The 144,179-nt window shown below is 35.7% G+C and overlaps 1 protein-coding gene across 6 annotated transcripts; it reads right to left on the minus strand.

Moving 5' to 3' along the window:
• Positions 1-18,084: 18,084 nt before the first annotated feature.
• On the minus strand, positions 18,085-119,093 carry LOC148947745 (uncharacterized). Of its 6 annotated transcripts, XM_089095411.1 has the most exons (6): positions 118,971-119,093; positions 65,038-65,199; positions 59,775-59,939; positions 57,781-59,069; positions 57,147-57,311; positions 53,128-56,059 (listed from the first exon to the last, which is right to left on the minus strand). In XM_089095411.1, exons 2-4 carry the CDS (start codon positions 65,105-65,107, stop codon positions 58,426-58,428), a joined length of 879 nt encoding a protein of 292 aa, XP_088951537.1. In that variant the 5' UTR covers positions 65,108-65,199; positions 118,971-119,093; the 3' UTR covers positions 53,128-56,059; positions 57,147-57,311; positions 57,781-58,425. The 6 variants fall into 6 exon arrangements, with proteins under 6 accessions (XP_088951535.1, XP_088951538.1, XP_088951537.1 ...); XM_089095409.1 differs by lacking the exon at positions 53,128-56,059 and adding an exon at positions 18,085-18,168 and having other exon boundaries at positions 57,147-59,069; XM_089095412.1 differs by lacking the exons at positions 53,128-56,059; positions 57,147-57,311 and adding an exon at positions 18,090-18,168.
• Between the last annotated feature and the right edge of the window lie 25,086 nt (positions 119,094-144,179).

Here is a 144,179-nt window from a genome sequence, read left to right on the forward strand (position 1 = left end):
TATTACCTCAAAGCACAGAAGTTTACCACAGTCTGATTCAACTGGCTGACTGATATTGCGTTTACCGGTTATTGAGTTTGAAAGAAAGTCTATGAAACGAATAGAAATGGCTTGACTTTTCTTGCTTTGAGCACTGGTTTTAGATTGTGGCGATTTCGGTTCCTGGATATCGTTTAACGCCAAGAATTCAGATAGGTTTTTGCTTAAGTTGTTCCATTTGTTATCATTTCTCAGCTTTTTGAGTGTCTCATATGTCCCAGAAATCAGTGCAAGTACCTTATAAATCAAGAAACTTCCGGATTGAAGCTGTTTTGATAAACAATTTACAATGACTAATACTTTTTCCATTATGTGTAAAGTTGAAGCAAAAGAGGCAGGGTTGATTTTGTCCAGTAGTCCTTTTGCTTCACACGCTGCCTCGCCGTTGGAACTATCAGAGACTGCGGTAAGCACAGCAACAATACAATCAAATCTAGCCTTCACCTTCGAAATAGAGCGGACTGCGTAAAACCAGCGAGTCTGGACAGTCCTCTCTAGCTCCAAGACTTTTTACCCGCCAATACGCTGGGATTTCACAAATAGCTCGTGTCGAGTATTGCTGCATCATACAAATGTGTAATGTTTTTGCACCACAGAGAAAATTCAGGAAGTTCGCTGATATTTTTTAGGCAGTCAGTCAAAACCAAGTTTAATCTGTGGACGCGACAGTTTACATAAACTGCATGAGGCACCTTCTCCCTAAACTTTGCTTGAACTCCGTTAAATTCCCCACTCATAACGGATGTGCCATCATAACATTGGGCAACACACAGCATCGAATCTACACCAAGCTTTTCTATAGTTTCACAAGTCAAGGTGGATAAGCTCTCGGCGTATAATTTGTGCATGTGATAGCAGCCAATTGGTCGCTCCACTACTTTTCAATTTGATATGTACCTGAGTAGGATCGCTAATTGTTCTTTTCTAGAAATGTCTTTTGTCTCGTTGACAAGAATGGCAAAGTAATTAGCTGATTTTAATTCTGAAATAATATCTTGGCGCAAGGCATTTCCTATCAGTGTAACTGCGTCATTTTTGTACTGATGACTGCAACAGTGACCATATCGGCGCTGTAACTTGGCCTTGAGCTTTTCGTCGCCTCTAGACATTTCCTCCATCAACTCAACCAAATTACCCCGGTTTGCAGATGTTTCTTATTCGTCATGACTCATAAAAGGATGATTCTGGCGGCCAAGAAAGCCAATACTGCGAAAAATGTATTTCCATATAATCTCTATTTTCTTGAACTTCTTGAGATCTGGATTGAATTAAGGCATTTGCTAAAGATTTCGAAGTATCAGTACTCATTATCTTAAATTCCGTCCAGGCTGACATACAATACCTGTGTCTTTCAGAACCATCATGTTGCTTTAATAAACAGAACTGTCTTTCCACTTGTAAAATCTTGAGTCAGTGAAAGCCCATTTTCGTGCAATTTTTCCAGCCCTTTGGGTCCCCATACAAAAATGGTGGGAATCAAAACAAAACATGGAATTCAGATTTTTTGAGCATTTAATCCATTCTTAATTCTTATAGTAATATGCACTGAATTTCTTACCATTAGAATTGGTAACTGGATATCTCTCAAGAATAGGTCGAGCTGGCTTATTGTGATGCGTCCTAGAGATATCTGAGAGAGTTAGTTGACTACTATTAGAACCCGCAAGGGGTTCAGCAATGCAGACTAAACTTTCATGTTGATCTGAGCCATTTATTGTTCCGCTTGTTTCCGAAACTCTTTCACAGGTGGGGGAATTTATCTCAACTAACTCGAGACTTTGGGCGCTGACACTATTGCCAGTTTCTTGCACTAAAGTTTCTTCATTTTTCTTCCGCATTTTCACCGAAAAAAATCCAAAGTTTGTTGTCGATATTTACTCACAGTTTGATTGCGATGTAAACCTTGCTTTCTGCTGATAAAGTGTTTACTTTGATAAGCGTAGCCGAATCATTCAGAGCTATGGGTTCTCGTGGAGGAGGTAGAAGAGTCTCTTTCACTATAAACTATGTGTTTTATTGTACTAAGTTTATGTACAGTAGTTTAAGATAGATGCAGTTAAACGAGTAGTAGACAAGGACTTCACTCAGACATGGCAAGAGAAGAACTGAAGAAACACGTAGAAACTCACTTAGAAAATCACTCCCATACTCCACGGTGAAACTACCCCGCTTAGAAACCCCAAAAACCAATCACTTACATTTCCTGTTCACGACAGTCCCATACACTCCACTGGGACTAGTCATCCCATAAACTATTCAACAACGTCAAGAATCTGCAGACCAAAACCCCCTTTAAACCCTAGAACACATTTCCTTTCCCAGCTACTAAAAAAGGCAATATACAAAACTCATAGTTTACAACGAATTCTTCACAAGAACAATAACGAAACGGGTACTGACCACATGAAGCTTAGTTTTGAATGAACCCTACTCAGAAATAGAATAGTGTGGACACGCTCACTCTTAGACATTTCAAAACAAGATTCTATAATTAGGGCACCAGTTTGTTGGTCGTATTTATTGGACCAGTTGCTGGTTTAATATAGCAAATAGCTAAAATAGAAAATAGCTGTGAAATATAAATAAGAAGGTAATTTTCAAAGTCTAGGGGGGGCCAGGGCCCCCCCCCCTGTCCCCCCTAATTGGCACCCCTGATTGGTATAAGATCAAATGCTTTCTCTTGGTTTGAATCATATCTTTCTGGTAGGCTTATTTCAATTGATCCGATTTTCAATAGCCCTTCTGAAGTATATAATGGCGTCCCTCAGGGATCTGATCTTGGCAGAATTTTATTTCTGATTTATGTTAATGATCTAACTTCGGCAGTTACAAATACTAGGCCCCTGGCATGCTGCAAGCTTTGTCATCCTAATGTTCGTTCGTGTTCCAATATTACTTCTAATGAATATTTTCTCGTTGCTTTTGCAGATGACACCACTCTTGAGACCCTTGGGAGGACAGAATGTAAAATCAAGTTTAACCTTGTGGCAATATTTGAGAAAGTTATTTCATGATTTGATGGAAATTACTTGGCCTTGAATGTTGGTAAGTCACATTTTCCAATTTTTTCTCGAATTGTTATAGGTTTTCCTCATCTTACACAACTTCAGGTGTCACAAGGCTCCTTTTGTAGACCAGAGAATAGGGTAGTCCGGTTTCTTGGTATCCTGCTTGGTAAGAGCCTTTCATTTAGAAACCATATAGCCCTGATTAGGGTTAAAGTCTCACGGAGTTTGGGTTCGATTTGAAAACCTGGACACACATTTCCTGGATCTATTCTGAAGCTTTCTTTCTTTCTGCCATGTCCAGTCACATGTTTCCTATTGCCCCATTATACTGATGTCTACTTTTCCTTCTAAACTGTGGTCACTTTCTGTCATACATAATAAAGCACGGCGTCTGGTCATGGACACCAACACCGCTCTTAAATCTACAGTGTTTACATTCTTTCTTGTGCTTCTTTTGTCTTTCATCAGCTTCATGGCAATCTTCCTAAATCTCTTCAAAATCTCCTAAGTTTATTTCTGATTCAGCTCTATATAGCCTTCGTTCTTCATTTAATATCTGTATTCCTCCTACCCCTACTCTGCGATCCGATTTCTATCCTTTCATTGCTTGTCAACAGGTCTGGAGTTCACTATTTTCTTCAGCACAGAGATGCCTGTACTGAATTTTCTGGTTGTTGTGTATATTGTGTTTTTTTGCAACCCCCTTGAATCCCTGGCCATGGAGCCTTTCAAGGGGAATAAGAGAAATGTATTTCCATTTTGTATTTATTGGTAAATAAAACTCTGAACTCTGAAAAAAGTGCTGATTTAATACGAAACCAGCTGCTAACCTCATTTCCTACCTTAACCGCAGCAGTGTTATTCTTGTACATAGCACTAATCACTTTAATGTATTTGTGTGGTATACCACACAAGGATAAGACCTTTGCTAAATTTCTTCTATCAACAGAATCGAATGCTTGCTCATAATCTATAAGACTGAGGACCAAAGGTGTCTGATAACTCAGGAACTTCTTAAATTTAACGTAAGAGTAAAAAATTTGGTCGATACTATACCCATATCTCTTTAAGTCTTTCCTTATCACTAATTGTGGCCCCATTCCTATCATTAACTTGAACAAGTCCAGATGGACTACTACCTCTAAATCTATAAACATCCAAGTATAATATTTTACTATTATGTACTCTAGCTGGATCTTCCAAATCCTCGGCAATTTTATCCATGGCCTCAGCTTCACACCTCCTTAGTTCATATTTTAAGCTTTCTCCGCTTTCTTTACATTCCTTTTGTTTTCATATGATCTATCACTCAGACAATTCTTGTAGAGATAATTCCCCTTCTCCTCTCTATTAAACATAAAGTTTTTTCATTAATATTCCAAGTCCTAATTTTCTTCCCAAAGATACCATCAGCCACTTCACAAATTTTTTTCCTAAAATCATTCCATCCATATTCCACGTTGTCAAAATTTAAACTCTCCAGATTACCACTCAACGGCTCCTGGAAATTTTCTCTCAAATTCTCATCCTGGAGTCTACCAACATCATATCTTCCCGGGAGGTAGTTACCCTTCCGAAATATTAGCTTCAAATTAGTCCTAAACATTACGAGATTATGATCTTTACTTTTAGCATCAATGGCAGCACTTCTATACACCCTAGAATCTTGTATTGATCCTTCAAGTCTTTGGTTTCCAATAACATAATCAATAAGGTTTGCTGTCTTACCGACACGTGAGTACCATGCTAGCTTGTGGGCCATTTTTTGACCAAACACCATATTGGTTAGAACTAAATTGTTACGCCTACAAAATTGCAACAGTCTGTAACCATTACTGTTTTGTTTTCCTACACCAAATTTACCTAGGCTAGGATACCATCTATCCCTATTTCTACCGACCTGGGTGTTAAAATGTCCTAATGAAAACAACATTGTTCTACCTGGAACCCTTTCTATTTGCTCCTGTAACTGTAAGTAAATTTCATCTGAGACACTAGTATCTCTGTTAGTCAGTTCTATAGGAGTATATACTATTATAACTGATACCCTAAGCTTTTTAGTACTAAAATGACCAATTAGTATTCTATTATTTAATACATTCCCAGCCTAAACAAGACTTAGCAACTTCCTTACTGATCATGAGCCCTACTCCCAATGTAAGTACCACATCCTCCCTGCCTGAGTAAACAAATTCTATATCCCCAAATTTCATGTTTCCTACCCGTGGGATATGAGTTTCTGAAAATCCCAATAAGTTTGGTTTGATTCTTCTGTATTCGTCAGTCGAAATGTCAATATGATAGTTATTTTGTAGCGTCATAAAATTCCAAGTTTCAATTCTCATGTCCTTTAAATCATTGAAATTATTTTGGCCTCAAGAAAACTAATTGTCCTGGATACCTGTACAGGACAGGGCCCAATACATCTTCTCAAGTCTACACTAAAGCACTTAGGCCGGCTTAGAACCGGACAGCAAGAAGTCCCTGGGACTACCAGAATGAATGGAGGCTTTTTGCAATCCTGGGCCCATCTTGGTCTTAGCATGGTATTCAGCAATTGACGATGCTCCTCTATCAACAACAGTCAAAATCCTGCGCTTGTGTGTATGCGTGTATTTATAGTACTGGAAAACCAACAGCTAATGTGACAGACTCTTATAGATAGATTTCATTGTCACTTTTCTTTTATCCCAGCCTGTTGCCACAGTGAAGAAACAGATTGCTTTATATCATCCTCCACTTCACGCATTTTCATTTAACCTTTAGCATAGTTGTTTGTGTCGCAGTATTTCTTCGAAGAGATCCATTGGATTAAAATAGATCCCATAATTTAAAGGATGTGCAAGGTGTCCTATAACAGCTTCCTTGGAATCTAAAAATTACATTTGGCTATATGAATGTGATTCAAAATCACTTTCAGTGGTCTGTGATGGATGTGCTGCTAAACTGATTTTGTGATAAACTTGTCCGGATACTTTGAAGCTGAGAACATTACAATTATTTATGGTTTGATCATCATTAACAATTAATGAAGTTAATGCAAAAAATGAGTTCAAGTTTTGTATTTATCTGTAGAGTTCTATAGAAAGCAAGTTATATCCTACAACAAGCCAAGCCAATTTTTTGGGAAATTGTGGAGGTGGTAATCCCATTCGACCAAGCAGGCAGCAACCTCTAAATAAATTATTTTTGTTGCCTACTTTTCAAGCTAGAAAATGGAGGATTCCACATTGAATACATACTACGTTGGATGGTCCAATGACTTGTAATTATACTTACGTAGTTGATGGCACTTTCGTAGGTTTTCCAGGGTTTTGCACCACAGTTTGTTGGCGTAGAAGATTGAGATTGTGTCGCTCTCCTAACGTCACATGTCTTTCTTCTTAACTTATATTTTTGACTTGTTCCGATTCTCGCTGTCGATTGTCTTCTAACAGCACAATTCTTTGTTCTTCATTGCCATTTTGACTCCCACTATTGCTTGTAATTTACACTGTCGCTTATTTTCTAACTGCATATTTCTTCTTCTCGCTATCGTACAAATTCTAAGCACATATTTTTTTTATCTTCATTTTCATTTTTATTCGTTCTGATCTTCATTATCATATCAGCCACAAATTTTTTTGTTCTTCAATTTCGTTTTGAGTCGTTGTGATTCTCGCTGCCACTTATCTTGTAACGTCATATTTTTTTGTTCTTGAATTTTATTTTGACTCGTTGCAACTGTTGTTTTTGCAAGAATTCTAATCATATATTCTTTGTTCTTTATTTTCGTTTATAATTGCTTCAGACGTTTTTCAATGTCTTTTGCCTTAGCTGCTTGGTTTGGTCTAGTGACTTTTGATGTTCTATGTTGTTCACTTTCACCCTTACATTTACGTTTCTTAGGTCCTACTCCTAGTTTTGTTTCATTTGATGGTCCAGTTTGCTCATTTTGAGCTCACGTTTTTATCCTCTTTTGTCCTTTTTTGTTCTCATTTTGTGGTTAATTTAATAATTTTTTTGTCCTCTAGATATTATGAAGCTTCCAAAAATGCCTACTGAAATTTACATCAACCATTATGAATCCATGAATTAATATATCTCTAAGCGTTTGTTCTATAAATTCTTCTAAAACTGATTGAAAATCTGATTTCCTTGAGTCATCACTTTCAAACGATATAATTACCCTTCGAATTGCCCTTTATCCGGCGCTGACGCTGAGGGTATTGTGGAGGGGGGGGAGCTGTCATCCTCAAAGACATAGTTTCCAGACTATTCAACTACCTTGAACAAAATGGATCTCAAAATTTAGATGTTTCGGGAATTGATAGATGTGGGGTGGGGGGCTTGTTGTCCTCTAAACACATTTGAATAATAAAAAGGGCCCCATCCCTTTCAATTTTAAATTGAATGAGCATTTTTCAAAGTTTCTACGACAACAAAGGGCCAGATAAAAATTTCCATCAGAAGCATTATCTGAAAATACAAGGTGTGTGGGGGATATCCATCCTCTAATAACCCTGAATCTTAAATAGGGCACTAAGACTTCTGATTACCAATCCAGAGAGCCGTCTCCGAAGTTTATACGATTTCCCTTTTTATATTAACCCAATATATCCCCAGGGTATAACTTATAACCCTGGCGTTGAGGGCTAGGTGGGGGAGTTGTCATCATCAAAGACATAATTTTCGGACCTTCCAACTACTTTGAACAAAATGGCTATATCAAAATTTAGATTGGATGGGTTTGGGGAAAAGGTGGGCCTGGGAGGGGGGTTAGGTGCCCTCTGATCACTTTTACGATCAGATCACCTTTATACGATCACCCTTTCTATATATACCTTATATACCTCAGGGCATAACTTACAAGCCTTGCCCTGGAGGCTCTAGGGGTTTTGTTATCCTCAAAGACATAATTTCCATACTTTTCAACTATGTTGAACGAAATTACCGTCTCAAAATTTTGATTTGATTGGATGTGTTTAAGGAAATGGTGGGCGTGAGAGGGGGTTAGTTGCCCTCCAATCACTTTTGACTATTGAAAAGAGCACTAGCCCTTTGAATTTCCAATTGAATGAGCCCTTTTTGAAGTTTTTACGACAACAAATTGCCATCTCAACATTTCCATTAGATACATTTCTGGAAAATACGAGGTGTTGTTTTTTTTTGGGGGGGGGGGGGGATACCCACCATCTGATTACTCTGAATCTGAAAAAGGGTACTAGAACATTTGATTTCAGAACATCTGATCTGAGTCCATTCTGGAGTTTTTGCGATAACCTTTTCTATATATATACCTTATATACCCCCAGGGCAAAACTTATTACCCTTGCCCTGAGGGCTATGGGGGTTAGTCATCCTCAAAGACATAATTTTTCGGACATTTCAATTACTTTGAACAAAATGGCTATCTCAAAATTTTGATTGACTGTGTTTGGGGAAATGGTGGTCATGGGAAGGTCTTTATTTGCCCTCCAATCACTTTTGACTATTAAAAAGGGCACGAGCCCTTTCAATTTTCAATTGAATGAGCTCTTTTCAAAGTTTCGACGACAAAAAAGGGCCATCTTAAAATTTCTATCACGTGCATATCGAAAAAAAAGAGGTTTGTGGGCGAAGTGGGTTATCCACCCTCCGATCACTCTGAATCTCAAAAAGGGCACTATAACTTCTAATTAGCAATCTATTGAGCACCCTCTGAAGTTTATACGATCACCTTTTCTATTATAAACCTTAAATGACCCCAGGGCATAACTTAAAACCCTTGCCCTGAGGGCTGTGGATGGCTGTCATCCTCAAAGACATAATTTCTGGATCTTTAAACTGTGTTGAAGGAAATGGCTATCTCAAAATTTGGATTGGACACGTTATGGAACATGGTGGGCGTGGGAGGGGGGTTAGTTGCCCTTCAATCACTTTCGACTATTAAAAAGGGCAATAGTCATTTCAATTTCCAATCGAATGATACAACTCCTAATTGACAAAAAATAACTTCATAATATTTTCTTTCATGTTACGATGCTTCAAAGGTAAATACTTTTAAACTTTAACACGTGGGTTTTAAAGAATAATAGAGAAAAAATAAAGTTCTATTAACTCTTAGAAACAATCTTTCAATGTGATTTTACTATAGAAATTAGTAATTAGTAGGTAATAACAGATATTTAACCATAACTTAGAGATGACAAATAAAATCAAGTTAGATGGTCCCGAGTGTATCTCTGTAAGCAAAATATGATATTCTGGAAAAACTCTTTAAAAATAACAGGCCTATGGTGAGTAGGAAGAAAAAGAACGAGAATCAAACGGATAAGCCTATATCTCCCTTGTGCAATAAGGCGACCTCAGTGTTAAGAAAGAAAGAAGTTGTATTAATACAATTTTGAAAATAAAGAAACTTATAATACAAAATGAAAAAACAACAACATGTAAATACAATGTATTATTTTACAAGTTCAGTTCAGTTCATTTTATTTAACATCAAAAATACATTTAACTAATTTTCCAATACCCGCCCAAAGATACAAAAAGGCACTTGCGACTGGGTGGGTACATACAACTCATCTACTAACTAATAATTAGCTATAAACAAAGAAACAACAAATAATAGGAAAAAAAGCACTTGCAACTGAGCGGGTATATACAACTCATCTACTTACTAATAATTAACTATAAACAAAGAAACAATAAATAATAATAATAATAAAATAACTATGAACCTTGAGCTAAAAATATTCTATTAATTTATTTTTAAATAAACCCAGGTGCTCAGCCACCAGAATGCTCTCAGGAACAGAGTTCCACACATTAGGTCCTGAAAATCTAGTATGGAAGCTATTTCTATTCGGAACTGGTGCCAATTCTATTTGAACAATGAAGTCACTAGCATGACGAGTTTCATAATAGTGCAAAGACCTATTGTCACTAAAATAATCCCACTAAACCTCTGGACTAACATTATGACACCATTAATAGGCAAAAATTTATATTTTGTAGTCCCGTAGCTGTCCTACATTCAACAATTACAACTTATTGAAGCAAGCTGAAGTATTATGTATACCTTCAACATACTCACTAATAAGACGCATCGCTTTATTTTGAAGAGTCTGAACACGTTTAAAATTCACATAAAAATTGCTTGCCCATAACATACAGGCATACGAAGCATATGCATGAATAAAAGCATGGTATAAAAGCAATAAAACTCTTGGGGGTAAAAATTTTTTAGACGACGAATCACTCCAAGGCCACGTGCAACCTCTGTTGCGACAAAATTACTATGGCGTTTCCACGAAAAGTTAAAATCAATATAAAAACCTTAGTACTGGATTTCCTGAAATTGAACTACAGGCTTATTATTACACAGAGTTCTACCATCAATATAACTGGGCTTGCCTACTCTTGAATATACAATAAAATTAGTCTTTGTAACATTTACTGATAACAAACTCAAACTAGTAAAAACATAAAAATTTCTCAGAAAACAATTCACTTTTGACACAAGACCTTCCGAACAACGACTAGAAAAAGTAACAAATGACGTTAAGCAACAATCTGGAAGATAAAACCTCACATTATCCAAATAAATCAAATACATAAGTGAAAAGGACCGATTCCTGTGGCACACCACACAACACATGATAAAGGGAAGAAAAAACATCATCAATCATCAGTTTAATAGACCTCCCACACAGATAACTTTCATACCACTTCAAATTCACTCCTTTAATACCCAAGCATTCTAGTCTTTGCAATAAAGTTTTACAATCTTCCGTGTCAAATGCTTTCTTAAAATCAAAAAATACTGTTAGGGGGTATTGTATCACAAAATTGTAACAACAAATACAATACAAAAATATTCTTCTATATTAGCACAGAAGTAAATTTCTTTTTTTTAAAGTTAGACCTAAAACCTTTTTTTATGACTTCCTACTTTGATGATGTAGCTGCATGGCATTTCCATTCATCCAAGCACTTCCTCCCTCTTTGTCACTCTATCTACTTCAGTTGTGTTTTAAAGGTAGAAATCCTGCACTTTATTTGGAACAGAATAATCCGAAGTCTTGTCAAATCTATCACCTGGCGCTGCAAAATCGGCTTTTGGCCCCACGTGCTAGACCCCAAATTATGCAAGAATCTTAGCCATTATGATTGCATGACCAAAGTGGTCCTGCAATTCTTTCAAAATCCCATTTCCATCTTCAACTTTTTCTTTTTACGAAAAGTGTCCTATTCTATCCTATCAAAAACAGAAACTTATAATACCTTTCAGTAGTGAGACACAAAACAAGTCCCTCATTCTTCCAATACCCCTGGTCCTCTCTTCAGTGACATTTTAGTTGAAACATGGAAATATTGCACCTATATTAAAGCGGAAATAAACAATAAAATTGGTTTTTTAAGCCTTTTGACATTAAAGTACTGTATTAAGACATTTTTTCACTAAAGTAGCTGGCTTTATTTTGTTACTTTAATTATCCTTATGATTTCTCCAGAAGCTGAAGGTACATATTCAACTGACAATGAAGAGTTTTTTAGAAGTATAAAATTTTTTTATCACCTAAACATGATGATGATCTTCTGGAGGTTTCACTTAGCATACCTGAACAGCTAGAAGCTGATTCTGACCCTTTTAAACTGGATTTTCATATTAGCCGGAATGAAGGTATGTTTTTAACCAGCTGGGGATTTTTTTAATCTGCTCAAAGGATAGGTAAGGTATCACACAATTCCTAAATCATAGGTAGCACAAACTAAGTAAAGGACGATGTCGGCGCAATGTATTTTTTTTTTGGTTTCTTTTAGAAAAGGGCATTTTGTATCGAAGAAGTTGTATCGAAGTCATAGAAACTTCGAAAAGGGCTCATTCGATTGGAAATTGGAAGGGCTTTGCACTTTTCAATAGCCAAAAATGATTGGAAGGCAACTAGCAACCTCTCCACACCCACCCTTACCCCAAACACATCCAATCAAAATTTTGAGATATCTATTTCGTTCAACATAGTTAAAAGATCTGGAAATTATATCTTTCAGGAGTACAATCCCCCCAGAGCTCTCATGGCAAGGGTTGTAAATTATGCTCTGGAGGCATATAAGGTTTTTATAGGAAGCGTTGTCGCAGAAATTTCAAAAAGGACTTATTCGATTGGAAATTGAGAAGACTAGTGCCTTTCTTATTAGTTGAAAGTGGTCAGAGGGCAAATGCCCCTCCTCACACCCATAATTTCCCCAAACACTTCTGATCGAAATTTTGATATAGTCATTTTGTTCAACGTATTTGAGAGGTCAGGAAATTATGTTTTGAGGATAACAAATCCCCCTAGCCCTCAGGACATGGGTTGTAAACTATGCCTTGGGGGCATATAAGGTTTTTTAGAGAAAGCATGGTCATATAAACTTTGCAAGGGGCTCAGTGGATTGGTAATCAGAGGTTCTAGTGCTCTTTTTAAAAATCAAAGTGATATAAGGGCAACTAGCCCCCACCCCTTCCCCTACACCCACACATACATGTCGTATTGTCCCGAAATACATCTAATAGATATTCTGAGATAGCCATTATATTAAAAATAGTCTAAACATCATTTAACAAGGCTTTTGGGGTTTAAACAAACCCCAGAGATTAGGGGCAAGGGTTGTAAGTTATGCCCATGGGTTTTTTTAATGTTTTTATGGAAGGAATGACTGTTTAACTTTAGAAGAGGCTCAGTCTTTTTCCCTGAGAAAGACTATCATACGCAGCGCAATAGTGCTACCTAAGTAAAGAACGATGTTGGCACTATATAATTTTTTTCTAGACCACGGCACTTCGTATCGAAGGAGTTGTCGTAGAAACTTCGAAAAGGGCTAACACGATTGAAATTTGGAATGGCTGGTGCCCTCTTTTAATAATCGAAAGTGATTGTAAGGCAACTACCACCCTTTCCACGCTCACCATTTCCCCAAACACATCCAATAGAAATTTTGAGATAGCCATTTTGTTCAACGCAGTAGATTTCCAGATAAGAATTTCTTTTTTGAGAGGATACTCCTCACAGCCTTCAGGGAACCCCCCAAAGTCCTCAGGGAAATGGTTGAAAGTTATGCCCTGGGGGCATATAAGGTTTTTATAGAAAGCATTGTCGTTGAAACTTCAAAAAGGGCTCATTCGATTGGAAATTCAAAGGGCTAGTGCCCTTTTTAATAGTCGAAAGAGATTGGAGGGCAACTAACCACCCTCTCACGCCCCTCTTTTTCCCAAACACAACCAATCAAAATTTTGAGATAGCCATTTTTTCAATATAGTTGAAAGATCTGGAACCTAGGTCGTTGAGGATGACAACCCCCCCCCCATAGCCCTCAGGACGAGGATTGTAAGTTATGCCCTGGGGGCATATAGCGTTTTTAGAGAAAACATTGTCGTAGAAACTTCAAAAAAGGCTCATTAGATTGGAAACTGAAATGGCAAGGGCCCTTTTTAATAGTCGAAAGTGATTAGGAGGCAGCTAACACCCCTTCCACGCCCACCATTTCCCCAAACACATTCAATCAAAATTTTGAGATAGCCATTTTGTTCAACGTAGTTGAAAGTTCTTGAAATTATAAATTTGAGCAGAACACTCCCCCCACAGTCTTTAGGGCAAGGGTCAGAAGTCATACCCTGGGGTCATATCAAAGCTTTATTGAAAGCTTTGTCGTAGAAACTTGAAAAAAGACTCATTCGATTGGAAATTCAAATGGCTAGTGCCCTTTTTAATAGTCGAAAGTGATTAGAGGGTAACTAACCCCCCTCTCACATCCATCATTTCCCCAAACACATCAAATCAAAATTTTGAGATAGCCATTTTGTTCAACATAGTTGAAAGTTCTGGTAATTAGGTCTTTGATGATGACTACCACCCCAAATCCCTCAGAGTAAAGGTTGTAAGTTATGCCCTGGAAGCATATAAGGTTCTTATAGAAAGTATTTTCGTAGATAATTTCTGAGACCACACTGGCCAATCATGATAAAACGAAACAATAGTAAAAAAGAGAAAAATGAGTGAGTCCTCGTTTTTCTCTTTTTTTTACTATTGTTTTGTTTTCGCAGAAACTTCAAAAAAGGCTCATTTGATTGAAAATTCCAAGGGCTAGTGGCCTTTTTAATAGTCGAAAGTGATTGGAGGGGAGCTAATCCCCCTCTCATTTTCCAAAATAAATCCAATAGAAAATTTTTTAAATAGGCATTTTGTTCAACGTAGTTCAAAGGTCTGGAAATTGTCTTTGAGGATGAAACTCCCCCTGCAGCCCTCAGGGAAAGGTTTGTAAGTTATGCCCTGGGGGCATATAAGGTTTTTATAGAAAGCGTTGTCGTAAAACTTCAAAAAGGGCTTACTCGATTGGAAATTGAAACGGATAGTGCCCTTTTCAATAGTTGAAAGTATTTGGAGGGCAACTAACCACCCTCTAACGCCCACCATTTGCCCAAACACATGCAATCAAAACTTTGATATATTCATTTTGTTCAGCGTAGTTAAAAGTTCTGGAAATTAGATCTTTTAGGAGGATAACCCCCTTAGAGCCCTCAGGGCAAGGGTTGTAAGCTATACCCTGGGGACATATAAGGTTTTTATAGACAGTGTTGTCGTAGAGACTTCCAAAAAAGCTCATTTGATTGGAAATTGAAAGGGCTAGTGCCATTTTTAATAGTCGAAAGTGATTGGAGAGCAGCAAACCCCCTCTCACGTCCACCATTTCCCAAAACACTTCCAATTAAAATTTTGAGATAGGCATTTTCTTCAACGTAGTTGAAAGTTCTGGAAATTATGGTTTTGAGGATTAAAAACCCCCAAACCCCTCAGGGCAAGGATTGTAGGGTATGCCCTTGGGGCATATAAGGTTTTTTATGGAAAAAGTTGTCGTAGAAAATTCAAAAAAGGCTCATTCATTTAGAAATTGAAAGGGGTAGTGCCCTTTTTAATAGGCTAGTTGAAACTGATTGGAGGGCAACTAACCCCCCTCTCACGCCCACCATTTCGCCAAACACATCAATCAAAATTTTGTGATAGCAATTTTTTTCAACGTAGTTGAAAGTTCTGGATATTAAGTCTTTGAGGATGATAAACCCCCCCCCTCACACCCCTCAGGGCAAGGGTTGTAAGTTATGCCCTGGGGGCATATAAGGTCTTATAGAAAACATTGTCGTAGAAACTTCAAAAATAACCCATTTGATTGGAAATTGAAAGTGCTAATGCCCTATTTAATAGTCGAAGGTGATTGGAGGGCAAATTACGCCCCTCTCCTGCAAACCATTTCCCCAAACATATCCAATCAAAATTTTGAGATAGACATTTTGTTAGTAGTTGAAAGTTCTGGAAATTAGGTCTTGGCCAGCGTTGTCGTAGAAACTTCAAAAAGGACTAATACAATTGGGAATTGAGAGGGCTAGTGCCCTTATTAATAGTAAAAAGCGATAGAAGGGCGAATGCCCCCCCCCATGCCCATCATTTCCCCAAACACTTCTGATAAACATTTTGATATAGTAATTTCGTTGAACGTAGTTGAAGGGTCCGGAAATTATGTTCTTGAGTATGACAACCCCGTCACAGCCCTCAGGGCTAAGGTTGTAAGTTATGTTCTTGGGGCATATCATGTCGTATAGAAAGTGTTGCTGTAAAAACTTCAAAAAGGGCTCTTTCAATTGGAAATTGAGAGGGCTATTGCCCTTTTTAATGGTAGAAAGTAATCAGAGGGAGATTCTCCCCCCCCCTCCCCCCACCCCACGCCATTTCCCCAAACATTTCCGATCAACATTTTGATATGTCCATTTTGTTCAACGTAGTTGAAAGGTATAGAAATTATGTCTTTGAGGATGACAGACCTCCCGCCAAAACCCTCAGGACAAGGGTCGTAAGTTATAACCTTGGGGCATATAACGTTTTTATAGAAAGTTTTGTCCTACAAGCTTCAAAAAGGGTTCATTCGATTGGAAATTGACAGGACTTTCGTGCCTTTTTTATTAGTCGAAAGTGATCAGGGGGCAAATGTCTCCCACCACACCTATCATTCCCCTAAACACTTCCAATCAAAATTTTGATACAACCATTTTGTTAAGCCTATCAGAAAGGTCTGGAAATTAGGTCTTTGAGGATAACAAATCCCCCCCAGCCCTCAGGGCAAGGGTAGTTAGTTATGCCCTTGGGACATATAGGGTTCTTATAGAAAGTGTGGTCATATAGACTTCAAAGGGGGCTCATTGGATTGGTAATCAGACGCTCTAGTTCTCTTTTTAATAGTCGAAGTGATCAGAGGACAGCTACCCTCTCCCCCCTACACACACATGTCATATTGTACCAAAATGCGTCTAATAGAAATTTTGAAGATAGCCATTCTATTCAAAACAGACTAAATATCATATAACAAGGCTTTTGGGGTTGAAACAAACCCCAGAGATTAGGGGCAAGGGTTGTAAGTTATGCTCAGGGTGTATTTAAGGTTTTTATGGAAGAGATGGTTTTTTTAGCTTCAGAAGAGGCTCTGTCTTTCTCCAAGAAAAAGACTATGTCAATATAAAACGAACAGAAATTAATAAAAAAAACTTTTTACACAAAATATGTTTTTCAAAAAGAAGTAAAGAACTTCATTAATCCAAAAAGGAACAAAAATAGAATAAAATAATCTAACAAGCATACAACTACCACAAATCAGTATCAATAAATAAATGAAACCCAAAACAAACAAAAATTAAAATAAGTGAAACTCAAAACGAGCAGAAATTAATCTAAGTAAGGTTCTAAACCCTATGCTTTCTAAAAGCCAGAATATAATTTGTACTTTACTGAAAAAAATTCTTTTAAAGGTTTTCACTTTTATAACTAAGAAATCAAAAATTAATTAAGATTTTAAGGAATAAATATCAGCATAAGCATATTTAACTGACAATGCACATTTTTTCAGTAAATTCATTTGATTTTTTTTTGAAAATTGAAAAATTCATTTAAAAATTGCTAAAATCAGAAAACTTTTTATACACACATCACATATAAAAGGTTATTCACGTGTATGCAGTCTTTGATGTGTATTCTAATTGCAAGCTTGCGAAAAACCCTTCTCACATAAATAAGATTTAATCGGCTACTCATCCATATGCCTTTTTTGGTGCTTGTTCAAATTTCCTGATTGAGAAAAGAATTTGTCACAAACATTACACTTAAACGGTTTCTCAGCCGTATACGTTCTTTGATGAATGCTCAAATGTGCTGCTTGAGAAAAGCTTTGGTCAAATACTTCACACTTAAACTGTTTTTTACCCGAATGCAATCTTCTATGTATGTTCAAATTTTCTGCCAGAGACAAGGTCTTGTCACATTCATCACACTTAAACGGCTTCTCACCTGTATGCACTCTTTGTGCTGGTTTAAATACTGCATTCGAGAAAAGGTTTGATCACAAACATCACACTGAAATGGTTTCCCACCCATATGAATTCTTTGATGATTTTTCAAATTTCCTTCTTGAGAAAAGGTCTGGTCACAAACATCGCATTTAAACGGTTTCTCACCTGTATGCACTCTTTGGTGCTTTTTCAAACAATCTGCCCAAGAAAAGGTCTTGCCACATACATCACATTTAAAGAGTTTCTCACCCGCATGAATTTTTTTATGTGTGTTCAAATTTGTCAACTAAGAAAAGGTCTTGTCACATACATCACACTTAAAATGTTTTTCAACCGTATGAATTTTTTGATGTGCGTTCAAATTTCCTGCTTCAGAAAAGATCTTGCGACATAAATCGCATTTGAACGGCTTCTGTCTTGTATGCACTCTTTGGTGCCTGTTCAAACTACCCAGTTCAGAAAAGCATTTTTTACAAATATCGCATTTAAACGGTTTCTCACCTGTATGCACTATTTGGTGTTGGTTCAAATGCTGCATTCGAGAAAATATCTTGTTACCTCACATTTATATGTTTTTTTTCACTTTATCAGTTCTTCGATATCTTTCCAATTTTCTATACATTTTACTTTGCAAGCAACTTATTAAACCTGTTTTCTGATTTTCTAAGCCTTTTCCTTCTGTTTCAGATACACAACCATTTGAAAAACCGCTCGAAGAGGGATTCTTTGAAACAAGTAGTGACGTATTTCCCTGTAAGTGTAGTCCAGATACGTGTGGTGAAAAGTGACCTAAAATTAAAAGTCTTCAGAATTTCAAAAAAACGAATAAAACAATAAATCTTAACTAAAAAATTGTTTTAAAAGTTTAATATGTTTTAAAAGTTTACAGAGATTAAAAAAAAACAGTATATCTCTCGATATATTTCCCTCGAGGTGATACTATAATTAGCTTTTAAAATTAGTTTTTGTAATGTAACAAAATAAGGAAAATGAAACCTTAAACGATCAAACAGTATGCCGAGGGGTAAACTAAATCATAAGTGAAGGATTGGGAATATTACAACAAATATAGGAATTATTGTAACTAAAAGAGGAAGAGCAAATTGAATACGCATCATTTGTTGAAGGTAATACTTTTTGGAGTAGCCGTAAAGCTTTGGATTATAAAAAAAACGATGAAAGTCACGCTTTACTCAGGTCTTACAAATGCAAGTTCAAATAGGGATAAATGCTTTTAATAAAAAGTGAAAAAAATTAGAAAACATTCCAGATATTTCAGTCACACATTCAGTGACACCGTCGTCAGCAAATATCCAGTATTTTTTTCATTGTTTTTCACTGTCTATTAAAAAAGATTTATCCCTATTTGAACTATTATTTGTCCGAACTGAGGAAAACGTTACTTTCGCCGTTTCATTTTAATCCAATCGGACTTATTATTTTCTTCTAGCTAGATAGGCAGTTCAATCTAGCTTCTAGGCAGTTCAGATCAAAAAATTCAAATTTCTACTTATTTCAAATTCAACTTCAAATAAAAATAATAGACAGATTTATGTCTTAATTTATAAAGAAATATATACACTATAAATATCGATTGTATAATCTATATTGTCATGTGCTTTTAAGGCTTAATATCAAACTTATTGAAAAATAATAAAACCTACCAAACCACTTTCAAGTGAAAATTAAAAAATGTTCTTGAAAAACTACAAAAACGGTTTGGCAAATACCTTCACATTGGAATAAGAAAAAACAAAAGTTCCATCTTAATATTAAGTCCCATTGTCATGTTTTTGTCCAACAAAATATTATCCAATACTAATCAATCAACAAAAACACAATATTTCAGATGTATCTTCATTGTTAGAACATTGGGATTCCTGGGTGTCGCATTCCAATTTACATGGTCCTGAAATACTAGCTAAATTAAGCAAAGGAACATCTTCACGTTTTGGTGACAAATGATGGTTTGGAAAGTGGAAGGGCTTCTCGCTGTCACCTGTTATAGCATCTTCAACTTCTAAAACAAAATTTAATTTAAACAGACATAGAAAATTTTACAGTAATTATTTCTAAACAAACCTGACAGCTTTTTCTTTCTAGTTACGTTTAAAAATGTAATTATTCAGACATTATATGTAAACATTAAATCCGATGTATATAGAAGTTTTTCCACAAATGGTTTTTCAAATCTACTTTTTATATAGCAAACGAAAACCCAAAACATTTGACAAAATTCATTCACTTCGAACAAATAAAAACCTGAAATTTATAACAAAAAATATCATAGCATAGAACAAGTTGCTGGTTAAGTGTAAGTTAAGGATAACGTATTGAATGCCAAAACAAAAAACTTAACATTTTACTGCTTAACAATCACAAAAAAAGACAATTAAAAATAAAAAAATATCAATCAACTGGAGTTTTCTGCATTAGTTCCCAAAACATAAAATACAAAATATAGCCTCCCAAAGCTTAGTAGCTGAACTCAATTAACTCTATTCCTCTCTTACACGTATTATGATTAGATAATCCCATTTGAACCCGCATAACTACCCCTGCTTTGATAGAAATATTCCGTTCATCATATTTGCACCGAAAAAAGATTGATAGAAAATTTTTCTACCGGATGATTATTTGTCCCACCAAACCTAAAAATTAAAGCTGATAAATTTAATTTAAATGTGTTATTCGTCACAAAGAAGCCATTTTTATCACCCCTAATCTCTTGATCATGAGATCCAAGTACATATACTCCTACTACTACTAACAAATCACCGCAGAACCAAGCCACCAGAGGCCAACACAGTTACACATGCCCCTCCTCCATCCCAATCTATTCAATGCTTCCCTCTTTACACCCTTCCAGGAAGTTCCCCTTTCCTTTAAATCTTCATTTATAACATCCTCCCACCCCAACCACGAATGACCTGCTTTCTGTTTAGCCCTAGACGGTTCACCAAAAAGAACAAGCTTCGGCAATATGTCTTCCTTCATCCCCTAATCGTGCTCTAGATATCTCAACCTTTCTCTCATTGAAGCCCTAGAAAGCGGGATTAAAACCACGTTTTTTGGGCAGCCTCGTGTTTGAAATACTGTGAGTAAGCCGGGTACCCAGAACAATCCGCAGACAATTTCTCCGGAATCATCTAGCAAATCTTCATCCGCTTTCCGGAGCGCCGATGCTTCAGAGCCAGATCGATGGGCACCCATAAGCTGATTTCCAGAGGGGGGGGCAAACCTTGTCTAATTGGCACTTTTAATGCTATATAATAGAAATCTCAGAAAAAAATATAAAAATAAGGCAACATCATTCAGCCAGGGGGGGCCTGCCCCCCCCCCATTTATGGGCGTCCATGGGCCATATCTGACCGCAGTCATCACTGTAGCTTTCAAAATTTTAATCTTATTTGCAGATTTTTCTTCCTATTCTTCCAAACATTTTTTCGTCTTTAAAAACAATACTACTAAGGTAAGTGAAGCTGTCTAGCTGATCAATCTTTTCGTTACCTAACGTCAAATTTTCGTCTTTTCTTATTCACTTTTCTGAACATTGATTTTTAAACCTATTCTTGGTCCCTGAACTCCTCCAAGTTCATTCCTTTTGCTCAACCTTTCATCTAGGATGCTTAAATCATCAGCATAATCTAATTCCAGGAGATTTTTTCTCTCCACATTGGATTCTGTGGTCTCCCATTGCCTTTCCTGTACTCCTTAAGACAAAATCCATCAAAATGATCCATATAAAGGGAGATAGAACACAACCCTGCTTAGCTCCTGATTTAATATGAAACCACCTGCTAACCGCATTTCCTATCTTGACCACACCAGTGTTATTCTCCTACATAGCACTAATCACTTTAATGTATTTGTCTGGTATCATAGGCAGCGCAATAGCGCTGCCTAATTACAGAACGATGTTGGCATAATGTATTTTTTTTTTAATTTCAGACCACGGCACTTCGTATCAAAGGAGTTGTCGTAAGAACTTCAAAAAGGACTTATTCAATTGCAAATTGAACGGGCTAGGGCCTATTTTAATTGTCAAAAGTGATTGGAGGGCAAATAAGACCCCTATCAAGCCCATTGTTTCCTCAAACACATCTAATCAAAATTTTGAGATAGCCATTTTGTTCAACGTAGTTGAAAAGTCTGGAAAATAGCAAGGGTTGTAAGTTATGCCTTGGAAAAACATAAGATTTTTATAAAAAGCTTTGTCGTAAAAACTTCAAAAAGGGCTCATTGGAATTTGGAAATTGAAGGAACTAGTGCCCTTTTTAATAGTCGAAAGCTATTGGAGGGCAAGTAACTCCCCTCCCAGGCCCACTATTTCCCAAAACACACCCAATCAACATTTTGAGATAGCCATTTTGTTCAACGTAGTTGGAAGGTCTGGAAATTATGTCTTTGAGGATGAGCCCCCCACAGCCCTCAGGGCAAAGGTTGTAAGTTATGCCTTGGGGGCATTTAAGATTTTTTTTTATAAAAAGCGATGTCCTAGAAACTTCAAAAAGGACTCATTCCATTGAAAATTGAGCGGGCTAGTGCCTTTATTAATAGTCGAAAGTGATCGGAGGGTGCAATGTCCCCCGCCCCCACGCCCTTCATTGTCCCAAAGACTTCCGATCAACATTTTGATATAGCCATTTTGTTCAACGTAGTTGAAAGGTCTGGAAATTATTTCTTTGAGGATGACATACTCCCCACCCCCCCACAAACAGCCCTTAAGACACGGGTTGCAAGTTCCACCCGTGGGGCATACATGGTTTTTGAAGAAAGGACTGTCATGGAGACTTCAAAAAGGGCTCATTCGATTGGAAATTGAGAGGACTGGTGACTTTTTTAATAGTCAAAAGTGATTGGAGGGCAACTAAACCACCTCCCACGCCCATCATTTCCCAAAACTCTTCCAATCCAAATTTGGAGATAGCCATTTTGTTCAACGTATTTGAAAAGTTCAGACATTATGTCTTTGAGGATAACAAATCCCCCCAGCTGTCAGGGCAAGGGTTGTAAGTTATGCCCAGGGGACAAATAAGGTTTTTATAGAAAGCTTGGTCATATAAACCACGGAAGGAGTTCATTGGATTGGTAATCAGAAGCTCTACTGCTGTTTTTAAGAGTCATTTTGATCGGAGGGAAGCTACCCCCTCTCCAAACACACACACGTCGTATTGTCCCGAAAAGCATCTAATAAAAACTTTGAGATAGCCATTTAAAATAGTCTAAATATCATATAACAGGGCTTTTTGGGTTGAAACAAACCGCAAAGCTGAGGGGCAGGGGTTGTAAGTTATGCCTAGGGGGCATTTAAGGTTTTTATGGAAGAGATAATTGTATAAACTTTAGAGGAGACTCATTTTGTTAAAAATTGGAAGTTCTAGTTCCCTTTTAAGAGTCAAAAGTGACGGACGGCAGCTAGACCCCCTTCCCACTAACTCTCTTCACCAAATGAATCTGATTAAAATTTTGGATAGCAATTTGGTTCAAAAGTCCAAAGAACTAAAACAATGAATCTAGGGGTGACACAACCCCCCAGTGCCCTGGGAATACGGTTGTAAATCATGGCCTGGGGTCATATAATATTTTTATGGAATTATTGGTTGCATAAACTTCAGATGGGGCTCATTCCATTCAAAATTGAAAGTTATGAACCTTTTATAAGTGTCAAAAGTGATTTGCGAGCAGCCAGAACCCCCCCCCCACCCAGGCTCATCATTCCCCCAAAGTTATCCAATCAAAATTTGGAGATAGTAATTTTTTATTGTAGTTGAAGAATCTGGAAATTATGTCTTTAAGGAAGACACCACCAAAGCTCTCAGGACAAAGGTTGGAAGTTATCCCCCGGGGGCATATAATGTTTTTATAGAAAGGGTGGCTGTATATACGTCAGAGTGGACTCATTAGATTAGCAAACTGAATTTTTAGTGAACTTTTTAAGAGCCAAAGTGATCAGAATGAATTTACCATCCCCCCTCCTCAACACACCGTCTTTTGTCGAAATAAATCGAATAAAAAATTTTGAGACAGTCATTTTATGCAAAATATTCCGAAAATCGTGTAACAAGACTTTTGGGGCTGAAAAGAATCACCAGAGCCTAGGGACGAGGGTCGTAACTTGTGCCACGGGCATTTAAGGTTTTTATGGAAGGGATGGTTGTTTAACTTTAGAAGAGGCTCATTTGGTTTAAAATTAGAAGTTCTAGTTTCTTTGAAGCGTCAAAAGGGATGGAAGGCATTTAGACCGCCCCTCTCCTCCCAAAAATTCCCTCTTTTCACCAAACGCATCTGATTGAAATTATGAGATAGCGATTTTGTTAAAAATAGTCCAAAAAACAAATAACAATGTCTCTAGAGGTGACATAACCCCTCAGCGCCTGGGGATAAGGTTGTAAATTATACCATGAGGGCATATAAGATTTTTATGGAATGGGCGGTCGTATAAACTTCAGATGGGGTTTATTTGATTTGAAATTTGAAGCCATAATGCTCTTTTTAAGAGTCAAAGTGATTTGAGAGCCACCGACCCCCCCTCCGAGCTCATAATTTCTCTTAACACCTCCAATCAAAATTTGGAGATAACAATTTTATTCATCGTATTTGAAGGTTTCGTTATTTATGTCTGTGAGGAATACACACACTCTAGCTTTATGGTAAAGGGTTGTAGGTTATTCCCAGGGGTCATATAAGTTCCTTAGAGAAAGCATGGTCATATATGTTTTGGTGGGGACTCATTGGATTGGCAATCAGAAGTTCTAGTGTTTTTTTTTTTAAGAGTCAAAGTGGTCAGAGCAAAGCCACCACCCCCCCCCCCCCCAACACACACAAACACGTCGTATTTTCCCGAGATGTATTTATTAAATATTTTGAGACAGTCCTTTTATTCAAAATAGTCCAAATATTATATAAAAAGGCTTTTGAAGTTGATACAAACCACCTGAGCCAGAGGGCGACGGTTATAAGTAATGTCCCTGGGACATTTAAGGCTCTTATGGAAGGGATGGTTATATACACTTAAGAGGTGGCTCATATGGTTTTCATTTGGTGGCCCTTTTAAAGGTCAATAGTGATGGAGATCAAGTAGCTTCCCCCCCCCACCCAACAACCCTTATTTTAACAAACTGTATCTGATTGAAATTGTAAGATGGCAATTTTGTTTAAAATAGACAAAAGAACATATAGAAATAACTCAAGGATTGGCACAACCCCCCAGATCCCTGGAGCAAGGGTTTTAAGTTATGCCCTGGGGGAATATGAGGTGTATTTGGACCGGATGGCCGTGTTAAATTCAGATGCGTCTCATTTGATTTTAAATTGGAAGTTATAATGTCCCTTTTCAGAGTCAAAGTGGGTTGAGAGAACCCCCTCCCCCTCCACGCCCATCATTTCCCATGACAAACATCCAAACAAAGTTTTTAATAATGGTTCTGTAATTATGCATAGCAATATTTGTAGTAGCATTAGTAGCAGTATGAAAATAGCACATTTTTTTAACATCCCCTTCAACACGATGCAATTTTTAACTCAATACAAATTATTAACTTAATCTTGACAACCTGTATGGACATAGTGTGATTCCATTTATTTCAATAAAACTAAAATATTGCCCAGAATTTTCGCATTAATACCCTTAGGTTTATTAGTAGTAGTAGTAGCACCAGAAGTTATAGTAGTAGCAGTAGGAGTACAGTTCATAGTTGTAGTTTTAGCTTTAGTAGAAGCAGTAATATTATAATGCAATTTTTTTCTTTTTAATAGTTCAACACCCTCCACAACAAGCATTGTAAGTTTTAATTTCACACATGTAAGGTTGCCCCTTCTAACAGGGCTAATACTTTTGGTAGCCTGTTACAAACTGAGGCTTGGGTAAGAAATTGGTACTCAGAATTCAGTGACAACTGATTTTTATAACAAAAGAAAATAAAAAGAAAAATATTCTAACTCTGATTATGTTGAATACTTCTAAACCTCTTCTGGGTCTAATGTCTATGGTCTACTTTTTCAATCCACCAATGTTTACCGAAAAGAAAAAGATTAAGGGGCGACCATACCTGAAGCGACCTTCCTATCTCTCCCATAGTAAGCGTTTTGAGTTTGACTGACATTAATAGCTGAGGTAGTTAGGCGGTCTCAGTCTTTTCTAATAGAATAGAATCAGGTGAACATTTTGATTTAGCAAAATGCTAAAGCCGACACCTATTTTTCCTGAAATTCCAAAAAAACTCAAAAACCTATTTTGGGTTCGCCTGCAAGATCGCTGCAGTCAATATTGTCGTAATTGGTACTTAAAAATGCGGCGAAAAATATTCTATTGAAGCAGTTGCAGCATATTTTTATAAACAACACTTGCTGACTGCAGTCCCTTCGAATACTTTACATACCAACGTTTCAAATTGCTTATCACCCGACAAAGAGCCTAAAATACTTGGAATCAAACGGATGTGGGCGCATAAATTATGCTGATGGGGTTAACGCTTCCTTTTGTTCAAAAGCGGTCAGTTGGACTTTGATTTAGTGAAGCTTTAGCTCTTGAAATGATTTATTTGGTGTGTATAATTTGAAAGCGTCGGCTTGAGAGTTGGACATTCGACAAATTGTGCGAATAAGTTGGATGTATGTAGTTAAAATGTAACTAATATTGAAAGCGTAAGGAACCCCTGGAAGTCACCCTCTTCGAGTTTGTTTACTCAAGTCTGTGTGAAATCTGATACCTTTGTGTTTGAGCCTTTTTGCATGACCAGGAAAAGGGCTCGAATCGGTCAAAACGGCTTTGGACTGGTGTCCCCCTTAAGTTAATTCTAGGCTATCGAATGTTTCTAATTTAAAAGGTTACACTTGAATAGCTAGTCAAGGCTTGAGTTCTGGATTATTAAAATCCTTTAGTTCGAACTATTGTTGAGCTAAGCTAAGAATAACCGTACTTGATTTTATTTCAATTTTCATTAACCCAAACCAAGAGATCCTCTTATTATTTCTTGAAAAGGGCTGTGTATTCCTTAGACCTTTAGTAAGCATTAACTTTAGCAGGGAAAACTCTTAATTGAAAATATCTGGACATAAAGGTTTGGAAATTCTTAAGTCGACAATATTGTTCCCTTTTTCCCTAACCTAACTGTATAAACATTAAGGCCACCTTTGTAGAAACATGCAGTTCGGGTTTAACGAAATGAAAGAATGATTTAAAAGGGAACGATGTTCCTCTCCGTATAAGCGTCTGAAGATTGCAAAAGGGGGGGGGGGCAAGTAATGTTGTTGTCCGATAATTCCAATTTTCGGATATAAGGTCTTTATAAAGTCAAGCTAAGTCCCAAGGAACTTTAGGCTGAAAGGGGGAGCACAAAGGGCTCGTCTAACGTTGGCTTCTTGGTTAAGGTTCCTTTCCTCTTTAAACCTTGAGTTATTCGAAACTTAAATTTCTGGGAAGAAATTTAATTTAGCTTATTTTAACCTTAAAATACTATTTTGTCCAAATGGCTCAAGCCTTGTATAAGTGGAAATACTACCGAACTATAAACCCATAATCACAAACTTATAGAAAAATTTAGATTTCAGCACTAGTTGTTATTATTTTCTTCTATATACGTATTAAAGTTATCTCCAAATGACAAAAATCTTTAGAGGTTTTCTTCTTATTTTAATTTTATCTTCAAACTTTTATCTCCAAGGGGAATTCAGACAGACAGTGGTAGTCTACTTTAATTACAAAATAAAAAACACTTACTCCTTGTTTGATCCAAAAAAGACTACCCTGTTTCCGAGGCAAAACTACCCCGATTTGTCTCTCGTCCGTAAGTTATATTCTTTTTGCTACTTGATCCGTTTCGCGACCTTCCCTCTCTCCTAGCCAATCAACCACTTTTTGTTAAAAGTAGTTTCTTTTCCAGTCTTTCAAGGCCTTGCATTCCTTTTTTTTTCATAACCAAACTGGTCTAAATTAGGTCTTAAAATATTTATCACAGGTTCAAAGTTCGTTTGATTCTTGGACAAAGAAGTGTCACTACAAGATTTATGACTAGTTACGCAAAGAGAAGTTATTTTCAAATTCAAGCTAATTTGAAATTGTCGCTATATTTCTGATCTATGAAGCGAAAGAGAATTCCAAGCTTTAATAATATTGAGGTACGAAATTTACACAAAATAAGGCCCCCTTACAATCTCCCCCACTTAAAATCTCAGCATAATTTTTGTTTCAAAAGGAATAAACAAAAGGAAACACAAATTTACTAAGATCTAGTGTAACTCAATTTCTCCTTATACTACTTCTAAATTGAACCCCTGAGGCTTTTGGTCTCTATGACCTGTATATAAATTTCTTAATTTTCTGAATATCAGTCCTACTGAAAGAAATCCTATGATATATAAAGAGTATAAAAATGTTATACGTCGATGTCCAATATGTTGTTACATCTTTCCTTTTCTTCTTGTAAGGAAACTTGCATTTGCCTCACTTCATCCAGGCCTATGGTCGAACTAAATCTATTCTAAAAGTAAATACTACTACTACTACTAACAACTCATCGCAGCACCAAGCCGCCTTAGGCCAACACAGCTACGCACACTCCTCCTCCACCCCAATCTATTCAAAGCCTCCCTTTTTACACCCGCCCACGAAGTTCCCGTTTCCTTTAAATCTTTCTTTATGACGTCCTCCCACCCCGGACGAGGACGACCTGCTTTCCGTTTAGCCCTATATGGTTGGCCGAAAAGAACAATCTTAGGCAATCTGTCATCCTTCATCCGCACAACATGCCCTAACCACCTCAACCTTTCTTTCATTATAGACCTAGAAAGCGGTATTGAACCACATTTTTCGTATAGCCTATTGTTTGAAATTTGGTCAGTCAGCCGGGTACCCAGAACAATCCTTAAGCAATTTCTCTGGAAAACATCTAGCAAATCTTCATCCGCTTTTCGGAGCGTCCATGCTTCAGAGCCATATTTGACCACTGTCATCACTGTAGCTTCTAAGATTCTAATCTTCGTTTGCAGACTTATCTTCCTATTCTTCCAGACTTTTTTTAACTGTGAAAAAACACCCTGAGCCTTGGCTATTCTATTTTTAACATCTTCACTGCTCCCACCATCTTTGCTAATAATACTACCAAGGTAATTAAAGCTGCCCACCAGATCAATCTTTCCATTACCCAACGTCACCTTTTCATCTTCACTTATTCCTAGCCTTAGTGACTTAGTCTTTCTAACATTAATTTTCAAACCAATACTAGCACCCTGAACTCGTAAAACCTCTAAGAGTTCATTCATTTTGCTCACACTTTCATCTAGGATGCTTAAATCATCAGCATAATTTAAGTCAAAGAGACTTTTTCCTCCCCATTTGATTCCGTGGTCTCCCATTAACTTTCCTGTGCTCCTTAAAACAAAGTCCATAAAAATAATCCATATAAAGTGGGATAGAACACAACCCTGCTTAACTCCTGATTTAATACAAAACCAGCTGCTAACCTCATTTCCTACCTTAACCGCAGCAGTGTTATTCTCGAACATAGCACTAGTCACTTTAATGTATTTATCTGGTATACCATACAAGGATAAAACCTTTACTAAAGCTCCTCTATCAACAGAATCGAACGCTTGCTCATAATATATAAAACTGACGACCAAAGGTGTTTGAAAACTTAGGCACTCCTCAATTATTAACCTAAGAGTGAAAATTTGGTCAACACATCCTCTACCTTTTCTAAAACCGCACTGCTCTTCTCTTAAAACTGTGTCTACGGCATCTCTCAGTCTAAAACGTATCATATTACTAAGCAATTTGTTACCTACAGAGACCAGACTAACACCTGGATAATTAACACACTCACTTTTATCACCTTTCTTATAAAGTAGCTTAATTAAGGTTTTCCTTAAATCATTAGGTACTTCCCCTTTTTCAAAGATCATATTCATAATCTTCAATAACTTATTTCTAACCTCAGAGCCACCATATTTAAGAAACTCATTTACTACCCTTTCAGCACCTGGAGCCTTATTATTCTTTAATCCCTTTAGTACTGTTGCTAATTCCTCCTCACAAAACAAATCTTCCTTCACATCCAAGGTATCACAAACTTTTTCATTTTCCTCAATATATTTTCCTGCAACTCTATCTCGGTTAAGCAAATTCTCAAAATGTTCGGCCCATCTCGCTTTAGCTTTTTCCTTATCGCTAATTGCCACCCCATTCCTATCTTTAACTGGGACAAGTCCGGATTGACTACTACCTCTCAATTTGTTAAGGTGCCAGTACAATATTTTACAATTATGCCGTCTAGCTGCATCTTCTAAATCCTAGGCAATTTTATCCATGGCCTCCACTTCACACCTCCTTAGTTCATATTTCAATGCTTTCTCCACTTTCTTTACATTTCTTTATTTGTTTTCATGCGATCTATCACTCAGATAATTCTTGTACAAGTCCTTTCTCCTTTCTATTAAACATAAAGCCTTTTCACTAATATTCTTAGCTGCAGTTCTAGCTTTCTTCCCTATTACACCTTCAGCAACTTCACAAATTATTTTTCTAAAATTATTCCATCCATCCTCCAAATTATCAAATTTTAAACTCTCAAGGTTAGTATTCAACTGTTCCTGGAAAGTTTCTCTCAAATTCTCATCCTGGAGTCTACTAACATCATAACTTCCTGGGAGGTAATTACCCTTCCGATATTTCAGCTTTAAATTAACCCTTGACACTACTAGATGGTGATCTTTACTTTTAACATCAATGACAGCACTCCTATATACCCTAGTATCTTGTATTGATCCTGCCAGTCTTCGGTTTACTATAACATAATCAATAAGGTTTGCTGTCTTTTCATCACGTGAATACCATGTTAGCTTATGAGCCATTTTATGACCAAACACCGTATTGGTTATAACTAGATTGTTATACATACAAAATTGCAAAAGTCTGTGTCCATTACTGTTTTCTTTTCCTACACCAAATTTACCTAAGCTGGGATACCATCTATCCTTATTTCTAACAACCTGGGCGTTAAAATCTCCCAGTAATAACATCATATTTCTACCTGGGACCTTGTCTATTTGCTCCTGTAACTGTAAGTAAAATGCATCTGAGTCACTAGTATCTCCATCAGTCGGTTCTACAGGGGCGTATACTACTATAACTGATACCATGAACTTTTTAGTCATAAAATCAGCAATTAGCATTATTCTATTATTAATACCTTCCCAGCCTAAACAAGACTTAGCAGCTTCCTTATTCATCATGAGCCCTACCCCCTGTCTATGTAACCCATCCTTCCTGCCTGAGTAAACAAATTCAATATCCCCTAATTTCATGCTTCTTACCTCTGGGATATGAGTTTCTGAAATTCCTAATAAGTCCAGTTCGAATCGTCTGAATTCGTCCGTCAAAATTTCGATACGATAGCCATTTTTTAACGTTGTAACACTCCAAGTTGCAATTTTCATGTTCTTTAAATCATTGAAATTGTTTTCGCCTCAGGAAAAGCAATGATCCCGGATACCAGTGCAGGACGGGGATCACATATCTTCTCAAGTCTACACCGAAGTGCTTAAACCGGCTTAGAACCGGACAGACACAGATCTCTGGGACGTCCATTAATGGAGCTTTTATGCAATCCTGGGCCCATCTCGGTCACAGCATGATTTTCAGTTCTTGTCGATGCTTTTCTAGCAATAAGAGTCGAAATCCCGCACAAACACTCTCAAGCCTATTACCTCAGACTAATTATATATTCATGCCTACGAATATTATTAGGTTTTTCAGCCCAAAGACGCCCATCAAAACATACCAATCCCAGAAGAATTGTCCATTAGTCAGAATCCCGTGCGAATGCTGTGTCGTTTACTAGGCTATAATTTCCTTGAGGGGCGCCACTCCTCAAGTGGGAATAGAGTTGACCGCAAGGTCCCCAGTCTTGCAGGTGCCCCGAAAAAGTTGAGTCAGCCCTTTGCAGAGGTCGTTGTCCTTAGATCTGGATCATACGCCCTGCCACATTTATCCTCCTATAGAGGATCCTCCCGCGATGGTGTTCTGCATCACCATGCAATTTAACCCATTACTGGCAGAAGGTTTGCAACTCATGGGACTTGTGGACAAACCAGTGGGCACTTTTGAGTGTAAATTTGAGGGTCCTTCTTCCTCTTCCGCCTGTATTTATGACCCCGGGCGAGGGTGCCCCAGTTTCTATAATGGACCCCAGGGACAAGGTCCCCCCTTGGTCCGTGCCTCCTATGGAGGTACCCTACATATCTGTAGAGAGTTCCCCTATCGCACCCTGGGAACATGCTGAATGGCCTAGGGGAGGCCAGATAAACAGGTCACTATGGTTTTGCAAAGGCAATAACTCAGTGACATATTTAACCTACTACTTATAAATATACATAACTCACTGACTAGGCCTATATAAGTTATATACAGAAATATATAACTCAGTGATATATTTAACCTACTACTTATAAATATGTGTAACTCACTGACTAGACATATAAGTTATATACAGAAATATATAACTCAGTGACATATTTAGCCTATTACTTAAAATAGGTGTAACTCACTGACTAGGCCTATATAAGTTATATACAGAAATATATAACTCAGTGACATATTTAGCCTACTACTTATAAATATGTGTAACTCGCTGACTAGGCCTATCTAAGTTATATACAGAAATATAAAACTGAGTGACATATTTAACCTACTACTTATAAATATGTGTAAGTCACTGACTAGGCCTGTATAAGTTATATACAGCAATATATAACTCAGTGACATATTTAGCCTACTACTTAAAATATGTGTAACAAACTGACTAGGCCTATATAAGTTATATACAGAAATATATAACTTAGTGACATATTTAGCCTACTACTCATAAATATTTGTAACTCACTTTCAGTTGAAAGTGAGCGCCCCCTTCTCAGAAATGTCCCTTTCCCCAAAGAAATATCCTCCATGAAAAGATCCTCCCCCGGAACCCCTAATCTGACCCTTACCCCCCACTAGAAAAAAAATCCTTCTGAAAACGCCTGTATACTTCCCAATAACCAATACTATATGTAAACAATAGGCAAATTTTACAACTTGCAGCCCTTCCCCCAGGAACAGTGGGGGATTCTATCATCCTCAAAGACATGTCAATTAGATTTTCAACTATGCTGAACAAAATTGCTATCTCAAATTTTCATTGGGTGACTTCGGAAAAGAATGAGCGTGGGAGGGGGCCAAGTTGCCCTCCCATTTTTTTGGTCCCTTAAAAAGGGCACTAGAACTTTTAATTTCCGTTCGAATGAGCCCTCTCACCATATTCTTGGACTACTGGATCGATATGATCACCCCTGGGAGAATAAAAAAAAAAATAAAAACGCATCCGTGATCTTTCTTCTGGTAAAAAATACAAAATGCCACGTTTTTGCCGATAAGAGCTTGAAACCTCTATAGAAGGGTTCTCTGATACGCTGAATCTGATGGTATGATTTTCATTAAGCTTCTATGACTTCTAGGGGGTTGTTTCTCCCTTTTTTCAAAAATAAGGCAAATTTCCTCAAAACTAAACTTGACGAAACTTATATATTTGAAATCAGCATAAAAATCTGATTCTTCTGATGTATCTATTGGTATCAAAATTCTGTTTTTTAGAGTTTCGGTTACTATTGAGCCGGGTCGCTCCTTACTTACAGTTCGTTACTACGAACTGTTTGATTAGGATAATTAGAAATAGAATAACGAAAACAAGTTAGATTCATGTTTCTAATCTTTTTTCCACTTCAGGATGGTTCTTTTTTCAAGTACTTTGCTTTTCCTTGTTTAAGTTCTGCTTTCGTCAGCACTATACCTGATATTCTTCGAAGAATGGGCGCGAGTGTGTAAAATTATCTTATCTAGTCAAAATTTCATCCCTAAAAACAGTAGATTTGATGAAATCCTTATCTGTACCTTTGACAAGAACTTACTTTTTGGTTTTCTTACATGAAATAGTTAAGAGAAACCAAGTCGGCTTGATATTGAATTCATCTGCCTCGTGGATATTCGAATAAAACGTAAATATGACAAACAATAACAGACAAAGAAAACGTTATTTATCGAACCTTTATTGAACGTCTCCTGCTACAAAATATAACTTCCGTCCAATACAAGATTGTGCGTGTCCCTTACTCCTGGGGCAGGTTTAAAAAAATCACATCGTGCATCAAAGTTATTCCCAAAGGAACCACGACACTAACTACTACTTTTATTTTTCAACGAAACTCCTATAAAATATATTTTCTTTCTCGCCTTATTCTTGGTATCAGGGATATTAAAGCACCGACAAAGAAGAAAAGCACAATAAAAGACAAGGGAAGTTTTTCCATTACAAAATTGTATCGAATTAATCTAAATTTAAAATTCTAGAAAACTTTTCCTTTGGTCCTTAGGGCCTTGTGAAAGGCCACACCCAGTCTCACTGTCAAACAAACGATCTGACCTCCAAAATTTCAGATTCTGTCAACATTTCCATCTTCAATCGAACCAGCTCCTTCTGAAAATTTCTTAAACCACCTAAAAACCTGGGTCTTGACAAAGCACAATCTCCATAGGCTTGCTGAGGCTTAGCAAGAGTTTCCGTTACACTGTGCAAAAGGTCAAAGCAAAACCTGATAGCACACTGTCGCACAAAATTGATGTCACTCATTTTTAGAACACAAAGGCAAACTATTCCACAAAAAAAGCGACAACAACAGACAACCAAATGACTCGAGCAAGTTCCCGTACATGCGTTGCATCAAAAGTTAAATAAGGAAACTATAAACATCCGAATAATAATACATCCAAATATAAACATCCATAAAAAGTAAATATTCAATTTTGTCTTCCTAATGTAGTAGGACTTATGCAAAGTTCTCAGCCAAAATCCATATGAGCTCATGCAGATATTTTTAATCTACTGGTTAATTTTGGTTGTTGTTTCGCTGCATCCGAAATCAAACCTCTGCTCTTGTTTTGCCAAGCACAGATAAATCGACTCTTTGATTACTTTGAGTTTCAAATTGAGCACAGCTTTAATAAAAAGAGGATATTTTAATTGATCTCTACGAACAGCTGAGTGCTATATTCTTATTTGGGCCATTTCAAACTTTATTAACATTTTTTTTCAAATTATAATTGAATACGCGAAAGAGTATTTAAAGGTGCCAAAAGGACTAGTAACAATGAAAAGCTTGAAAAATCAAAGGCAAATACATTCTTTCCTTTCACAATGAAAGGAAAAAAAAATCTGTACCCGTTCTCTATTTATAAAAAAATTGCGAGTTATCAAAATTTCGAACCTTTCGAATTTTTTGAACTCATCTCCTTTGTTGAAGACAGCAAAATCACAGAGTATTACTACTTTAATTTAGTGTGTGGCTGCATTATAAGGAGTCTCTTATATAATTCCTATAATTCTTATCCTTTATTTGACGGATATTTTAAATCCTATCGGCAGTGCCTTTTATATTCAACAATATTCTGAATCCTATGGGCAATACGATTTGGTTTTATCATTGTTCCTTAGATGGTGCTACTACTGTATTTTTACCAATGTGCATTGGTCACCATTCGCACTAAGTTGCAATTTTCCTGTGGTATCACTTGACCGAATGTGAAAGAGGTCATAAGGGAAAATAATATCCTAAGAGTGGGATAACAACGCTAAATTTAACTCTTCTCAAACAGAGTCCATAATTCCTTGCTGCCTCATCAACTTGGCAGTACATATATATAAAGACACCATATTGTCTTCAATTTATTTAAGGTTTTTACAGATTCCCTCTTGGCCCCCCCCCAAAAAAAAGGACTTGAAAACATGGAACGGATGACTCCATTAACTATTTTTTTTTTTATAAAATGATCTTATATTTACGTCTTTTTTTCTTTTCAGAATCATCCAGTGTATACAATAAGCCATTCACGGGAACCAAACAGAGATTTCCCAAACTTTTCCTAAAAATGGGATTTCCTTTCTTTCCTAAATTCGAAGTTTTTGGTTCTGAGCTCTACCCAAACTGTCAGATCTTGGAAATATTTCGGTATCCTGTTTACTTTAGAAGCCATTTCAGTAATGTGCTAGCTTTCTTTGTCTCAATTTTTAGCCTGGGAGACTCCAATCTAGGTTCATGATCATGAATACTCTGTGAGTATATGCATATGCAGCCTTTGTATGTTGGGATACAACCCTTTTTCGTATCCCTGTGGATGCAAACCTTTTTTTTGCTTCCTTAAGAGGTAGACGCAACCCTTTCTTGCATCCTTAAGAGGTGGACATAACCCATTTTTGTATCCCTATGGATGCAAACCTTTTTGCTTCCTTAAGAGTTAGACGCAACCCTTTCTTGCTTCCTTACGAGGTGGACGCAACCAATGTTTGTATCCTTAAGAAGTGTCCTCTCAACCTCCCTCTGAATTACATGACTCCCTGTCATGACATGTCCGTGACTTCTAGTCACACTAGGTCTACTCCTAACGGTTAACCTATATCTACAAAGCTACGGAATCTGGGCCTGTGCCTTTCGGTGGTTCCCCAACCTTTGCTTGGAGGCCGCAGTGTTTTCGGCAAAAATTGCCCTAAAAATCTTCTTGTGGTTGGTTTATAGGTGCTGGGGCTAAACAATATTTTGCTTTGTGTCCTGTTTCACCACAGTGGATACAGGTTTGAGATTATTCACATTCTAATTGTCTATGTGGACCCCCGAAAATTCAGTGTTTTATGCAAGCGATTTTTCTTCCCCTAAAATTAGTCCTGGAATTTTTGTCTCTCATTGACCTTAACATATTTATTCTAAAATAGCTGGACTTTCCAAAGTTTAAACATATCTTTGGGTTGTTTTTATAATTTCCTACTTTTTTAAATTCTACTCTGAAGGTATTTCTTCGTTCTCCAGGTGAGGTCTTGTCTCCTGGATCAACCACTATTGCCCCAAAGACAAGTCTGAAGAGTCCCTATATATTAAGTCAATGGATTAAATCTCTTTGCCAGCGCTAATAATTCATCTTTGTCGTCTGTTGTTTTAGTTTGTTTATGAACTTTCCTTCCAATTAATGGGAGCATACCACTTTTGAAAATACTAATAGTTATGTCATCTGCCCTTATACCAGAAGCAGTTTTTGCATACTTTAGAGCCTTTCTACTAATTCGGTAGTAAAATTGATGTACAAACTCAGATTGTCTTTGTTTCTCGGAAAACAGTTCCTGTAGTTTTTGTGCGGCTGGTTGTTCATGTAAAAAGGCTTCTTTTAAAAGTTTTCTAAATGGTCTAAATCTTTTATTTTAGGAATATCTAAGCTCGTTGCGAATCTTTGTATTACTCCTCGAGCATAACAAAGAGCTTGATTTATCATAGCAATATCATCTTTCCCCAAACTCTTTTGTATTTGTTTAAGGGTGGAAACCAATGAATTGATTTCATTTGGGTATGTCAGTAACGAGATGGGAGGCGCTTGCTTCACAAATAGGTTTTGAAGCCTACTTGTGACTGTGGCATCTCTATATTGCCTTTCTAGAGCGTTTTTTTCTAGACTGTGCTTGTTGTAATGCAATTTCTAACTCTTTGATTTTGTTTTCATTTGAACTCATGATTGTTCTATCCTTATAAACTCTCAATGTAGGAAACGTTTTGAACCTTTAAATTGTTTTAAACTACAAAATGAGTTAGTTTATAAATTGCATAAGAATTAGCTCAATATCTCAATTTAAATTAACCCTCAAGGCTAATATTATAATTACACACACTTGAGGATGATTAACCTATGGCCCTATTTAAGTAAATTAAAGACGATTCAGATACTAGAACTTATAGCAAAGAGAAGAAAAGGAGAAGAAAGAAAGAATCTTATGAAGATAAAAGGCTGTCTGAGCTTCCCTTTGAGGTTAAAAATTTCTTTAATGAACACTTTTTCAAACTTTTCTGTCTCAGATAGGTTTGGAAAACTGAACACACACTTCCTTGTGAGGAACAGGACTAAATTTTACCAAATTTTATAAATTTAATTAATCCTCCCCCACCTAAACGAAAGTTGCACCGAAATTGAGTACCGCTGCGACCAGTTGTACCGAACCTGAGTACCGCTGCGACCAGTTGTACCGAACTTGAGTACCGCTGCAACCAGTTGTACCGAACCTGAGTACTGCTGCGACCAGTTGTAAGGTTGCCCCTTCTAACAGGGCGAATACTTTTGGTAGCGTGTTACAAACTGAGGCTTGGGTAAGAAATTGGTACTCAGAATTCAGTGACAACTGATTTTTAGTACAAAAGAAGATAAAAAGAAAAATATTCTAATTCTGATTATGTTGAATATTTCTAAACCTCTTCTAGTTCTAATGGTCTACTTGTTCAATCCACCAATGTTTACCGAAAACAAAAAGATTAAGTTAATTCTAGGATATCGAAGGTTTCTACTTAAAAAGGTTACACTTGAATAGCTAGTCAAGGCTTGAGTTCTGGGTTATTAAAATCCTTTAGTTCGAACTATTGTTGAGCTAAGCTAAGAATAACTGTACTTGATTTTATTTCAATTTTCATTAACCCAAACCAAGAGATCCTCTCATTATTTCTTGAAAAGGGCTGTGTATTCCTTGGACCTTTAGTAAGCTTTAGCTTTAGCAGGTAAAACTTTTAATTGAAAATATCTGGACATAAGGGTTTGGAAATTCTTAAGTCGATAATATTGTTCCCTTTTTCCCTAACCTACCTGTATAAACATTAAGGCAACCTTTGTATAAACATGCAGTACGGGTTTAACGAAATGAAAGAATGATTTAAAAGGGAACGATGTTCCTCTCCGTATAAACGTCTGAAGATTGCACAAAGGGGGGGGGGCAAGTAATGTTGTTGTCCTATAATTCTATTTTCGGATATAAGGTCTTTATAAAGTCAAGCTAAGTCCCAAGGAACTCTAGGCTGAAAGGGGGATCACAAAGGGCTCGTCTAACGTTGACTTCTTGGTTAAGGTTACTTTCCTCTTTAAACCTTCAGTTATTCGAAGCTTAAATTTTTGGGAAGAAATTTAATTTAGCTTATTCTAACCTTAAAATGCTATTTTGTCCAAATGGCTCAAGCCTTGTCTAAGTGGAAATACTACCGAACTATAAACCCATAATCACCAACTTATAGAAAAATTTAGATTTCAGCACTAGTTGTTATTATTTTCTTCTATATACGTATTAAAGTTATCTCCAAATGACAGAAATCTTTAGAGGTTTTCTTCTTATTTTAATTTTATCTTCAAACTTTTATCTCCAAGGGGAATTCAGACAGACAGTGGTAGTCTACTTTAATTACAAAGTAAAAACACTTAATTTTTGTTTGATCCAAAAAAGACTGCCCTGTTTTCGAGGCAGAACTATCCCGATTTGTCTCTCATCCGAAAGTTATATTCTTTTTGCTAATTGATCCGTTTCGTGACCTTCCCTCTCTCCTAGCCAATCAACCACTTTTTGTTAAAAGTAGTTTCTTTTCCAGTCTTTCAAGGCCTTGCGTTACTTTTTGTTTTATAACCAAACTGGTCTAAATTAGGTCTTAAAATATTTATCAAGGGTTCAAAGTTCATTTGATTCTTGGACAGAGAAGTGTCACTACAAGATTTATGACTAGTTACGCAAAGAGAAGTTATTTTCAAATTCAAGCTATTTTGAAATTGTCGCTATATTTCTGATCTAAGAAGCGAAAGAGAATTCCAAGCTTTAATAAAACTGAGTTACGATAAGGCCTCCTTACACACACAAAACTGTTCCTAAGATATAGCTGATATGCCCTTTTGACAACCAGCATACGGATGGCAGGTCGTCCTCCGTACAACAGAAATATTATCTGAAAATCTCACCTTCATAGGTTGTGGATTTTGAACTAGCCAAAAAACACTGTGTGTGCACATTTAATACTGCTTTTACGGTTATTGCAACTACCGACACTAATGTTAATAAATTGAAACTTTTAGGGAACGTTTAGGGGGAATTTCACTTAAACGAAACAACTACATACAAGCAGGTATTTAAAGGGCATATAAGCAATATGGGAAATATAAGGACAAAGGCAGCGATGCTCTACCATAGCTAGTAATATCATTGATATTTTAAAGGATCTGACTTTATTGAAAATTAAAAGTTCTTCTGCCCTCTCAAGAGTCAAAAGTGATTGGAGGGCAATCAGCCCTCCTCTTTAGCTCATAATTTTCCAAACACTTCCAATCAAAATTTTAAGACAGCCATTTTGTTCAGAATAGCTGAACGGTCTAATAACTATATCTCTAGGGTTATTGGGTTTAGTCTCTAGCGGATTTGCTAGCTAAAATAGTCGCAACTGAGGAAGAAATCGCTAAGACAAAAAAATCAATGATGAGCGGGATTACTTCTGTTGAACTCTGAAACCTTCTGTTGAGACTATCGTGAGTGAAATATACTCGTCAGTGTTGCTTGAGTTTAATCCGAAGCTAGAGCAATTGTTGGTATCAGTAAATAATATCAAAGGACTGATTGAAAATTTAGAGAACCGAATTGCAAAATTAGAAGTGAAAATTGATGATAATGAGCAAGAAAAACAGCTTGGAACTCTAGTTTTTCACGGTATTAAGCAGCAGCCGGGTATTGACTTGAAGTCGACCATTCTGAATATAGCCTCGCAGAAGCTGGGGCTTTCCGGTATCTCTGATTGTGATTTTGCTATGGTTTACAGGTCGAAATTGAATAATCCAGGGTCGGCAAACGATAGAGTTGCACCAGTGTTCGTGAGATTTTCTTCCTGTGAGACGGCTTGTAAAGTGTTTGCGAGCAAATCAAAATTGGCTGGTTCGAAAATCTTTTTGTCTAAGTCTCTAACCAAGCGCCGTCGTGATATCCTGAGTGCCACGAAAGACAAGTTTAGCGTGAAAAATGTATGGTCAGATCGTGGCCAGGTTCTCGCAATGCTTACGGGTGAGCGAGCTGCTCGTCGAATAAACTCGCTTTCAGATTGCGTTTAGTTTGTTGTTTATGAGTAGTTTGGTAGTGTTTATCTCGTTAAGATGTTCTATATTGCTCTTTATTTATATTTTTATTTTGTTGGTTATTTTTTTTTCTTATGAGTATAAATATCGTCCAGTTTGAGCGCGGAAAAGGGATGAATTATAGGATTCTTTTTTGCGTAAGTTGATATGAGTAGTAGTTTACGTGGAAGATTGAGTGATTTGCAAAATATTCCATTTAATGTTGATGATTATTTGTAGACGGATATAGGAAATAATGCCCTTCTCTCGTCCTTTAACTTTCCAGGTTATGAACTGATTGCTCGAAGTCGATCATCAATGGGACGTGGAGGCCTGGCTTTCATTGTCCGACAGGATTTGAATTGGAAAATTAGAAAGGATTTGGACATTTGGAAAGAGGGTAAGATAGAAACCTTTAGTATAGAAATTCAGTTTGAAAATCGAGCTTGTATTTTTACTGTTGTATATAAGCCACCAAGTGCATTATTTGAAGAGTTTGCTGAAGGATTTGAATGTCTTGCTGCAAAGGTAAATAGATCTAGTCAAGAGTTTATATGTATGGGAGAATTTAATTTTGATTTGTTAAATATGCGTGGACCAAATTTTGGATTTTTTTAGCCTGATGATGTCAAATGATTTATACCCCACCGTCAGCATTCCAACGACAATCATGGATCATTCGGAAACGCTCATCGATAATGTGTTTGTGTCTTCAGCGATACTAAGTAACGCGTGCTGCTCTGTTGTTATAAGCCCAGCCTCCGACCATCTTCCGGTTGTATTGTATTTGAATTCTGAAGTGAAGAAAAATAACAGAAAGAATAAAATATCAATGCGTGAACTGAAGCCAGTTAATCTGAAAAAATTTGAAGAACAAATTAGTGTTATTAACTGGGAAACAGTACTGAATGATGATCATCCGTCGGAAGCATTTGAAAAGTTTAACCAAATAGTGTCGAATATTTATGATAGCACGTGTCCGCTTAAAGAAACAAACCGCAGAAAGAATAAACCGAGAAAACCATGGTGTGATGGTGAGCTGCTTAATCTGTTTAATATGAGATATCAGGCGTGTGAGGAGCATCTGAACCATCCGCAGAATAATGAGCTCCATGTGATGTATAAAGAGCTAAGGAATAGGGCAAATGCCCTAAGAAGGAAAAAAAAGAAGGCATATTTTACAAATGTATTTGAAAAAAGTAAAGGTAACCCCAAAGCAACATGGCAAGTTGTGAATGATCTTCTAAAAGGTCCTATGAAGCCATCGGTTCCAAAAATTGTGCTAAATAATAGGACCTTGGAAGAAACTGAGGAAATCTGCAACGCATTTGGACAATATTTCTCTGAAATTGGCTGCAAGATTCAAGAAGAAGCAAGGAACTCCCGTGTTTTCAAATCAAGCAGTTTTGTGGATGAGCGAGGAAGAGGTTTCGAAATGAATTTCCAGCCTTGTACTGAAGAGGAGGTACGCAAAATAGTTAGCACGATTAAGTCAAACAGTGCAGGAGTTGATGGAATGAGCCTTAGAACGCTCAAGTCGGTTCTGGTTTATTTGCTTCCTGTCCTCGTATACCTTATCAATATTTCTATGGAAAAGGGGATGTTTCCGAATGCGCTTAAAATAGCTAAAGTTGTACCGTTGCACAAAGGTGGAGTCAAAACTGACATATCTAATTGTAGACCAATATCAATTATCCCAATTTGTTCAAAAATTTATGAAAAGATTGTTCATCACCGGGTTTACGAGTATCTGATGAAAATTGGTGTTTTACACGATGGTCAATTTGGCTTCCGGATAGGACATTCGACGACGCAGGCAGTCCAGCATCTTCTGGAAAATATTAACTCAGCACTTGAGAAGGGCGAGCAGTGCATGGGCGTTTTTATTGATTTTTGAAATGCTTTCGACACTACTGATTTTAAGATTTTATTGGAAAGGCTGTATTATTTAAGGCATAAAGGGGAGTGTATTAAATTGGTTTGAATAGTATTTAATTGAAAGGAAGCTACGAATGACTTTGAGTAACAAATCTTCTCAGCCGTTTCCCATAAAGTGTGGTGTTCCACAGGGCTCAATTCTTGGTCCTCTCCTGTACCTGATATTCGTAGACACTGTGAGATTCTACATTCCCGGAGCTTCAGTTACTTCGTTTGCTGACGACATGGCTTTAGCGATTGCAGCAAAGTCGCTGTAAGAGCTCTTGTTCAAGGCGAATAAGGCGCTTGATGGCCTACATGAATTTGTTTGTGCTAGCCTACTTAGCGTCAATGCATCAAAAACAAATTTTATGATGTTTACAAGGATTGGTTCTACTCCCACACTCCCTGGTGTCATTATTTACAATGGCCTACCGCTCTCACAAGTCGAAGTGATCCGATGTCTGGGATTCATCCTGGATCGAAACTTGAGTTGGAGAAAACTCTGCGACATCATAGCATGCAAGCTGGAGCGTGGCCTTGGAGTTCCGAACCGTTTTCAAAATTTTCTACCTTTGAAAATTCTGCTTTTATTATATTTTTCATTAATAGCACCTTATATAAATTATGGTTGTTTGATTTGGGCGAGTAATTTTAGTTGCAATTTTAGAAGAGTTCAAGTTCCGTAGAATAAGGCTATAAGGTTGATTGGAAGGTATGATCGTGGTATTGATAGCACTAAATCACTTTTTAGAAAGTTTAAAATTTTTAAGGTTGGTGAAATAAGAGATTATCAAATTGGAGTATTTGTATTTCAGTGTCTGAATGGTCTTGCACCGGATTTTTTTATGAATATTTTTAAGCATAATTCGTTTTATCATGATTATTCGACTAGGAGTGTGGATAGTCTTGCATCTGAGCAACGGAACACAACAAGAGCGAGTCAAGTGACCAGACACATGGGCCCGTCAGTTTGGAATTCGTTCCCAGATTCTGTTTGTCAAGCTGAAAGTGTGCCGCAACTTAAAACCCGTATTAAAAATCATTTCTTTTCAGGAATTTGGTAGTGTTAAAGGTTCGAGAGAAGGTTTTTTTTCTTTTTTTTTGTAAATATTTTATTTTTATTTTGTTATATTTTGTGCCATTATATATTTATCATTAATTTCAGTTATTATTATTATTGTTATCCCCTTTTTTCATTTTATTTGGTGTGTTGAATTGGCATGCATGATATCCAACCGGTCGTTTTTTCAAGCAACATATTTGTTTAGTTCGACATGTTTTCACATTGAGTTTTTTTTTTGTTTATAAAAATGTATGAACCTGAAAAAAATGTTTTCTCCACTCTCTTTACATTCCTTTTGTTTTTAAATAATCTTATCACTCAGATAATTCTCGTACAGGCCCCTTCTCCTGTCTATTAAACATAAAGCTATAGCTTTTCTTTATTCTATAACAGAAAACTTAACTGTACAACTTACCGTTTTTAATGAGAGAATCCTCAAAAACTGTGATGGGATCAGCCGTTTTCGGAATTTGTGTTAAGTCCATGAAAGATCTTGGAACGGAGTTAATGCAAATTATCAGAAGTATAATACTATCATCGAAATTTGGACACAACACAGATTTTAGTCAGAAGAGTCCTAAAATACAAAAAAAGAACAGAAATTAAAATCCATAATCAAATCAAACCTAACATGGCTGGAAATTACTGCAATGAAGAGTAGAACCGTCACCTTCGACTGTTCCAAATTCTTAAGCCGCAAATTTCATTGGTGCTTTGATAATAATAACTTTCTAATTCTAATACTTTTTCTCAACAGTATCAAATAAAACCAAAAAGTTAATCAAGGTGTAAAAACAAGAGCATTTGCAAATAAGTGGGCCCAATACGCTCACATCGATAAAAAAGAAAGTTTTTTGGTCCTCTTTCCTATCTCATTTTCTTCTACATTAGATTCCCTCATGTCTTGGGGCTTCCGGAGGTAATTTTCATATTGAACAAGAAAAGCCAACTAATTCGGATTATTTATAAGCCTCCATCCCTGTCCCATCGAGAACTTTTACTTTCCTTAGCTCAAAAAAGTCCGCAAAAATTAGAAGTCAATCAGCAAAAAATGCTTTGGCCGTTTTTAGTCGCCATTTTTTAAGGGGGGGGGGGCGTAACCAAAATCTGTACTTTTTATTCATCTCAGAATTACATTGGCTGATATATTTACAGATACAAGTCGTGCATCTTTCAGAAACAAGTTTTTCACGCTTTTTTGGGGGATTTTTTTTGTGCTAGGGTCCTCTTTGTCGGATGACTGGACGCTTTCAGCTTGGTAAATTGAATAAAGCTAGTCTGTGTAGAGTATACGGGTCCAAAAACTTGATCCTGTTTGATTGTTATACTGGGTGCTTCAAGCTCTTGAGAATAATGACTGCAACTTCTAAACTGATTAGAGACGACAAGGTATTTGGCCCATTTTTGGACCAACTAGCACCCTCGTCCTGCAAACCAAAATTGGGTGTCTTCTTTGCCCAGGCAATGGTTTTGAATGTTTCAACTAAACCAGTATTCAAATCAACCTGATTCTGCTCGAACCACCTTAAACTAATAATATAGCTAGAAAACCTTCTGTCCAACTGAAAAACTATTCTGCTAGATGAAATCTTTTAAAAAACTAATTGAACCTGTTTTTTTTGTTTGAACACCTTCTTTCACTTTTCGTTACTTTTTTTTCCAATGGCTGACAATCACCCTTGTTTTAATTCCTTGATTATTGTTATAGTTTTTCTTCGAATTTTCTTAATTTTTTTGTCAAACTTTAAAAATTGAAAGAGGGCTAGTGCCCTTTTTAACAGTCAAAAGTGATTGGAGGGCAACTAACCCCCCTCTCTTGCCCACCATTTCCCCACACAAATCCAATCAAAATTTTGAGATAGCCATTTTGTTCAAAGTAGTTGAAAGGTCCGGAAATTATATCTGAGGATGAAAAACCCACCACAGCCCCCAGAGCAAAGGTCGTAAGTTAGGCCCTGGGGGCATATAAGACTTTTATTGAAAGTGTTGTCATAGAAACATCAAAAAGGGCTCATTCAATTGGGAATTGACAGGGCTAGTGCCCTTATTAATAGCCAAAAGCGATCAGAGGGCTAATGCCCCCCCACGTCCAACATTTTCCACACACTTCCGATCAACATTTTGATCTAGCCATATTGTTGAACGTAGTTGAAGGGCCAGGAAGTTATGTCTTTTAGTATGACAACTTCCCCAAAGCCCTCAGGGTTAAGGTTATATGTCATGCCTTGGGGGCATATAAGGTTTTTATAGAAACCGTTTTCGTAAAAATTTAAAAAAAAGGCTCATTCGATTGGAAATTGAGAGGAATATTTCCCTATTTAATAGTCGAAAGCAATCGGAGGGAGAATCAACCCCCCCACCCATAATTTCCGATCAATATTTTGATATAGTCATTTTGTTTAAAGTAGTTGAAAAGTCTGGAAATTGTGTCTTTGAGGATGACAACTCCTCCCCATAGCCCTCAAGACAAGGGTATTAAGTTATGACCTTGGGGCACAAAAGGTTTTATAGAAAGTTTTGTCGTAGAAGCTTCAAAAAGACCTCATTCGATTGGAAATTGAGAGGACTAGTGCCTTTTTTAATAGTCGAAAGTTATCAGAGGGCAAATGACCCCCAACGCACATCATTTCCCCAAACACTTCCAATCAAAATTTTAAGATAGCCATTTTGTTCAATGTATTTGAGAGGTCTGGAAATTATGTCTTTGAGGATAACAAATCCCCCAGCCGTCGAGGCAAGGGTTTTAAGTTATCCCGTGGGGGCATACAAGGTTTTTATAGAAAGTGTGGTCAATATAAACTTTGAAGGGGGCTCATTGGATTGGTAATCAGACGCTCTAGTGCTCTTTTTAAGAGGGCAGCTACCCCCCCCCCCCACATACACGTCCTATTGTTCCAAAATTCATCTAATATAAATGTTGAGATAGCCATTCTATTCAAAATAGTCTAAATATTATATAACAAGGATTTTGGGGTTGAAACAAACCCCACAGATTAGGGGCAAGGGCTGTAAGTTATGCCCAGGAGGTATTTAAGGTTTTTATGGAAGGGCTGGTTGTTTAACTTTAGAAGAGGCTCATTTGGTAGAAAATTGAAAGTTCTAGTTCCTTTTTGAGTGTCAAAAGTGATGGACGGCATTTAGCTCCCAACTCTCCTACAACCCCTTCTTTCACCAAACGCTTCTCATTTAAATTGTGAGATGCAATAAACGATTTTTCTCAAAATAGTCCAAAGAACATTGATTATGTTTCTAGGGATGAGTCAACCCCTCAGCACCCTGGGGATAGGGTTGTAATTTATCTTATGAGGGCATATAAGGCTTTTAGTGAATGGGCGGTCGTACGAACATCAGTATTCGATTTGAAATTGGAAATTATAGTGCTATATTTAAGAGTCAAAGTGATTTAAGATAAAAACATTCCCCCCCCCCATCCACGCTCAGCATTTACTTTAACACCTCCAATCAAAATTTGAAGATAACAATTTTATTCATCGTAGTTGAAGGTTTCGGAAATTGTGTCTTTGCTGAATACACCCCCCTCCCTACAGCTCTCAGGGAAAGCGTTGTAAGTTATTTCCTTGAGGCATAAAAGGTTTTTATAAAAAGGATGGTCGTATATGCTTTAGAGGGGACTCATTCAATTCGTAATCATAAGTTCTAGTACCCTTTTTAAGAGTCAAAGTGATCAAAGCGCAGCTACCCCCCCCCCCCTCCAACACACACATCGTGTTTTCCTGAGTTGTACGCAATAGATATTTTGAGACAGTCCTTTTATTCAAAATAGTCCAAATATCCTATAACAAGGCTTTTGAGGTTGATACAAACCACCAGAGCTTGAGGGCGAGGGTTGTAAGTTATGTTCCTGGGGTATTTAAGGTTCTTATGGAAGGGACGGTTGTATAAGCTTTAGATGTGACTCATTTAGTTGAAATTGGAAGTTCCGATTACCTTTTAAGATTCAATAGTGATGGAGGTCAAGTAGCATCCCCACCCAACTACCTCTCTTTTCACCAAATCCATCTGATTGAAATTGTGCGATGACAATTTTGTTTAAAACAGTCCAAAGAAAAAATAATAATGCTTCCAGGGTAGGCACAACCCCCCAGAGCTCTGGGGCAAGGGCTTTATGTTATGCCCTGGGGACATATAAGGTTTTTATGGAATAGGTGGTCGTATTAAATTCAAATGGGTATCATTTAATTTTAAATTGGAAGTTATAGTGCCCGTTTTAAGAGTCAAAGTGATTTGAGAGAAACATACCCCCCCCCCCAAGCCCATCATTTCCCATAAAAAATACCCAAACAAAGTTTTGGGGCATCAATTTTTTCAGCAATGTAGAAAGGCTCAGTAATTAAGCGTAGCGATAGTTGTAGTAGCAGTGGTAGCATTAGTCGCAGTATGCAAATATCCCCTTTTTTCAACATCCCCTTCAACACATGATGAAATTTTCAACTTAATACCATCAACCAGTCCTCTTGACAACCTATACGTCCTCTTGACAACCTATATGGGAATAGTGTGATTCGATCTATTTCAATACAGTTGCAATATTGCCCAAAACTTTTGCCTCAATACCCTTAGGTTTATTAGTTGTAGTAGTAGCACCAATAAATATTGCAGTAGAAGTAAGATTACATTTAATAGTAGTAGTCTTAGCTTTAGTAGAAGTAGTAGTAGTAGCAGTAACAGTAATAGTAGCAGTAGTTGTAGGAGTAGAAGGATTAGTATTATGAAGCAGATATTGTCTTTTGGTTAGTTCAACATCCCCCACAACAAGTATTGTAAGTTTCAATTTCACACAAAAACTATTCCTAAGATATAGCTGAGATGCCTTTTTGATAACCTGCATACGGATGGCAGATTGTCATCCATACAACAGAAATATTCTCTGAAAATTTCACCGTCATACCTTCATAGGTCGTGGATTTTGAGCTAGCCAGAAGACACTGTGTGTATTCATTTAATACTGCTTCTACGGTTACTGTAACTAACAACACTAATGGCATTAAGTTGAAACTTTTAGGGAACGTTTAGGAGGAGTTTCAATTAAAAGAAAAAACTATATGCATGCAGGTATTAAAAGGGCATATAAGTACCATAGGGCTATATAAGGACATAGGCAGCAATGCTCTATCAAAGCTAGTAATATCATTGATATTTAAAAGGAGCTAATTAGATTGAAAATTAAAAGTTCTAGGGCCCTCTTAAGAGTCAAAAGTGATTGGAGGGCAATCAGCCTCCTCTTTAGCTCATAATTTTCGCAGACACTTCCAATCAAAATTTTACAACAGCCATTTTGTACAGCATAGCTGAATGGTCTAGTAACTATATGTCTACGGTTATTGGGTAGGTCAACCCCCCACAGTAATGTAATTTGCCCATTATGCTTAAAAACTAAATGTTGCTTTAAAATTAAATCAAAAGCAATATACCAAGAACGACATAGGGCAGGCTCTCCTAAACTATGGATCGCGACCCCAAATAGGGTGGCGTAGCAAAATGATGGGGTGACAATAGATTTTAAAGTCAAATATTTATAGCATACTACCGGAAAATACATATATTGTAAAATTGATGAATTTTTAAAGACTGAAGGTCTAGAATGGAAAAATTACTGTGGAATATGCACAGTTGGTGCAAGAGCGATGACGGGCAAAAAAATTGGTTTTAAATTCTTTTTTCAAGGTACTCATTATGACCATATAACTTTTACTCATTGCCTTATTCACCGAGAGGCCCTTGTAGCAAAAAAGAATTAGCACCATAATTCAACGATGTGCTTCGGAATGCTGTTAAGATTAAAAATTTTATTAAGAGTCATTTTTTTTTTTTATTCCAATATTCACGGCACCAGGTACTTCAAAGTATCTGATATGCCGCTATTCATTTACCTCTTTCAATGGCCTCGAGGTTTTAAATGTCTTTTGAACCTTTTTTTGAAGGTGTCAACAGAGGGATTTGCAGGGATAATATCCCCAGGAAGATCGTTCCAGAAAGAAGTGCAACGCCGGATGAAGCTGTTCCTCAAGGATTCGGTTTTTGGTGTTTCCTCCTTTAGAGAATTGAACCAAGCTGTGTGCCTTCGTGTCTGCCTTGTCGGCTGAACAAAGAGGGGAACAATCCGAGAGAGTTCGTTTGAGAGAGGCGAATTCATTTACTTGAAGAAAACAGCCATCGACGCTACATCAAACCTTTCATTTAGAGGCTGGAGCAATTCTTGTGTTGAGGCGCAGCCCGCCCTATTTGCCCTATTCTGGATCTTCTGAATTGGTGCCAACAGCGTTTTCGGAGCACCAGCAAACAGCGGGTATCCATATTCAGCTATGGGTCTGATGCAAGACTTGTAGAGTGGGATGATCGAGCTTCATGGAAGGTTTTTGCAGCGAAGAGTAATTCCCAGCTTTCTTGCGCAGGAGGTTCTCACCCGATCAAGGTGGTTGTTCCAGGAGAGATCGATGGAGAAATGAATCCCCAGTAGACGAAGCTCGCCGACTCTCTTTATAGCTTCATTTTTGAAGATGAAACTGGGGTGTTCACGTGGCACCTTTGATCGGGTAATTAGAAGGTCCTTTGTTTTCGATGCAATGAAGTTGATCATCCATGCATCAGACCACTTTTCAATTTTCAAAAGATCCATCTATAGGGAAAGGCAGGCTTCTGTTGGGTCTTCGTGTTTAGGGACGGCTGAGTGTGTCGTGGTATCGTCGGCAAAGTGATGCAGAGGGTTTGCGAGGTTGTCTCCCATGTCGTTTAAGTATATGAAGAAGAGCGTAGGTCCCAAGACACAGCCCTGGGGTACCCCTGCTTTCACTGGATATCCGCGGGAAATAAACCCCTCAAAAACAACTCACAGTAAACGATCGGAAAGAAAGCTCTCAATCACTTTTAACAGACATCCACGAACACCATAAACATAGAGTTTCTTTAGCAGGCCACGGTGCCACACTCTGTCAAAAACTTTCGCAATGTCGAAGGATAGTAGCCTGATGTCGTATCCCATTGCCAGTAGTTCTATCCACTCCTGATTCTGGGCCACTAGGCAGTCTAATGTTGAGCGTTTCCGGCGGAATCCATATTTGCGATCGCCTAGGTCATTTGATTCCAGGTACTGATGAAGTGTTTTATTGGAGACGCTCTCGTTGACTTTGCCAACACAGGAGAGAAGGCTATTACGCCTGTAGGAGCCCGAGCTCGTTGGTTCGCCTTCTGGCTTTAGAGTAGGTATAACATGGGCGACTTCCATGTTCTTGGGAAGGTACCGGAGCAAAAGCACAGCCGGAAAAGCAATGACAAGGGTCCAGCTAGTTCGGCACTGCAGGACTTGAGGACAACATTTGGTATGTTGTCAGGACCCGTGGCTTTCGTCACATCCAGATGTTGCAGAATGCGAAGGATCCTGGGAGCAGAAAAATTCACGCGTTCCAGGAGTGTCGGTTCGGTCGGAGAATTTTGGCACTTCTCTACCGTCATCATCTAGATTCGAGAATTCGGCAGAAGCCTTAGCAAGAGTTTCAGCCTTTGTCAGTGGATCTTGTACCACTGTTCCGTTACTCTGGAGAGAATAAATTGCGGTCTCCTTGGACGACGGTAAAGACTCCTTAATAATTTTGCACAAGCTCTTTGCCGAAACAAGTTGAAACTTGGTGGTAAATTTCTCCTTGTACTGAGCCCGGGATTGCCGAATCACTGAAACTGCGTCTCTGCGTATATTTATAGATACAATTCTGTCCTCTTTGCTCTTCGAAAGTAGCCATCGGTTGTGTGCCTTTTGCTTTGCTCGATTTGTCTTCTTACACTGGTCGTTGAACTAAGGTTTGTCCTTACTGGACACCTGGATCCGCTTTGAAGGGATATGCTTTTCGACAGAGTCAACTATGGCCTGCTGGTACTTATCTGCAGCTTTTTCTGGGCCTTCCAGGAGGAAGGCTCTCCACTGCTGAGAAAAAAAAAGTGTTTCTCAAACCGTCCCAATCACCTCTTTTGTGTAGCCAGATTGTTCGATCATGTTTGGGTAGAGGTTGAATGCGTCGTTTTCCACGTGAAACGACGGTGGCATAGGTACCCAGGAGAACATGGGTATCTACCTTAGAGGTGCCCGGGTGATCTGCTAGAACGAGGTCTAGACAAAATAGTCCGTTTATGCTGTTGTGAGTGTTGAAATCGACAAGTTTTTTCAGAGCGTAAGAGAGAGATAGATCATACAAGTCAGACCCTTCCTTATCTGTATTTTTGCTGCGAAGCCACACGCTATGATGGACGTTGAAGTCTCCCTGAAGGATAATGGCAGACTTAGCATACTTGCCCCGAATATATTCAAGGGATATTTCAAGGTAGCTGGTAATCTAGTAAGTTGGAGGGTTATACACGGTACCGACAATCACGGATTTATTTGGGAGGGTCGCCCTGACCCACAGAGCTTCTTCGCCTGCTGAATCTGGTATGTTCAGGCATGAATAAGGTATATGGCTCTGTATATAAACAGCGACACCTCCTCCTCCGTATTTAGCACCGTCAGTACGCTCTCGATCCCGCATGAGGAACGTGTATCCCTGTGTGGCAACCTCACTGCTCTGAATTTCTTGGTTTAGATTGGTCTCAGTGATGCACATGATAGATGGCTCGACCGAGTTCACTAAATGTAGGAACTGGTCAAACTTAGATCTGAGACCTCGTACATTGCAGTGGGCTACCGTAAACAGGTCCGTTTGGATGGTCGGTGGACGTGCTATAGGTCGTCGTAAAAATGGCTGTTTGGTCCGAGGCTTTTTGCTCTTAATGCTCTTAACAGTCATTTATTTTCAAATCTTTGTAAGGATATTGATTCCGTCAATACAACTTTATTATTACATGCAGAAGTAAGATGGTTGTCAAGAGGTGAAAGTTTAAGAAGATTATTAATATTACTATTAAAAGACGGAATTGAAATATTCTTAACCAAACAAAAATGTGAACTTGCTGCTTTTCTTCAAAATGACTTATGGCTACCTAGGCTGTGTTATTTGTCAGATATCTTTGCGAAATTAAACTATCTCAACTTGTGTCTTCAAGAAAAAAATTGCGATATATTTACTTCTAATGATAAAATTGAGTTTTAATAAAAAAAATTAAAATTTGGAAAGATAGGATAGAAAAAAAGCTTCGAAATATTTTTCAGTGTCGACAATTTTATAATCGAGAGAAATTATTGTAAAACTAATATTGCAAAAAATACTGTAGATTGCTTAAAAGTGCTAGAAACCTAGTTCTGTACATATTTCATATTAAATATTGATTTCAAAAAGGTAGCTTGGATTCAAAATCCGTTTTGAATTGATTTAACTCAGGTTGATAATATGCCACTTAAAACTCACGAGGAATATACTAAGCTTTCGAGTGATTCAAACTTAAAACTAAAACTTAAAACTATAAATGGGACATGAAAGAAAAAAAGTTTAAGAAGCCCTGACTTAGGGTATTAAGTTCAAATTTTCGGGGCTACTTCTATTGCTACTTCTGCTCTTAAAATTTTACTAGATCAAAAGAGTGTAATTATATCCAGGCTGTGAAAGAGCATAGACATAATTTTTTGGGAATGGTATTAACTTTTATTTATCAGGTCAACTAAAGGATGCAGAGCCTTTGACTAAATTAAACATAATTATTTCTGTCAGGATTCTCAAGACGTACTGTTGCTAAATATTGACTAAAGATGTCTTTTAGTATTCATAAAGCAGGTAACACTATAAATTTTTAAACAGAAACAGGAGTGAATAAAAATGTCATTTTCCTTGTGCCTAAAAAAGGAATATGTCACTATAAAACGAAAAGAAATTATTTAAAAAAACTTCCACAAAATAAGTTTAAAAAAAAAGTAAATAACTCCATTAAAACAAAAATGAACAAAAAAAAAATCAAATAATCTAATAAGCATACAACTACCACAAATCAGTATCAATAAATAAATGAAACCTCTGACGAACAGAAATTAAATAAATAGCGGAGTCAAAATCAAAACAAGCAGAAATTAACATGAATAGGGTTCAAAACCCCTATGCTTTCTAAAAACCAAAATATAATTTGTCATTTACTGAAAAAATTCTTTTAAGTGTTTTCACTTTTGTAATTTTAAGAAATAAAAAATTAATCAATATTTTAAGGAATAAATATCAGCATATGTATACTAAGCTGACAATGCATATTCATTTGAACTTTTCAAATGAAACAGAATTTTTCAGCATGAAACTGCTTACAAATAGAATTTCCCAGACATTCGAAAACAAAGCTTTCGGGTTTTTTTCGAACATTATATATGGACAAACCCATGTTTCCATTTTTTTTGTGCGGTTGGGTCTCTTGGTCCTAAGATACATAATTTTGCATAAATGAATAAACAAAGTGGTGTACCTGTGGCTAAAATTTATCTTAAAGTGTTCTTTTTTTCTTTTTTTAATCGAAACTGGAGTAATTCAGTGAGGATCGTTTATAAAGAAGAAAAAGAAACACATGAGACACAAATTTGTTTTTGTCAATTGATCCATGGTTCCCGTTTCTTTAGCCTTTTGATTCGTTTCATCTTTTATTGTGGAACTAAATGAAACAAATGACAACTAATTAGATCTTGCTTTCTTGCACAAGTTTTTGATGGCTTAAAAATCCTAATTATTATGCATTTCAGTTTTAGACAAAGTAAACTTCTGTTTTTTTTCAGATTATCAATTTAAGAGGAAATTTTTTCGGAAGACAAGGTTTTGCCTTTTTCGGCTCGTGTGTTTCCACATTGGTCATTGGATGGATAAACAAGCTTAGCTTGCAAAAAAATTGAATAACCAGAAAACTATGTAAATATCGACAGTGCTAATTTAAATATGAGAATTGGCCAACGTCAACAGCTTTAATTCTTCATCAAATTTTCTTCTTTAAATAAAAATCACTATTGTTCCAAAGGTCTGGTTGTAGTCTATAAACTGAGAGGCTTTTTCTAGAATAGGTTGTTAGATGCTAATTCGGAGCCGACTTAAATGAAAATACTCTTTTGCACAAATCACATTTAAATGGTGTCTCACCTGTATGGACTCTTTGTGCGTTTTGAAATTGTCCAGTCAAGCACTTATTGGATAAATCATTTTTTAAACAGTTTCTCAGCTGTTTGAAATCTTTGGAGCTCATAAGAAAATCTTGATGCAGAAAAGAAATTCTCACATTCATCACAATTGTTACAATGAAGAAAAATATATATCACTACTTTCCACAGGATGATGATGAAATTGCGAAAGAAACTAAACAAAAAAATTGAAAAAAAATTGATTATTACTAGTTGGTTGTGAGAATAATAGCCACAAACTAATGAGAATACAGCTTGTCTTAAAACAATTTTCTGAAATTCCTGTATGCACTTTCTGATACCTGTGAAAATTGCTAAAATCAGAAAAGGTTTTCTATACAAATCACATATGATAGGTTATTCACCTGTATTCAGTCTTTGATGTGTATTCCAACTGCAAGCTTGCGAAAAACAATCATCACATAAATAAGATTTAATTGGCTATTCATCCGTATGCCCTCTTTGTTGGGTGTTCAAACTTCCTGCTGGAGAAAAGCAGCATAAAAATCACACTTGAACGGTTTCTCGACCGTATGTATTCAATGATGATTTTTCAAATTTCCTGCTTGAGAAAAGGTCTGATCACAAACATCACACTTAAAACGGTTTCTCACGTATGTGCAATCTTAGGTGCCTGTTCACACTACCCAGTTCGGAGAAGAATTTTTTACATACATCCCATTTAAACGGCTTCTCACCCGTATGTGTTCTTTGATGGGTGTTCAAATGTGGTGCCCGAGAAAAGGTCTTGTTACATACATCACACTTGAAACGGTTTCTCACCCGTATGCACTCTTTTATGCTTGTTAAAATTTTCTGCCAGAGAAAAGGTCTTGCCACATACATCGCATTTAAACGGTTTCTCAACTGTATGTTTTCTTTGATGTTTGTTCAAATTTTCAGCTCAAGAAAACGCTTTTTCACATGCATCACATTTAAACGGTTTATAGCCCGTATGCATTCTTTGATGGGTGTTTAAAGTTTGTGCCCAAGAGAAGGTCTTGTCACATATATCACACTTAAAGGGTTTCTCACCCGTATGCGTTCTTTGATGATTTTTCCAATTTCCTGCTTGAGAAAAGGTTCGGTCATATACATCACACTTAAACGGCTTCTCACACGTATGCACTTTTTGGTGCTTGTTAAAATCCTGCATTAGAGGAAATATCTTATCACACACATTAAACTTCTCACCCGTATGAGTTTTTTTATGTGTGTTCAAATTTGTCAAATAAGAAAAGGTCTTGTCACATACATCCCACTTAAACGGTTTCTCACCCCTATGAAATCTTTTATATTTGTTCAAATTTTCTGCCAGAGAAAAGGTCTTGTCACATTCGTCACATTTAAACAGTTTCTCACCTGTTTGCACTCTTTGAAGCCCGTTGAAATCGTGCAGTCGAGAAATGATCTTGCCACAAACCTCACATTTATATGCTTTTTTTCCCTTTATGAGTTCTTTGATATCTTCCCAATTTTCTATACTTTTTACTTTCCAGGCAACTTATTAAACCTGTTTTCTGATTTTCTAAGCCTTTTCCTTCCAATTCAGATGCACAACCATTTGAAAAACCGCTCGAAGAGGGATTCTTTGAAACAAGTAGTGGCGTATTTTCCTGTAAGTGTAGTCCAGATACATGTGGTGAAAAGTGACCTAAAATTAAAAGTCTTTAGAATTTCCAAAAGAAACGAATAAAACAATAAATCAGAACTAAATAAATCTAAAACAAAAAATATATCTTTAAATATATTTAGTTCACAGAGTTAAAAAAAAACATTATATCTTACGATTACTTTTAACAACTAATTTTATTTTCGATCCCTCTCTTCTCCCTTAAGTTGATACTATAACTAGCTTTTAAGATTAGTTTTTCTAATTTAACAAAATAATGAAAATGAAACCTTAAACGATCAAAAAGCATACCGAGAAGTTAACCAAATCATAAGTGAAGGATAGGAAATATTACAACAAATATTAGGAATTACTGTAACAAGAAAGGAAGAGCAAATTAAATACACATCATTTGTTGAAGGTAATACTTGTTAGAGTAGCCACAAAGCCTTGCATTGATAAAAACGATGAAAGTCACATTTTACTCAGGTCTTACAAATGCAAGTTCAAATAGGGATAAGTCGTTTTAATAAAAAGTGAAAAAAAAAAGACAAAAAAAATTCCAGATATTTCGGTCAAACATTCAGTGACACCGTCGTCAGCAAATATCAGGTATTTTTTTTCATTGTTTTTCACTGTCTTTTAAAAGGATTTATCTCTTTTTGATCTATTATTTGTACGAATTGAGGAAGACGTTACTTTCGCCGTTTTTTTTAATCCAGACTTACTACTTTTTCTAGCTAGATAGGCATTTCAATCTAGGTTCTAGGCAGTTCTGATCATGGGAGCTCATCATGACAGCTGAAATCAAGATAATAGACAGATTTATCTCTTAGTTTAAAAAGAAATGTATACACTATAAATATGAATTGTATTATCTATAATGTCATATACTTTTAAGGCTTAATATCAAGCTTATTGAAAAATAATAAAACCTATCAAACCACTTCCAAGTGAAAATTTAAAAATATTCTTAGAAAACTACAAAAACGGTTTGGCAAACACCTGCACATTGGAATAAAATAAAAAAAAACTCCAACTTAATATTAAGACCCATTGTCCTATTTTTGTCGACTAAAATATTATCCAATACCAATCAATCAACAAAAACACACTATTTCAGATGTACCTTCATTGTTAGAACATTTGAATTCCTGGGTGTCGTATTCAAATTTACATAATCCTGAAATGCTAGCTAAATTAAGCAAAGGAACCTCTCCCCGCTTCGGTGACAAATGATGGTTTGGAAAATGAAACGGCTTCTCGCTGTCACCTGGTAAAGCATCTTCAACTTCTAAAAGGAAATTTAAATTAAACAGACATAGGAAAATTTTACAATAAATATTACTAAACAAATCTGATAGCTTTTCCATTTTAGTTATGTGTAAAAATTTTCATATACAGACATTACATGTATACATTAAATCAGATATATATGCAAGTGTTTTTCAAAAATCGTTTTTAAAATCTACTTCTTATAGAGCAAAAGAAAACCAGAAACATTTGACGAAATTTATTAACATAGAACGAATAAAAACCTGAAATTCTTAATAAAAAAATTCATAGCATAGAACGAGTTGCCGGTTAAGTGTAAGTTCAGGCTAACGTATTGAATGCAAAAACATAAAACTTAATATTTTACAGCATAACAGTCTTCATATTTTACAGCTTAACAGCTTAACAGAGAAAAGATAGCATAAAACGAATTGCTGGTTGTGTAAGTTAAGGATAATGTATTGAATACAAAAACATAAACTACCTACCTATGGGTACCAGATTGTTCTGGTACCCAGAGCAATCCACAGGCAATTTCTCTGGAATACATCTAGCAAATCTTAATCTGCTTTTCGGAGCACCCATGCTTCAGAGCCATATCTGAACACAGTCATCACTGTAGCTTTCAAAGTCCTAATCTTATTTGCAGGCTTATCTTCCTATTCTTCCAAACTCTTTTTAACTGTGAAAAAAAAAATACCCTTAGCCTTTGCAATTCTATTTTTAAGATCTTCGCTGCTTCCACCGTGCTTAAAAATAATAATACCACGGTAAGTGAATTTATAAACCTACCCTAATGTGCAAATATATTGCCGAAATTATAAATTTACAAAATTTTTCTACCGGGTGATTATTTGTCCCACCAAACTTGAAAATTGTACTGCGAAATTTGTGAAAATGTACTGCCTGTGAAAATCGATAAAATCAGAAGCTTTTCTGCACATATAAAAGGTTTCTCACCCGATTGCAATCTTTGATAACTATTCAAACCACTTACAAAGAACACTTCTCAAATACATCACATACATACATACACACATGTAATTGGCTACTCAGCCGTATGCCATCTTTGGTGTTTCTTTGATGGCAATCTTTTGTGTTTGTTCAAATATCCTGCTAGAGGAAAGGTTTGGTCACATATGCATTCTTTGATGGGTGTTCAAATTTGATGACTGAGCAAAGGTCTTGTCACAAACATCACATGTAAACGGTTTTTCACCCGTATGTATTCTTTGGTGTTTGTTCAAATCTGATGACTGAGCAAAGGTCTTGTCACAAACATCACACGTATACGGTCTCTCACCCGTATGAATTCTTTGATGCTTGTTCAAATCTGATGACTGAACAAAGGTCTTGTCACAAACATCACACTTAAACGGTTTCTCACCCGTATGCACTCTTTGGTGCTTGTTAAAATCCTGAAATTGAGAAAACGTCTTGTCACATACATCACACTTAAACGGTTTTTCACCTGTATGCACTCTTTGGTGCTGGTTCAAATAATGCATTCGAGCAAATATCTTGTCACAAACCTCACATCTATACACCTTTTTCTCTTTATGAGTTCTTTGATATCCATCCGATTTTCTATAATTTTTACTTTGCAGGCAACTTATCAAACCTATTGTCTGATTTTCTAGGCCTTTTCCTTCTGATTCAGACGCACAACCATTTGAGAAACCGCTCAAAGAGGGATTCATTGAAACAAGTAGTGACGTATATCCCTGTAAGTGTAGTCCTGATACGTGTGGTGAAAAGTAACCTAAAATTAAAAAGTCTACAGAATAAAAAGAAAAAAAAAACGAATAAAACAATAAATCAGAACTCAAAAACCGAAAACAAAAAATATTTCTTACAATATGTTTTAAAATTTAACAGAGTTTTAAAAAATTCCAGATATTTCAGTCACAAATTCAGTGACACCGTCGTCAGCAAATATCCAGTATTTTTTTTCATTGTTTTTCACAATCTATATAAAAAGATTTATCCCTATTTGAACTATTATTTGTACGAACTGAGGAAAACGTTACTTTCGCCGCTTCTTTTTAATCCAATCGGACTTATTATTTTCTTCTAACTAGAGAGGCAATTCAGATCTAGCTTCTAGGCAGTTTAGATCAAAAACGTCAATTTCCTACTTGCTTCAAATTCAACTTGAAATCAAAATAATAGACAGATTTATGTCATATGTCATAAAGAAGTATATACACTATAAATATGAATTGTATAATCTATATTATCATGTACTTTCGAGGCTTATTATCAAGCTTATTGAAAATAATAAAACCTACTAAATCACTTTCACCTGAAAATTTAAAAACATTCTTGAAAAACTACAAAAACGGTTTGGCAAACGCCTGCACCTTGGAATAAAATATAACAAAAGTTCCAACTTAATATTAAGACCCATTGTCCTATTTTTGTCGAATAAAATATTATCCAATACCAATCAATCAACAAAAACCCAATATTTCAGATTTACCTTCATTGTTAGAACATTTGGATTCCTGGGTGTCGTATTCAAATTGACATGTTCCTAAAATGCTAGCTAAATTAAGCAAAGAAACATCTTCATGTTTTGGCGACAAATGATGGTTTGGAAAATGAAAGGACTTCTCGCTGTCACCTGGTAAAGCATCTTCAACTTCTAAAAAAAAATTAAATTAAACAGACATAGGAAAATTTTACAGTAAACATTATTAAACAAATCTGATAGCTTTTTCTTTTTAGTTACGTGTAAAAATGTAAATATACAGACATTATATGTATACATTAAATCAGATGTATATGCAGTTTCTTTTCACAAATCGGTTTTAAAATCTGCTTTTTATAAAGCGAAATAGCTATTTTGTTCAACGAAGTTGAAAGGTCTGGAAATTATGTCTTTGAGAATGAAAACCCCCATCCCCCCACCCCACCCCCATAACCTCAAGACGAGGGGTTGTAAGTAACGCCCGTGGGGCATATATGGTTTTTGAAGAAACAATATCGTGTACAGTCCAAAAGGGCTCATTGAATTGGAAATTGAGAGGACTGGTGACCTTTTAGTAGTCGAAAGTGATCAGAGGGAAAATGACCCCCCTTCCCCACGCCCATCATTTCCCGAAACTCTTCCAATCCAAATTTGTAGATGGCCATTTTGTTCAGCGTATTTCAAAAGTTTATAAATTATCTCTTTGAGGATAACGAATCCCCCAGCTGTCAGAGTAAGGGTTGTTAGTTATACCCTGAGGACAAATAAGGTTTATATAGAAAGCTTGGTCATATAAACTTTGGAAAGGGTTCATTGGACACGGAAAGGGTTCAAAGTGATCGGAGGGAAGCTACACACACACGTCGTATTGTCCCGAAATGCATCTAATAGAATTTTTGAGATAGTCATTCAAAATAGTCTAAATATCATATAACAAGACTATTGGCGTTGAAACAAACCCCAAAGCCGGGGGGCAAGGCTTGTAAGTTATGCCCACGGGGTCTTTAAGGTTTTTATCGGAGGGATGGTAGTATAAAATTTAGAGGAGGTTCATTTGGTTAAAAACTTGTAGTTTTTTTCCCTTTTAATAGTCAAAAGTGATCGTGGGCAGCTCGCCCCCCCCCCAACTAACCCTCTTCACCAAACGAATCTGGTTAAAATTTTGGATAGCAATTTTGTTCAAAAGGGTCCAAAAAACTAAAACAATAAATCTAGGCCGTGGGTTATATAAAGTTTTTATGGAATTAGTGGTCGCATAAACTTCAGATGGGGTTCATTTGATTCAAAATTGAAAGTTATGTACCCTTTTTTAGAGTAAAAAGGGATTTGAGAGCAGCCAGCCATCCCCCCCCCCACGCTCATCATTCCCCAAAAGACATTCTATCAAAATTTGGAGATAGCAATTTTTGTTTATTCTAGTTGTAGAGTCTGAAAATTGTCTTTGAGGAAGACACCCCTAAAACTCTCAGGGAAAGGGTTGTAAGTGATGTCCCGGGGGTATATAATGTCTTTATAAAAATGGTGGTTGTATATACGTCGGAGAGGACTTATTGGATTGGCAATCTGAATTTCTAATGCCATTTTTAAGAGCCAAAGTTATCAGAAGGCAGTTACCATCCCCCTCCTCTCAACACGCCATCTTTTGCCGAAATACATCAAATAAGTCATTTTATGCAAAATATTCCACAGATCGTATAACAAGGCTTTTGGGGCTGAAACAAACCACCAGAGCCTAGGGAAGAGGGTTGTAACTTATGCCACAGGGCATTTAAGGTTTTTATGGAAGGGATAGTTGTTTAACTTTAGAAGAGGCTCAGTTGGTTGAAAATTGGAAGTTCTAGTTTCTTTTAATGCGTCAAAAGGGATGGAAGGCATTTAGACCCCCCCCCTCATCCCAAACAACCCCCTTTTCACCAAACGCATTTGATTGAAATTATGAGATAGCGATTTTGTTCAAAATAGTAAAAAAAAATATAATTATGTCTTTAGGAGTGACACAACCCCTCAGCGCCTGGGGATAAGGTTGTAAGTTATACCATGAGGGCATGTAAGATTTTTATGTAATGGGCGGTCGTATAAACTTCAGATGGGGTTTATTTGATTTGAAACTTGAAGTCAAAATGTCCTTTTAAAGAGTCAAAGTGTTTTGAGAGCGACAAGCCCCCCTCCACGCTCATCATTTCCCTTAACACCTCCAATCCAAATTTAGAGATAAAAATTTTATTCATCGTGTTTGAAGGTTTCGGAATTTATATCTGTGAGGAAGACAGCCCCTCCCCCTACAGCTCTATGGTAAGGTGTTGTAAATTATGCCCAGTGGGCATATAAGGTCCTTATAGAAAGGGTGGTCATACATGTTTTGGAGGAGACTCATTGGATTGGTGATCAGAAGTTCTAGTGCCTTTTTTAAGAGTCAAAGTGGTCAGAATGAAGTTATCCCCCCCCCAAAAAAAATAATAAACACACACAAACACGTCGTTTTTTCCCGAGATGTATTCAATTGACATTTTGAGACAGTCATTTTATTCAAAATAGTCCAAATCCCATATAACAAGGCTTTTAAAGTTGATACAAATCACCAGAGCCTGAGGGCGAGGGTTATAAGTTATGCCCCTGGAACATTTAAGGTTCTTATGGAAGGGGTGGTTATATACACTTTAGAGGTAGCTCATTTTTTTTAATATCCCCTTCAACACAAGATTTTTAACTCAATACAATTTTGAACTTATTCTTGAATACCTGGATGGACATAGTGTGTTTCCATTATTTCAATAAACCCAAAATTTGTGCCTTAATAGCCTTAGGTTTATTAATAGTACAAGTAGAACCAGTAGTTATAGTAGTGGCAGTAGGAATACAGTTAATAGTTGTAGTTTTAGCTTTAGTAGAAGCAGTAATATTATGATGCAAATTTTTTCTTTTTGATAGTTCAACACCCTCCTCAACAAGTGTTGTAAGATTTAATTTCCAACACAAAACTGTTCCTAAGATATTGCTGATATGCCCTTTTGACAACCTGCATACGGATGGCAGGTTGTCCTCCGTACAACCGAAATATTATTTAAAAATTTCACCTTCATAGGTTGTGGATTTTAAACTAGCCAGACGACACTGTGTGTATACATTTAATGCTGCTTTTACGGTTATTGTAACTAAGGACACGAATAGAATTAAGTTAAAACTTTTAGGGAACTTCTAGGGGGAGTTTCAATTAAACGAAATACTATATGTAAGCAGGTATTAAAAGGGCATATAAACAATATGTGGTATATAATGACATGGGTAGCGATGCTTTATCATAGCTTGTAATATCATTGTTATTTTAAAGAACCTAATTTGTTTGAAAATTCAAAGTCTTAGTGCACTCTTAAGAGTCAAAACTAAGTGGAGGGCAATCAGCCCTCCTCTTTAGCTATTAATTTTCCAGACACTTGCAATCAAAATTTTAAGACAGCCATTTGTTCAGAATAGCTGAACGGCCTAGTAACTATATCTCTAGGGTTATTGGGTTGGTCAACCCCCCACTATTATGTAATTTCCAAATTATCCTTAAAACTAAATGTTGCTTTGAAATCAAATCAAAACGCACTGTTTGTATGCTGGTTGCCAATAAGGCATCTCAGCAGTATACCAAGAACGACTGAGGGTATTAAGCCCGAAGTATAAGGGTTACTTCTATTACTACTTCTGCTCTTAAAATTTTACTAAATCAAGAAGTGTACGGGTATATAGGCTGTGAAAGAGCATAGATATAATTTTTTGGGAATGGTATTAAGTTTTATTCATTATGTAAACTAGAGGACATATGTGACTAAATTAAACACTAATATTTGCGTCATGATTTTCAAAAGCGTTTTGTTGTTTTAAATTGCTCAAAAAATTTTCCCAGCATACAAATAGCAGGCAAAACTGTGGTGACTGTGTCAATATAAAACGAAGAGAAATTAATTTCAAAAAACGTTTTCCTAAAAATAAGTTTTTCTTTTTAGTAAAGAACTTCATTAAACCAAAAATGAAAAAAAATAGAATCAAATAATCAACCAAGCATACAACTACCAAAATTAGCATCAATAAATAAATGAAACCCAAAACGACAAGAAATTACAATAAATAACCGAGTCAAACTCAAAACGAGCAGAAATTAACATGAATAGGGTTCAAAACCCCTATGCTTTCTAATAGTCAGAACAAAATTTGCACTTTACTTTGGGTATTTTATTTTTCTTTGGTACTTTGGGTTTCATTTATATATTGATGCTGATTTGTGGTAGTTCTATGCTTGGTAGATTATTTTATTCTATTTTTGTTTATTTTTGGTTCTTTACTTTTTTAAAGACAACTTATTTTGTGGAAAAATTTATTTTTAATTAATACCATACAAGGATAATATCTTCACTAAAATTCTTCTATCAACAGAATCAAACGCTTGCTCACAATTTGTAAAACTGAAGACTAAAGGCGTTTGATATATCAGGCACTTCTCAATTATTAACCTAAGAATAAAAATATGGTCGACACATCTTCTATCATTTCTAAAACCACACTGTTCTTATCTTATAACTTTGTCTACAGCATCTCTCAGTCTAAAAAGTATCTTATTAGTGAGTAATTTGCTACCTTCAGAGACCAAACTAATGCCTCAATAATTACAACAGTCACTCTTGTCATCTTTCTTATTAAGTGGTGTAATTGAGGTTTTTTAAAATCACTAGGTTCTTCCCCTTTCTCAAAAATCATATTCATAATCTTCGGTTATTATTTTTTAATCCTTTTAGTCGCTAATTTTGTCGCTAATTTTTCTTCACAAAACAAATCTTCCTTCATGTCCAAGGTATCACAAACTTTTTCAATTTCCTCTATATCTTTTCCTGCAACTCTATCTCGGTTTAGCACAAACTCATAATGTTCTGCCCACTTTTCTTTAACCCTTTCCTTATCACTAATTGTGGCCCCGTTCCTATCTTTAAATGGGAGAAGTCCGGATCCAGAACTCCCTTTCAATTTATTAACATGCCAGTCCAACTTTTTACTTTTATTCTTTCAAGCCGTGTCTTCCAGAACTTCGGTAATTTTACCTATGTCCTGCACTTCACACTTCCTTAGTTCATATTTTAATGTATTCTCCGCTTTTTTTATATTTATTTTGTTTTCATATGATATATCACTCAGATAATTCTTGTACAGGCCTATTTTCCTGTCTATTAAACATAAATCTGTAGCTTTTTTTTATTTTATAACAGAAAACTTAACTGTACACTTACCGTTTACTTACCGTTTTTAATGAGAGAATCCTCATCAACTGTGATGAGATCAGCCGTTTTCGGAATTTGTGGCAAGTCCATGAAAGATCTTGGAATGGAGTTAATGCAAATTATGATAACTATAATACTATCACCGAAACTTGGACACAACACAGATTTTAGTCAGGAGAGTCCTAAAATACAAAAGATACAAGAATTGATGACAAGTAATGACTTAACTACTGCAGAGCAGATTTTTTCATAAGACATCTGAAAAAAAAGACTCAACTCCTTCAGCTGTCAATGGTATTACAAATCTGATTATTTTTTTTAAAGATTTAGAAGAGGATTATGACACACTTGCCATTGTGGCAATTAAAGTTGAAAAAATGAACATACCCTAATTTAATTTTCGTTTTCTTATATTGCGTGCGTTTTTCTTTTTTTTATATGAGCAATAAATATAGTATCCTTCTGTCAAGAATCAGTGATAAATTTGTTTTAAACTAAGCCTGCTACCATGACAACATGATTATAGAGAGGGAGTCGGGTAATGGAAATATGTTAAATATACAAGAATGCAATTTCAGAAGCAAAGGAACTTAATGTATTTATTTAAAAAAAGAAAGAAATAGTGGATAAAAAGCAACCAAAAGCAGAAGAGCCTGGCACATCAGTTTTTCAACCGTTTTTCCACATATTATGAATTAAAACTAACAAAAATTAATATAGATAAATAATATCTTATCACTCAAATAAAAAAAAGTATCTAAAATATCATAATTTTGAATTTGAGAAAAATTGTCACGAGTCTTGACGACTTTATTCACTAAAAACGCTACACATAAATTTATTAGAATAATTACTGATATTGTTTGCAGAATACACAGCAATTAATTTGAAGGCAGGTAGTGAGGAGGACCTCCAATGGTCCCTCGAAACTATTGCTTTGAATGTAAATTCTTGGTTTCATGCTAATCGGCTAATACTTAACCTACAGAAGTTGGAATCCAGAATCCTAGAATCCTAGAGAGCCCCCTGCTGGATTTTGAAAAATACAGTTTTGAGGGGTATTTTCATCGAAAAAAAATGATAAATCCCACCCCCTAAAAACATTTGTACTTTCACGGAGTACAAAGGAAAAGAAAGCAAGAAAGGAAGAAGAAAGAGAAGGAAAAAAGAAAGGAAAGAAACACTGACTTGTGGAGATAGGGATGGGAACCAAAATATAAATAAATCAATAATGCATTCAATCATCGAAACTTTAGGCGAAAATGACTATCTCTTTCAATTTCTATTTATATGTATAATGATGATGATTCACTTGCTACATAAAACAGCTTATATTTGTTGGTAATCTGGGGAAATTTATATCTTAAACTGAGTCAGTGAGTCTTGATCTCTTATTTTTAACAAACGGAAAAAGAAATTTATTCCTAGCTCTTGATAAATGGCTATGCTTAGTTTCAACCAGAAATGTCATGCTATGGAAATAATAATCTCTAAGCTTGACTTTTAAAAACCATATGCCCAAATTAAAGTGAAAAGTTTGTTGCAAATTGAGAATATAAGGAAATAAAAAAGATATTTTAGCTTTAGATAAATTTTCAATCTTCCTAGGGTGTTAAAAATGGTCCGGGATTGTTATTAATTTATTTTAAACAATTAGGAGCCCTCGTAAATATGAAAGGAAAATCAGCATCCCAAGCGCTTGGGAAATATTGAGAATAGCATTCAACTAATGAAAAATACAAAGTGTTCATGACTTAGTTTGGAAACAGACACTTTAATCTATGCAAACATCCGAGATTCCTGGACAACCACGTGTTTACTAATATCAAGGAGGCACACTTGTGCCTCTATAAAGAGGCGACCCACCACAATGTTAAGCGATTTCAGGTCCTAGAGGTCGCAGAGAGACGGCGGTAATCGCATTTTGTAGCCCAAGCTCAAACTAAGAAACTTGCAAAATTTCATCCTACTCCGACTTTATCTTCATGGGGTAAACTGGGCCGGAAGTTTTGACCCTCCCACCACAGCCCCGCTTTGACGTTGTCCGATTGGACTGAAATTTAGAGGTTAAGCTTTCCTAGGGCCCGGGAGCTTATCCTCGAAATTTCAGCTCAATCCGATCACTCCTTCCCTGTTTTCAAAAAACCAAATATAGCCACTTAAAATTCATTTTTTTTTTCTTAGCCACGCCTACAGGCCACAGTTGGCACCGGATCCGGTTGAATGAGGACTCATTCGAAGCAGAATTCGACCTGTTAGGGCCTTTTGATATTTTCAGACCGAAAAAATTATCCCCCAAATTTACATTTAAGAAAAACCTCGTTTTCCTATATGAGCCAATGTTAATTTAGCCCACCACAGCCCCTTTTGCACGTTGTCTGATCGGGCTAACATTTAGAGGATAAGCTTTCCTGCGGCCTGGGAGCTTATCCACAAAATTTCAGCTCGATTCGATCGGTCTTTCCCTGTTTCCCTAAAAACGAATATCAAGTTTTGCTTGCGTCAAAAAAGATTCCCATTACTAAAAAACAATTACAATTGTGTCTCTTTAGTGTAGCAGTCAAGACTACTGACTTTCGGGCGGACCACCCGGGTTCGAGTAAAAGCGCGAGAAGATTTTTTATAAGCTTAATTTGAATTTAAAAAAAGAAACTCAGTTTCTTTTTTATATTATTTGAAAAAAATTAAGTTTTATCAAGTGTTAGATAGACTGAGTTATAAGATCGACCCTTAAAAAACCCTGTCGAGACAGAAAAGAATAATAAACAATCATCAGTAGTAATCAATGTTATACTTTGCCGCCTTTATGTTCCTTCCGGTGTTATTTGCGTACTGCCATAGGACTATGCTATTTGCGTACTGCCCTAGCAATTTCTATGTTATTTGCGTACTGCCATAGGACCATGCTATTTGCGTACTGCCATATCAATTTCTATGTTATTTGCGTACTGCCATAGGACTATGCTATTTGCGTACTGCCCTAGCAATTTCTATGTTATTTGCGTACTGCCATAGCAATTTCTACATTATCCAATAGAAGCTTGACACCTTTTCAAAGAGAGCGTGTATAACTTGATTTGTGATGGAGATTTGAATAAAAGGAATAGTTTTCTTTACAGTTCATATTAGTTAGAAAATTAAATTCAGAAAAGATTAGTTTATTTGAATGGATATTAGTAGAGGAAAAAATGAGTAGTGCATATACATTATTGGAGATTAATCATGGAACTGACAACAGCATACGGGATTCTCGGGTACCCTATGTAGTTGTGGGAATAACCGCTGGTTGTAGACTTTGTCTGGAATTGACTACTATGAATGCCAGATACGTGATATCATTAAGCAAATTTAAGTAGGAAGAGCAACCATGTTTTGCTGGAAAAGTGAATATTCTCCATATAAATAAACTTCGGACAGCATAAGATGTCCTATCAAAATATATTGATGAGAACAAAATTAATCAGTGATTATTATTATTGTAATTATGTTCAATAACATTGTTTCTAAATTAATGTCATTTTTTTCTTTCTATAGTAGACTAGCGTATATTTTTTAGTTTAGAAAAAAATTCTGGTTAGTCTGAAGTTGGTTGTGAGAGAGTTAGGACTCTAAAAAAAAAAAAAATGGAAAGATTCGAGAAAGAGCGAATCATGGAGAATCTAGTTCTTATGGAAAAACGTTTGATTCTAGATGATGATTTTCTAGAATTGTCCATTCAAAGGAAGATATTTTCTCGGGGAATGCTTGTCGATATAATGAAAACTGATTCTCCATCATTAGACTATTGTATGAAGCTTCTACATTGTGGTCCAAATGTATTTACGCAATTTATTGATATATTGATTACAAAACTGAAAAATTATATTTTGGATATGCTTTTATACAATAGCCTTTAAATTTTGGACTTTTTTCGTAAGAAAGACGGCGCACAAGGATGATTTGCTCCTCTCTCTCTCTCTCTCTCTATCTCACACAATTTTTGTTGCTGCTATCTCAGTTTCATTGTGGCAGTGAGAGCTTAAAATTATGACAAAATGTTTCATACATGTCCGTTATGTATGTACTCACTGGGCAGCTGGTCATGATGTGAGAATTGCACAATGATTGATGAGTATGATGAAAAGTGTAGATTATGCAAACCGTGTAAATTTCATAGAGGATATGCTGTACAAATTAAAGGTTGTAATTCCTGTCTTGAAGAAGTGTGTGGTTCTCATCCCAGAGGTTACCTCTTTTCCAAGTGTCATTATAATAAATGTAAGGAATGGAAGAGTACATATCCCGTTATGATTGGACAAAACCCTATCGGTGATTTTAGTTTAGTGCTAAAAGATTGGTATCGTCACGGTTTTAGATTTTTCTAGGAGGAGAAACCAGGTCAATCATTCAACTGTTGGAACAACAAGAGAATATGGTTTCTACGTCATTGTTGTGAAGACAATGGGTTTTATGATTATAAACCCACTGATTTTTATTTGGCTGTGACGGAATGTGATTCGACACTTGAGGACACAGTTTATGAAATTGCTTCAAATAAGCAAATTGAAACATGTGAATTCTATAGAATGAATGAGAATAGTATCATTGACTATACAAAGAGATATGACAAGAGTACAGTAACACTCTACTGCAGAAAATGTGACCCTGACATTGCAGTACATTAGGATCAGTACACTGTGAATTCAGATAATCTATATGCACTAGTCATTGTCGACAAATACCTAGTAGTGGATGAAATCAAAAAAGTAGAAAAATTGTTTTATCATGCCTATGAAATTTTTTTTATTAATAAATAGTTTCGCATACATCTTTATAACATTTTATTCTTAGGGCACTAAAATCAATATTAAATACACTTGTAAGTATATTCTCCACTAGAAAGTCATTCAATCGAGGTAAGAACGTAGATGTTGAGAAACTGCTTGTAGGTATAGCCACGGCATCTGAACATGAAAAAGAGTAGTGCATGAAAGCCACATGTCTTAGTCGTTAAATACTGTACTCTTCGTTGATTTTTAATAATGGTTTTCCCACTGCTTTCAATAAACTTGCTGATGTATGGAGCATAGAATTTATACAATAGGCCAAGAGGATCAAAAAATTCAATATTCTTCGCTGTTTGAAAGATGCATAGCCAATAACCGGTCTTCAAAGTCGATGGACTGCTATTAACAATGATTAGGGTATTGTTAAGGGTATTGTTAACACTTGAAATTTTTTCAATGACGTCCGAAGGTATGCAATAGAACTTGTACTGGGAGATGTATGGATGGATATCAAATACATCAATTACTTGATTTTTGTATAAGGTCCTAACTCTAGTAGAACACTGCCTTCGGGTATGATTTACCAAAAGGTTTCAAATTGGCTCAGTGATATTAGCGTGATACTCTCAGTAAGAGCATCGGCAAATGTACACTCTAAACGAAAATTCCCTGTTCTTACTGTTCTCATATCCTGTGTGCCTGACAAGTCCAAAACACTAACCCCATGATTTTTTGAAAACATTGAATCGGTTATTCCATTTTCAAATAGTTGAGAGTCATCATCTAGGGATTGCATGGTCAACTCGTACAGAGTTCTATAGGATTTTTGTCAAATGATAGAGTGTACAGTGGAATACCATTCACTTTGCACACAAGGCTAGATAGATCGAAAAAATTAAAATCATGGGGGGATTCAGTCCAGGATCCAACGGCACTGCCACTCTTCACAAAGGCCAAAGCCAATTTTGATGGGATTTCTCCATTGATAAATGATGAATCGCTATAGCTACGAGAACTGGCGGCAATGTGACGTTGATTGGTGATTGTATGGAGGACAAGAAGTTTAATGTTGTTGCCATTGGCTCTTAGCTTTTCCACTGCCAATGCAACAGAGCTCATAACCTGTTGTTTTCAGACGCGAAGAATTTCCGATGTGATAATGACATGTGCACCGGGTGCTGTATCAACTATTTTTATCAAAATAAAATTCGATGGTGCCATCTGTAACTTTATATAGATCTTGATATTGGGGGGTAACCATTGGGATATATTGAATCCCTCATGATTTAGTTTTAAAATCAGATGATATTCACGGGTCACTGCTGTGGTAAAAACACCGTTAGTATCAACACCTGATTGATATTCATAGCCTAATTAATGTCCTCTCAACTGCTTGTACGCCTTTGGCGTCATCATCATAAATTTTATGTAGCTTGCATAGTTTGATAAATTATTGCTAGTGCTCACCAAAGTACCATTAATAAATACATTAATTTGTTTGAATAGGTTGTTTAGAATACAGTTTTCATAGGAGATACCATCTCCGGAATTTGGAGTTGTATTATCTGACTTTTTCTTCACCACAACATTTAAATCAATAAATGTTGACGACAAATCAATAAAATAGTTTTCATTGGAAAATATTTGAAAATTTATATTGTCCGAGAGGGGTTGTCGGGGATGAAATTATTCATAGTAGCCATACTTGACACTGACATTAACATTTTTAGCATTGAATAGATTAAATGAGGAACTGATTGATGGACATGATTCCTTGAGGGGGAGATAAGTCATCTTAAGAGAAGAAATCCTTCTTTGATCTAACAATCTTTTTCTTTTTCTTCTTATTGGCCTTCGTTGTTTTATTCCTCAAAGTCCTTGTTGATGTCCTTTGCTTCCTGCCTGGGTAGAGACTGATGAGTGAATGACGCGAACGCATCCTTTTCAATCCCTCCCCATTTTGTCAAGATTTTAATTGTTCACCAACGGCTCTTGCTGAATATCTAATATTTTCCTTAACACTCTCCATGAAATTCTTGCCGGACCCCCAGTCCTGTAGTGTGGAGGCAGCAAAATTTGATGCAGCTGGTACAAGATATTTTCTGGAAAGGGGTAGTGCCGAACGAAATAACCATGCAAACCAGCTACCAAGACCATAGCAACAGATTGTAGTACGACCCTTGTATTAGTCCAATACATTGCTTATTTGACGAGGACTCAAAGCTCCAATATAATCAATATCGGGATAAATAAATGAAATTCTTCCATTGTTCATTTTGGGTGATTGTGCCGTCGTTGACAATGGGTCGAAAATGATATGTGATCACTGGCAGCCTTTTGGTTGGTGACAGGGTATCGCCTGATTTGCTATATCGTGTTAACTGACAGGGTTATCAATATAAAGTATCTACATAATAATAATGAATTCTCCTTATAGTGCAGTGACGAATATGCTCGTGAGATGTTTTTCGTCTAATAACACGTTGGAGGGGGACATTTGAATTACCGACTCTCGACGTTTCCACAAAGGATGCATATAGAAATATGCAAGAATCCAAGAAAAAACAAGGTGGATAATCAGCAAAAATAACTTGATTCATCCCGTAAACAGTGCCAGCATTTTCTCCATGGATTAAATTTTGTTTAAAGCCAAGAAAATCTCTCAGTTTATAATTAAGACTAATTGTTTAGATTTCGACTGGTCAACTAATGTAAATCCTACCAAGTTCCAATGAATAATTAGGATAGAATATACCATTCCTGCAATATGAAATTTTTCTATTCCTTCTATGACACTAAATCCCCTTATTATCATATTCAATATACTTTAATCTGACATACGGATAGTCACTAGGTTTAAGTCATTCAACCCATTCATTTTCGGCATAGCCAAACCCATTGATACTCAAATCAAACGGCATAGATTTTATATATAACACACAATCCTTTCTCGGGATGTAAGAGGTATTATTGAGAATACAATCGACAAGAGCCACTTCATATGCACCGTCAAATTTGATGGCAGGGGATAGTTTTTTCCAAAGTGTTTACGCTCTCACTGCCACAATGAAACTGAGCTAGTAACATCAAAAAATTGTGTGAGATAGAGAGAGAAAGAGGAGTAAATCATCCTTGAGTACCATCTTTCTTATGAAAAAAAAGTCCTAAATTTCTAAACTAATGTTTAAAAGCATATCCACAATATCATTTTGCCGTGTCGTGATCAATATATCAATAAATTGTGTAAATGCATTTGGACCACAATGTAGAAGCTTCATACAATAGTCTAATGATGGAGAATCAGTTTTCATTATATCGACAAGTATTCCTCTAGAAAATATCTTCCTTTCAATGGACAACTCTAGAAAATCATCATCTAGAATCAAACGTTTTTCCATAACAACTAGATTCTCCATGATTCAATCTTTCTCCAATCTTTCCATTTTTTTTTTTTAGAGTCCTAACTGTCTAACCGCCAATTTTAGCCTAACAGGAATTTTTTCTACTCTAAAAAATTTACGCTAGTCAATTATAGAAAGAAAAAAATACCATTGATTTAGAAAAAGTTATATTGAACATAGTTACATTAATAATATTCACTGAGGCAGGCTGTTCTCTTCAATATATTTCGATAGGACATCCAATGCTGACCGAAGTTTATTTATATGGAGAATATTCACTTTTCCAGCAAAACATAGCTGCTCTTCCTGTTTAAATTTGCTTAATAATATCATATATCTTGCATACATAGTGGCCCATTCCAGACATAGTCTACAACCAGCAGTTATTTCCACGGCTAGATTAGGTACTCATGCATCACTACTGCTGTTGTTAACTCCATCATTAATCTCCAATAATGTAAATGCACCACTCATTTTTTCTTTACTAATATCCTCGCAAATAAACTATTCTCTTTGAATTCAATTCTCTTACTAATACGAATTGTAAGGAAAACTATTCCTTTTATTCAAATCCCAATCATCAATCAAGTTATACTCACTCTCTTTGAAAAGGTGTAAAGCTTCTATAGAATAATGTTGAAATTGCTATGGCAGTACGCAAATAACATAGAAATTGCTAGGGCAGTACGCAAATAGTATGGTCCTATGGCAGTATGCAAATAACATAGAAATTGCTAGGGCAGTACGTAAATAGCATGGTCCTATGGCAGTACGCAAATAACATAGAAATTGCTAGGGCAGTACGCAAATAGCATAGTCCTATGGCAGTACGCAAATAACACCGGAAGGAACATAAAGGCGGCAAAGTATAACATTGATTACTACTATCATCTAACAGTTAGTCAAGTAATAATAAGTAATAAACTGTACAAAAACGTGCAAAAATTATTTGAAAAAAACTACGTTTTCTAAAGAGTTAAAGAGGCTGAGTTACAAGGTCGAACCTTAAAACGTACAGGAATTAGGAGGCACAGTTGGGGGGCTGCCGCCCCCCAAACTCCCTGCTTTCCCAGCCTTTAAATAAAAAAAAGTTTTTTAAACTGAAAGTAAGGAGCGACATTAAATCTTAAAACGAACAGAAATTATTCCGTATATGAAAGGGGCTGTGCCCTCCTCAACGCCTCGTTCTTTACGCTAAAGTTTGACTTTCTCACAACTCTTTTTTTGAAACAATAAAAACTTTAGCGTAAAGCGCGAGGCGTTGAGGAGGGCACAGCCCGTTTCATATACGGAATAATTTCTGTTCGTTTTAAGATTTAATGTCGCTCCTTACTTTCAGTTTAAAAAACTTTTTTTTTTATTTAAAGGCTGGGAAAGCAGGGGGTTTGGGGGGCGGCAGCCCCCAAACTGTGCCTCCTAATCCCTGTACGTTTTAAGGTTCGACCTTGTAACTCAGCCTCTTTAACTCTTTAGAAAACGTAGTTTTTTTCAAATAATTTCTGCACGTTTTTGTACAGTTTATTACTTATTATTACTTGACTAACTGTTAGAGGATAGTAGTAATCAATGTTATACTTTGCCGCCTTTATGTTCCTTCCGGTGTTATTTGCGTACTGCCATAGGACTATGCTATTTGCGTACTGCCCTAGCAATTTCTATGTTATTTGCGTACTGCCATAGGACCATGCTATTGGCGTACTGCCCTAGCAATTTCTATGTTATTTGCGTACTGCCATAGGACTATGCTATTTGCGTACGCGCGCGCACGTAACCTCGTCTAAATTAACCTTAAAAAAATGGAATAAAGCTATGTCGACTTTGCATGTCTCTCTCACTATGTATGCGCCGTCGCGGTGTGTAACCAATCACCAATCAAGTTATTGTATATTGAGCAACCTCCGCTGTCTCTGATTGGTCCCAAAAATGAGTGTTGTCTAAAAAACCAGTCTGGTTGAAAACGTGGAGTTTTCGTACTGCTCACTTTTTGCAATGTGTAGGAACCAGTGGGGAATCCCCGCTCGTTTGGAAATGTGCCAAGGAAAGGCATGCAAATAGCATGTAGTTTCAAAACATGTTTAATCACGTTTCTTGAATGAAGTATCTGTACTGTATATTCAAGAGGTGAAATCAATAAAGAGCTTGTAACTTACTTACAAATATTTTCATATTTTCTTGAATGAAATTTCCGTATTGTGTATCCAAGAGTTGACTTCAAGAAAGAAATTGCTACTTACTGAGAATTTTTTCATAATTTCTTGAATTAAATTTCTACATCGTGTAGCTAAGTGAAAATTGTATTTCTACATCGTATATCTAACTCGTGAAAACAATAAAGAGTTTGTTACTTACTTAGAATTTTGTCATAATTTCTTGAACGAAATGTCTTTTTGTTTATCCAGCAGGTGAATTCAAGAAAGAATTTGCTACTAAGTTACAATTTTTTGATAATTTCTTTAATGAAATTTCTGTATACTGAGAATTTTTTCATAATTTCTTGAATTAAATTTCTACATCGTATATCTAACTCGTGAAAACAATAAAGAGTTTGTTACTTACTTAGAATTTTGTCATAATTTCTTGAACGAAATGCCTTTTTGTTTATCCAGCAGGTGAATTCAAGAAAGAATTTGCTACTTAGTTAAAAAAATTTTATAATTTCTGTAATGAAATTTCTGTATTGTGTATCCAAGAGGTGACTTCAAGAAAGAATTTGTTACTTACTTACAATTTTTTCATAGTTTCTTAAATGATGTTTCTGCATTGTGTATCCAAGAGGTGACTTCAAGAAAGAGTTTGTTACTTGCTTACAATTTTTTCATAATTTCTTAAATGAAATTTCCGTATTGTGTATTGTGTATCCAAGAGGTGAAATCAATAATGAGTTTGTTACTTACTTACAAATATTTTCATAATTTCTTGAATGAAATTTTCATGTTGTGTATCCAAGAGTTGACTTCAAGAAAGAAATTGTTACTTACTGAGAATTTTTTCATAATTTCTTGAATTAAATTTCTACATCGTGTATCTAAGTCGTGAAAACAATAAAGAGTTTGTTACTTACTTAGAATTTTGTCATAATTTCTTGAACGAAATGTCTTTGTTTATCCAGCAGGTGAACTCAAGAAAGAATTTGCTACTTACTTACAATTTTTTTTATAATTTCTTTAATGAAATTTCTGTATTGCGTATCCAAGAGGTGACTTCAAGAAAGAATTTGTTACTTACTTACTTACAATTTTTGTCATAGTTTTCTTAAATGAAGTTTCTGCATTGTGTATCCAAGAGGTGACTTCAGGAAAGAGTTTGTTACTTGCTTACAATAGAATTATTCTAAAGAATAAAGACGGTTTAAGCTTAAAGATATTTATTGCTTAAACGCATAAACAGATTTTTTTTTGAGAAAAAAAACACAACAACAAATGTTTACATAAAAATAGTACTTAGAGTTCACTCTTAAACATCCACAAACGATGGTCCCGTGATATAGAATAGTTTTTAACATGTCTTATGGATTTATCAAGATCAGGTATGTTCTTAGGTATCCACTGTGCGAAGAACCTAACCTCGTCTTCAGGACGGTGATAACCCCCTTCAAATTTAGGACACTTAAACTTTTCTAAATTGAAAAGTGGAATCCTAGGGTCACACTTTTGAATTAAAACTTTATCTATAGTTTCTTGCGAAAACACACAAAATCAGAAAAAATGTTCAATGTTCCTTTAGTACCTACGCAATTAGACTAAAAATGAAGATATTTATGCAGAGTTTCAACTAGATATGGCTAATTTTGCTAAATACCATCTATTTTATTGATAAAACACACAACATCAGACAAAATTGTTCAATGCTCCGTTAGTACCTACGCAACTAGGTTAAAAATAAAAATATTTATGTACATTTTCAACCAGATATGGCTAGGTTTGCTAATGTTTCTAAACTATTCTATATTCTTTCATTAACCAAATTAGCAGTATATAAAAGAATGGTAGCATTAGATGTCCTATCGAAATATATTGATGAGAACAAAATGCATCAGTGATTATTATTATTGTAATTATGTTCAATAAAATTGTTTCTAAATCAATGGTGTTTTTTCTTTCTATAGTAGACTAGCGTATATTTTCTAGAGTAGAAAAAAATTCTGGTTAGTCTGAAGTTGGTTGTTAGAGATTTAGGACTCTAAAAAAAAAAAAATGGAAAGATTGGAGAAAGAGCGAATCATGGAGAATCTAGTTGTTATGGGAAAACGTTTGATTCTAGATGATGATTTTCTAGAGTTGTCCATTCAAAGGAAGATATTTTCTCGGGGAATGCTTGTCGATATAATGAAAACTGATTCTCCATCATTAGACTATTGCATGAAACTTCTACATTGTGGTCCAAATGCATTACACAATTTATTGATATATTGATCACGACACGGCAAAATGATATTGTGGATATGCTTTTAAACATTCGTTTAGAAATTTAGGACTTTTTTTTCATGAGAAAGATGGTGCTCAAGGATGATTTACTCCTCTCTCTCTCTATCTCAGACAATTTTTGATGTTGCTAGCTCAGTTTCATTGTGTCAGTGAGAGTGTCAACATTTTGGACAAAACTATCTCACGACCTCGAATTTGACGTTGCGTAGAAATTTGCTCTTGCCGATTGTTTTTTCAAAAATACCTTTGAAGTCCCGAGAAAGGCTAGTGTGTATTATATAGAATTTATGCCATTCGTTTGGAGTATGAATGGGTTTAGTTTTGTTGACTATGAATTGGTTTAAGCACTTAAACATGTCAGATTGAAATATATTGAATATGATAATATGGGAGATTTGTGTCGTACAATCAATAGAAAAATCTCATATCGTAGGAATGGTATATTCCATTTTAATTATTCATTGGAACATGGTAGGATTTACATTAGCTCAACTGTCGAAACTGAAAAAATTATTCTCAATGACTATCTGAGATATTTTCTTGGCTTCAAACAGAATTTGATCAATTGAGAAAATGCTGGCACCGTTTACGGGATGGATCAAGTTATTTTTGCTGATTATCCACCTGGTTTTGCCTCGGACTCCAGCATATTTCTCTATGCATCCTTTGTGGAAACGTCGAGAGTCGGTAATTCAAATGTCCCCCTCCTACGTGTTCTTGAACGAAAAACAACTCATGAACTTGTTCATCACTATAATATAAAGCATCTTCAGTATGTTCCTGTAAACAATTCGTATTTGGAACTCCGTCAGTTAACACTAAGAAGTGAATTGGGTGATCCTCTAGCAAAAACAAAAGGCTTAGCAGTGATTACATGTCATTTTCGACCCATTGTCAACGACGGCACAATCACCTAAAATGAACAATGTAAGAATTCCATTTGTCTCTCCCGAAATCGGTTTCTATGTTGGTGCTTTGATTCCATGTCAAATAGGCAATGCATTGGACTGCTAAAAGGGTCATACTACAATGTCTGGCTATGGTCTTGGTAGCTGGTTTTCTAAGCAATTTCGTTCTGCACTACCCCTTGCCAGAAAATATATCGTGCCTGCTGTATCAAATTTTGCTGCCTCAACACTAGAGGACTGGGGGTCGGGCAAGAATTTCAAGGAGAGTGTTAAGGAAAATATTAGATCTTCAGCAAGAGCCGTTGGTGAACAATTAAAATCTCGACAAAATGGAGAGGGATTGAAAAGGAGGCGTTCGCATCATCCACTCATCAGTCTCTACCCAGACAGGAAGCAAAGGACCTCAACAAGGACTTTGAGGAATAAAACAACGAAGGCCAATAAGGAGAAAAAGAAAAAGATTGTTAGATCAATGAAGGATTTCTTCTCTTAAGATGACCTATCTCTCCCAAAAGGAATCATATCCATCAATCAGTTCCTCATTGAATCTATTCAATACTGAAAATGTTGATGTCAGTGTCAAGTGTGGTTACTATGAACAATTTCATCCCCAACAACCCCTCTCGGAAAATATACCCATTCAAATATTTTGTAATGAAGACTATTTCATTGATTTGTCGTCAACATTTATTGATTTAAATGTTGTTCTGAAGAAAAAGTCAGATAATACAACTCCAAATACCGGCGATGGTCTCTCCTATGAAAGCTGTATTCTACACAACCTATTCAAACAAATTAATGTATTTATTAATGGTACTTTGGTGAGCACTAGCAATAATTTATCAAACTATGCAAGCTACATACAATTTATGATGATGACGCCAAAGGCGTACAAGGAGATGAGAGGACAATCATTGGGCTATGAATATCAATCAGGTGTTGATACTGACGGTGAGTTGACTACTGCAGTGACCCAGGAGTATCATCTAGTTGGAAAATTAAATCATGTGATATTCAATATATCACAATGGCTACCCCCCAATGTCAAGATTGACATAAAGTTACAGATGGCACCATCGAATTTCATTTTGAGAAAAACACTTCCTGCAGCACCCAATGCAAATGTCATTATCATATCGGCAATTCTCCATGTCTGAAAACAACAGGTTATGAGTTCTGTTGCATTGGCAGTGGAAAAGCTAAGAGCCAATGGTAACAACATTAAACTTCTTGTCCTCCATACAATCACCAATCAACGTCACATTGCCGTTAGTTCTCGTAGCTATAGCGATTCATCATTTATCATTGGAGAAATCCCATCAAAATTGGCTTTTGCCTTTGTGAAGAGTGGCAGTGCCGTTGGATCCTGGACTGAATCCCCCCATAATTTTAATTTGTTTGATCTATCTAGCCTTTTGTGCAAAGTGAATGGTATTCCACTGTACACTTTATCATTTGACAAAAAATCCTATAGAATTCTGTACGAGTTGACTGTGCAATCCCTAGATCATGACTCTCAAATATCTGAAAATGGAATAACCGATTCGATGTTTTCAAAAAGTCATGGGGTTATTGTTTTGGAACTGTCAGGGACTCAGGATATGAGTATAGTACGAACTGGGAATGTACGTTTAGATTGTACATTTGCCGATGCTCTGGGGGAGAGTATCACGCTAATATCATTGAGTCAATTTGGAACCTATTGGGACATCACACCCGACGGGAGTTTTCTACTAGAGCTTGCACAATGAACACAAACCAACTAATCAATGTATTTAGTATCGATCCATACATGTAGCATTACATGTCTCACTGCATACCTTCAGACTTCATTGAAAAAATTCCAAGTGTTAACAATACCCTAATCATTGTTAATAGCAGTCCATCGACTTTGAAGACCGGTCATTGGCTATGCATCTTTCAAACAGCCAAGAATATTGAATTTTTTGATCCTCTTGGTCTATTGTATAAATTCTATCCTCTATACGTTAGCAACTTTATTGAAAGCAGTGGGAAAACCATTATTCAAAATCAACGAAGAGTACAGGATTTAACGACTAAGACATGTGGCTTTCATGCACCACTCTTTTTTATGTCCAGATGTCGTGGCTATACCTACAAGCAGTTTCTCAACATCTAAGTTGACTTACCTCGATTGAAATACTTTCTAGTGGAGAATATACTTACAAGTTTATTTAATATTGATTTTAGTGCCATAAGAATAAAATGTTCTAAAGATGTGTGTGAAATTTTTTATTAATAAAAAAAAATTATATGCATGATAAAACAACTTTTCTACTCTTTAGATTTCATCCACTACTAGGTATTTGTCGACAATGACTAGTGTATATAGATTATCTGAACTCACAGTGTACTGATCCTAATGTACTGCAATGTCAGGGTCACATTTTCTGCAGTAGAGTGTTACTGTACTCTTGTCATATCTCTTTGTATAGTCAATGATACTGTTACCATTCATTCAATAGAATTCAAATGTTTCAATTTGCGTATTTGAAGCAATTTCATAAACAGTGTCCTCAAGTGTCGAATCACATTCTGTCACAGCCAAATAAAAATCAGTGGGTTTATAATCATAACACCCAATGTCTTCACAACAATGACGTAGAAACCATATTCTCTTGTTGTTCCAACAGTTGTATCGCTGACCTGGTTCCTCCTCCCGGAACAATCTAAAACCACGACGATACCAATCTCGTAGCAATAAACAAAAATCACGGTTAGGATTCTTTCCAATCATACCGGGATATGTACTCTCCCACTGCTTACATTTATCATAATAACTATTGGAGAATAGGTAACCTCTAGGATGAGAGTCACATACCTCTTCAAGATAGGAATTATATCCTTTAATTTGTACAGGATATCCTCTATGCAATTTACACGGGTTGCATAATCTACACTTTTCATCATACTCATCAATCATTGTGCAATTCTCACATCATGACCAGCGGCCCAGTAATTACATACATAGAGGACATGTATGGAACATTTTGTCATGTGTTGACACTCTCACTGCCACAATGAAACTGAGCTAGCAACATCAAAAATTGTCTGAGATAGAGAGAGAGAGAGAGAGAGGAGTAAATCATTCTTGAGCATCATCTTTCTCACGAAAAAAAGTCTAAAATTTCTAAACTAATGTTTAAAAGCATATCCACAATATCATTTTGCCGTGTCGTGATCAATATATCAATAAATTGTGTAATGCATTTGGACCACAATGTAGAAGCTTCATACAATAGTCTAATGATGAAGAATCAGTTTTCATTATATCGAGAAGCATTCCCCGAGAAAATATCTTCCTTTCAATGGACAATTCTAGAAAATCATCATCTAGAATCAAACGTTTTTCCATAAGAACTAGATTCTCCATGATTCGCTCTTTCTCCAATCTTTCCATTTTTTTTTTTAGAGTCCTAACTCTCTCACAACCAACCTCTGAATAACCAGAATTATTTTCTACTCATAAACATATACGCTAGTCTACTATAGAAAAAAAAACCATTGATTTAGAAAGAGTTTTATTGAATATAATTACAATAATAACAATCACTGATGCATTTTGTTCTCATTAATGTATTTTGATAGGACATCTAATGCTGATCGAAGTTTATTTATATAGAGAATATTCACTTTTCCAGCAAAACATAGCTGCTCCTCCTGCTTAAATTTAAATAATGATATCACGTATCTAGCATACATAGTGTCCCATTCAAGACATAGTCTACAACCAGCGGTTATTTCCACAGCTACATTAGGTACTCGTGCATCATTGGTGCTGTTGTCAGCTCCATCATTAATCTCCAATAATGTAAATGCACTACTCATTTTTTCTCCACTAATACCCTCTAAAATAAACTATTCTCTCTGAATTCAAGTCTCTTACTAAAATGAACTGCAAGGAAAACTATTTCTTTTATTCAAATCCCCATCATATATCAAGTTATAATCGCTCTATTTGAAAAGTTGTCGTGCTTCTATAGAATAATGCTGAAATTGCTATGGCAGTACGCAAATAGCATAGAAATTGCTAGGGCAGTACGCAAATAGCATAGTCCTATGGCAGTACGCAAATAGCATAGAAATTTCTAGGGCAGTACGCAAATAGCATGGTCCTATGGCAGTACGCAAATAACATAGAGATTCCTAGGGCAGTACGCAAATAGCATGGTCCTATGGCAGTACGCAAATAACACCGGAAGGAACATAAAGGCGGCAAAGTATAACATTGATTACTACTATCCTCTAACAGTTAGTCAAGCAATAATAAGTAATAAACTGTACAAAAACGTGCAGAAATTATTTGAAAAAAACTACGTTTTCTAAAGAGTTAAAGAGGCTAAGTTACACGGTCAAACCTTAAAACGTACAGGGATTAGGAGGCACAGTTGGGGGGCTGCCGCTCCCCAAACCCCCCGCTTTCCCAGCCTTTAAATAAAAAAAAAGTTTTTTAAACTGAAAGTAAGGAGCGACATTAAATCTTAAAACGAACGAAATTATTCCGTATATGAAAGGGGCTGTGCCCTCCTCAACGCCTCGCTCTTTACGCTAAAGTTTTTATTGTTTAAAAAAAAGAGTTGTGAGAAAGTCAAACTATATCTAAATATATCTAAATATATTCACTCTTAATATATTATCTCTTAATTCACTCTTAATATATATTCACAAATATCTAAATATATTCACTCTTTTTATGGAGGGAACTCCAATAATTATAGTTCGAAATAACACACACCTAACTCAGCTCGAACTTTTCCCAAAAACAATAAATTCCTGCTTCTTCAGGTTAAGCAGGCCCTACACGGTCAATCATTTTGATCAAAAATCTTCATCTATCGATTGGCGTATGCTATAATTAATCTTGAATCGGCTTTAATTAATCTTCAATCTTAACCAAAGCTAATGTAATACACCGTTTTTGATCAAAATGATTCAGTCATTCAAACTTTCTACCAATAACCGACAACGCTTGACTCAAGCGTCAAAGAGTTTCCTAGACGGTCAATTGAGTCAATCGATTGACGGAAGCTTTTGATGAAAATGATTGACCGTCTAGGGCCTCCTTTAGGTATTAGATGATTAACACTAAACCAAGAATCTACATTCAAAGCAACAGTTTCAAGGGACAATCAAAAGTCCTCCTCATTGTCCATCTTCAAACTAATTGCAGTGTAATCTGCAAACGATATCGGTAATTCTTCTTCTGAAGTCATGCAATTTGGAAGATCATATATATTAATGAAATCAAGCATCGGCCCAAATACAGACACCAAGGGTACCCCTAAATTTTCTAGTGGAGAAATATGAAATGATTCCTAACCAACTTGAACTTTAAAACTTCTTTCAGATAAATGCGATCTCATTACAGTAGTATTGTATTAATGACTCTTATAACAGCCCTACCCAGGTGATACAACAAGAGCCGTGTTACAACAAGAGCCACTCCGGTGATACAACGAGAGCCCTATCAGAAAAACAGCCATAAAATTTTCAAGAAATAGCATTCCTCGGTGAAATCATTCAATTGATACAACAAGAGTCCTATAGATCTGGAAAAATTAAGCAAGAAAAACGAGTTTTAATTTTTATAAAGCAGTGAATACAATAAAATAGACACTTAATTAAACAAACATACTCCGAATTTTTTGGCTCCACGTCCGGGAGCCTTTCTCAACGGAAAAAAAGAGAAAATGAAACAAAAAAATGTTCTTTTTAAAAAACTTAACTTACATCAGAATAATACATATTAAACTCATGAAGAGAAAGAAAAAAACAAAAAAATAAATAGGAAACAAAACTCACATATTAAATAAACACTTCCATGTAATGGCGTATAAACAAAATCGATTGTCTATATTGATTCAACTCGCCTTCTCACAGTATATAAAGGGAAATTTATCAAAAAATGAAGAATATATTTATACTTAAACCAAAATAATAAAGGTCAGCTAACCCCCGGCTCATAACCCCTAATTAAATCCCAAAAGTTCATTAATCAATATTTGAATTATAAATTGAATGGATTCGTTGGCTTGCAGGCTTAGCTGTAGTTTGTTTACTTTTCCCAGCATTTAACCCATTCTGACCTTTGTTCGCAAGGTCATCTTTCGTTTCAGAACTATTATTAAAGTCAGTACTGGTTGAATATCTTACCTGCTTTTTAATTAAACTATAATAAATTGAATTGATTCCTAAATTCCCCTTCATCTCTATTGATACTAATACCCCCATATATTATCTTTTTTATTTCTATGATTTCCCTGAAGCTTTGTAAAAGTCCTACAGACGTATCTACTATTTTTGTTTGATGAAATAAAATACTGTGATGAAGAAAATTGTAAACATGTTCTGCAACTGCTGACTCAAACGTTTCCGGTGTTTTGTTTTAGAGAGCAATCTATGGCATTTTTGTGTTGCTGTAGCCTATTTTCTAAAATCTGTTATGTTCTTCCCACATAAAATATACTCCAAGAGCATGGGATTTTGTATACTCCCTTTTGCATATTTCTCGGTACCTTGTCTTTCCCCTCATTAAACAAAGAGCTTATAGTTTGTCAAGATTTAAATGTTGTTTTTATATTATTTTTTTTTAATTCTCTTCTTAATTTTTGTGACAATATTGGGATAAAAGGCAAAGTTATGTAATTTGTTTCTTGATTTGACCAATATTCTTCTAATATTTCTGGTTCCATCCACTTGTTTTTCTTTTTTCAATTATTTGAGAAATCATATTTTTCCGGATAGACATTACCGACTAAAATATCCTTAATAAAAATTAGTTTATTGCTTATGTATTCTCGTGATGCTATTATTAATACCCTATCAACTAAAGAAATAACCACACCCCTTTTTACCTGGATCGGATGATTTGATGCGAAAGACAAGTAACGGTTGTTATTAGTTGATTTAGGGTAAATTGAAAACACTAGTTCGTTATTATTTCTATGGATCAAAATATCTAGAAAAGGTAACTTATTCTCTGTTTCCTTTTCAATTGTAAAAATTAATTCTCCTCCCAAATTATTTAAATGTTCGAAAAAACTTTCAATTTGTGATTCCCCATAATTCCAAATAACTAAAATATCATCCATATATTTGCTTCAAAATTTAGGTTTTGAAAAATATGTTTCTGTAGCTAAATTTTCTACATACTCTACATAAATATTTGCTAACAACGGTCTTAAAGGCCCTCCCATTGTCAATCCCCTAATTTGATGGTAAAAATTATCTCTAAACGTGACATATTTAGTATACCTGCTAGTTATTTTAACTAAATATAATGTAGTTTCCAGTTCGATTCCCGAAGATAATTCTTCTATCTCATTTTTATGTTCCTCAAGTTTTTTGGATAAAATACTAAACGATTTATCAAATGGAATACATGTATACATTGATTTTATATCAAAACTAAACAATCTAGATTCTTCTGATAGGCTATTTCTACACTTATAAGTTTATCTTTTAAGAATTCCGAGTTTTTTATAGACGAATCTTAGAGATATAATAAAGGTTTATTAGGACCCATAGTCTTATATCATCTACATTATTTATATCTTTTGGAAACTTATGAATTTCTGTCTCAATCTTTGAAACAATTTCCTCTATCGGTACATTTTTAGGATCTACTCCAAATTTTACACCTCTTTCAAGGATTTCCTTTTGTTATTTGGTTAACTTCTTTTCGCTTAAATTAATCACCCCAGGGCCTGGGAAATGATTAGGCTAATACATTGATAGTTTTTGTTTTTCTTATTCCCTTTTTTTGTTTTTCTTGTTCCCTTTTTATAAAGGAAAGGCTCAAATCTTTCAGCGGTCAAAGGTATTACAAATCTGATTATTTTCTTTAAAGATTTAAAAGAAGAATGCGACACAATTACAATGTTGGCAATTAAAGTTGAAAAAATCTGAATACCCTAATTTAATTTTCTTTTTTCTTAAATTGCGTGCCTTAGTATTTTTTTTTTTTTATGCGCAATAACAGTCACCATCTATATTATACTGTTGTCAAGAATCAGTGATAAAATTATTTGAAACAATGCCTGTTACCATGACTACATGATTATTGAAAGAGAGCTATGTAATGGGAATATGTTAAATATAAAGGAATGCAATTTCAGAAGCAAAGGACATTAATGTATTTATTTAAAAAAAGAAGGAAATAGTGGATAAAAAGCAAACAAAAGCAGAAGCACCTGGCACATCAGTTTTTCAACCGTTTTTCCACATATTATGAATTAAAACTAACAAAAATTAATATAGATAAATAATATCTTATCACTCAAATAAAAAAAAAAATATCTAAAATATCATAATTTTGAATTTGAGAAAAAAGGTCACGAGTCTTGACGACTTTATTCACTAAAAACGCTACACATAAATTTATCCCAAAAAGGCAATTAACATATATATTAGAAGAATTACCTATATTGTTTGCAGAGTGCACAGGAATTAGCTTGAAGGCAGGCAATGAGGAGGGCCTCCAATGGTCCATCGAAACTGTTTCTTTGAATGTAAATTCTTTGTTTCCTGCTAATCAACTAATATCTAACTTACAGAAGTTGGAATCGTGAATCTTAGAGTCCTCCTGGATTTTGAAAAATAAAGTTTTCAGGGGTATTTTCATTAAAAAAATATCAACCCCCCCCCAAAAAAAAATATTTGTACACTCACGGAGTACAAAGGAAAAGAAAACAAGAAAGAAAGAAGAAAGAAAGAGAAGAAAAAAAACTGACTCGTGGAGATAGGGATGGGAACAAAAATATAAATAAATCAACAATACATTCAATCATCGCTACTTTAGGCGAAAATGACTATCTCTTGCAATCTCTTTTTAAAAGTATAGTGATGATCATTCACTTGCTAGATAAAATAGGTTATATTTGTTGGCATTCTGGGGAATTTGATATTTTGATCTGAGTCAGTGAGTCATGATCTCTTATTTTTAACAAACGGAAAAAGAAATTTATTCCTAGCTCTTGATAAATAGCTATGCTCCGTTTCAACCAGAAATGTCATACTATGGAAATAATAATCTCTAGGCTTGATTTTTTTAAACCATATGCCAAAATTAAGGTTAAAAATTTGTTGCAAATTGTGAATATAAGGAAATAAAAAAGATGTTTTAGCTTTAGATAAATTTTCAATCTTCCTAGGGTGTTAAAAATGGTCCAATGATTGTTATTAATTTATTTTAAACAATTTGGAGCCCTCGTAAATGTGAAAAGAAAATATGCATCCCAAACGCTCGGAAAATATTGAAAAAAGCATTAAACTATTGAAAAATATAAAGTAGCCTACTCATGATTTGGTTTGGAAACAGACATCTTAATCTATGCAAACAACCGAGATTCCTGGACAGCCACGTGTTTACTAATATATGCTTCAAACGACAAAGATGAATCTATATAGGCCTAAATACCTAAATGTCTAAATATATCCACTCTTTTTATGGAGGGAACTCCAATAATTATAGTTCGAAATAACACACGCCTAACTCATCTCGAACTTTTCTCAAAAACAATAAATTCCTGCTTCTTTAGGTTAAGGAGGCCCTAGACGGTCAATCAATTTGATCAAAAAATTTCTTCTATCGATTGACGTATGCTGTAATTAATCTTGAATCGGCTTTAATTAATCTTCAATCTTGACCGAAGCTAATGTAATACACCGCTTTTGATCAAAACGATTCAGTCATTCAAACTTTCTATCAATAACCGACAACGATTGACTCAATCGTCAAACAGGTCCCTGAACGAAAATTGAGTCAATCGATTGACGGAAGCTTTTGATGAAAACGATTGACCGTCTAGGGCCTCCTTTAGGTATTAGTCGATTAGCACGAAACCAAGAATGTACATTCAAAGCAAAAAATAGCTTTTACCCAGGATGAATTAAATCGGACACAAGTGAATCTTACAGCTGAGATATCCCGTCAAGTTAAGGCTAAACTATCAGACCCTGATACAGCAAATCAAGCAATGGATATTATAGTAAGAAAAATTCATGATGCTATTTCCATTGATTACAACCCAAAATTCCAAGAAATAGAAAAATCACTCAAAGGACTATTTGTAATGGTTAAAAGCTTGGAAAGTAGGATTTTGTCATTGGAATCGAAAGGGGATAATTTTGAACAAGAAAAGATGTTGGATTGCTTAGTCATGAATGGAGTAAAGCAGAGAGGCCTGGAAATGATCTAAAGAAAGAAATATCAGTTATTGTTAAAGACAAGATGCTGGTTCCTCGTTTTGAAGTCAATAATGTTGTAAATATTTTTCACTTTAGTTCGAATGACTCTAACGATCAATCTAAAGTGTCTCCACGGCTAATATGCTTAAAAAATGTGGAATTAGCTCGAGCTGTTTTCAAAACAAAGACTAAACTAGCAAAGAGTGGAATATTTTTATCAGAATCGCTAACAAAAAAGCGTCGTGAAATTTTAAATGCGGCAAGAGATTGCTTTGGTAAATTTAATGTATGGACTGACCGCGGGCAAATTTTGGCCAAACCATCTGGTCAATCAATGATACGAAAGATTCGATCATTCGCGGATTGTGCTTAGATATATACATATATATATATATATATATATATATATATATATATATATATATATATATATATATATATATATATATATATGTTTTTTTTTTGTTTTTTTTTTGTTTTTTTTTGTGTGTGCATGTATATTTTATGATTTAATTCCATATCTAAAATCTGTTGTCTTTTTTTACTGGAAAATTAGAAACGCCCCCCAGTTGTAGGACGACTTTTTGAGCTTGAAAATAACCCGTTAGATCTTTTAAGCATTATCAATAATTCTATCGGATATGTCAACAGCGATTTGACCACAGTGAACCACGCAGTAATAAGTAAATATGTTTCTAGTCTGAGGGAGGCTGTCCAGCGGGATGGATATTTTTCAGTGCTCCTCTTGAATATTCAGGGTCTTTGTTCTTGAATCGACCATCTAAAATAGATTGTTTCTGATGGGCTACCTGCTGTTTTTGGTTTATGCGAGAATTTCTTAGATCCTAAAAATGATATCCTTTCGGATCTGCAAGGTTATAAAATGGAGCGACTGAATCGACAAAAGATGGCCAAGGGTGGTCTTGCTTTGTATATTTCTAATAATCTCCCATATTCTCTTAGAATGGATTTATCCATAAATATCGAAGGTGTCTTTGAGTCACTTTTCGTAGATATTAAATGTGGAGGTAAGGACTTAATTGTTGGTATTATTTATCGATCTCCTAGTGGCTCTATGCCACTGTTTCTACACACCCTTAATGATCTACTGGATACTATCCTAAAACAGTCGACTGAATTGATTATTATGGGAGATTTTAATATAAACTTGATGGATATAAAGTCTTCTGTATCTTTGGATTTTCTGTCGTCCATGCTTGCCGCAGGTACTTTACCTTCTGTATGTATCCCATCTCGCATAACAGAGAGTACGTCATCTCTGACAGACAATATTTTCTGTACGGCTACCTTGATCCAAAATTATGTTTTAGTGAGTGACATTTCCGATCATTTCCCTGTTTACTCTAGATACTGTTTTGATAAACTGACTATTGAGAGGACTTGTGAGTCTGGTAAGAGGCCTTTTAGGTTTGGTGAAGTGGAATTGATGCTTCTTAGGTCAAGATTGGCAGTGGTTTTGAGAGTGATTCTGACTTTCGTAATTTATTTGATACTTTTTATGAGTCTATTAAAGATGCTGTTCTTGATATTTGTTCTGTTTCTCCTTCTAATCGTAAGTCTAAGAATACTTTTCCTCTAAATCCTTGGATGACCCCTGCTCTCCTTAGGAGTTGTAGGAGAAAAAATAATCTCTGGAGGGCCTTTAAGTCTGCTAGCCCTTCAATGAAAGCTATCTGCTTTCAGCGATTTAAAATTTATAGGAATATTTGTAATTCTGTTTGTCGAAAGGCCAAGTCCCAGTATTATTTTAATTGTTTTTCAGATTGTGGTAAAGATATACGAAAAACTTGGCATGTTATAAATTCTGTGCTTAGGCCCTCTTTTCAGTCTCCATCAGCCCCTTCTTTTTTGGATCTCGATGGCAAAATCATCGAAGGTGAACTGAATGTTCAAGATGCATTTACTTCATATTTTGCGAATATTGGTAAAAGGACCACTTCGGCTGTTGGTTCTTCTCCGTCAGGATTCAATTTCAGGTCTTATCTTAGGCCACCTTGTATGAAGTCAATGTTTTTGGAAGCAGCGACGGAGAAAGAAATTGCTAAAATTGTTATGGGATTGAAAAATTGTTCGTCGTCTGGCCCTGATAATATTCCTACTAAAGTAATTAAGTTCATACTTCCTTCCATTATTTATCCCTTAACAAAACTTATTATCCTCTCGTTTCAGCATGGTATTTTCCCGAGTAGTCTCAAGCGTGCTCGAGTCATCATATTATATAGGGGGGGGGGGGCACGAAATGATCCAGCCAACTATCGGCCAATTTCTTTGTTGTCTGTACTTAGCAAAATATTTGAGAAGGCGATGCTTTCTCGTCTTAATCATTTTCTTACTTCTAAAGATTTTTTTTCACGATTTTCAATTTGGTTTTCGAGCAAATCATTCGACTGAGCATGCTTGGGCGGTTTTACTGAATTATCTTCACTCTGCCATAGACTCCCATTTGATTCCTGCTGCTTTGTTTCTGGATGTTCGCAAAGCCTTTGATTCTTTAACCCACAGTGTTCTTCTTTTTACACTTCCTCATTTTGGCGTAAGAGGTAGTGCGTTTTATTGGTTCAAGTCTTTCTTGTCTGGTAGAATAATTTCTGTTGATCCATTTTTTCGCTCACCATCAAGTGTTGACCAGGGGGTTCCTCAAGGGTCAGTTTTAGGGCCGGTACTGTTTTTAATTTACATACATGACCTAATTTTTGCAGTTAGAAATAAAAATTCTCTTTATTGCTGTCGTCTATGTCATCCAACAGTCTCCCTACCCATAATTATAGTTTGCATACCTCGGATTCTCTTGTTACTTTTGCCAATGATACCACCCTTATTACTTCTGGGAGAACAGAGGTTCGTACAAAGTTAGTGGACCTTTTTGGGAGAGTTTTAATTGGCTTTGATGCTAACTTTCTTGCCTTAAATGTTTCTAAAACTAATTTTTTAGTTTTCTCTCGTATATCTCAGGTTTGCCCTCAACTATCTGAAATTCATATATCCAAAGGCTTTATTAGTAGACCAGAGGATGGCCATGTCCGTTTCTTAGGCATTCTCCTAGATGAAAATTTATCTTTCAAACACCATATTGATTTGATTAAAATGAAGGTATGCAGAAACCTTGGTATTCTAAGAAAACTAAAACATATCTTTCCAGGACCAATTCTAAGAATCATATTTCATAGTTTAATTCATTCTTATTTTTCCTATTGTTCAGTCATATGGATGTCTACTTTCCCTTCTTTTCTCAAACCGCTTTCGAATATTTGTCATAAAGCTATAAATCTTATCCAGAATTTAAATCGTTCAGCAACTAAACTGTTACTTGATATTAAAAAACTTTATATTCTTTCCTGTGCGTCTTTCGCTTTTCTTCAGCTCCATGGTAATATTTCTAGGTCCCTTAGATTTACGTCTTCTTTTGTATCTGATCGGTCAAATTATCAACTCCGTAGTTCTCTAAATATCCAAATTCCCGATACACCAACAATAAGATCCGATTTTAATCCTCTTGTTGCGTGTCATTTGACATGGGACACCCTTCCCGATTTGGCTTAAAAATGCCACTCGTTTGGCACATTCAAAACACTAGTAAAAAAATATTTGTTTTCATGTGATTAATTTTCTTTACTTGTTCCTGCTGCCAATAGTTTTTTTTTTTTTTTTTTTTTTTTTTTTTTTTAGATTTTGTGATTCACCGTAGTTTGTTAAATTTTATTTATTTAACCGTCCTTGTTTTTTTTTTTTTTTTTTATGAAGCAAATGCTTCACATTTTAAAGTTCAAATGCTTATGTTTATATGTTTAAATATTAATGTTATGTATATGTTTTTTAAATATTAAGCGTTTAAATGTTTAATGTTTATTTGATATTTTCATAATCCCCCTCCTACAGGCCATGGAGCCTTTGTGGGGATTTGTAGATTGTTATGTAATTATTTTACTGATATATGGAAAATAAACCTATCTATCTAAAAAAAAAAAAAAGCAACAGTTTCGAGGGACAACATTAGGTCCTCCTCATTGCCCACCTTCAAACTAATTGCAGTGTAATCTGCAAACAATATCGGTAAGTCTTCTTCCGAGGGCATGCAATTTGGAAGATCATATATATTAATGAAGAGCAAGCATCGGCCCAAATACAGACACCAAGGGTACCCCTAAAGTTTCTAGTGGAGAAATATGAAATGATTCCTTGCCAACTTGAACTTTAAAACTTCTTTCAGATAAATATGATCTCATTACAGTAGTATTGTATTAATGACTCTCATGACAACCCTACCCAGGTGATACAACAAGAGGCGTGTTACAACAAAAGCCACCCCAGTGATACAGCGAGAGCCCTATCAGAAAAACAGCAATAAAATTCCCAGGAAATCGTATTCCTAGGTGAAATCATTCAATTGACACAACAAGAGCCCTATAGATCTGGCGTTATTACAACTTCCGGGGCGATAAGAAATTCCTGGAATCGAGTTTTTTTTTTTAAATACTATTAATTTAACGGGGCCTATAGTGTTATCTCAAGCCAATAATTTGATAAACAAGAGGTAAGTGATAAATTTTTTGTTGTATGCATAGTGGATGAGGACTGTTTTTTATACAGTTTCGGTTTATCAAATGATATTACAGTCCACATTGGAGCAAAATCATTACAGTTCACATTGGAGCAAATTACAGTCCACATTGGAGCAAAATCGGAGCAACATACTAGCCTTTATTGAGCTATTGAATTCAGTCCGTAGGCTATTTTGAACATGGGGATGGTTAAAATTAGCATATGCTGAATTTTATGTGTTTGGACATCATATATAATCTTTAGTTCAAAAAAACATCTCTCCCTACTAGTTATTCTTAAAGTTTTATATTCGGTCCACAGTTTATTATTGAAATGAATGTTTTACATGAATATTAGTGAATTACTTATGAGTGTAACAGGATTCATACCCCTATTTATAGTATTTTTTCTAGTTTTGAACTAGAAAAGGACATAGTAACGTACCGAACATGACAGGGCTCCATACCCCTTGGAGACGGGGGGGGATTTTTTTTCAATCTTCTTTGACAGTTTTTATTTCAACTTTTTTTCCATGTCTTAAAATCACATCAAATATACTTATAGCAAAAAAACCACCTGTGATAATTTTAAAACGAGGCTCAAATAAATATGTCAGTTGTGATTTTTTCTATTAGAAAATAATATTTTTAGTGACATTTTTTTTCTTAGTTTTTTTAACAAAATCTATTCAATTTTTTTTTTGGGGGGGGGAGACATAAGATTTTTTTTACTTATATTTTCGTTTGGACACACAGGAACGCAGTCACACATATCGCTCGCAAATGGCATGTGTAGCTTGCGAGCTTAGCCTTTGAGCCGAATCTTAATCCCTTTTTATTCTGTTTTTTTTTTTAACAGAATTTCTGAACAAGGGCCAGCTTGCTTATGACTCCGGTAACAAATTACCCGTTGATAGATCCTATCGTCATCATTCCGATATTAGCATTGAAATGAAAGTAAAGAGTAAAACAAAGGCATACTGCTGAACTAGTGTAATAATGCACATCATTTATGTGATCCAAAATTGCAATTTATGTAAAAATAATGTGGTAATAGACAGTGAAATCGAAAGGAAAATACAAATTGCATTGGCAGATAGCATAAAAATGGGTCTATTAAGATGAATTAATGAAAAACAAAGCACCTACAAACATAACTACTATCATCGATGGTTTACCAACAGAAACAGTCAAGAGCTCAAAATCTTATTCTAGGCTATGGCCAAAAAATGTATTCCTTTTCTTTTTAATTCTTATATAGCAATTCTTAAAAAAATAATTTTTTTATTATTTTCACTTTAATAACTCTAAGAAATAAAAAATAATTAAAATTCTAAGGAATAAATATCAGCATATGTATATTACACTGGCAATGCAGATTTTTTTCAGTAAAGTACAGATTATATTCTGGCTTTTAGAAAGCAGTGTTTAGAACCCTATTCAGATTAAGTCTTGGTTACATCATGTGTTGGTTAAGCCTGGGCACGAATTTAAAAAAAAAAATCGAAATTACATTAAAAAAAAGTACTTTCAACTATGACTGGCGGAGGGGGGTAATTTTCCTCAGGGAGTATACTTAATGGGGTTGGAGAATTTTCCAAGAGGAAAAAACCCCAAACCTATAGACAATAGCCTAAGCAATTAAAGTATTTCTGAATGATAGATTGTCTTTGGACAAATTATTAATGTCTAAGCTGTTATAGACGAAAAACGCGCCGAATCTAATGAACTAGCTTTGCTTATTTTTTTGCACCGTAGTAATTTAGACGAAAATGTACCATTTCCCTTAAAAATTTTGAATAAAAATTCTGTGAATATGGAACAAAAACACAATTGAAAAATGAAAGAGAAAAAAATAATGCCATTTTTGACACATTTTCTTGACTAATTATAAATACATACATTGGTGGGCGTGTAATAATAATTTAAGCTCGAAAGATAACTAACTTACAATAATAATTCTTCTCATGTTAAAAATTACCTTATTAGCAGTACTTTTAAAATTACTGGGAATTAAAAAGTTGAATCGGAGCTCTTAAGCAGGGATGTAGCTACAACATTTTATTGGGGGAGGGGGGCAAGAGGGATCTCAATCAGAGAAGTCAAGAGCATGGGCTCTAGAATCATTTTTTCTCCAAATCATTGCGCGTCTGGAACAACGCCACTGCTTTCAAGGGTATTTTAGAAATATAATTAATTATGAATACACTTTTCGGTAAATTTATTTGAATTTTTTTCAGCTCTTCACTGAAAACGTTTGACACTAAGAGCTCAAAATCTTATTCTATGGAAAAAAAATATTATTTTTCTTTTTAATTCTTATATAGCAATTCTTTTTTAAAAAAATTCTTTTAAAATTTTCCCTTTTATAACTTTAAGAAATCAAAAATTAATTAAGATTTTAAGGAATAAATATCAGCATATGTATTAAACTGACAAAGCACATTTTTTTTTTAGTAAATGCATTTGAAATTTTTCAGTAAAGTGCAAATTATATTCTGGCTTTTAGAAAGCATAGGGTTTAGAACCAAATTCAGATTAAGTCTTGGTTACATCATTTCTTAGTTAAGCCTGGGCGTAAATTAAAAAAATCAAAATTAAATTAAAAAAAATGATTTTCAACTATGAATGGGGGAGGGGGTACTTTAACTCAGGGAGTATTCTTAATGGAGTTAAACCTATAGATAATAAAAATTATCTATAGGTTTAGGTATATAGGCTATTATCTATAGGTTTAGGTATATAAAACACCTAAACCTATAGATAATAGCCTAAGCCATTAAAGTATGTCTGAAGGATAGATTGTCTTTGGACTCATCAACTTATTAATGTCTAAGCTGTTATAGACGAAAAACGCGCCTAATCCAATGAACTAGCTTTGCTTATTTTTTGTACCGTAGTAATTTAGACGAAAAAGTAGCATTTTCCTTGAAAATTTTGAATGAAAATTCTGTGAATATGGAATAAAAACACAATTGAAAAATTAAAATGAAAAAGAAAAAAATTAGTACCGTTTTTGACACATTTTCTTGACTAATTATAAATACATACATAGGTGGGTGTGTAGTAATAATTTAAGCTCGAAAGATGACTAACTTACAATAATAATTCTTCTCATGTTAAAATAACCTTATTGGCAGTAATGTTAAAATTACTGGGAATTACAAAGTTGAATCGGAGCTCTCAAGCAGGGATGTAGCTACAACACTTTATTGGGGGGGGGGGCAAGAGGGATCATCATCCGACAGTGGCTGATCAAGGGGAGGGGGGCGAGGGGGCACACGCCCCCTAGCGTAGTCCAAAGTAGTATAATTTACTTAATTAACCCAATTTGTTGTTAATTAAACTTGCTTTTAACGCAAGTTTATCGGATCAACCTATTTTGCACCCCCTTAATTTTTTTATCGGATCAACCTATTTTGCGCCCCCCCCCTCTAAAAAAATCCTGGATACATCCCTGACATCCAAAAGGCAAGAGCATGGGCTATAGAATCATTTTTCCTCCAAATCATTGCCCACCTGAAACAACGCCACTGCTTTCAAGGTTATTTTTAGAAATAGAATTAATTATGAATAAATTTTTTTGGCCATAGAATAAGATTTTGAGCTCTTAGTGTCAAACGTTTTCGGTAAAGAACTGACAAAAATTCAAATGAATTTACTGAAAAAAATGTGCATTGTCAGTTTAATCTACATATGCTGATATTTATTCCATAAAATCTTAATTAATTTTTGATTTCTTAAGGTTATAAAAATGAAAACATTAAAAAATTTTTTAATGAAGTACAAATTATATTCTGGCTTTTAGAAATCATAGGGTTTAGAACCCTACTCAGATAAAATATAAATGTTTTTACTTTTATAACTTTAATAAATCAAATAATATTAACATTTGATAACTAAATATCAGTATATGTATATTAAACTGACAATGCACATTCATTTGTATTTTTTCAGTAAAGTGCAAATTTTGTTCTGGCCTTGGGAAGGAATCGGGGTTTTGCCCCCTACTTATGTTAATTTCTGCTTGTTTTGAGTTTGACGTGGTTATTTATTGTAATTTCTGTTCGTTTTGGGTTTCATTTCTTTATCGATGCTGATTTACGGTAGTTTCACGCTTGGTAGATTATTTGATTTTATTTTTGCTAATTTTTTGTTTAATGGAGTTCTTTACTTTTCTTTGAAAAACTTATTTTGTGGAAAAAGTTTATTTAATTAATATATGGTTAAAATGCATCTGATATCCTTAGCTAAGTTAGATCATTTTGAAGAACTTAGCTTATAGTCTTGAGAAACAAGGATACATATAGTAAAAGTGCATCTGATATCCTTAGCAATGTTAGACGTTTTGTGGCACTTAGCTTTTAGTTTTGAGAAACAAGAATTTATATGGTTAAAATGCAGCGGATATCCTTACCAATGTTAAATCATTTTGAGGAGCTAGCTTTTAGTTAAACTAAAAGCTAAGTTCCTTAAAATGATCTAACATTGCTAAGGATATCAGCTGCATTTTAACCATATATATCGTTGTTTCTTAAAACTAACAGCCAAGTTCTTTGAAATGATCTAACATTGTTAAGGGTATACGATAAATTTTGATCATATACATTCTTGTTTCTCAAAACTTAAAGCTAAGTTTCTCGGCGTACCCTAAAAGTAATGGAGACATTTCATCAATGGCATTATTGGGCTCATTGACTGTTTCTGTTGGTAAACCATCGATGATAGTAGTTATGTTTGTAGGTGCTTTGTTTTTCATTAATTCATCTTTATAGACCCATTGTTATGCTTTCTGCCAATGCAATTTGTATTTTCCTTTCGATTTCACTGTCTATTACAACATTATTTTTACATAAATGGCAGTTTTGGCACATATACATGATGTGCATTATTACACTAGTTCAGCAGTATGCCTTTGTTTTCCCATTTACTTTCATTTCAATACTAATATCGGAATGACGACAATAGGATCTATCAACAGGTGATGTGTTACCAGTATCAAAAGCAAGTTGGCCTTGTTCAAAAATTCTGTTAAAAAACAGAATCAAAAGGGATTAAGATTCGCCTCAAGGGCTAAGCTCGCAAACTACTCATGCCATTTGTGAGCGATATGTGTGACTGCGTTCCTGTGTGTCTGAACAAAAATATAAGTCTAAAAAAATCTTATATCTCCCCCCAAAAAATTAAATAGATTTTGTTAAAAAAAACTAAGTATAAAAAGAGAAAAAAATGTCACTACGAACATAATTTTTTTTAACAGAAAAAATCACAACTGACATATTTATATGACCCTCGTTTTAAAAATATCACAGGTGGTTTATTTTTTGGCTATAAGAATATTTTATGTGATTTTAAGACATGGAAAAAAAGTTGAAATACAAATCTGTAAAAAGAAATTAAAACAAATTCCCCCCCCCCCGCCTCCCAGGGGTATGGAGCCCTGTCCAGTTCATTACGATACTATGTCCTTTTCTTGTTCAGAACTAGAAAAAAATATTTTAAAAAGGGGTATGGATCCTGTCATACTCATAAATAATCTACTAATATTCATGTAAAGCATTGATTTCAATAATAACCCATGGACCGAATACAAAACTTTAAGAATAACTAGTAGGGAGAGATGCTTTTTAAACTGATGATCATATATGATGTCCAAACACATAAAATTCAGTATATGTTAGTTTTAACCTCGTTTTGAGTTTGACTTACTTTTAATTTCGGTTTGTCTTGGGTTTCATTTTTTTATTGATAGTGATTTGTGATAGTTGTATGCTTGGTAGATCATAGAATTCTATTTTTGTTCATTTTTGGTTTAATGGAGTTCTTTACCTTTTTTTGAAAAGCTTATTTTCTGCAAAAAGTTTTTTTTATATATATTTCATTAAAAATCGAAGTTTTATTGTTTTTTTAGGCTCAGCTTCCTCACCCAAAACTACAACAACCAAAGGTCTTCCACAGGGTGCAGTCCTGACCTGCCTCCTTTCCTTCTTATTTCTCTGGGACATGAGCTTCCCACTCACCAATTTACAATATAGGCTACTGATGATCTAGAATTATGGGCAACTGGCAACACCTTTGAGTTTGCACATTCAAAGCTGTAAAAGTCACTTTTCCAATTTGAAATTACTGCAAAACTAACAATAAATGGTAAACTCATTCTAGAGGATAATTAAATAAATTACCTAGGTCTTATACTTGACCAAAAACTTAATTTCTACCTTCACATCAGAAATACACTAAAAAAAAAATACTATATAAAATCAGAATAATAAAAAGACTTCTATCCACACAATAGGGTTGTAATGAGAAAACTTTACTCCAATTTTACGAATCACATCTAAGACCCTATATTGATAATGGGCTCATTTTGTATGGTGCTTGTGCAAAGAGCCTGATGTGAAAATTTAAACAACACAAAATGATGTAATCCGTCTCATATTTTGAATAGGGAAGCCAACAAGTATGAAGTTTCTGCTTACTGAGAGTGGATTATCAACAGTAAATGAAACACAAAGGTTTCTTTTAATAAATTATATGACAAAATTGAAGCAATAGCTCAAATACCCAGTAAAACTGGTTAAGAAATCCATCCATGTATAGAGGCATTGCAAATGAATTTGCCAATGCCCGAAAAAAATTTCCCAGTGCCAGCAGTCTATTGCACCTACATCCCCCCCCCCCCCCAAGGAGTTGGTCAATCCCCATAATAAATGCTAATTTCTCAAGGTGGACAAAAAAACTTACCTCCATTGCTTTCATCCAGAAAAAAAATTGCTGAATTTAATTCAATTAGCATAAATATAAAAACCATTTCCCAATTTTTGTTGATGGGTCGAAAATGAATGAGAAAGTGGCAAGTGGAGCGCTTCTCCCACACCTTAATATTGCAATGAGTGAGAGAATGTATGATAATGTGTTTATAAAGTCTGCAGAGTTAAATATCATGATCATGACATTAGAGCACATTATGAATAATCAACCCTTAATTTCTAATTTACAAAATATTCTAGTTTATTCTGACTCTTAGTCAAGCCTAAAGCTGCAGAATTTACCTTCTCAATATCAGATGGATATAGACACATTATACAGCCTTAAAATTAGTGATATTTTTGCTTCAAGAGGCATAAGAACATCACTTCATTTTGTTCCTAGCCACTCAGGAAATTGCAAAAAAATGCTCTAAATATTGACCAGCCAAGTGGGAGACAAATCCCAATTAGAGACATATATCGCTGGAAATCATCAAACGTAAGGACATATATTACTGGAGATATTCAGAGGTAATATTAAATAAAAATAAACCAAATTTATCGCCCTTCCCTAATATGCACCTTTCTAAAATTTATCATAGAATTTGGTCTGGCTCAAATGGGCTAAATTATCAGGCTTTTTTGTATCAGTTTCCAAATTCAAGTGGTTCAATTCCCTCTTCCCCTCTGCAGAAATTATCATAGGCAGCGCACTAGCACTGTCTAAGTAAAGAACAATGTGGCCACAATGTGTTTTATTTTTCTCCGACAGGCACTTCGTATTGAAGGAGTTGTTGTAGAACCTTCGAAAAGGGCTCATTCTATTGGAAATTGGAATGGCTAGTGCCATTCCAATTGCCATTCCAAAACTTTATATGCCTGGGGGCATATAAGGTTTTTATAGAAGGCGTTGTCGTAGAACTTCAAAAGAGGCTCATTCGATGGAAAATTCAAAGAGCTAGTGCCCGTTTTAATAGTCGACAGTGATTGAAGGGCAACTAGCCCCCCCCCACACACACACTCATCATTCTCCCAAACACATCCAATCAGAATTTTGAGATAGCCGTTTTGTTCAGCTTAGTTGATTTCCAGATAGAAAATATGTTTTTGTGGAGGACACTCCCCCACAACCCTTGGGGCAAGGGTTTTAAGTTATGCCCTGAGGGCATATAAGAACAATGTTGGCACAATGTATTATTTATAAATTTTTTCCTTTAGAGCAGGGCGCTTTATATGGAAGAGGTCGTTGTAGAAACTTCAAAAGGGGCTCATTCAATTGGAAATTGAGAGTTCTAGTGGCCTTTTTAATAGTCAAAAGTGATTGGAGGGCAACTACCCCAATCATTCCCCAAAACACATCCAATCAAAATTTTGAGATAGCCATTTTGTTCAGCGTAGATGATTTCCCAATAGAAAGTATGTTTTTGAGGAGGACACGCCCCCACAACCCTCAGGGCAAGGGCTTTAAGTTATGCCCTGGGGACATATAAGGTTTTTATAGAAGGCGTTGTCGTAGAAACTTCAAAACAGGCTCTTTCGATTGGAACTTCGAAAGGCTAGTGCCCTTTTAATAGTCAAAAGTCATTGGAGGGCAACTAGCCCCCCCCCCACGCCCATCATTTCCCCATACACATCCAATCAAAATTCTGAGATAGCCATTTAGTTCAGTATAGTTGATTTCCAGATATAAAATATGTTTTTGAGGATAACAATCCCCCACAGCCCACAGGGCAAGGGCTTTAAGTTATTCCCTGGGGGCATATACAGTTTTTAAAGAAGACATTGTCGTAGAAACTTCAAAAAGGCTCATTTGATTGGAAATTCAAAGGACTAGTGCCCTTTTTAATAGTCGAAAGTGACTGGAGGGCAACTATCCCCCTCCCCCACACCCATCATTCCCCCAAACACATCCAATCAAAATTTTGAGATAGCCATTTTGTTCAGCGTAGTTGATTTCCCGATAGAAAATATGTTTTTGAGGAGGACACTCCCCCACAACCCTTGGGGCGAGGGTTTTGAGTTATGCCCTGAGGGCATTTAAGGTTTTTATAGAAGGCGTTGTTGTAGAAACTTCAAAACAGGCTCATTCGATTGGAAATTCAAAGGGCTTGTGCCATTTTTAATAGTCTAAAGTGATTGGAGGGCAACTAGCCCCCCCCCCACGCCTATCATTCCCCCAAACACATCCAATCAAAATTTTGCGATAGCAATTTTGTTCAGCGTAGTTGATTTCTAGATACAAAATATATTTTTGAGGAGGACAATTCCCCACAAATCTCGGGGCAAGGGTTTTAAGTTATGCCCTGAGGACATATAAGGTTTTTTATAGAAGGCGTTGTTGTAGAAACTTCAAAAAAGGCTCATTCGATTGTAAATTAAAAGGGCTAGTGCTGTTTTTAATAGTCAAAAGTGATTGGGGGGCAACTAGCCCCCCCCCCAAGCCCATTATTCTCCCAAATACATCCAATCAAAATTTTTGAGATAGCCATTTCGTTCAGCATAGTTGATTTCCAGAAAGAAAATATGTTTTTGAGGAGGAAGCTCCCCCACAACTCTCGGGCAAGGGTTTTAAGTTATGCCCTGAGGGCAAATAAGGTTTCTATAATAGGCGTTGTCGTAGAAAGTTCAAAAAAGGCTCATTCGACTGAAAATTAAAAGGGCTAATGCCCTTTTTAATAGTTAAAAGTGATTGAAGGACAACTAGCCACCCCCACGCTCATGTTTCCCCCAAACACATCCAATCAAAATTTTGAGAGAGCCATTTGTTCAGCATAGTTGATTTCCAGATAGAAAATATGTTTTTGAGAAGGACACTCCCCCACAAATCTCGGAGCAAGGGTTTTAAGTTATGCCCTGAGGGCAAAGAAGGTTTTATAGAAGGCGTTGTCGTAGAAAACTTCAAAAAGGCTCATTTGATTGGAAATTCAAAAGGCTAGTGCCCTTTTTAATAGTCAAAAGTGATTGGAGGGCAACTAGCCCCCACCCACGCCCATCATTCCACCAAACACATGTAATAAAAATTTTGATATAGCCATTTTGTTCAGCGTAGTTGATTTTCAGATAGAAACTCTGTTTTTGAGGAGGACACTCCCCCACAACCATCAGGGCAAGGGTTTTAAGTTACGTCCTGGGGGCATATAAGGTTTTTATAGAAGGCATTGTCGTAAAGACTTCAAAAAAGATTCATTCGATTGGTGATTCAAAAGGCTAGTGCCCTTTTTAATAGTCGAAAGTGATTGAAGGGCAACTCGCCCCCCCCCCCACACAGACACACACTCATCATTCTCCCAAACACATCCAATTAGAATTTTGAGATAGCCATTTTGTTCAGCATAGTTGATTTCCAGACAGAAAATATGTTTTTGAGGAGGATACTCCCCCACAACCCTCGGGGCAAGGGTTTTAAGTTATGCCTTAAGGGCATATAAGAACAATGTTGGCACAATGTACTATCTATTATTTCTTCCTTTAGAGCAGGACACTTCATATGGAAGAGGTCGTTGTAGAAACTTCAAAAGGGGCTCATTCAATTGGAAATTGAGAGTTCTAGTGGCCTTTTTAATAGTCAAAACTGATTGAAGGGCAACTACCCCCCTTCCCCCCCCCCACCCATCATTCCCCAAAACACATCCAATCAAAATTTTGAGATAGCCATTTTGTTCAGCGTAGTTGATTTTCCAATAGAAAGTATGTTTTTGAGGAGGACACGCCCCAACAACCCTCAGGGCAAGGGTTTTAAGTTATGCCCTGGGGGCATATAAGGTTTTTAGATCAGATAGATAAGATATTTATTTCAAAAAAAATCGCTATCACAAGCCCACAAAGGGCCGAATTCGGACTTTGGAGTCGACAACAAATAAATCGTTACACTAAAAAATCAAAGAACAACAACAAAATACAGAAAACCATAATTAACATCATTTAAAAGTCAATAATTAAAACTGTAAAAAGTCAATTAAAAAATTAAAAAAAAACAAAAATTGGTCAAAATAAACTTAGAGCGAGACATAAATGCATTAAAAACTGGTCAAACTAAACTTAGAACGAGACATAAATGCATTTAAATTAAAAGGGATACTAAGAAAGTGTCAGCAATTAAACTACAGTAAATCAAGGAGGCACACTTGTGCCTCTATAAAGAGGCGACCCACCACAATGTTAAGCGATTTCAGGTCCTAGAGGTCGCAGAGAGACGGCGGTAATCGAATTTTGTAGCCCAAGCTCAAACTAAGAAACTTGCAAAATTTCATCCTCCTCTGACTTTATCTTCATGGGGTAAACTGGGCCGGAAGTTTGGACCCTCCCACCACAGCCCCCCTTTAACGTTGTCCGATTGGGCTGAAATTTAGAGGTTAAGCTTTCCTAGGGTCCGAAAGCGTATCCTCGAAATTTCAGCTTAATCCGATCACTCCTTCCCTGTTTTCAAAAAACCAAATATAGCCACTTAAAATTCATCATTTCTTTTTTTTTTCTTAGCCACGCCTACAGGCCACAGTTGGCACCGGATCCGGTTGAATGAGGACTCATTCGAAGCAGAATTCGACCTGTTAGGGCCTTTTGATATTTTCAGACCGAAAAAATTATCCCCCGAATTTACATTTACGAAAAACCTCGTTTTCCTATATTAGCCCATGTTAATTTTTCCCACCACAACCCCCCTTTAACGTTGTCTGATCGGGATGAAAGTGAGAGGATAATCTTTCCTGGGGCCTGGAAGCTTATCCTCAAAATTTCAACTCAATCTGATCACTCGTTCCCTGTTTTCCAAAAACTACATATCAAAATTTTTGGGAATTTGATTGTGTCGAAAATAGCTTCCATTTGCTAAACAACAATTACTATTGTGTTTGTATAGTCCAGCGGTTGATACTCCAGACTGTCAGGTGGAACACCCGGGTTCGATTCACCATCAGAGCAACTTTTTTATATACTGAATTTAAACATTAAAAAGAAACTCAGTTTCTTTTTTAAATTATTTTAAAAAAATTAGGTTTTCTAAAGATTTAAAGAGGCTGAGTTACAAGGTCGACCCTTAAAACGTACAGGGATTAGGAGGCACCGGTGGGGGGCTGTTAAAGAGGCTGAGTCACAAGTTCGAACCTTAAAACGTACAGGGATTAGGAGGCACCCTGTACGACGTGATTTGAGTATTCAGGAATTAAAAGCCTTAACACAAGAATGTTCAAGAGCGGGGGATTTGGGGGGCGGCAGCCCCCCAACTTTAACTCCTGACACGATCAGCTAACAGTTAGTCAAGCAATAATAAGTAATAAACTGTACAAAAACGTGCAGAAATTATTTGAAAAAAACTACGTTTTCTAAAGAGTTAAAGAGGCTGAGTTACAAGGTCGAACCTTAAAACGTACAGGGATTAGGATGCACAGTTGGGGGGCTACCGCCCCCCAAACCCCCGCTTTCGCAGCCTTTAAATATAAAAAAAATTTCTTTAAACTGAAAGTAAGGAGCGACATTAAAACTTAAAACGAACAGAAATTATTCCGTATATGAAAGAGGCTGTGCCCTCCTCAACGCCTCGCTCTTTACGCTAAAGTTTTTATTGTTTAAAAAAAGAGTTGTGAGAAAGTCAAACTTTAGCGTAAAGAGCGAGGCGTTGAGGAGGGCACAGCCTCTTTCATATACGGAATAATTATGGTAACTATATAATGGAGGTGGTAACTCCACCTAATAATTAGGTGGTAACTCCCACCTAATGGAGGCAGAGCTGAGGGAGGGTTGTAAAAATTATACATATTAGTTAAAATAACATCAAGAGAGGTATTTCCCCGAGTCATGGGTATTTTTAAAATCTGCTTAACTTTAAGTGGAGTGCAAAATGAATATAATTTTAGGTCGTTTTCATAGCCAACAAAAAAAATACCAGCACTGGGGTGTTTATAAATAACAAAACTCAGCACTTGTCTGTAATTGCTGGATGAATTTACGTTTTGACTCGATATTTTGATTTGGGGAGTAATAGAAAACGGCTATTGCAATAATATTAAATGGACGAGGGAGAACTTTTGGTCTAATACTTAGCCAGAGGATTTCATCGTACTCGGATAAACTAGGGACTCGAATAACCTTTGGGTAAAGGTTACTCTTAGTAAAGAACAAAACACCGCCACCTTTTTTTCCAAGTGGGTGATCTAAAGGACGGAGTTTGATAAACTCTGAATAATTTGTCAGGCGCAGAGACCCTGGGTCTTGGGACTGTACTTCCGTAATAGCTATAATATCGATTAGATTTGATTTTGAAAGCACCTCGAGTTCAGTAAGCTTTTCAAAATTAAGACTTTCGGCATTAGTAACTAAAAGTCTGAGAAAAACAATCCGATTGGGGAATTTCGACAGGGACACTTGGTGTGTATGAGAATTTCCTGGCCGGGGATTCAATTTAATATAATGATGCTGCGGAAAAGTAGGGTAGGAGGAGGATTTACCTTGGGGCTTTGGAGGTGGAGGGGAGGGCGGTGATACAGTCGAAGCATGATGAGGAAGGAGTGACTTGTTTTCAGTTGTCGGGAAGTGCGAACAATTAGTATTTAATACAAGACAATTATTAAATGCAAAAGGTCTCAAACCTGAGTCACCCTGGTAGGGTGGGCACGAGGGATTAAACGCATGGGTCGGAGGTGGGAAAATAAGGGAGGGAAATGAGATGGTGGTATTTTCAGGGGGTTCAGCTTGGGAGGGGTTAACTGAAGTGTTAAGATGGAAGGGATTTTGCTGGGACTATGGAGTTTTTTTTTCTGGGTGGTAAAGGTGGAAGTTTTTTGAGTGAGCATGGAGGATTTGGAATAAAAAAGGAAGAGTATGCGCTGGTGAGCTAATTTTATTAATTGAATGAAGGGGGCTCCGCTTGTGGGTTGATTGAGAACTTGTAACTATTTTACTATTGAAAATTTTACTGCACCTGGATCTAGCACGGTAATCCCTGTTTTTCAAATTTAATAACGTGCATTTATTTTCGAAACAAAGGCCACTTTGAAATTTATGGCAGGGTTTGGAATGGGAAAGGGAGCAATAATTGTCGTTACAGTGCCCAGTAGTTAAAAAAGACATACAAGGGTGAACAAAGGTACAATCACTCTTTTTTATACACTTGTTGGCCAAGTGAAAACGGCAGGCAATTGATTTCTTCCCTGATTTGGCTTCAGGAGCCAATCTATTAATCATAATCAAGCTGTCACTGACCCCTGGAAAGGTAATGCTGGCTGAGTTCACGCTTTAATTGTTACTGACCTCTGGATCTGCACTATTGATTGGGTTCTCATTTAATCTGTCTCTGACCTCTGGAACTAGGTGAACAATAAAATTCCTATTGGAGTTGACACTTGCTTCATTAATATTGATGTGTTGGAAGTTGTTTTTTTTGGATTGAATTGCAGTTGGTTTCAAATTGGTGTTTTTTTGTTTTTTTTTATTCGTATTCACAGACTTAACTGTATTCTTAATTATATTCTCCCTAAGATCAATGACAGTAGAAATTTCGTTGGTAACGAACTCGAGTTTTTTTTTAGCACTAAAAGGGAAGGGAGGGAAGGGTCACATAGGGGGCTGGAATCACAATTGCTCAAGGAAAATTTTCAGTCTGGCAGGAGGCATCATTAGAAGGCTCAAAATTATATTCAAAATCCGTCTGGGTACTGGCATTTTTAGTTTCTAGTAGAAAATCAGTCTTGCAACTGGCAGAACTGGTTAATATTGGTAAGGAAGCAGCCTGACACTTGTTATGGGCTGCAATGAAAGTTTACCATCCCTTTGGACAGTCGGGTCACGGGAGGGCGACCTGATATCATCTAATATTTATATTAAGGAAGAATTTATTTCTGACAATCGGCGTCGAAGGGTCTCGCTAGTTTTTGAAGAGTTTATTCCTGACAATCGGCTTCGTGGGGTGTCATTGCCTGTTGAAGATTTAGAGGTGGTACATTCATTATTTTTGGTGATGTTTTGTTTCGAGGAACAATCCAAACGTAACCAGTTCTTATTCCACTGGGAACGTTCTATCCCCGCACATTGCTCATGAATGGAAGAGTTGCATGAGAAAAATACCAGGCAATTGATTGTTGCCCTTACATTATCTACACTCAGGAAATACTCTTAAAGTCCTTTGGTTGTCCTTTAGTCATTTGGTTGATTAATCAAAAGGGTTAAAAAAATTCAATTCACCTGATGGCTGGTGACAAAATCCGGAATTTAGGTCACAGTTAGTCAACTTTTGAAAGTAGGCGTTGTCGTAGAAACTTCAAAACAGGCTCTTTCGATTGGAAATTCGAAAGGCTAGTGCCCTTTTAATAGTCAAAAGTCATTGGAGGGCAACTATCCCCCCCCCATGCCCATCATTTCCCCAAACACATCCAATCAAATTTCTGAGATAGCCATTTAGTTCAGTATAGTTGATTTCCAGATAGAAAATATGTTTTGAGGATAAAAATCCCCCACAGCCCAGGGGGCAAGGGTTTTAAGTTATTCCCTGGGGGCAAATACGGTTTTTAAAGAATGCGTTGTCGTAGAAACTTCAAAAAGGCTCATTTGATTGGAAATTCAAAGGACTAGTGCCCTTTTTAATAGTCGAAAGTTATTGGAGGGCAACTCGCCCCCCCCCCCATGCCCATCATTCCCCCATACACACCAAATAAAAGTTTTGAGATAGCCATTTTGTTCAGCACAGTTGATGTCCAGATAGAAAATATACTTTTAAGGAGGACACTCCCCCACAACTCTCAGGGCAAGGATTAAAAGTTATGCCCTGAGGGCATATAAGGTTTTTATAGAAGGCGTTGTTGTAGAAACTTCAAAAAAGACTCATTTGATTGGAAATTCAAAGGGCTAGTGCCCTTTTTAATAGTTGAAAGTGATTGGAGGGCAACTGGCCACCCCCACGCCCATGATTCCCCAAAACACATCCAATCAAAATTTGAGAGAGCCATTTGTTCAGCATAGTTGATTTCCAGATAGAAAATATGTTTTTGAAAAGACACTCCCCCACAAATCTCGGAGCAAGGGTTTTAAGTTATGCCCTGAGGGCAAAGAAGGTTTTTATAGAAGGGGTTGTCGTAGAAAACTTCAAAAAAGGCTCATTTGATTGGAAATTCATAGGGCTAGTGCCCTTTTTAATAGTCAAAGGTGATTGGAGGGCAACTAGCCCCCACCCACGCCTATTATTCCCCCAAACACATCCAATCAAAATTTTGAGATAGTCATTTTGTTCAGCCTAGTTGATTTCCAGATAGAAAAAAATGTTTTTGAGGAGGACACTCCCCCACAACTATCAGGGCAAGGGTTTTAAGTTATGCCCTGGGGGCAGATTAGGTTTTTATAGAAGGCATTGTCGTAGAGACTTCAAAAAAGGCTCATTCGATTGGAAATTCAAAGGGCTAGTGCCCATTTTAATAGTCGAAGTGATTGAAGGGCACCTAGCCCCCCCCCCCCCACACACACACACTCATCATTCTCCCAAACACATCCAATTAGAATTTTGAGATAGCCATTTTGTTGAGCATAGTTGATTTCCAGATAGAAAATATGTTTTTCAGGAGGACACTCCCCCACAACACTTGGGGCAAGGGTTTTAAGTTATGGCCTGAGGGCATATAAGAACAATGTTGGCACAATGTACTATGTATTATTTTTTCCTTTAGAGCAGGGTACTTCATATGGAAGGGGTCGTTGTAGAAACTTCAAAAGGATTAAATGATGTTGTTGATTATCTAGAGAATAGATGGGCTCCGAATGTTAGTCTAGGGACCCATAAACTATCACTACTATTATTTGCAGATGATATTGCCTTGGTGGCTAGCACACCGCAAGATCTGCAGACGCTTTTGAGTCTTATAGATGATTATTTGCAGATGAAAAAACTAAGGCTGAATGTTGAAAAGAGTGAAGTTGTTATTTTTAAAAAAAGGAAAACAAATGGCGAAGATAATTATAAATTTAAATTTAATAATGAGGAACTTAAAGTAAGTAAAAGAATAAAATATTTAGGATTTGTTTTATCGGAAAATGGAAGTTTAAAGAGTCATGTTGATGAATTAATTAAGAGGTAAAGTGGCCATGTCTGCAATTTTTAGAAATCCGACGATAATGGGAATTAAAAACCTAAAAATGCACAAAAGAATATTTAATACGAAAATTTTACCAGTATTAGAGTATGGAGCGGAGATTTGGGGCGGAGAAGCGGCACAGAAGTTGGAGTCCCTCCAGCTCCAGTATTATAAAAGACTATTTGGATTACATCAGACAACTCAGTCACAGGTTCTGAAAGGTGATATGGGCCTGTTTTCGTTAAAACTACGTAGGTCTATTTTGATGCTTAGATTTTGGTTGAAGATCATTAGGTGCAATGAAGACAGACTAGTAAGTGCTGCTTATTATCAGATGTTGAGCTATGATTCGAAAAAGTCGTGGCCATCCCAAATTAGGTCATTACTAGAAAGTGTGGGAATGGCTTACTTATGGAATGACGGTCTTGGTTCCCCTGATCTACCAACAAATTTAGTAATCCAGGTATGATTTATCTTAGAGGGTCAAGAAATTCAGTATTGGCAAGGGCTGGTTTTAAATTCTTCTACATTGAATCATTATAATCAGGTTAAACCTAGTTTTGGAGAGGAAATTTATTTTAAATTCAATTTACCGGCTATGATTTTATGTCAATGGATTCAGCTTAGGGCGAATTGTCTTCCAATCCAGAGCAGACAAATGGTGTTCGACAGAGGGAGAGTACATCCTGATGGTCGGTATGTGTGTCCTCTTTGTAGGGATGAGGATGAAGATTTGAACCATTTTCTCCGAAAGTGCCCGGTGCTCTCTGATTTAAGGGAAAATTACTTACATGGGATTGTTTTGCTGCTTCCAAAAATCTTACAAAGTAGTAATCCAACCACAATATTTCGTTTTGGTGCGTACATAGAGAAGGGATTAAAAAGAAGGAAATGTTTTTACAATTAATTATATGGAATTAAAGTTATTTTTTTTTGGTATTTTACCAGAAGGTACTTTTCGCTATGTATTCATGTTAATGTGTGTTTGTAATTTGCTCTGTTGTAATTTTTCTATTTTCATATTTTTTGTGTGTATATGGCTCTTGGGCTTTTTGAAATACACGATCTATCTATCTATCTATCTATTAGGTTTTTATAGAAGGCATTGTCGTAGAGACTTCAAAAAAGGCTCATTCGATTGGAAATTCAAAGGGCTAGTGCCCTTTTTAATAGTCGAAAGTGATTGAAGGGCAACTAGCCCCCCCCCCACACACACACACTCATCATTCTCCCAAACACATCCAATTAGAATTTTGAGATAGCCATTTTGTTGAGCATAGTTGATTTCCAGATAGAAAATATGTTTTTGAGGAGGACACTCCCCCAGAACCCTTGGGGCAAGGGTTTTAAGTTATGGCCTGAGGGCATATAAGAACAATGTTGGCACAATGTACTATATATAATTTTTTCCTTTAGAGCAGGGCACTTCATATGGAAGAGGTCGTTGTAGAAACTTCAAAAGGGGCTCATTCAATTGGAAATTGAGAGTTCTAGTAGCCTTTTTAATAGTCAAAAGTGATTCGAGGGCAACTACCCCCCCCTCCCCCCAACCATCATTCCCCAAAACACATCCAATCAAAATTTTGAGATAGCCATTTTGTTCAGCGTAGTTGAAATCCCAATAGAAAGTATGTTTTGAGGAGGACACGCCCCCACAACCCTCAGGGCAAGGGTTTTAAGTTATTCCCTGGGGACATATAAGGTTTTTATAGGCGTTGTCGTAGAAACTTCAAAACAGGCTCTTTCGATTGGAACTTCGAAAGGCTAGTGCCCTTTTAATAGTCAAAAGTCATTGGAGGGCAACTATCCCCCCCCACGCCCATCATTTCCCCAAACACATCCAATCAAATTTCTGAGATAGCCATTTAGTTCAGTATAGTTGATTTCCAGATAGAAACTATGTTTTTAGGATTAAAATCCCCCACAGCCCTCAGGGCAAGGGTTTTAAGTTATTCCCTGGGGGCATATACAGTTTTTAAAGAAGACATTGTCGTAGAAACTTCAAAAAGGCTCATTTGATTGGAAATTCAAAGGACTAGTGCCCTTTTTAATAGTCGAAAGTGACTGGAGGGCAACTAGCCCCCCCATGCCCATCATTCCCCCAAACACATCAAATAAAAGTTTTGAAATAGCCATTTTGTTCAGCACAGTTGTTGTCCAGATAGAAAATATATTTTTAAGGGGGACACTCCCCCACAACTCTCAGGGCAAGGATTATAAGTTATGCACTGGGCGCGTATAAATATTTGTTGTATAAACTTGAAAAAGGGCTCATTTGATTTGAAATTCAAAGGGATAGCACCCTTTTTGATAGTCAAAAGTGATTTGAGGGCAACTAACCCCCTTACACGCCCACCTTTTCCCCAGACACATCCAATCAAAATTTTTAGATAGCCATTTTATTCAACGTAGTTGAAAGTTTTGGAAATTAGATCTTTAAGGATGACAACCCCTCCCTCCACAACCCTCAGGGCAAGGGTTCTAAGTTATGCCCTGGGGCATATAAAGTTTTTATTGAAAGTGTTGTCGTAGAAACTTCATAAGGGCTCATTCTATTGGAAATTGAAAGGGCTAGTGCCTTTTAATAGTTGAAAGTCATTGGATAGCAACTAACGCATCTCTCACTCCCACAATTTTCCAAAACACATCCAATCAAACTTTTTAGATATCCACTTTGTTCAACGTAGTTGAACGTTCTGATAATTAGGTCTTTTAGGATGATAGCCCCCTCAGAGCCCTCAGTGTAAGGGTTGTAAGTTATGCCCTGGGGGCATATAAGGTTTATATAGAAAGTTGTTTTATAAATCATAGGCAGCAAGATTGCGCTGCCTAAGTAAAGAATGGGGACACTTGGGAACAATACAAGAAATGGGGACTAAGTAAAGAGGAGGACACTCCCCCACAACCCTCAGGGCAAAGGTTTTAAGTTATGCCCTGGGGGGATATAAGAACGATGTTGGCACAATGTATTATTTATTAATTTTTTCCTTTAAAGCAGGGCGCTTTGTATCAAAGAAGTTGTTGTAGAAACTTCAAAATGCCCTCATTCAATTTGAAATTGGAGGGGCTTGTGCCCTTTTTAATAGTCAAAAGTGATTGGAAGGCGACTAACACCCCTCTCACGCCCACTATTTCCCCAAACACATCCAATCAAAATTTTGAGATAGCCATGTTGTTTAATGTAGTTGAAAGTTCTGGAAACTCGGTCTTAGAGGATGACAACCAGCCTAACAGACCTTAGGATAAGGGTTGTAATATATGCCCTGGAGGCATATAAGGTGTTTATAGAAAGCATTATCGTTTCCAAAAGGGCTCATTCGATTGGAAATCAAAAGGCCTAGTGCCCTTTTTAATAGTCAAAAGTGATTGGAAGGCTTGACATTTTTATAGTAAAGATCAAAGTGAGTATAATGTATTATTTTTTGTTGTTGTTGTTGCTTAGACCAGGGCACTTTGTATCAAAGGATTTGTCTTGGGAACTTCGAAAAAGGCTCAATTGATTGAAAATAGAAAGGGCTGATGCAATTTTAATATTTGAAAGTGATTTGAGGGCAACTAATCCCCCTTCCACTCCCCCCCAACCCCGCCCAACCTACCCATTCTGCGCATTAAATTTAAACAAAACAAAAAAGCGTAAGAGTATCCAAGCTATAAAAGAAAGTAAATTTTTTGCGAATGGTATCAAGTTATCTGTTTCAGGTCAACCAGAGGAGGTATGAAACTAAATTAAACAGTACTATTTGTGTCCAGATTTTTAAAAGGGTGTATGTTGTTAAAAATTGCTGAAAATTTTTTTCCAGCATACAAATAGCAGGCCAAACAATAAAGTCTTAAAAAACGAAAAAATTAAAGTATTATTTTCTTTTTCTCTGAAAAGACTGTCAATATAAAACGAACTTAATAAACTTATATTTATATAACTTATATTTATATATTTATATAACTTATATATTATTAACTTAAAAAACTTTTTCTACAAAATTAGTTTTTCAAAGAAAAGTAAAGAACTCCATTAAACAAAAAATGAGCAAAAATAAAATCAAATAATCTACCAAGCCTGAAACTACCCCAAATCAGCATCAATAAATAAATGAAACCAAAAACAAACAGAAATTACAATATTTAACTGAGTCAAACTCAAAACGAGCAGAAATTAACATAAGTTGGTCACAAAACCCCTGTGCCTTCCCAAGGCCAGAATAAAATTTGCACTTTACTGAAAAAATACAAATGAATGTGCATTGTCAGTTTAATAAAGATATACTGATATTTAGTAATCAAAACATTAATATTATTTGATTTATTTAATTTTATACATTTACATTTTTTAAGTAAAGTGCAAATTTTGTTCTGGCCTTGGGAAGGCATAGGGGTTTTGTGACCAACTTATGTTAATTTCTGCTCATTTTGAGTTTGACTTGGTTAATTATTGTAATTTCTATTCGTTTTGGGTTTCATTTATTTATCAATGCAGATTTGGGGTAGTTTCACGCTTGGTAAATTATTTTATTTTTTCTCATTTTTGTTTAATAGAGTTCTTTACTTTTCTTTGAAAAACTTATTTTGGGGAAAAAGTTTTTTAAATTAATAATATAAAAAATGTAACAATTGACCATTGCCTATTTGAATGTAATAAGCTGACGTCTGTACAGTATACACCACAATGTAAACCATAAAAATTGCTTCAAACACCACAAAATCTCACAATCAGCTAAGATTCTAACTGACTATACCATCACATAGAGAACAGAACTCAATGTATATCCTCTGATATTTAAACTCCTATAATCAAAAGATTTACTGCAAGATATCTAAGCAGTTTCAAGATAAATAAGGACCAACCATTGCAATACCTTATTTCAACTCTCAGAGTTAGTCAAAAGGAATAGGGCTGGATAGTCTTGACTGAAAAGCCCAGCTTTGCTGAAACAGAAGAAGACAATCTTCAACACACAAACCTACACAGATGCCATAAACTTTCCAAATGTTAATTAAAAGTCATTAGGACCCATCAATTTCTATGTGTTCCCTTTGGAGCCCTCCATTTTTCTGAGGAAAGAGTAGCAAACATTTGTGAATCATTGGAGGATGCTATTTAAAAAAAATCAATTATATACAAGCTGGCCACATGCCGAGTGTCAGGAACCTGCCTCAACATTGGCTATACAGTTTTTTTTTTGTTTTTTTTAATGACATATTGCCATTTCTGGCCAAAAGACCAATGTAGAAAGGATACAACTTCAAGGATGTATTATTATTTTCCCCAAAGCAGTTGTATTGAACCTATGGTGATGCCAAGATGTTAAGAGAGGCTCATATTGCCTGTAGTTAGAAGACAAGCTACAAAGAGAATCACTATATACAATTCTGGTGTGTAGCTGAACCAAGGCTTGGCCTGAAAACTGGCTATTTAGTTTTTGTTTCTTTGTAAAACTAGCATATTCACCTTCTGGCCACAAACAATCTAAATAGGTTACAAATTTAAGAAAGATATTCCATTTTTCTGTTTCTTTGTTTTGTTGATACTGCTTCAACGTTAAAAAAGGCCCTAAAATACTTAAATATAGAATATCATTACTAAGTGCTTCACATTACTTCACACCCTAACTCTTACTAATGTGCAAATATATAGTCAAACCCAATCATATATTTTTTATGTGTCTTACACAACAGAACTCTTTTATTTCAACCCAATACCCATAAACTTAATCAATATTGATAAATTCTACAAACAGAAAATGCATGGGAAATATATAGTTTCTGCTATATGCTAATGTTTTAAGATTCTGTTAAGATTTAAAACTAATTTGAAAATTTTCTAGTTTTTAACTGTTTAACCTACTGAAATTTTGACAAAACAACATTTTACCTTAATTTTCAGTTATTGGTTTCTTTTTTTCTCACTTTAGTTCTGAAAATGTAATTCCTGTTAGTTGAGTAGAATTTTAAGCCATATCAAAGATTTTTTTCAAAATTTAGGAAATATATTTGCATATCTTTAAAACCCTATAGCCTAAACCGGGATTGAGCAAAGTTGTGAAGCTGAAAACAAATTTTTTGTATTTCATTTAAACAGAAGTTCTATATTGAAAGGTTTCACTTTTATAACACGCAGATTTTTAAAGGTCATCAAAGGTCAGGACCCTCTAGAAGGAGAAGGAGCAGAGGTAGGTAGGCCTACTTCAAAATACCTTCCTGAACATACTTTAGCCTGTAGACCTATCCCTGAAAGTTTCAATTTCCAAATCTAACCTCTTTCAAAGATTGGTCAAAAAAACTTTTTTTACAAAATGAGTTTTTCCAAAAAAAAGTAAAGAGCTTCATTAAACCAAAAATGAACAAAAATAGAATCAAATAATTCACCAGGCATACAACTACCACAAATCAGTATCAATAAATAAGTGAAACCCAAAACAAACAGAAATTAAAATAAGTCAAACTCAACACAAGTAGAAATGAATCTGAGTAGGGTTCTAAACCCTATGCTTTCTAAAAGCCAGAATATAATTTATTCTAAAGCCAGAATATAATTTGTACTTTACTGAAAAAAAATCAAATTAAGTTACTGAAAAAATTGTGAATTGTCAGTTTAATATACATATCCTGATATTTATTCCTTAAAATCTTAAATAATTTTTGATTTCTTAAAGTTATAAAAGTTAAAACATTTAGAAGATTTTTTTACACAACAACTCCTTTGATACAGAGTGCCCTGATCCAACCCCCCCCCCCCCAAAAAAAAAATAAATAAAAAAATACATTGTGCCAACATTGTTCTTTACTTAGGAATCACAATTGCAATGTATATGATTACTAAAGGTAGCTAAAGTAGAATTTTAACCAATCCTGTAATTAAAGGATCCTGTAATTACAAACCAATGTATGTAATTAATAAAGAGAATTGCTATCACATACAAATAGGATTGTGGGATACACTTTAATAAACAAGTTTAAAAGCTGAAATTTTTTAACATAAGCACTGATTTATGATTATAACAGTAATATAGGATCCATTTTGAGCAAACATAAGCAGTAATGTACAATAATCTGCATTATAACCTATAGAGGGAGGAGGAGTGGAGGTAGGTTTTCAAATTACCTTTCTGGGCCATACTATAGTTGGTTGATCCATCACTAAAAGTCTCATTTTCATAACCTAGCCTCTTTCTAAGAAAGCCAAAAGTAGCTAAACTACAATTTTACCCAGGGTTTTAATATTCTTTTTAGATTTTTATGGTTATTGCTTCTCATGAGCCCTGATTCTGCTTTGAAATTCTTTAAAATTTACTGGATGAAACTCTTTAAATTCTTTAAGCAGCTACTGGTTAACTATATTTCCTTTTTTTAGTTCTTGATTATGATTAAGTATATTATTGTATAACTTTAACTGAATAGTCTTGGACTATCAAGACCATTATGGGGGGGGGGGGGCTGGGATTAACAGTCCAAAACACACAACAAAAAATAAAATTAAAACTTGTCTCTCTTTTGTTATAGCATTCTGAAGAGAAGCTTTCCTAGGCCTTTACCTATTTTGAAAAATTAGGCACAAAAGGAGCAAAATGTAACATTAAGGGAAAATTCTACTTTAGTTACTTTTGGCTATTTTGGAAAGGGGTTAGGTTAGGAAAACGAAACTTTCAGGGATGGGTCTACAGGCTAAAGTATGTCACAGGAAGGTATTTTGAACTGGGATACCACCAGATGGCTAATTTGACAGTTTACATATATATATACAAATCTTTAAATTAGCCAACCAGTATTTTAAGCCTAGGAGTCCAGCTGGACATAAGGACACATATTAAGAAAACAATTCTTACTCCATAATATGCAGAATTATCCTAGTTAACACATTTTCAGGGGGGGCTTTATCTTCATTTCTTTACTTGTTTTTCCAGTTTTTCTAAGGAATTCATGAATTTCTTAGAACCTATATATTCATAGAATATATACCCCCACCCCCCTAATGTGCAAACATATACCTAGAATTGCATCCTCAATCTAAATACAACATCCATTTGCATCACAAATGAACTTTACTCCCATGTTAGCCATGAGGTGGATGTCCTGAACTAGTCTCCCTAGCTCCCCTTCTTGTCTCTCCTTTAAAATGTCCTGACCTTTAAAAATCTGTGTGTTATACAAGTGAAACCTTGCAAAATAGATCTTGTGCTTAAGGCCACAATTGGAAATTTTTACCTAAAATTCTACTCAAATAACAGGAATTGCATTTTCAGAACTAAAGCCAGAGAAAAAGAAATGGAATACCACCAGATGGCTAATTTGACAGTCTATATATATGTATACAAATCTTTAAATTAGCCAACCAGCCAACCAGCCAACCAGTATTTTAAGCCTAGGAGTCTAGCTGGACATAGGCATAAGAAAATATATTAAGAAAACAATTCTTACTCCATAATATGCAGAATAATCCTAGTTAACACATTTTGCAGGGGAAGAGCCTTTGTCTTTACTTCTTTCCTTGTTTTTCTAGTCTTTCTAAGAAATTCATGAATTTCTTAGAACCTATATAGGCTATTCATAGAATATATACCCCCACCCCCCTAATGTGCAAATATATACCTAGAATTGCATCCTCAATCTAAATATAACATCCATTTGCACCACAAATGAACTTTACTCCCATATTAGCCATGTGGTGGATGTCCAAAAGAAACTGATAACTGAAAATTAAGGTAAAATGCTGTTTTGTCAAAATTTCAATAGGTTCAAATTTCAGAACCCTCTAGAGGGAGAAAGAATGGAGGTAGGTACTTCAAATACCTTCCCATGACATACCTTAGCCTGTAGACCCATCCCTGAAAGCTTCATTTTCCTAACCTTGCCCCCTTCCAATATATCCAAAAGTAGCTAAAGTAGAATTTTACCGACAATTATATTCAGAGTTCTGAATAGGATGTTCAATAAAGATTATTCACTCTTTTTCACTTAGCGTTTCCTTCTAAGTTCTTCTGTTAGATTATTTTATTTAAAGCTATTTTGCGCCTAATCTCAGTCTCAACCAAAGTATAAAATCATAATAGGCAAATTACCTGTTGAAAATAAAAATTTCCAAGTTTAACTCAAACAAATTTTTATCTTTAAATTGAGTGAACTTTTGAGCTTAGTTAATGAATTTAAGTTTTAATGTAGATTAGTTTATATAAGTTTGTAGATTGCATGCTATGTAGACCGTGCCATCTATTTTATTTTATTTACGTTCGGAAGTTATAGGGAGCAGACCTTTTAAAACTACTTAAAACAAATTCTTAATTTGGAATTCTTACAAGATTTTAGAACAGTAAGCTCCCTTTTCCATTGCTCATTCCATGAATGAAGGAATGGTGAAATCCTCATTCAGTTTTGGTAACATTAAATAGAAAGTTTTTTCAACAGAAAGTAAGGAGGAACGTTAAAGCTGAAAACAAATAGAAATTATTATGTGTATTAGGGGGGTTGTCACTTCTTCAATATCCCGCTCTTTATACCAAAGTTTTTCTTTTTTTTCCAATTGACCCCTGAAACACAAGGGCTAAAAGTTGGAATAACAAGCTTTTTTATAAATTATAAAAAAACTCATTCTTAAACATCATCTTAAATAACTGAAACAAAAGAAATCAAATTTTAGCGTAAAGAGTGAGGTATTGATGAGGGGGAAAGCCTTTAACTTTACCCATCAAAACCTACGCATCTTAAAGCGTTAAAAGTCAGTGTGATAAATGATTAAAGGATCATTGGGGCCTAAACATTTTATACAAAGCAGTAAATTATATAAATACTCTTTAAAAACCAAGGTTTGATTCATACTCTTGAAAAAAGTAGGCTAGTGTAACATTCCAATAGAAACTGGGTACATAGTTTCAAGTTGCAAATTAGTGACTTTTTCTTGCAAATTTATTTTGTAAAAATTCAAAACCGATAAATCAAGTTACCGAGAATAATTCATAATTCAAATCTGTTTAAATTTTTTTTTGCAAACCACCTAATCTTGGCAGATCATTCTGAGAACATCCAGGTCTTTGCTTGGCCTAATAAAAACGGAAAGAAGGCCAATTTTTGGCAATTAGTAGGCCTAATATGTTTATAACGATGACTTAAGAAAACATTTAAAACACTCGTTTCTCTTTAAGAGCTAATACAGATCCTTTTTCCATCTATAGAAGTAACTACATCTTAGAGTAAGAGCTATTATTGTGGGTTCGACATTATAATTTTATTTGAAAGCCGGGTTTTGTTGTTTCTCAGAGTGTTAACATCTACACAGAATGACGGCATTGTTTTCAGATTACAGGTTTACTGGGTGCAGCAAACAGTTTCCAGAGAAATAAAACAAGGTTTATAAGGAGTTACTTAAGCTTTAGTAATTTTACGTCTATAGCCTAATATTTTTAATAATTTAAAATGTTTTTTAATCATTGCCCACGAAGAGCTGAATTTCAATGGCAAACAATGTTGTTTGAAAAAAGTCCCATTAAAATCAACAAGTTTTGAATAATGCCTGGAAAAAAATGGGGGGGGGAGGGCTCTTATATCCATACAAATTATACGAGATTCTGAGTAATCAGCAACTTGACGTAATAAAACCAAACTAAAAATTCACCTCAATTTTTTTCTACATAAATGTCCTTTTGACAAAAGATTCACAATCAATACATGAAATTTAAAAGCCGATTTTAAAAACGAACCTTTGATTCTTTTTGGTCTTTGTGGCAAATAAAGGTAATCTAGTACATCCTTTCAAACTGCTTAAAATTTTGACCAATTTTCTAGAGAGGGAAATGTTACCCTATGTTTAGAAAAGGGGATGTTTAGCAAAGGGATCAAAACAGACATTTTGAGTCCGTTTGTTGGAAGGAGGCGACATACTCTTTTACTACTTTTTCAGCGCAAAAGAACCCTCTTACACCCCAAAGTTGTCGGAATAAGTTCAGGAAATATAAATTAAAAGTTGTTATCATTGGGGTTCCATATCCAATGTCAATCGAAAAAAAAACTGGGTTCTACTTTGAATCCTATCTTAGGGCAGTACTGGCACAAATATTAGGAATAGAAAAAGTCTTTCAGTTTTTCAAAATTTCAGTAACCTTGATCAAGGGCTGTGAGTTAACGTAAATTTGATAATTTACAAGACCCCTCCTTCTGAACTAAATCTTGTGGTCCGCTTAGGCTAGCAAAAAAAAACTGAAATTCTGAAAATTTCAAACTAATTTAGAAAGTAAAATTTTTAGCACAATTCAATATCAGAACAGATTGAAATACTCAAGGGTAGATAACTATTTTTTTTTTATTTTCAAGAATCAAAACAAAACTTTTTCCGAGAACTGAGAAATGGAATTTCCAAGGAATTTGAAAACCCGCCTTTGGGTCTTTTTGAACGTAATTTACAGATAGATTTTGGTTTCTTTTTAGATTATCCCTTTAAAAAGATTTTTTTTTAGAAAATAAGAATTACCTTTTTCTGATTGTGTAGTTCTATATTGGTCATTGGATGAAAATACAAGCTTCCATTTCCAAACACTGGATTTACCAAAACCCTATATAAGTATCTGAAAAAAAAACAAAAAAACAACAACGATTTTCAGTCTAATTAACATTTACTGATATTTATTCCTTAAAGATTTGATAGTTTTTATTTATATAAGTAAAGAAAAATGAAAACATTTAAAATTTATTTTATTTTCAGTAAAGTGCAAATTATGTTCTGGTCTTGAGAAGCCCAACTTATGTTAATTTTTGCTCGGTTATAATTTTAATTGGCTATTTATTGTAATTCTGTTCGTTTTGAGTTTCATTTATTTATTGATTGTGGTTTGAGGTAGTTTTATGCCTGGAAGATTATATGTCTATTTCTGCTCATTTTTGGCTAAATAGAGCTCTTTACTTTTCTTTGAAAAACCTGTTTTGTGGAAAAAAATATAAATTAATTTCTGTTTGTTTTTTATTAACAGTCTTTTTCATAGAAAAAAGTTATACTTAATATCTTTTCTGTTTTTTTTTCTATAAGAATCCAAAGTTTGGGTTGATAATTGTATGTTGGCGAAACATTTTCTACAATTTTTAATCCAAATAATATCATTTTAAAAATATTCTATCTATGCTCTGTGAAAACCTGGATACACTTGCACTCTTTTTATTTATTTAAATTGCAAGAGCGGAAGTAGTAATAGTATTAGCCAAAAAAATTTCAACTTAATATCCCCAGTTCTTCTCAATATATTACTGATATTGCTATTGATATTACATATTGATATTACTATATTGATATTACTACTGATATTACAATATAATACTATTGGCAAACATAAACACAATGCCTTTTTGATTTAGTTTAAAGCAACATTTAGTTTTAAAGCATAATGAGCTCATTGCATAATTATGAGGAAATGATATGCCCAATGTCCCTAAGGACATAGTTTGTGGACTGTTCTACTATGCTGAAGAAAATAATTGTCTCAAAATATTGACTGCATTCGGTTGGAAAATGATTGGGCTTGAGAGAAAAGCTACTACCTCCAATCTCTTTTTACTCTTGAAAAGGACACAAGACCTTTTAATATTGATTCGAATTAACTCCTTTACGAGTTTCAATAGTATTTCTAGCAATTATAGACTGGTGCTACCTATGATATTGCTTATATGCTCTTTTGAAAACCTGTATGCATACAATTTTATCATTTTATTGAAATTTGTTCTAAATATTCACTAAAAGTTTCACCTTAATACCTTTAGCGGCATTAGTTACAGTAACTGTAGCGGTAGTACTAAAAAAATGCACATAGTACCTTCTGGCTAGTACAAAATCCACCACAACATACCCTTAAAGGTCTAACTTAATAATATAAGTTGTTTTTCAGATATTGTTTTGTCACTTTTTTGAAAATCCACTTCCTGTTAGTTTTTTTGATTTATTTCAACATCCACCAAATATTCCTTAAAAGCTTCACCTTAATGCCCTTAGCTTGCCCAGTCGAAATAGTTATAACAGTATTAGTAGCAGTAAGTGCATAGCATCTTTGCTTTTTTCAACATCCCCTTCAACACACGCTGAAATGTTTCAGCTTAATACCATATACTGTTCTTGAAGCATTTCTGATACGTCTTCTTGACAACGCATGTGGGCATAGTGCGTTTCGATTTAGTTCCATACAAATTCTATAAATCCCACATTTTTCGCCGTAATATTCTTCATTTTAATAGCAGTAGTAGCAGTAGAATTAAATGTAGTACCCTCAGCCTTAGTGGCAGTAGTAGTAACAGAAGTAATAATAATAGTAACAGCAGTAGTAGTATGAGTGGAAGCAGTAGCATTAGGATGCAAATATTTTCTTTTGGTTAGTTCAACATCCCTCACAACAAGCACTGTTATTTTTCAATTTAACGCACCAAACTGTTCCAAAGATATTGCTGTTACACCCTTTTGACAACCTGCATACAGACGAAGTGTTGTGATTCAGTTCATCTTTCCCCCTCAAAATTCTTGAAAACTTCACCTTCATACCCTTAGACAATAGTAGTCAAAGTAGTAGTATTGATATTACTAGTAAAACTATTGAATAGCAATAGCACTATTAGCATTAATAGTATTAACATATTGCCTTTCGCTATTACTATTACTACTGCTAACAACTCATTGCTGCACCAAGCAGCCTGAGGCCAACACAGCTACGCACGCTCCTCCTCCATCAAAATCTATTAAAAACCTCCTTCTTTACACTCTCCGAGGAAGTTTCCTTTTCTTTATGACATTCTCCCACCCCAAACGTGGACGAGCTGCTTTTAGTTTAGCCCTAGACAGTTGGCCATAAAAGACAATCTTTGGCAATCTTGCATCCTTCATCCACAATAGGTGCCCTATCCATCCCAACCTTTCTGTTATTATAGCCCTAGAAAGCGGGATGTAACCACACTTTTTGTACAGCCTACCGTTTGAAATACGGTCGTTCAGTCGGATACCCAGAACAATCCGCTGGCAATTTCTCTGGAAAACATCTTGCAGATCTTCATCCACTTTTCGGAGCATCCATGCTTCAGAGCCATATTTGACCAATGACATCACTGTACCTTCCAATATTCTAATCTTGGTTGCGGAGTTATCTTCCTATTCCTCCAAACTTTTTTTTAACTATTAAAAAACAGTCTCACCCTTGGCTAATCAACTTTTAACATCTTCATCGCTCCTACCGTTTTTACTAATAGTTAAATAAAAAAAACAATTTTTTTTAACTGAAAGTAAGGAGCGACATTAAAACTTAAAACGAACAGAAATTATTCCGTATATGGAAAGGACTGTCCCTTCCTCAATACCTCGCTCTTTACGGTAAAGTTTTTATTGTTTTAAAAAATAAAGTTGTGTGAAAGATTCAAACTTTAGCGTAAAGAGCGAAGTATTGAGGAGGAGGAGACAGCCACTTTCATATACGGAATAATTTCTGTTCGTTTTAAGTTTTAATGTCGCTCCTTACTTTCAGTTAAAAAAACTTGTTTTTTTTATTTAATTTCTGAACGTTTTTGAATTAATTCAGCTTTGATTTTGGCTCACCGAACATGAATAACTAAAACGAAATTTGCATATTAATTTTACTTTTTTGGCTAAATGGCGCTCTCGAAATTTTGTTCTAACATAACTTACGAATTAACTTACGTAACAAACTTCTATATTCGTATGTTTTTATTACGTATATTAGGGACTTTTCCCCCTAGTCGATACCTCGCTCTTTACGCTAAGTTCAAATTTGTTCGAATCACAAACCCCTGAATCACAAAGACCGGTTAATTAGAATAGATAGCTCGTTTGAAAGTACTTGAAAAAACTTTAGTGAAAAGGGCGAGGTATTGACTAGGGGGTGAACCCCCTCATATAAATAATAATTTCTGTTTGTCTTAAGACATAATGTTGCTCCTTACTTTCAGTTGAAGAAACTTGTTTTTTTATTTAGTTTCTGATCGTTTTTTAAATAATGCTGGGAAATCCGGCCCCACCTTCATAGAAATGTCCCTACCCCAATGGAAGCATCCTCCATGGAAGGATTATCCCCGTTACCCCCTTCTCCACCCCCCCCCCTACCAGAAATTTTTTTCTCCTGAAATGTCTTTATACTTCCCATTAATCAATGCTAAATGTAAACAATGGGCAAAGTTCATAACTTCCAGCCCTTCCCCCAGGAACTCTGGGGGTTTAAGTCATCCTCAAAGACATATTTATTAGATTTTCGACTGCGCTGAACAAAATGGCTATCTCAAAATTTTGATTGGGTGACTTTGCGAAAAAACTGAGCGTGGGAGGGGGTCATGTTGCCCTCAAATTTTTTGGTCACTTAAAATGGCACTAGAACTTTTAATTTCCGTTCAAATGAGCTCTCTTACGATATCCTAGGACTAATGGATCGATACGATCACCCCTGTGGAAAAAAAACAAATAAACACCCATCCGTGATCTTTCTTTTGACTAAAATACAAAATTCCGCATTTTTGCAGATAGGAACTTGAAACTTATACAGTAGGGTTTCCTGATACGTTGAATTCGATGGTGTAATTCTCATTAAAATTCTATGACTTTTATGGGGTGTTTCCTCCTTTTTTCAAAAATAAGGCAAATTTTGTCAGGCACGTAACTTTTGATGGGTAAAGATAAACTTAATGAAACTTATATATTTGTAATCAGCATAAAAATCCAATTCTACTGATGCATCTATGGGTATCAAAATCCCGTTTTTTAGAGTTTCGGTTACTATTGAGCCGGGTCGCTCCTTACTTACAGTTCGTTACCACAAACTGTTTGATTAATTAAAAAAACATTTTTCCACAAAATAAGTTTTTTTTTTTAAACTAGAGAACTCCAGTAAACCAAAAATGAACAAAAAAGATAAAATCATCTATCAAGCATACAACCACCATGAATCAGTATCAATAAATAAATGAAACCCAAAACGAACAGAAATTATTATAAATAACAGAGTAAAACTAAAAACGAGCAGAAATTAATATAAATAGGGTTAAAAACCCCTTTGCTTTCTAAAAGTCAGAATATAATTTGTACTTTACTGAAAAAATTCAAATGAATCTGCATCGTTAGTTTAATATTCATATGCTGATATTTATTCCTTAAGATCTTAATAAAACATTGAAAACAAAAGTGAAAACATTAAAAAAAAAAAAATTCAGTAAAGTGCAAATTATATTTTGACTTTTAGAAAGCATAGGAGTTTTGAACCCTACTCATATTAATTCCTGGTCGTTTTGAGTTTGACTCTATTATTTTTTAATTTCTGGTCGTTTTGGGTTTCATTTCTTTATTGATACTGATTTGTGGTATTTGTATGCTTGATTACTGAGGTAGCTGTATGCTTACATAGTTACTGTGGTAGTTGTAACTTTTTCAGCAATTTTTGGTCCGGTTCATGGTATTAACTCAAAAATTGCATCGTGTGTTGAAAGGGATGTTGAAAAAAGGTGCTATTTGCATGTTATTACTAATGCTACTGCTGCTACTACAACTATTGCTACGCATAATTACTGAACCTTTCAACAATGCTGAAAAAATTTATGTCTCAAAACTTTGCTTGGATATTTTTTTCATGGCAAATGATGGGCGTGGAGAGGAGATTTCTTTCAAATCCCTTTGAATCTTAAAAAGGGCACTGTAAATTCCAGTTAAAAATCAAATGACACCCATCTGAATTTAGTACGACCACCAAATCCATGAAAACATTATATGCCCCCAAGAAATAGCTTAAAGCCTTTGCACCAGGACTCTGGGGGGCTTTGTTAGCCCTGAAAGCATTGTTATATGCATTTTGGACTATTTTAAACGAAAATACCATTGCACAATTTCAATCAAATGCATTTGGTGAAAAGAGGTGTAATTGAGCAGGAGGTAGGGGGTGCTACTTCACCTCCATCACTATTAACTGTTAAAAGGGAACTAGAACTTCCAATTTCAAACAAATGAGCCACGTCTAAAGCTTTTACAACGATCTAGTCCATAATAGCCTTAGATGTCCCAGGGAGATAACTTACAACTCTTGCCCTCAGGCTCTGGTGGATTGTATCAACCTCAAAAGCCTTGTTATATAGTATTTGGACTATTTGGAATAAAAGAACTGTCTCAAAATATCTGTTACACATCTCAGGAAAACACGACGGGTTTGTGTGTGTCTTTGCCGGAGGAAGGAGGGGGGGTCATTTGTAATCTGATTACTTTGAGTCTTAAAATGAGCACTAGAAATTATGATTACCAATCCAATTGGTCCCCTCCAAAGTATATACGACGAACCTTTTTGTAAAAACTTGATATATCCCAAGGCCATAACTTATAAGCCTTTCCCTAAGAGCTGTGGGGGAGGGATTGTCTTCCTCGCAGATATATTTTCCGAAACTTTCAACTATGATGAATAAAATTGTTATCTCCAAGTTTTGATTGGAGGTGTTAATGAAAATACTGAGCGTGGAGGGGGGCACTTAATAAAGGCACTATAACTTCCAATTTCAAATCAAATGAGCCCCATCTGATTTTTTTACGACCGTCCATTCAATAAAAACCTTATATGCCCTCATAAAATAGCTTACAACCCTATCCCCTGGAAACTGGGGTATGGGCACCCAAAAACTGAATATCAGAGTGAGGCTTACCTGATCTAATCGGCACTTCCAATGCTGGATAATAGAAATCTCAAAACAAAATATAAAAATATAAGGCAGAATCATTCAGGGGGGGCTGAAGCACCCCTTTTCATCCCATATTGGCACCCATGCGCTGGGGGGCTGTGTCATCCCAAGAGAACTTATTATATAATCTTTTTACTTTTTTGAAAAAAAAACGCTATCTCATAATTTCAATCAGATGCGTTTGATGAAAGGAGGGGTTGTAGAAGAGGTAGAGAGGCTAAATGCCGTCCATCACTTTTGACGCTTAAAATGGAACTGGAACTTCCATTTTTCAACCAAATGAACATCTTCCAAAGTTAAACAACCATCCCTTCATAAAAACCTTAAATACCCCCTGGGCATAACTTACAACCCTTTCCCCTAATCTCTGGGGTTTTTTTCAACCCCAAAAGCCTTGTTATATTATATTTATACTATTTTGAATAGAAGGGCTATCTCAAAATTTCTATTAGATACATTTCTGGACAATACGACGTGTGTGTGAGGGGAGGGGGTTGTAGCTGCCCTCGATCACTTTGACTCTTAAAAAGAGCACTAGAGCGTCTGATTATCAATCCAATGAGCCCCCTCCATATTTTATGTGACCAAGTTCTCAGTAAAAACCTTTATGCCCCCAGGGCGTAAGTTACAAGCCTTGCCCTGATGGCTGGGGGGAATTGTTATCCTCAGAGACATTATTTCCAGACCTTTCAAATACGTTGAACAAAATGGCTATCTCATAATGTTGATTGGAAGGGTGTGGGGCAATAATGGGTGTAAGGGGGGGGGTTGTTTACCCTCTGATCACTTTAGACTAATAAAAAAGGCACTAGTCTTCTCAGTTTCCAATCAAATATTCTCTTTTTGAAGCTTCGACGACAAAACTTTCTATAAAAACCTTATATGCCCCAAGAGTATAACTTACAACTCTTTTCCTGAGGGGTATGAAGGGGGAGGGGGTCATCCTCAAACACAGAATTTCTAAACCTTTCAACTACGTTGAACAAAATGGCAATATCAAAATGTTGATTCAAGCCCTATCAATTTCCAATCATATGAGCCCTTTTCGTAGTTTCTACGACCACGCTTTCAATAAAATCCTTTTATGTCCCCAGGGTATAACTTAAAACCCTTGCCCTGGGGGATTTAGGGGGAGAGTCATTCTAGAAGAAATAATTTCTGGATCGTTCAACTACATTGAGCAAAATGGCTATCTGAAAATTTTGATTGGATGTGTTTGGGGGATTTTTGGGCGCGTGAGGGGGGTTAGTTAGCCTCCAATCACTTTTGATTATTAAATAGGGCACCACCCCTTTTAACTTCCATTCGAATGAGCCCTTTTTGAAGTTTCTGCTACAATGTTTTCTATAAACAACTTATATGGCCCCAGGACATAACTTACAGCCCTTGCCCTGAGGGTTTTGAGGGGGTTGTCATAGTCAAAGACCTAATTTCCAGAACTTCCCTCAAATTACTTTTGACTACTAAAAATGATACTAGCCCTTTCAATTTCCAATCGAATGAGCCCTTTTTGAAGTTTCTACGACAACACTTTCTATAAAAAACCAATAATGCCCCCAGCGCATAACTTACAACCCTTGCCCTGAGGGCTGTGGGGGGAGTGTCATCCTCAAAACATAATGTCAGAACTTTTTAACTACGTTGAACAAAATGGCTATCTCAAAATTTTGATTGGATGTGTTTGGGGAAATGGTGGGTGTGAGAGGGTCGTTAGTTGCCCTCCAATCACCTTCGACTATTGAAAACGGCATTAGCCCTTCCAATTTTCAATCGAATGAGCCTTTTTGAAGTTTCTACGACAACTCCTTCTATAAAAACCTTGTATGCCCCAGGGGCATAACTTAAAACCCATGCCCTTAGGGCTCTGGGGGGTTGTCATCCTCAAAGATATAATTTCCAGACTTTTCAACTACGTTGAACAAAATGGCAATCTCAAATTTTTTTTTGGATGTGTTCGGGGAAATGGTAGGCGTAGAAGGGGTGTTAGTTGCCCTCCAATCACTTTCGACTATTAAAAAAGGCACAAGCCCTTCCAATTTCCAATCGAATGAGCCCAATTCAAAGTTTCTACTACAATTCTTTTGATAAGAAGTACCCTGGTCTGAAAAAAAAATACATTGTGCCAACATCATTCTTTACTTAGGCAGCACCATTGCGCTGCCTGTGATACTACTAAGTTAAGTGAAGCTATCCACCTGATCAATCTTTTTGTTATCCACCGTGAACATCGAAAGCGGATTATATTTATGACAGAAACTAAGGATTAAAAGTTGACTTGATTTAAACTATATTTCAACGCTTGACTAAGCGTGTGATTTGCTAATTACATCTGTTTTGCCTATTTGTGGATATTTTCCAAGTGAAATACCAATTAATGTAATCAGAGATGATTTCTGTTTCATTTCAAGGCGCAGGCTGGATTCTTTATTTTGACCTTGTTTGAAAGCGTGCCCCTCTGGATTTTTATTTCTACGAAGAAAGGTGCCCTTGCGAGTAAGTTTTCGTTCAATGTTTCTTTAAGAGAAGATTTAACACATTTCCATAGGAGTTTATTGTTAGTTTTAAGGAATTTGAAAATGACGGCTATTTCGAAGGTTTGTTTCAATAAGAAGCATCAAAAGCTTGTGCAGTTGATGTCTAGTCTGGAACAAGGAATTAGTGCTCTCAGCCAGAAAAATTGCCAACTTCAGCATGAAAATTGCGTTTTGAAATCAGAATTAATTAATATAAAAAAATCGTACCTGCATTCTGAGCTTGCCTTTAAAAGTCAAAATCTTCTTCTTCACGGGACTACCGTTGTGTCTGGGCAAAGTGCAGAACTCGCTGCTCGCAAGCTTCTGACTGATATCGGGTTGGCAAATGCTTACGCTACCTCATTTGTGAAGTGCTATCGCTTGAATAGTAATTGGCAGACTGGGGCTTCTACAAGGTCTTCTGCTAGGAATGAATTTGAGGCAATTGTAGTTAAATCGACAAGCATTACTGATAAAGACAGTATTATGTAGAACTGTGGAAAGCTCAAAAGCTCTCGCAAAAGTATCAGTTACGATTTACCTCGAGACCTATCACGTTGCCGTAGATACCTTTTAGCGTACGGGTATAGCCTACGCACTTCTGCTTCCCCGTTAGTGAAAGTGGCTGAAACCAGAACCATTTAGAAAGGGATTAACACTTCGCTTGAAGCTAAGAAAAATTCCAAAGCTAAAAACTGCATGCCTTGAGAGGACACTTGTTTTGATCCGTTTAAGTTCTCTGTTAGTGCGTCTAACGCGATCATCCCTTCAATTGTGAATGAAAACTGATTTTTGTTGTTTAGTTGCCTTATATTATCTCGTCTGGTTCCCAGTTTGGATACAGAGCGAATCACTCTAAAGGGCATGCTTACACAGCTCTCTTGAATTTCATTCATTTGGCAATAGATTCTGGTCATATACTGGCAGCTTTATTTTTGGATGTTCGTAAAGCTTTTGCTTCCTTGACTCATCGAATTCTTCTTTGGAAACTATCACATATTGGTATAGGATAAACTGCTTTCTCTTGGTTTGAATGATATCTTTCTGGTAGGCTTATTTCAATTGATCCGCTTTTCAAGAGCCCTTCTGAAGTAGATAATGGCGTCCCTCAGGGATCTGTTCTTGGCCCAAATTTATTTCTGATTTATGTTAATGATCTAATTTCGGCATTTAAAAATACCAGACCTCTGGCATGCTCCAAGCTGTGTCATCCTGATGTTTGTTCGTATTCTAATACTACTTCTAATGAAGATTTCCTCGTTGCTTTTGCTGATGACACCACTCTTGGAACCCTTAAGAAGACGGAATGTGATAACAATTTTAACCTCGTGGCACTATTTGAGAAAGTTATTTCATGATTTGATGCAAATCACTTGGCCTTGAATGTTGGTAAGTCACATTTTCCTATTTTTCTCGAATTGGTATAGGTTTTCCCCATCTTACACAACTTCAGGTGTCACAAGGCTCCTTTTGTAGTTCAGAGAATAGGGTGGTCCGGTTTCTTGGTATCCTGCTTGATGAGAGCCTTTCATTTAGAAACCATATAGCCATGATTAGGGTTAAAGTCTCACGGAGTTTGAAACCCTGGTCACTCTCATCATTTGAAAACCTGGACACACATTTCCTGGATCTATTCTGAAGCTTCTTTCTTTCTGCCTTGTCCAGTCACATGTTTCCTATTGTCGGGTCGGTCGAAAACAGGATCAGCCGCTGTGTGGCATGTTAGAAACAGGTTTTTGTGTGGCATGGCCGCATAGAAACAAAAATGAATTCTTGTCGAAAAGGGGCTTGTTTAAGAGCTAACGTCACAAGACTTGTTTTGTTTCTTAAGCTAATACGAAGGTGATGACATGCCAATTCTAAACCAAAAATGACTCTATGGAAATGCGGCACGTTTAGGCATTACGTAAAAGACTGGTTTCTGTCACAACATTTGAATGTCTCTTGTTTTGGCTTTTGCCAAGGATACAAAGACATATCCATCGTATATATGGGTCTGCTAATTACGAGTTATGGAGTTTGTACTTTGAATAGAAGATGGCACATGAGATGTGAATCTCATATTATTAAGTGCTATTTTGAAGTCTAATTTTGGATGTGTCAAACGTTCACTGTTCTAGATAAACATTTGCAGGTACTGCAGATTATCCCATATACAGGTTTTAATGTGTCCTTCGCAGTAAAAATCAGTAACCGGTAGCACTAATTTATGAAAATTTTGGCAGGGGATATTTTCCACAGTTTGTGTTGTTTCAATAAAATGCCAAAACAGGTTGTTTCAATAAGAATTCTTGAAAACGGTATTTTTATTAATCTAAAGGGTTGGTTAAAAAGTAGTTCTTAATTAAAAATTTGAATAAACTTGCCCTGAAAATCTCTAATGCTTAGCAAAATTTCACATGTCAAACACTATGAACTGGGAAAGTTGATTCAGGAGGCCTTTTTTAAGACTTAAGACAATAGGTTTAACTTTGGCGTAATGAGCAGGGTCTTGAGGAAGAGGCACCGTACAAATATATTAATATCTGTTTTTTTCTTAAGTTTTTGTGTTGCTCCTTACTTTCAGTTGAAAAATAGTTTTTCTTAAAATTTAATTTCTGATCTTTTTTCGAATAATAACGAGACACACACCTCCCCATTAATGGCAATTTCCCACAGGAAAACTCCCCCAAGGAGATTTCTCACACGCAAGATAGTACCCCCATTAATTTTACCGCTTAAAAGTTCTTGCTCACTGCAACTGCGCCTCCCCCCCCTCCCAAAAAAAAAATCTTGTTCACTATTCTGGACAAAAAATGCTTCTGAACATAATCTAACTCGAAAAAATACTTGTTTTTAACTTTATTTATGATAGTTTTTTTAATTCATACCAAAAATCACCTCTATGTTGAAAATTTTTCAAAGGTCCTTCCCCTTCAACAGGAAGTTTCTTGTGTGAAAAATATTACACCAGAGAATTTTTACTGATGATAGTTCTTCATGGAGTGCTTCTCATGAGGTAAATGAGTAAATTTTGCTTATGAATTCAGGCAAACTTCCCCCCGTGTAAAATTTTTGTTGAAGTCAACCATCCCCCCCACGATTTTCTGGCGTCCTCTTTCCCTGTTTTTTTTTCATTCTTCCTTTAGAATAAACTTGTATATTTGGTCAATTATTGGCCCCTTTGTCAAATTGCCCCCCCCCCCCAAAGATTTTGCTCATTGGCGCTTTTGTCATATTGCCCCACCCCTCCCATCAATATTTTGCTATCGATCCGCCCCTGGACTAGAGCTCTCAATTGCGGATCTAATCAGCATCCTCCAGAATATCAGTGATCACAAGGTGGAGTTGCAGATAACAAAGGTGAGTCCCCCTTCCATATGTAACACATCCCTGCTTATTTTGGGATTTAATGATGCTCTAATTTCATTTCATGATAACAGCGTAGACCAGAAATATTCCCAGAATGCAGACCAAAAAGTAATCCAGATACATTTTTTAAAGTTTCTTTTGTCCCCTCCTCAAACAATACATATCCCCCAAAAAATAAAAATTCAGTTTATGGCCCTGGTGATTATACATCGTTTTTTACTCCCGCAATGCCCTTGTCTCTCACTTAGAAGTAATTCTGTATTTATCTGATGGTTCAATTAGAACTGTGATGTTTTGGTATTAAAATACACCATTTGAGATATCACCCTCCTTCCTATACTGTAGAATACTCAAAGGATTTTATTGTAAAAGTTGAAGGGCCTTTTTAAGTATATAATTTGTCCACTGCTTACAGATAGGATTTGTTATTTGAAAACTTTGATGATATTTTGTGCAACCTGCAAATCCCAAATTTTAACTGTCAGCTGTCAAGTTCGTGCTTTCTTTTTCATAAGAAACAACGGTACTTGTTTAGAATCTAGGTACACACGCGAGAAGTGGAGTGTCATTAATTCTAATGAAATAAAACAAAAAAATTGGAGGGCACTTGGCCCCCTCCCACGCTCATGTTTTTTCCGAAGTCACCCAATTAAAATTCTGAGATAGCCATTTTGTTCAACATAGTCGAAAATCTAATAAATATGTCTTTTAGGATGAATTCATCCCCCACCGTCCCCAGGGGAAGGGCTGCAATTTATTAACTTTGCCCATTGTTTAAATATTGTATTGGTTATTATGAAGTTTACAGACATGTTCATTAAGTATTTTTTTCGGGTGGGGGGGGGGCAGGAGGAGGGGTTACTCGGGAAAATATTTCCGTGGAGGATGGTTACTTGGGGTAAGGGACCTTTCTATGAAGGGGGCGCCAGATTTACCAGCATTATTTAAAAACGATAAGAAATTAAATTAAAAAAAACAAGTTTTTTAAACTGAAAGTAAGAAGCAACATAAAAACTTAAAACGAACGGAAATTATTACGTATATGGGTGGGATCACCCTCAAGTCAATATCTCGCTCTTTACACTCCAGTTTTTTTAGTGTTTTCAAAAGAGCTATTTATTCTAATTAAACAGCCTTTGTCATTCAGAGATTTGTGATTTAAACAAAATTTTAACTTTAGCGTAAACAGCGTGGGATTGACTAAGGGGAGAACCCCCTCAAATACGTAATAACATATACGTAATTAAAAAACAATAAAAAAAACAAGCGATACAGCTCAATAGTAATGAAAACTTTTAAAAACTTTTTTTAATGCTAATTCTAAATATATAAATTTTATTAAGTTTAGTATTACTCATAAAAGGCTACGAGCCTGAGAAAATTTGCCTGAATTTTGAAAGAGAGGGGAAACATCCCCTACAAGTGAAATAATTTTAATGAAAATCACACCGTCAGATTCAGAGTATCAGAAAGCCCTATTACATATGTTTCAAGCTCATATCTTCAAAAATCTACAACTTTGTATTTTTTGCTAGAAGAAAGATCACGGAGGGGTGTGTTTTTTTTTTTTAAGGGGTAATTGTAACGACCCATTTGCCCGAGAACATAAAGAGACAGCTCATTTGTACGAAAATTAAAATTTAAATTTCGCTTTTAAGTGACTAAAAATGCCGGAGGGCAACTTGGCCCCCTCCCACGCCCCTTTTTTCCCAATTTCGTCTGATCAAAATTTTGAGATAGCCATTCTGTTCAGCATAGTTGAAAAACCCAAAAATATATCAGACAGTTCGTGGTAACGAACTGTAAGTAAGGAGCGACCCGGCTCAATTGTAACCGAAACTCAAAAAAACGGATTTTTGATACCAATAGATACATCAAAAGAATAAAATTTTTATTCTTTTTTTAAATTTTCTTTTGTCCCCTCCTCAAAAAAAACATATCCCCCCAAAAATAAAAATTCTGGTTATGGCCCTGGTGATTATACATCGTTTTTTACTCCCGCAAATGCACTTGTCTCTCACTTAGAAGTAATTCTGTATTTATTTGATGGTTCAATTAGAACTGTGATGTTTTGGCATTAAAATACACCATTTCAGATATCCCCCTCCCTCCCAAACTGCAGAATACTCACAGGATTCTATTGTAGAAGTTGAAGGGCCTTTTTAAGTTTATAATTTGTCCACTGCTTACAGATAGGATTTGTTATTGGAAAACTTTGAAGATATTTTGTGCAACCTGCAAATCCCAAATTTTAATTGTCAGCTGTCAAGTTCGTGCTTTCTTTTTCATAAGAAACAACGGTACTTGTTTAGAATCTAGGTACACACGCGAGAAGTGGAGTGTCATTAATTCTAATGAAATAAAAAAAAAATCGGAGGGCAACTTGGCCCCCTCCCACGCTCATTTTTTTCCGAAGTCACCCAATTAAAATTCTGAGATAGCCATTTTGTTCAACATAGTCGAAAATTGGGCACAGCCCCTTTCATATACGGAATAATTTCTGTTCGTTTTAAGTTTTAACGTCGTTCCTTACTTTCAGTAAAAAAAAAACTTGTTTTTTTTAAATTTAATTTTAGTAAAGTGCTATGTATGTTCTGGCCTTTGGAATGCATAGGAGTTTTGACAGTGCCGTAATTTCTTCAAAATCCTGGGAAGGGGGGGTGGTGATAAAGCTGGAGCCAAGTTGTCCAAATTAAGTGAAAATGACAGTGAATATTTTTTGGGGGGAGGGGGATGCAACGGAAACGAAAAAATAAACAAAAATGTCAAATTGATATGTACTCCCTTATGATTTCTGGGAATACTTCTGGTGTACGCTGTTGCTATGAAAGTAAAGATTAACATTAAACCCCAAAATGAGCAGAATTTATTTCGTATTGACTCTGAATCGGTTATTTATTCTAATTTCCGTTCGTCTCGAGTTCCATTCACTTAATGCGGCTCATTGGTCGTAGTTATATGCTTGGCAGAGGCGTTTGACTCTATTTAGCTCATTTTCGGTTAACGGAGTTCATTTCAAGTCGTAAGTGTTTGAATTGAAGTTATCAAGTATTCTTGTGATATGTAGCATCGGTTGAATCAAGACGCTGGATAATTGTAGATAGAGTCGAAAGTGTTTGATAGAATTTTGTTTCTAGTGTATTATGAGGCCACTCACTCAAATTAACGCTTTGTAAAACTCGAAAACAAATTGGTTTCTTAGTTCATTTCTTTCAATTTAGCGTGAGACAAGACAAAGACAAGTGACAGAATAGATGGGAACTATATAAAATTTTGGCTATATATTTGCAAAAAAGGGGATGGGTAAAGTATTTGGACAGTTTGAAGTCAGAAAACAATCCTTGCTTCATAATATGCAGAATAATTATACGTAACACATTTTTCAGGCAGACCCGCTATACTTTATCCCTCCCCCGCTTAATGTGCAAATATATAGCCCAAATTTGTTTCTAAAGTAGCAAAGAAACTCAAGAAGAAATTGGTTTGTTCTCGAGTTTCACACATCGTTAACGTCGTGTACTATACGCCACTTACTCAAGTTTACGATTCACATTTTACACAGTTTTACTAGTTTAAATGTTTTAGGGAGCGTAGACTTTTTTTAGTGGCGTATAATACAAAATTACCAAAATTTCGACCCGCCACGGAAAATAAAAACAAAAGTCATATAAAATTTTCAAATTTTGAAAGACTTATTTTTCCAAAGAGGGGGGGGGGTCTTTTTCCGCTGGTTACTTACGGGGAGGGGGGTGTTTTCTGCGGGGGGTATTTTCTGGGGGATATTTTTCACCGGAGGATGTTGGTATTTTCCAAGGGGGGTAAATCTAGCGGACAGCTTTGAATGTCCAGACGTATTTGTGCAAGTACCAAAATTTCTTCCCCCCACGGAAAATAAAAAACAAAAGTCATATAAAATTCCCAAATTTTGAAAGACTTATTTTTCCACAGAGGGGGGGGGGTCTTTTTACAATGGTTACTTACGGGGAGGGGGGGGTTTTCTGTGGGGGGTATTTTGTGGGGGATATTTTTCACCGGAAGATGGGGGTATTTTCCAAGGGGGGTAAATTTAGCAGACAGCTTCGAATGTCGAGACGTATTTGTGGCATATTTTGCTAGCTCAATAGAAATGTGCCTTTAGGCTTAGAGAATTATTTCACCTGTCCCTAAATAACTAAATAAAAAAAACAAGTTTTTTTAACTGAGGATAAGGAACCATGTTAAAACTTAAAACGAACAGAAATTGTTCCGTATATAAAAAGAGCTGTCCCCTCCTCAACACCTCGCTCTTTACAATAAAGTTTTTTATTTTTTAAAACCCCGGTGTCAAAGAATAATTCTGTTTTTGTCAATAGTCTCATACCGGGTTTGCTATCGAAGAGATTTCAAGCTTGATGGGGCCAGGTGGAGGTAGTTTCCTCCTCTCTCATTCATGTGGAGAAGGAAATTATTATACACCCTCTTCCCGTCGACGGCCCCCCCCCAATGAAATGCTGAGGCGTTACCCCTGGGTTTTCCTCCTTGTTACGTTTCTCTTTACACTAGGGCGTGATGGTTTTTAATTTTGTTCCATTTTTTTTAAGAATGACTCTTGAAACGCAAGGGTCTTTTATTTAGACGGATAAACTTTTTCATAAGCACTAAACAATTGTAGCGTAAAGAGCAAGGTATTGAGGATGGGAGTAAGCCTCTCATATATGGAATAATTTATACTCATATTAAGTATTGACTTCGATTCTTACTTTCAGCTCAAAAACATTTTTTTCAATTTGAGAAATAACGAAACATTGGAGCCTATGACTCTTTACTATAAAAAATTCTTTTGTTAAAGAAAAAAAAATATAGCAAAAGTTTCCCTTTCTGAAAGTATTTTACAGGACAACATCTGTTACCAAGATCTCTAAGACCTGTTTTGAAAATTGGGCAAAAATTAGTGAAAGTCATTTGGGAATAAATGGATATATCTGTTTCCATGTGTTTTGGAACTTCTCGCATCGATTAGCTTATTGCCTCTAGGGTGTATATCGTTCCAACCTTTTGTTTCAAAGACAAAGGCTGAGAAAATATTATAGATATAGAACTAAAGCGAGAAGGATATTTTATAAACAAGTCAAATTTTGTGTATACCTCAGAATCTGGAGTATTAGAAGTTGGAAGTTCTTGTAAGTAATTTTTTAATAACTATACTGGCAGTATTGGCTTTTATGCTGATTCTAGATATATAAAATTCTTTCAGTTCATTGTTCCACACCCATAACCAAAAATCTGAGAAAATTATTCCGTATATGAAAGAGGCTGTGCCCTCCTCGCGCGGGGTTTGGGGGACGGCAGCCCCCCAACTGTACCTTCTAATCCCTGTACGTTTTAAGGTTCGAACTTGTTACTCAGCCTCTTTAACTCTTTAGAAAACGTAGTTTTTTTTCAAATATTTCATAAGAAACAACGGTACTTGTTTAGAATCTAGGTACACACGCGAGAAGTGGAGTGTCGTTAATTATAAATAAATAAAAAAAAATGGGACGAAAATCTAATAGTTTAGAAAAAAAAAGGGAATTTTTTATTATAATGTAGGGAAGGGGGTGGGGGTTAATCAGAGCATAAACTTTTTTTTTAGACTACTCATTCACAGATCCTGAAAGGTGATATGGACCTATTCTCTTTAAAAATATGTAGATCTAATGTGATGCTTATATTTTTGTTGAAGCTCATTAGGTGTAATATCATACTCCTTTTATTCAAAATAGTCTAAATATCATATAAAATTGCTTTTAGGGTTGAAACAGACACCAGAGATTAGGGACAATGGTTGTAGTTTATGCCCAGGGAGTATTTAAGGTTCCTATGTAAGGGATGTCTGTTTAACTTCAGAATAGTATCATTCTTTCTCCCTGAAAAAAACTGTCAATATAAAACGAAAAGAAATTAATCACAAAAACTTTCTGCACAAAATATGTTTTTCCAAAAAAAAATACAGAACTCCATTAAACCAAAAATGAAAAAAGAATAGAATATAATAATCCACCAAGCATACAACTACCATATATCAGTATCAATAAATAAATGGAACCCAAAACAAACAAAAATTAAAATAAGTCAAACTCATAACTAGCAGAAATTAACCTAAGTAGTGTTCTAAACTCTATGCTTCCTAAAATCTAGAATATAATTTGTACTTTACTGAAATTTTTTTTAATGTTTTCACTTTTATAATTTTAAGAAATAAAAAATAATTAAGATTTTAAAAAATAAATATCAGCATATGTATATTAAACTAACAATGCACATTTTTTCAGTAAATTGATTTATCTTCTGGTAAAAATTGCAAAATTCCACATTTTTGCATATATGAGCTTGAAACATTTACAGTAGGGTTCTTTGATACGCTGAATCTGATGGTGTGTTTTTTATTAAAATTATATGACTTCAAGAGGGTCGCTCCCCCTTTTCCCGATAATCAGACAAATTTTCTCTGAACCGTAGCTTTTAATGGGTAAGACTAAATTTAATGAAACTAATATATTTGGAATCAGCATAATAAGTCATTTGTTTCGATACATCTGTTGGTATCAAAATTCCGTTTTTTAGAGTTTTGTTTACTATTGAGCCAGGTCGCTGTAAGTAAGTTACAGTTCATTACCACGAACTGTTTGATTACTGATAAAAATCCAAACAGAACTAACAAAAGTATTGTATTCGTAAGACTTTACAGTTTCATGAAATGTAAGTAAACAAATAAAAAAGGTTTTTAACTAAAATAAGGAGCAAGTTTCAAATCCGTTTCTTGCTTTCAGTTGAAAAGCTCTTTTTTTATTTAATTTCTGATTGTTTTCGAAATCAAACCCAGGCCTAATCAAAATATAATTTAAGTTACGGGCCGCTCAATAGTACCGTTCTACGTTTAAATTTGCAATTTCAATTATGCCAAATTGATATTTAAACAAAAATGCCAAATTGATATGTACTCCCTTATGATTTCTGGGTATACTTCTGGTGTACGCTGTTGCTATGAAAGTAAAGAGTAACATTTAACCCCAAAATGAGCAGAATTTATTCCGTATAGGAAAGGACTATCCCTTCCTCATCCACTCCTTTGCCTCATGGTCGCAAAAGCTTCAGAGGGTGCTCATTAGATCGGAAATTGAGAGTTCAAGTACCTTTTTTTCATAAGTCGAAAGTGATTGTAGACCAATGAGCTGCGGCAGGGAGTGGGGGTATTTTCTGAGGGAAAGAACCTTCTACGGTTGATTTTACTGTAAGAGGAGATAATTTTATCATGCAAGAAGAGCATTTACCATCATTATTTGAAAAACGATCAGAAATTAAATTTAAAGATAGTTTTTTCAACTGAAAGCAAGGAGCGACGTTATAACTCAATACGAACATATATTATTTTTATATAGAGGGGGTTTTCCCAGGGGCTTCGTTTGATGGGGCCAGGTGGAGGCAGTTTTCCCCTCTCTCAGTAATGTGGAGAAGAAAATTATTATATAACCGATTTCCGTTGACGTTTCTCAGGATACTTGAATTATGCAGGCTTATCTTAGTTTTGACAAGATTTTTTGCAGAATCTACATTTCTGCTGGGGTGAGGGGCAGACTGAGGTTGAGGGAGGGCTTTGGTTCTGAAGAGGTAGTCCCCCTCCATGCCCCACATCAAATTATGCCCATGGGTTTTGAGCCCTACTCATGTTAATTTCTGCTTGTTTTGACTCTGACTCGGTTATTTATTTAATTTCTGTTCGTTTTGGGTTTCATTTATTTAATGAGGATTTGATAATATTTTGATTGATTCTATTTGATAGGTCATTTGATTCTATTTCGCTCATTCTTAGTTTAACGGAGTTCATTTCTAGTTTTTTGATTTTGAATTGAAGTTATCAAGTATTTTGCAATAGGTTGCATAGGTTGCATCAAGACGCTGGGTAATAGTAGACAGAGAAATGCCAAGACAGATAGTCCAAGTAATTGAGAGGCCTTCCTTTGAAAGATTATTTTGTGGAAAAAGTTTTTTTATTTAATGTCAATAAAGAACGAACACAAATTAATTTTAAAGACTTTTCCACAAAGTAAATTTATCAAAGAAAAGTAAAGAGCTCCATTGAGCCAAACATGGGTAGAAATAAATTCAAATAGTTTTTAAGTTTTGCTTCTAACTCTACTTTTACCTTGCTTGCTTAAACTTGGTTCACCCGGTTCAAGGAGTTTACCCCCCCCCCTCCTCCCAGTATTTACCGCCCTAAAAAATACCCCCTCAAGAAAATAGTTCTAACCCCTCCCTGGACAATTGACCCCTGGACTATACTTCTCCAGACAATAAAGCTCAGAAAAGTCGCCCCCTCCAGCCAAGACCTCCAGGGGGCCCGACGACGGTACCCAGTAGCGATTTTTATTTTGGTTTGGTTTTTTTATTTTCCCTAGCGGACAGCAATTTTGTTTCTTTGAAAATAAAAAACAAAAGTCATATAAAATTCCCAAATTTTGAAAGACTAAGAAAATAGCCCCCCCCCCCTCCAGAAAATACCGCCAGTGGGAAATAAGACTTTCCAAATTAGATATTTTTATTTTGGTTTTGTTTTTTTATTTTCCCTAGCGGAAAGCAATTTTGTTTCTTGTGTATTATAGGCCACTCACTCAAATTAACGCTTTGTAAAACTCGAAAACAAATTGGTTTCTTAGTTCATTTGCAAAAAAGGGGGGTGGGTAAAGTATTTGGACAGTTTGAAGTCAGAAAACAATCCTTGCTTCATAATATGCAGAATAATTATACCTAACGCATTTTTCAGGCACACCCGCTATACTTTATCCCTCCCCCGCTTAATGTGCAAATATATAGCCCAAATTTGTTTCTAAAGTAGCAAAGAAACTCAATAAGAAATCGGTTTGTTCTCGAGTTTCACACATCGTTAACGTCGTGTACTATAGGCCACTTACTCAAGTTTACGATTCACATTTTACTCAGTTTTACAAGTTTAAATGTTTTAGGGAGCGTAGACTTTATTTAGTGGCGTATATTACACAAATACCAAAATTTCGTCCCCCCCACGGAAAATAAAAAACAAAAGTCATATAAAATTCCCAAATTTTGAATTTTTTTTTCACCGAGGGGAGGGGGGTCTTTTTCCGCGGGTCACTTCCGGTGAGGGGGTGTTTTGTGTGGGGGTATTTTCTGGGGGATATTTTTCACCGGGGGATGGGTGTATTTTCCAAGGGGAGTAAATTTAGCGGACAGCTTCGAATGTCCAAAGGTGGGGATGTCCAAAGGTGTCCAAATGTCCAAAAGTGTCCAAGGGTGTCTAAAAATGTCCAAAGGTGTTAAAAAACAAGAATAATTAAAACAAAATTTGCATATTAATTTTACTTTTATTTGGTTAAACGGCTTTCTCGAAACTTGTTTAATTTTATTTACGAACGTTTTTATTAGCAATAAATATTCTTAAATTACAAATTAACTTACGTAACGAACTTCTATATTCATAGATTTTTAATGCGTATATTTGGGGGCTCGCCCCCTAGTCAATACCTTGCTCTTTAAGCTAAAGTTTGAATTTTGTTCCAATTCTTTAAAAATGACCGCTTAATCACAAAGGCCGTTAATTAAAATAAATATCTCTTATGAAAGTACTAAAAAATCTTTGGCTTAAAGAGCGAGGTATTAACTAGGGGATGAACCCAATCATATACATAATATTTTCTGTTCGTTTTAAGTTTTGATGTTGCTCCTTACTTTCAGTTGAAAAACTTTTTTTTTTTACATTTAATGTCTTATCTTTTTCTTTAATAATGATGGGAAATCCGGCCCCCTTCACAGCACTGTCCCGTCCCCCATGGAAAATTCCGTCATGGAAATATCCGCCCCAATCACCCCGACCCCCCCCCCCCCACCTACCAGAGAAAATCCCCCCTGAAAATTTCTGTATACTTCCCAATAATCAACACTATATGTTAACATTGGGTAAAGTTCATAACTTTCCGCCCTCCCCCCGGGGACTTCGGGGGATTAACTCATCCAGAAAGACATAGTTATCATATTTTTGACATTGCTGAACAAAATGGCTATCTCAAAATTTTGATCCGGCGACTTTGGGAAAAAATGAGCGTGGGAGGGGGCCTAGTTGCCCTCCATTTTTTTGGTCACTTAAAAAGGGAACTAGGACTTTTAATTTCCGTTCTAATGAAAACTCCCACGATGTTCTATTGTAGTTTTCAGTTCGGATAACATCTCCCAAGGAATTGACTTTTCCTTTCGATTGATATTCCTGAAGCAAACTTATGGTTTGCTTCAGGGTGTCAACTTTCATTTGGGTTGTTACAGGTTTGAAATCTCTAGGGAGAATTCTAGAAAACCGGAACATATTATTTGCTCTTGTCCTTGGGTTGAAATAAAGCCTTATCAAGTTTGTTCTACAATAGGACTCAAAGAAGCAACTATTTGATCAGATTGTTTAATATTGTATTTTTTCCGGATTCTGGAATATTGCATTGCTAGAAGTTTTCGTAAGTGTCTTTTAGTCACATAAAATAACTTATTATGAGAAGATTTCAAGTGTTTTCACTTAAAGTGAGTAGGAAGGCG

The sequence above is a fragment of the Artemia sp. Qi Xiang Cuo genome, chromosome 10 (genome assembly GCF_049724085.1).
Source record: "Artemia sp. Qi Xiang Cuo chromosome 10, ASM4972408v1, whole genome shotgun sequence".
Classification (NCBI taxonomy): Eukaryota; Metazoa; Arthropoda; class Branchiopoda; order Anostraca; family Artemiidae; genus Artemia; species Artemia sp. Qi Xiang Cuo.

What these genes read in the sequence shown, in the direction of transcription:
- LOC148947745 (XM_089095409.1), bottom strand. Translation starts at nt 65,107, where the DNA reads ATGGACTTGCCACAAATTCCGAAAACGGCTGATCTCATCACAGTTGAT. An exon ending in GGATTCTCTCATTAAAAACG is followed by an intron (nt 59,940 to 65,037) that starts GTAAGTAAACGG and finishes ATTTTTTTTTAG; the next exon opens with AAGTTGAAGATGCTTTACCA. An exon ending in CAAATGTTCTAACAATGAAG is followed by an intron (nt 59,070 to 59,774) that starts GTAAATCTGAAA and finishes TTTATTCTGTAG; the next exon opens with ACTTTTTAATTTTAGGTTAC.